At 30.0% G+C, this 132,805-nt stretch overlaps 15 protein-coding genes and 1 long non-coding RNA gene across 47 annotated transcripts; 9 read left to right on the top strand and 7 right to left on the bottom strand.

The window, feature by feature from the left end:
- Nucleotides 1–9,444: 9,444 nt before the first annotated feature.
- Nucleotides 9,445–12,414, top strand: LOC137814406 (putative protein phosphatase 2C 38). 2 transcript variants are annotated; one of them, XM_068617123.1, is made up of 5 exons: nucleotides 9,445–10,194; nucleotides 10,279–10,666; nucleotides 10,983–11,350; nucleotides 11,676–11,912; nucleotides 12,020–12,414. In XM_068617123.1, the coding sequence occupies exons 2-5, from the start codon at nucleotides 10,378–10,380 to the stop codon at nucleotides 12,236–12,238; spliced, it is 1,113 nt and encodes a 370-aa protein (XP_068473224.1). In that variant the 5' UTR covers nucleotides 9,445–10,194; nucleotides 10,279–10,377; the 3' UTR covers nucleotides 12,239–12,414. The 2 variants fall into 2 exon arrangements, with proteins under 2 accessions (XP_068473224.1, XP_068473223.1); XM_068617122.1 differs by having other exon boundaries at nucleotides 9,810–10,194; nucleotides 10,980–11,350.
- A 2,941-nt stretch (nucleotides 12,415–15,355) lies between these two features.
- On the bottom strand, nucleotides 15,356–18,407 carry MOS11 (Protein MODIFIER OF SNC1 11). Its single transcript, XM_068617141.1, has 6 exons — nucleotides 17,923–18,407; nucleotides 17,688–17,765; nucleotides 17,463–17,591; nucleotides 17,305–17,365; nucleotides 16,827–16,902; nucleotides 15,356–16,693 (listed from the first exon to the last, which is right to left on the bottom strand). The coding sequence occupies exons 1-5, from the start codon at nucleotides 18,195–18,197 to the stop codon at nucleotides 16,864–16,866; spliced, it is 582 nt and encodes a 193-aa protein (XP_068473242.1). The 5' UTR covers nucleotides 18,198–18,407; the 3' UTR covers nucleotides 15,356–16,693; nucleotides 16,827–16,863.
- A 1,627-nt stretch (nucleotides 18,408–20,034) lies between these two features.
- On the top strand, nucleotides 20,035–22,183 carry LOC137814409 (glutathione S-transferase L3). Of its 2 annotated transcripts, none has more exons than XM_068617140.2 (10): nucleotides 20,035–20,111; nucleotides 20,223–20,294; nucleotides 20,420–20,480; nucleotides 20,633–20,719; nucleotides 20,797–20,895; nucleotides 20,996–21,098; nucleotides 21,186–21,262; nucleotides 21,493–21,600; nucleotides 21,775–21,855; nucleotides 21,980–22,183. In XM_068617140.2, exons 1-10 carry the CDS (start codon nucleotides 20,101–20,103, stop codon nucleotides 21,983–21,985), a joined length of 705 nt encoding a protein of 234 aa, XP_068473241.1. In that variant the 5' UTR covers nucleotides 20,035–20,100; the 3' UTR covers nucleotides 21,986–22,183. The 2 variants fall into 2 exon arrangements, with proteins under 2 accessions (XP_068473241.1, XP_068473240.1); XM_068617139.2 differs by having other exon boundaries at nucleotides 20,045–20,111; nucleotides 20,220–20,294.
- Nucleotides 22,184–23,287: 1,104 nt separating this feature from the next.
- Nucleotides 23,288–27,626, bottom strand: LOC137814411 (Tetratricopeptide repeat (TPR)-like superfamily protein). 5 transcript variants are annotated; one of them, XR_016522049.1, is made up of 6 exons: nucleotides 27,408–27,626; nucleotides 25,795–26,792; nucleotides 24,094–25,660; nucleotides 23,849–23,931; nucleotides 23,613–23,763; nucleotides 23,288–23,523 (listed from the first exon to the last, which is right to left on the bottom strand). XR_016522049.1 is itself a non-coding variant. In XM_090304180.1 (3 exons), exons 2-3 carry the CDS (start codon nucleotides 25,814–25,816, stop codon nucleotides 24,090–24,092), a joined length of 1,593 nt encoding a protein of 530 aa, XP_090160306.1. In that variant the 5' UTR covers nucleotides 25,817–26,792; nucleotides 27,408–27,626; the 3' UTR covers nucleotides 23,951–24,089. The 5 variants fall into 5 exon arrangements, 2 of the variants coding, with proteins under 2 accessions (XP_090160306.1, XP_090160305.1); XR_016522033.1 differs by having other exon boundaries at nucleotides 24,112–26,792; XR_016522027.1 differs by having other exon boundaries at nucleotides 24,094–26,792.
- A 1,841-nt stretch (nucleotides 27,627–29,467) lies between these two features.
- Nucleotides 29,468–32,101, top strand: GSTL3 (Glutathione S-transferase family protein). Of its 3 annotated transcripts, none has more exons than XM_068617145.2 (10): nucleotides 29,468–29,699; nucleotides 29,797–29,871; nucleotides 29,947–30,007; nucleotides 30,414–30,500; nucleotides 30,587–30,685; nucleotides 30,767–30,869; nucleotides 30,954–31,030; nucleotides 31,258–31,365; nucleotides 31,630–31,710; nucleotides 31,829–32,101. In XM_068617145.2, the coding sequence occupies exons 1-10, from the start codon at nucleotides 29,689–29,691 to the stop codon at nucleotides 31,838–31,840; spliced, it is 714 nt and encodes a 237-aa protein (XP_068473246.1). In that variant the 5' UTR covers nucleotides 29,468–29,688; the 3' UTR covers nucleotides 31,841–32,101. The 3 variants fall into 3 exon arrangements, with proteins under 3 accessions (XP_068473246.1, XP_090160308.1, XP_090160307.1); XM_090304181.1 differs by having other exon boundaries at nucleotides 29,588–29,699; nucleotides 29,779–29,871; XM_090304182.1 differs by lacking the exon at nucleotides 31,829–32,101 and having other exon boundaries at nucleotides 29,587–29,699; nucleotides 29,779–29,871; nucleotides 31,630–31,719.
- Nucleotides 32,102–33,277: 1,176 nt separating this feature from the next.
- Nucleotides 33,278–37,414, bottom strand: LOC137814413 (putative serine/threonine-protein kinase PBL7). 2 transcript variants are annotated; one of them, XM_068617146.1, is made up of 5 exons: nucleotides 36,143–37,414; nucleotides 35,157–35,275; nucleotides 34,751–34,940; nucleotides 34,264–34,655; nucleotides 33,278–33,842 (listed from the first exon to the last, which is right to left on the bottom strand). In XM_068617146.1, the coding sequence occupies exons 1-5, from the start codon at nucleotides 36,240–36,242 to the stop codon at nucleotides 33,576–33,578; spliced, it is 1,068 nt and encodes a 355-aa protein (XP_068473247.1). In that variant the 5' UTR covers nucleotides 36,243–37,414; the 3' UTR covers nucleotides 33,278–33,575. The 2 variants fall into 2 exon arrangements, with proteins under 2 accessions (XP_068473247.1, XP_068473248.1); XM_068617147.2 differs by lacking the exon at nucleotides 35,157–35,275 and having other exon boundaries at nucleotides 36,143–36,781.
- A 2,204-nt stretch (nucleotides 37,415–39,618) lies between these two features.
- TTG2 (WRKY family transcription factor family protein) lies at nucleotides 39,619–44,775 on the bottom strand. 4 transcript variants are annotated; one of them, XM_068617148.1, is made up of 7 exons: nucleotides 44,129–44,775; nucleotides 43,917–44,001; nucleotides 41,975–42,243; nucleotides 41,762–41,893; nucleotides 40,903–41,624; nucleotides 40,317–40,475; nucleotides 39,619–40,185 (listed from the first exon to the last, which is right to left on the bottom strand). In XM_068617148.1, the coding sequence occupies exons 3-7, from the start codon at nucleotides 42,194–42,196 to the stop codon at nucleotides 40,008–40,010; spliced, it is 1,413 nt and encodes a 470-aa protein (XP_068473249.1). In that variant the 5' UTR covers nucleotides 42,197–42,243; nucleotides 43,917–44,001; nucleotides 44,129–44,775; the 3' UTR covers nucleotides 39,619–40,007. The 4 variants fall into 4 exon arrangements, with proteins under 4 accessions (XP_068473249.1, XP_068473251.1, XP_068473250.1 ...); XM_068617150.1 differs by having other exon boundaries at nucleotides 40,903–41,621; nucleotides 44,129–44,684; XM_068617149.1 differs by having other exon boundaries at nucleotides 41,975–42,229; nucleotides 44,129–44,584.
- A 4,803-nt stretch (nucleotides 44,776–49,578) lies between these two features.
- Nucleotides 49,579–51,921, bottom strand: ADK (adenosine kinase). The gene is made up of 4 exons (XM_068617152.2): nucleotides 51,566–51,921; nucleotides 50,553–50,693; nucleotides 50,093–50,365; nucleotides 49,579–50,014 (listed from the first exon to the last, which is right to left on the bottom strand). The coding sequence occupies exons 1-4, from the start codon at nucleotides 51,803–51,805 to the stop codon at nucleotides 49,871–49,873; spliced, it is 798 nt and encodes a 265-aa protein (XP_068473253.1). The 5' UTR covers nucleotides 51,806–51,921; the 3' UTR covers nucleotides 49,579–49,870.
- A 1,838-nt stretch (nucleotides 51,922–53,759) lies between these two features.
- LOC137814419 (Thioredoxin superfamily protein) lies at nucleotides 53,760–56,770 on the top strand. The gene is made up of 9 exons (XM_068617156.2): nucleotides 53,760–54,122; nucleotides 54,336–54,477; nucleotides 54,585–54,630; nucleotides 55,110–55,169; nucleotides 55,529–55,565; nucleotides 55,657–55,736; nucleotides 55,877–55,968; nucleotides 56,293–56,353; nucleotides 56,452–56,770. The coding sequence occupies exons 1-9, from the start codon at nucleotides 53,930–53,932 to the stop codon at nucleotides 56,509–56,511; spliced, it is 771 nt and encodes a 256-aa protein (XP_068473257.1). The 5' UTR covers nucleotides 53,760–53,929; the 3' UTR covers nucleotides 56,512–56,770.
- A 230-nt stretch (nucleotides 56,771–57,000) lies between these two features.
- LOC137814420 (uncharacterized) lies at nucleotides 57,001–57,838 on the top strand. The gene is made up of 2 exons (XR_011081645.2): nucleotides 57,001–57,131; nucleotides 57,229–57,838. It is a non-coding gene; the product is annotated as an uncharacterized LOC137814420 (long non-coding RNA).
- Nucleotides 57,151–65,904, bottom strand: LOC137814417 (Tetratricopeptide repeat (TPR)-like superfamily protein). 11 transcript variants are annotated; one of them, XM_068617154.1, is made up of 12 exons: nucleotides 65,228–65,904; nucleotides 64,298–64,385; nucleotides 63,874–64,078; nucleotides 62,489–62,596; nucleotides 61,931–62,095; nucleotides 61,213–61,788; nucleotides 60,456–60,521; nucleotides 60,244–60,324; nucleotides 59,851–59,948; nucleotides 58,550–58,760; nucleotides 57,834–57,894; nucleotides 57,151–57,674 (listed from the first exon to the last, which is right to left on the bottom strand). In XM_068617154.1, exons 1-12 carry the CDS (start codon nucleotides 65,667–65,669, stop codon nucleotides 57,346–57,348), a joined length of 2,430 nt encoding a protein of 809 aa, XP_068473255.1. In that variant the 5' UTR covers nucleotides 65,670–65,904; the 3' UTR covers nucleotides 57,151–57,345. The 11 variants fall into 11 exon arrangements, with proteins under 11 accessions (XP_068473255.1, XP_090160314.1, XP_090160309.1 ...); XM_090304188.1 differs by having other exon boundaries at nucleotides 63,887–64,078; nucleotides 65,238–65,888; XM_090304183.1 differs by having other exon boundaries at nucleotides 65,238–65,888.
- A 3,313-nt stretch (nucleotides 65,905–69,217) lies between these two features.
- On the bottom strand, nucleotides 69,218–70,153 carry LOC137814416 (2,3-bisphosphoglycerate-independent phosphoglycerate mutase). Its single transcript, XM_068617153.2, has 2 exons — nucleotides 69,834–70,153; nucleotides 69,218–69,583 (listed from the first exon to the last, which is right to left on the bottom strand). The coding sequence occupies exons 1-2, from the start codon at nucleotides 69,994–69,996 to the stop codon at nucleotides 69,318–69,320; spliced, it is 429 nt and encodes a 142-aa protein (XP_068473254.1). The 5' UTR covers nucleotides 69,997–70,153; the 3' UTR covers nucleotides 69,218–69,317.
- Nucleotides 70,154–73,642: 3,489 nt separating this feature from the next.
- Nucleotides 73,643–76,567, top strand: LOC137814418 (protein REVEILLE 8). 2 transcript variants are annotated; one of them, XM_068617155.2, is made up of 9 exons: nucleotides 73,643–74,266; nucleotides 74,495–74,552; nucleotides 74,647–74,770; nucleotides 74,860–75,018; nucleotides 75,149–75,274; nucleotides 75,357–75,466; nucleotides 75,783–75,842; nucleotides 75,976–76,091; nucleotides 76,164–76,567. In XM_068617155.2, the coding sequence occupies exons 1-8, from the start codon at nucleotides 74,139–74,141 to the stop codon at nucleotides 76,081–76,083; spliced, it is 873 nt and encodes a 290-aa protein (XP_068473256.1). In that variant the 5' UTR covers nucleotides 73,643–74,138; the 3' UTR covers nucleotides 76,084–76,091; nucleotides 76,164–76,567. The 2 variants fall into 2 exon arrangements, 1 of the variants encoding a protein (XP_068473256.1); XR_016522260.1 differs by having other exon boundaries at nucleotides 73,769–74,266; nucleotides 75,149–75,264.
- A 1,238-nt stretch (nucleotides 76,568–77,805) lies between these two features.
- On the top strand, nucleotides 77,806–79,511 carry LOC137814421 (large ribosomal subunit protein uL4). Its single transcript, XM_068617157.1, has 2 exons — nucleotides 77,806–78,966; nucleotides 79,230–79,511. Exons 1-2 carry the CDS (start codon nucleotides 77,872–77,874, stop codon nucleotides 79,341–79,343), a joined length of 1,209 nt encoding a protein of 402 aa, XP_068473258.1. The 5' UTR covers nucleotides 77,806–77,871; the 3' UTR covers nucleotides 79,344–79,511.
- A 12,726-nt stretch (nucleotides 79,512–92,237) lies between these two features.
- LOC137814422 (APETALA2-like protein 3) lies at nucleotides 92,238–95,151 on the top strand. Of its 7 annotated transcripts, none has more exons than XM_068617158.1 (10): nucleotides 92,238–92,969; nucleotides 93,054–93,079; nucleotides 93,155–93,185; nucleotides 93,285–93,372; nucleotides 93,473–93,618; nucleotides 93,784–93,843; nucleotides 93,988–94,091; nucleotides 94,195–94,337; nucleotides 94,479–94,592; nucleotides 94,687–95,151. In XM_068617158.1, exons 1-10 carry the CDS (start codon nucleotides 92,539–92,541, stop codon nucleotides 94,936–94,938), a joined length of 1,395 nt encoding a protein of 464 aa, XP_068473259.1. In that variant the 5' UTR covers nucleotides 92,238–92,538; the 3' UTR covers nucleotides 94,939–95,151. The 7 variants fall into 7 exon arrangements, with proteins under 7 accessions (XP_068473259.1, XP_068473260.1, XP_090160300.1 ...); XM_068617159.1 differs by having other exon boundaries at nucleotides 93,799–93,843; XM_090304174.1 differs by having other exon boundaries at nucleotides 92,249–92,969; nucleotides 93,285–93,375; nucleotides 93,784–93,855.
- A 26,976-nt stretch (nucleotides 95,152–122,127) lies between these two features.
- LOC137814424 (Leucine-rich repeat protein kinase family protein) lies at nucleotides 122,128–129,570 on the top strand. 3 transcript variants are annotated; one of them, XM_068617161.2, is made up of 16 exons: nucleotides 122,181–122,389; nucleotides 123,118–123,322; nucleotides 123,443–123,649; nucleotides 124,003–124,508; nucleotides 124,687–124,819; nucleotides 125,004–125,075; nucleotides 125,185–125,253; nucleotides 125,328–125,399; nucleotides 125,607–125,675; nucleotides 126,376–126,530; nucleotides 126,615–126,853; nucleotides 127,900–128,026; nucleotides 128,097–128,165; nucleotides 128,301–128,487; nucleotides 128,590–128,725; nucleotides 128,937–129,570. In XM_068617161.2, the coding sequence occupies exons 1-16, from the start codon at nucleotides 122,299–122,301 to the stop codon at nucleotides 129,270–129,272; spliced, it is 2,673 nt and encodes an 890-aa protein (XP_068473262.1). In that variant the 5' UTR covers nucleotides 122,181–122,298; the 3' UTR covers nucleotides 129,273–129,570. The 3 variants fall into 3 exon arrangements, with proteins under 3 accessions (XP_068473261.1, XP_068473262.1, XP_090160304.1); XM_068617160.2 differs by having other exon boundaries at nucleotides 122,128–122,389; nucleotides 123,118–123,649; XM_090304178.1 differs by lacking the exons at nucleotides 122,181–122,389; nucleotides 123,118–123,322 and having other exon boundaries at nucleotides 123,482–123,649; nucleotides 124,687–124,825.
- Nucleotides 129,571–132,805: the final 3,235 nt, after the last annotated feature.

The following is a 132,805-nucleotide window of genomic DNA, read 5'->3' on the forward strand; positions in this document are numbered from 1 at the left end:
GCATATTAGAAGGGAGTAAAAGTGGGATTTATATTTCTTATCCAATTCTCAAATTGCTCTACAGAGAAAACAGAGTAAACCTTATCCTTGTCGAATACCGTTTTAATTGGCATAAGTTAAATAAGTTTGTGTGAAATGAGTTTATAAAGGGGAAAAGAACATAATCATCGTACCGTATCGCAAGACAATCCTGATTGGGTTTGATTGAGTCAATAGTGGAGACGAACCTTCAACTCTCTTCAGTGTCTTTGCTCAACCAAATGGGATTTGCAAAACACAACATCTCTTGATTCTCACACGCACTGTAAATCAAGAGTCTAAAGACATGGCTGCAACTCTGAAAACCCTAACAAAGAAGTTTGTGGTGAGAGACAGGGGAACCAAACTCTTCTCTTGTATTTTTCAATATCCTAAAATACGAATTCATAATTTTTAATTACAAAATATTAAAATATCCAACAAGAAGACACTACCAACGAAAATAAAATTATTAGTATTAAAACATGTTTGTTTTAATGAGTTGTTTATTTTAATTTTCTGAACATTATAATATCACACTGATATAAATATCTAACAAAAAATATACTTCAACACTTAATAATGTGAGAATTTAATTTAATTTTATAATCTATAACTATCCTAAGTATTAATATTTGGAATAGTTTCTTCCTAAAAGATGTTTTTCTCTTGCAACATAAACAAATTTGAACATGATAAACGTTTTTTGTTGCAGAGACAGTGAGTTGTGAGGTACTATTCATAATTCTCAGTTTTTGGTGTTGTAGGCACAAGTGGTGTTTAATAATTGAATTGAATTGAATTTTCCATGTGAAGCAAACCACAGGGGAGTGAGAAGACCAAGAGGTGTCAATAGAAACTGTATGGGACCTCTACCTTACGCCAGAAAGATGAAGAAACAGTGTGTGCACAAGGTGTTTGATAATATTCCTTAGATAAACCTAAGTGCTTCAAACAATGGTCCACAGTAAACCACTCTCAGAAAAGCGTGCACTCTAGTGGAGCATTCACTCACATGTTTAAGGGTCAAAACTTGCTAAAATGAGATTTAGTTTAATCTCTGCACTCCTTTATTTACTGCCTTGAATTTTAACAAAATCCATAAAAATGCATAAAAAAATCGCTATAAGAGCTTGTGTGATAGTATGATATGATGGTCTGATATAGGATAAAAGACAAAATTAGGAAAAAGAGCAAGAAAAATATTAATGTTTTCTCATATTTTTTGGGTTTCATAATAAGAAATAAATATTGATAGATTATTGTAGTAGTGGTTAATGATGGTAGTGTGTGTATATATATATATATATATAAAAGAATAATAACTTAAAAATGATGATGATAATAAAGCTAAGATGGTGATATATTCACATCATACATATAGAAATAAACATGCACTTAACAATAAATTAATATTTTAATTACATTTAATTTATTTTTTAATTAAAAATATTATTGTATTATTACAATGGTTTGTCAAATATATGTATTTTACTTATGGGTGCCAACAAAATCTTTTCCTAAAACTAATAATAATTGTAATAAAGTTGGGCTGTGAAAGAGTAGAAAATAAAATTACTATCTTAATTTATTCTCTTCTAATGAGCTTTTCTTTAAAATAAAAATATAAATATGCTGCATTGACAAGATAAAGTATGCAATAGGATAAAAAAAGTATAAATCAACATCCTAGTTTTATCAACAGTGAATAATGAGCAAAATTCTTGGACTTATTATAGATGCATCCTAGTTTTAACCTACATGTTCTTTGAAGCTACAACCAAACATAGTAAGAGAAAAATCAGTGCTCAAAGCGATTCTGGATAGGGTTAGAATTTAATGAGTTTTGAATGTGATTAACTTGTTAGCAGCAACAATGTACATGCAAAGGTTGTAGTTTGGATGTGCACTTTTAGTTGTTGTTTAGTTGCTGTATCATAAGCTTTGAGAGGTTTTGAGGTATGAACTAGGTACATAGCTGTTGGGATCTATAGATCTATTAGGATTCATGGTTCTATCTAGTGAGTGGTATTTTTGTTTCTCTGATATAATGGTTTAGTTGTTGAAGGTATGTGGCGAGGCACAAGGAGTCGTTGGTGAGCATTCTTATCCAGCATCTAGCTTAGGTGACATGGTGAAGTGAGGGACATGAAGGCAATACTAAGATTAAGCAACAAGGCTAGGTTTAGTGTTTTGTTTGGTTGTTGTATTGTTAAGTGACATGTTGATCCAATGGTTGATGTCATGGTTTGTTGTTGTTTCACTATAGTTCGAGGAAGGCATTAACTAATTAGTCCAATCTGGTATAGTTTTTCGTTTCTTTGTATATTATGGTCTTGTTCATTGTCTTATTGTTAACATGGTTTGAGTTGTTCTGTGGTTACATTTTGTCATGATTATGAGTTGATTTCAACAGTACATGTTGCTTGTCGTAGGTCAACTGTTGGTATTCCTTTGTTAAGCAACTCATCGTGCTTACTTTATTTCCAAGGTAGTGAGACTATAATGCCCAATAATTCTGTAACTATATAAGAGAATTGTTGTTGTTGCAGAGGAATAGTTTGTAAGGATACATTTGTTTCAATTCCAAACATAAAAACTTACTTTATTCAATACTTGTGGTAATTATAAGAAGTTCTTTATGGGATTAGTGGAAGAGATGATAGTGTCCAACAGATATCTGATCCTTGAATAGTGAAAGAAAGCCTAGGAAGATTGTTTTTCAAGAAAGAAGGACATGGAGGTAACTATATGTAGGACCCAATGTAGACAAAAGATTCGCATTGCATGTGTTTTAGGAGGAAAATTGGTAACATGAAGTGAGAAAGAAAATGTAGTGCCAAGGCAAAGCTTTAAGATATGGTTGATGAAGTTTGAGATATCATGGATGAAGATGGTAGGCACTCACCCTAAAATAAAGCACAAAGATTTTCAATTTTCCTTTTTTTTATCTGCAAAAATAATAATGAATAAATATGAAATATTTTAGAGATATTTTAATCCTATATAAAAATAATCATGTCAGCATAACATTCTAAAAAGATTGCAAAGCGTTACAAAGAACCCAAACATAAACATTCAGGCTCTTACAAACTTGCCTTTACTTCTCGACATAAAGATTACATATCATCAGTATTTCTAACTCAGTCCAAACCCAAATCCAAACTAACAATGTATTTAAATAGCATCAAAAAGTTGTTCCGGAAACATAACTCAAAAATTCCAATATTGGATCTAACCAACAACAAATTTGTGAAAGTACATAAAAAGTTCAGCATGACAAAGACATACTCCAAATAACAATAACATCTTTTCTGTTTTACTGGATTCCTGAAGCTGAACATAACACTTGCAACTCAAAGTAATCAAAAAACAATATGCACAAAACTATAAATCTAGGTTTGATAACCTGATGCAATTATAACAATTTGATGCATATGATAGGATTTAAGCACCCGTCCGAATAAGAGAATAAAGCCTTTGGAAATTTTGTGGTTATCCATGACCAAGTTTTTATTTGTACCATCATGAAAATTTGTTTGTCGTCTGGTATATTATTGTTGAAGATTATGTTATTTCCCATGGTCCAAATATTCCACACCGTGACTACCCATATACTCTTTAAAATACCATTTCTGATTTTATTAAACCCCATAAAATCAAACCTCCAAGAATGTAGCTTAGTTGTACCATGATGTACTGTTATAACACTTAACAAACTTGTAATCACATTCCAAATCTTCACAACTTCATTACAATTAAAAAACAAATGATTTGTATATTCCAACCCCCTAATACACAATACACACGATGCAATTAGTGAATTAAGTTCTGCGTTGTAATATTATCATGAAACACCCTCCAGCAAAAAAACAATGACTAATGGGAAGGCTTTAGAATCTCATAACTTGGAGAATGCTTCTATTTCCTAATGTGTTTGGTTATGTGCAATTATCATGTATGCAAATTTAACTTGAATATTGAACTAAGTCTTCCCCTTTCCCAGACCACTCATCATATCTATCCCAATTGAAATTAATACCCTTTAATTGGTTTAACATATCTTCAAATATACTAGTTTTCCATTCAAACCAGGGTCTCCTCCAAAGAAGTTTCCACTATCAAAGACCTTCAATCCATTATCCTAAATGTTTGATGAAGAAACCTTTTTGGTTTGAACTGACATACAATTTGGGGTAGCTATCCTTCAAGGCTACCTGTCTAACCCAAATGTCTTCCCCAAATGTATCTTATTTCCCTTTCCTATTTTTCAGAAAATATTGTCCTTAAATCAAGATCTCTCATTTTGGGGATTAGATATTTTTTTAATGTCTTGCCACCATAAGGATTCATGTTTGCTTCTTTTACTTTCAAACAACTCTCTCTGAGACCATATTTAAATTGTATTATGTCGATCCATAATCCCTTAACCTCCTTATCCACTCTCCAAGACCACTTTTCTAATTGGTTTAGGTTGAACATTCTAAGACATTAAATATTTTTACTTTTTCATACTGTTTCTCACTGCAATTCTTTTGTGATAATAACAACATAATTAGCATCGCCTACAATTTAATAACAAAACAATTCAAATAAATAAATTAACATTTCATAAAGAAAAATTAGATAATTGGCTAGTAACTTTTGCATACATTTCCTAAAGACTTTGCTAGATAAATTCATTAAAAGAATTTCCATAAAATGGTTACTTTCATTCATGAACTTGAGAATGGTTACTTTCATTCATGAACTTGAGAGGAATTATTAACGAAAATAATAAGCTTTTGGATTTGTCTCTTACCATAATTAAGGGTTAATTAATTACACCTTTATATATGATTTGATTTCCTTGTTTGCGTAATTACTCCCTTATTCAATTTCTATATTGTTAGTATCATTCCTTAATTTAGTTTTCTTATTAATGTAATGATCCCTTGGTTTATTTTACCTAATACGGTAAAAACTCTCTAATTGAGATTATCTTAGCCATATTTATGAATGATATTTTTGTAATAATTAGAAACAAATAATGGAATACAAGATTTAACATTAGTGAGGTAAATAACAAATGTGGTAACATGCATGGTGTCATTAGCTATGCCTCTCCTTTCTTACTACAAATAGGACCACACACATAATTATTAACATGTTATATGATGCACAAAAAACACTAATTTGACACTTATAGGATTTCACTTTCCACCTTTCACTTCACACTTCCCTCTATGGCCTATTTCTTTATATTCCTACAAACATCACAAAAATCATTACATACGTAAACATGTTATGTTTACTCATATTTGGTAAGCTAGCACTTGCACTACTTAATATTAGGAGTTGTAGCAACTATTATAGCACTATCATGTGAAATAAGTTCAAAAGATAAATATAACCCTTCTTAACTTATATCCCTTTTATATGTCTTCGGTCCCTCATGCAAATTTCTTGTCTCTTTTTTTTTTCATCAATCCCTTTCTTAATTATTAACAATTTTATCATTCTATAATATATATATTTGTAAAGTCCTTGATGAAGTAAATATTGGCTTTGTTATGAATTTGAAAATGAATTATCAAGAATTAGAGTCAAGGTTTCTAAAATTAAGATTTAGAGATATGAAAGCAACACGAAGATATAGGTGTCACATAATGATTCACATCAACTCTATATCATATAATATGAGGCTAGTTGAATGTCACTTTCACAAATAATAGAAACTATGGAAGGATTATAGGGAAATGAAAAAGGGATTTTGAGAAATTGGTTTGAAAAAATAAAAAATAAAAAAGTGATGAACTTTTGAAGAATAAAAAATTTATTGAGCTAGTTAAAGAGTTGTTGGGCATTCTAGTCTTACTACCTTAGAAATAAAGAGAGCATGATGAGTTGCTTCACAAAGAAAGACCAAAAATTGACCCATACAAGTAACATGCATTCTAATAATCGAGCATCCCATGTACTAGTGTTATTGTATTATTAAAATTTCCGTTGCATAGTTTTTCCTACCAATTTCAGATCTCCAAACTCTTAAATATGAAATTGACCTCTCACACATTCAAATCTAAGAATAGATTGCCAATTATTTAAATTTAGTTTTAACATTCTATCATTAAATAAAATATTTCAAGAATTAATTGAGATCTTCTACGTTTTAGAAAATTAAACAACATATTAAACATACATGCAAATCTCAACAATTTTTTTTAAAAAATCAAACATCTCAAATTCTTCACAAATTTTTAAATTGACTAAATGGATCATTATAAAAATTTATGATGAGCTTTAAAATATTGTACTGATCGATACCGAGTGATCCAGTAGTACACAATATCAAATATCGTTTAACCGGTTAATATAAATGTATAAAGATAAAAAAAAAGCGTAATAATTTCACTTTTACGATTATACACATTAAATATTTAATATAATTCATTATAATCTATTAAAAAATGTATAAATAAACACATTATGTATAAATAAACACATTATATAAAGCAAATATAGGTGTTTGTTATGAGATTAACATCATCTAATTACTAAATACTCATTTTAACATCGAAATTTTTTTTTACGTTCGGACTAAAAACCAAAACCTGAATAAAAAAAAAAGAAAAAAACAGAAAACACAATAAAAAAAATCAATTGTCCAACAAAACACATGTAATGTCTTAATCTTTTACAATTAATCTTTTACGACTACAAATATTATCTATTAACTTGTTCATAGCAACAAAAAATTATACGTTTCATTTTTAAAAAGTCTTAATGCAAAATTATTTATATTTATTTTTATGGAAAGTTAAAATAGAAATAGGAAAAGTTTTGAAAGTATACCCACATAAAATAATATGAACCCTTTTTGACAGAATAAAATAGTATGAATTATTATTACAATAAGTTATGGTTTTCAAGTCATACGTACGATTTCATTTATGAAATCCATTATTGAAAAAGAAAACACTATTTGTTCTCATCGTACATACAGAGATTTTAAAAATCAAGAACCATGTGTTTGTCTATCATAATCTTAATGAGTTCCGTTATGCTCTGTTTCATCTTTTAATCTATTAATAAATGGCTTAAATAAATTTCATTTCTATGACATTTTTGTTTTCAGAATTTAATATATAATTTTACATAGCAACATATAATAATTTATTATGATAAAAATACATTGAAGGAGAAAAAGATCAATTTAAAAGTATTATAAACACTAGTTCAAAAACACAAATGTTAATTAAAGTCAATATTCTTAACATACAAACTCTTTTTTTACTAATGAATCAATTCCAAAATACAGTTACCTGTCAATATCTTAAGACTAACTAATATGTTTATGAGAGGTCCTGAATTTCTTTATTTGGAAATTTAGTTCACCTTAAATTTACATAATATGCACTCCCCATAAAAAATTATTGATGATATGTTACTGAATATAGTGTTACTTATAATATTTTCTAAGTTTAATTAAGTTATAAGAATTTCTATACTTTTAATGGAGTTTATTCAAAATTTAAATTTTGTTGTTTGATGAAGTGTTTTAAAAATTTTATATTTTTATTTCAGTATTTATCATCAACTGATGTGAATATCAACAGATGTGAATATTATTATGAATCATTATACTTATGTGTTTTCACATAAAAAATAAGAAATAACATAATTAAATTTTATGTTTCTTATAAATTCGAGTATTTTAATTAAGTTTTTATTAAAAAAATCATTATATCACTGTTCACAAATTATATGTTTTTTAATTAGATTTTTCCTCTCATCTCAAATGAAATTGAAATTTGGCAACATTCATTATCTTTGTCAACAACATAAAAACATTGTTTTATGTTTTTATATAATTTATTTAATTTTTATTCAATATTTTAAAAATAAAATTTGCATTCACTTATATTATATTATTTGACTTCACTAATTTATGTTAACTTTCAAAAGAATTATTATAAAATCAATTGAAAATATTTAAGTACACGAGATACTTAAAATTTAATTATATCATTTTTTAAACCACGTAAACAATGAGTCGGCAACAAAATCAAAAATAAAGAAACTCAATTAAAAACTATAAAAAATATAAACACTTAATAAAATATTTGTAATATAAAATTAATTAAAAATACTTAAAATTTATAAGGAAGTTTGTTTGTCTCAAATTCATTGAAAAACAAAACAGATTAAAAATAGCTAAACCCTTAACTCAAATAGAGAACTTTATGAAATACAGACTTAAAAAAATCAGTCTGAATGAGTGGTTCACTTCAAAGATGTGAACTTGGTCTATCTTGCATATATAAAATTTGATGAAGAGGCTTTAAAAATAATGAAAAAATCAACATCAGAAGGAAGGTGTGGTAGAAAACTGAAGATATGAGTAGATGTTAATGAAATGATGAATAATTAAATTTGGATGTATGTTTTAGATGTTTCCATATTGAGTGAGGTTGAGTTGACAAGGCCACCTGCTAGCCTGACTATTCATTGAAAATCTGCTAATACTATATATATATGTTCTATCATGCGTCCTCTTCTCTAACTATTCTCTGAAGAGCACGCATCCAAATTTATTATAGGTGGAACCCATGCAAAACCATCATTCACTTTGCTACTATCCATAACCACAATATATAATGGACAAATCTCTCTGTAACCACTTTTGTTTCCATAAACTATTGCTGGCTAACTAATACACCTTCACCAAATAATCAGATGACCACTAGTATTTTGAAGCTGATGGAATTTGAAAACCAGTCTATTGTTGTATACAGTGAATGCATGCATGATTTCAAGTTCCAAGGTGTCTTCATCCGCGTAGAAACTTTTGTGATGGCTACAGCTCAAGTCTCTCATGACCCTTCTCTGTCATAACTTTCAAAGCTTATACCAAAATGGTTGTGTTTAGGAAAAGGATTAATCTAGGCCAGTTAGGATTTAACTATCTGTTAAGAGAAGTGTTTATGTTTGGTATTTGATTTTGCCTAACAAAATTGTATCCAAACAATAGTATGCATGAAATGCAAATGTTAATGAAAATGTTGCAAAGTTTATTAGACCATGATGTGTGCTGGAGGGGTGAGGTTTTTTACTACAAAAGAAAAAGCAAAAGAAGAAGAAAGTATAAGAATAGAGAATCATTATTATGCAGTGAGTCGGTGACAGAAATTCCAGGCTGATCCGTATCGAAATGAAATGACCATACAGGAGAAATTGGGTGAATGAATTTGGTACTGTAGTGGCAGATATACTAGATATGATATGGCTTTTAATACGGTCCATTTTCTTTTCCTGGTAAAATTTGTTAGGTTAAAGCCAACTTGAACTTTGCCCTTTTACTTATTTGAACACCCTGGAACATGTTTGTGGAAAAAAAAAATAATTAGGTAAGTTGTGATAAAGGACCACTTTTAGACATATTTTACTCCTGATATTGTGTAGTTCACTTTTCAATTTTTGTTTATCACATATTTACACTTACCTAGATTTTTATGTTTTGTTACAATTCAGACGTATAGGAAAGTTTTGCTAAGTTAAACAAAGTGATATCTAACAGAAATGTGGAGATAAGTATTGCAGTGGAAAGATGAAGTGCATGAACCCATGATGGTAAGAGGGTCACAAAACCCGTGGGTCCTAGATTCCAGATCTAGTAAAGTCATGAATTATCACGAAAGTTAAAGCAGGGAAAAGTCTTACCCAGAAAAATGGAAAGTGGAAGAGGTAGACAAGCAAAGTTACCTAACACTTAGGATTATACCTTTTTAATGTGACGGAACTGAAATCCTAGCCATGAAAGGCTTTTGGAAACCCACATGGCCACAAAACATTAAAATCATGTGGGACAAATGAAAGGACATGAGTTACAATGTCAGAGTTTGTAGTTTAAATCTCTTTTCATTTTCTGATCTTAGATCTAGCCTCAGTGCTCTGAAGATCCTCTGTCAAAAACATCCAAAACCCTTTCTTATCCATTGCTCCCTTTTATCACTCAAATCTTAGACCAACTCTGCCATATCGAAACCTTATGTGCTTTTACAGCTAAGTCTGCTGCTGAAAATTGGCACACCGCGAAGTTCTAAATGCATGCTGCTCAGGTTCAAGGTACATACAACCAAAAGGCCTCAGTATTCTCTGAACTTGCATGAAAGTTACTTGGCTTGTCATCACAAGGTATACTTCTCAGTTAGTTTGCCCCATACCAATTTGGCTTTTAGCTAAAATTTGTTCTTATCCTATGATGTCTGCTTTTCCTAGGTATATAATATAACTTCAGGATACGAGACCGTGTGAAGCATAAGCAGGTGAAGAAAACTTCATCTTATTTTATTACTTTAAGGGACTGCCAAAAAAAGTATGGTTAGATTCTGCTGGAAGCCAGCTTCTGTGGGTGATGATGGAGATGTAAATGGGAGAGTTGAGGGGCTGCTATGGTACAAGGATTTGGGGAACCATCTTTATGGGGAATTCTCAATGGCTGTGATTCAAGCTAATAGTTCATTGGAGGATCGTAGCCAACTTGAATCTGGACCCTTGACTTCTGACTATTTGGGTCCTCAAGGAACCTTTATTGGTGTATATGATGGCCATGGTGGTACCGCAGCCTCACAGTTTGTCAGTGACAATCTCTTCGCCAATGTCAAGAGTATGATATGCCCTCATCTTTATTATAAGCATGTGTGTGTTTATTGGAAGTACAGTTTTTCTGTCTGATGCTTTTCGAATGAATTGAAGACTGTGAAAATCAATTAGTGTGTTCTTGCTTCACCCAAGTATTCTAAACTAAATCCATTACTGGGACCACAATTGCAAAGTAGCATAATTTGGACCATACTTTTGACAGTAAAAACTGAAACTGTTAATGATTTTAAACATAAAGACAAGTTAATTGAATAAATACAAGTTTAAGAAACTTACTGAAAAACAATAATGATTTTTTTACATTTTTCTGTGTAAAGCAGGTTTCGCAGCAGAGCATCAAGGCATATCAGAGAATGTTATACGAAGGGCCTTTTGTGAAACAGAAGAGGGTTTTCTGTCTGTTGTGAAGAAACAGTGGCTAAGCAAGCCACAGATTGCATCTACGGGTACATGTTGTTTGGCGGGGATAATTTGCAATGGCATGCTATATGTTGCAAATGCAGGAGATTCAAGGGTGGTGCTGGGGAGAGTAGAGAGAGCAACAAGGGAAACAACAGCTATCCAATTGTCTGCAGAGCACAACGTTAACTTCCAAATGGAGAGAGATGAAGTTCGGACAAAGCACCCCTATGATCCACAAATCGTGGTTAAGAAACACAACGTCTGGCGTGTGAAAGGCCTCATACAGGTAAAAATTCCAGAGATTCATAGCACTAGTTGTCAACGAGTAAGATTTTAGCAATTGTTTATTTTTTTCAAACTTCAATTTTGAAAAGTTAAAAAACATGATATTTTCTCTGAAGATAACTGTTACCTAACGTTAGATTCAAGAACCAAACCCTTAGGCAGAAAGCCTTAAAAATCTAAAGTAAAAGTAATTTGTTTATCTACTTACAGGGAGAATGATAATGAGTGACAGTGCATGATTAATTATGATTGTTGAGAAGGTTATAAGCTACAACAACAACAAAAAAAGCATGAGAATTCCAAGTTAACAGATTTGGCCTTTGCAGGTATCAAGATCCATAGGTGATGCATATCTGAAGAAACAAGAATTTAACAGGGAGCCTCTACCGTATAAGTTTAGACTAACCGAACCCTTCTTTAAGCCAATTCTAAGTTATGAACCAGCAATATCAGTGCATAAACTTGGTCCTGAAGATCAATTTCTCATCTTTGCTTCTGATGGTTTGTGGGAGCAACTTAGCAACCAAGAAGCTGTGAATATAGTCAGCAATAGTCCACGCAATGTAAGGCTCCTTTTGGTCCATTAAAGAATGTGTGTGTGAGTGTGTGTTCTCTTATCATGCAAAAGTCCTTTCTGAATATTAATGGGTGGTGGTAATTGATGTATCAGGGTATTGGTAGGCGACTTGTGAAAGCTGCACTTCGGGAAGCAGCAAGGAAGAGAGAAATGAGAGTGTCAGATCTGCAAAAGATTGAACAAGGAGTAAGGAGACACTTCCACGATGATATTACAGTTATTGTTGTATATCTAAATCCCAAACTCATAGATAATAGCTCTCTATTGGCTTCTCCTCTTTCAATGAGAGGAGGTGGATCGGCCAATTTTTAGTTCAATCAAACAATTACTGTCTTCCTGTTTACACAATTGTTACCAAAACAAGATAGGCAAATAACATAACATCACACTTCCACAACCGCAGCATGCTTTTTAAGTCCTTCATGTAAAGCTGTTTGTGGTTGATTATTGTTGAAGCTTGAAATATCATGGAATAAATTTCTCAAAAACCTCTTCTCAAAGGATGCTAAAGAAAAAGCTTGTTAGTATGATATTTTGCTCAAACAGGAATTTTCGGAAACAGTCAAATTTTACATTTGTGGAGACTAAAATAAAACAGTTATTCAGCAATTGGAGTAAATTCTCCTCGTACACTCCAATCTCAGAAAGGCATAATGCGTTTCAAGACATTCCCAATTCCTATATGTAACAGAATTCACTTTAACCAATTATAGAATCCAAATTACTCATACCTAGCTATAACTATGTCATTGAAATCTTTCCTTTCATAGCTGTTTCTGATTGTGAAATTTAAGAAAAAATAAACAGCATACATGTATATTGATCTCCTTCATCCATTGCAACTATATATGAAAAAAGAGAGTGTTAAATACCATGTTACTGTTACATTTAATATTGTTGGCATATGTATTATACAATACAACTTACTTTTAGTTTACGAAAGACGGTTAAAAACCAAACCTGCGTAAATGTGAATAAAGATTAGTGCCCAACACACTAAAAACACAAAAAATATGCACATAAAGTTTTAGATAGTTGCGCAGTTCCCAAACCCACCATCGCACATTCTAACATAAATTCCTATACCCACCAAACTCATCACCAAATTGTGACTTTAACGCATGAACCGTAGCTAGGAATTAAAGCTGAATATTTCACTGTAGAAAAGAGTGTTTAAGAATTTTTCATACCTTTGTTACAAGTATGAAGTGAATTATGGGAGCATCAACTAGAGCTTTGAATAATAAGGTGAAAATTACAAAATAAATCTCAAAATAATCAAAATGAAGGAAAATAGAAGTAAGAATAAAAATGAAAAAGAAAATAGAAGGGACAAATATTATTGTGTTGTCTATTCCTTTAAAATCTCACCAAATTTGTTTTGCGGCAATGAAGTTTTAATTTCCATACAAAATTAGTTTGCACCGTCAGGACTCCAACCTCACACGTATCGGTTAGCTAATGTACCCACCAAATTGGTTTGCCACCAAATTTTCAATTTAATTAATTGCGGTGATTGAAATTTTGACAAATAAACCAAATTGGTTTGCCACAAAAAAAACAACCAGTTTTAGTAACGATAATGAACGAAAAATTGACACGTTTACCCTAAAAATCATTAGACTAATGTAATTTATCTAGAAAAAAAATAGAAAATTTTATAAAAAAAAAACGAAACATTATCCTATTTTTTTTTAGAGGAGGACCTAAATTAAAAGTTAAATTTAATTTTTTTTCGTAAGATTCCATCTAAAATGTCTCCTGCATTAATTTTTTTTTCACAAAGATTCTCTTAATTATATGTATTTTTTTCTGAATTCATTAAATAATAATGAAAAGAATTAATGTTTAAGTTTTGCATAGTCTAAATTTGTTTTATATAAATAACATGTGAAAAACCTACTTTAACTATTCACATGTACAGCTAACAAAAATTGAAATAATGAATATATAAGTGATCAAAGAGATTAAAAAATTAAAACTAAAATAAGATTTAAGAAAAGAATAAAAGTGTGTTATTATTGTAAGGATGATTTTGGAAAATATATAAAACTAAAATAAATTTAATACTACTAATTACCTGGACTGATTTTTAAAATGATTGGAATTAGTTAATGCAATTGGTGTTTTAGTTAGTTTAATTAGGTGGTATTAAAAAAGAAAAGAGAGTATTGACTTTTTCTGACGCCAGTAGCCAGCATTGAAGACAATGGACTACAAAAAAATATTTTATGGAAAATGTTGTTGCTTTACTAATGTGTGTTTTAAAAGTAAGTGGGGTTAGTGTCCCGTAACCCACACGGTTATAGGTAAGAGGATAGTTGTTTCGACACTCATGTTCTATTTCTTGGATTGAGGATGGGTGGAAGGCTGTGTTTCAGGATTTAAGAATAAAATGTAAAGAAAATTTATTAAATTTGTAAGATTGTGAAAGTATTTTTGAATTTTTTTAATAGTATAAAATATAAGATTATAAATTTATCCTTATATTTAAAAAAGTTAAAAAATAAAATAAATTATTTTTATGTAAATTTTGATTTAGTAAAATAATGTAAAATTAAAATTATAAATAAATAAATTAAATATTTATAAAATTTAAAAAGTATTATTAATTTACTAATTCTAAATAAGTAGATATTTTTGCGTTATATTAAAAAATTTGTGTTAACATATACCAAATAATATTTTTGTTAATATTAGTATCAAATATTTTTATAACATAAATTTATTTAGTATTTATATAATTAATTATATATAAATATAACTGATTATGTTAATTTATTTATATTTAGATTATAATTTGATAAATTTTATTATAATTTGATAAATTTTATTAAAATTTATTGTCATGTATACAGATAAAAGAGGGCATAATTATATTTTGTTAGATGCTAACCTGGCTTTCCAGCTTTTTTTTTTGCAATTCAGTGAAGATGTGAAAAATACTAATCCATACACCCACTTGTCAAATTAATAGATCTATTGAACCAAAGACACTGTAAACCTTAATTTCTTTAACTGTTCATGTTGACACGGTTATAAAAACATATATTTCACCAAAATTTTAGAACATTTAAAAAATATTTTTCATGTAATATTAGTTATGAAATATTATTATAATCACATTATATATATAATAGAAGAAAATAAAATTAATGATAAAACTCCGGATACGAGGGTTAAACCTCAACATGCTATTATTAAATGAAACTTGCAAGTCACAATAGAAATATGCATAGATGGATAATTGGGATATTAAGAAATTAGCTTTAATTAAAACCCGCTCTGATAAGTTTGGCAGGGCTTGGACTGGGAATTGGAAGGAAATTCCTAGATTGGCAATGCAACATAAAAATTAAATGCACACATGTTTACTGCATTTGAAAAATGCTTGGCATAATCTATCTAGGAAGGTCGTCTTGTAACATGTATCGCACTAAGTAATGGTCGTTGAATTCATTTATACTAGCTACCATAATATTTTATCCTCCAAAACATAAAGCTCAAATATAAAATTACAAGGGAGTCATATTAAAACAAAAACTAAAGAGTTCCCTCCACATCCAGCCCTACAAATCTGCAACTCTAAATCATGGCAATCAAGTAAATAAATAAACATCTTCAAGGGGTTGACTTATCTTAACGCGACAACGAAGATGATAAAAGTTGGAAGCCACAGCTTTGAAAAAAACCCAGTTTTAAAACGTCCTTCAAAAACATAATCCAGCCTCTCCTTGAGGATTTCACTTTGAATGTTCAGCTTACCATTATTCACCCTCATTTTTTTCTTGAATGCCAGAAGATAATACCAGGAAATTGAGCTTCAACATTCTGCTGATCCAGTCAAGTTGTGCACTAGCTCTAGACTAAACAAATTAACATATCTACACGCACCAAAACATAATCTATTGACCCCTTCTCGAGAAACATGCTTCTAATCCTTGTGATGTGCATTAATAGCTACTCTCATAAGATCTAATCACGATGAAAATCTAAAAATGGCTAATGACGCATAAACCCACAATAACGAAAATGTTAAAAGACACTTGGATCCAAGAAAAGCAATTTCACACATCAGCAATAGTATCATTCCCCTGATTCCCCCTCTCTGGATTGAAAAGCAATTACCCCTATAGCAATTGGAAAATCATAGAAGAGAAGTGAATAAAACAAGTTCACCAAAATATTAACTCCTAACTCTAGCCCCTGCTTCCCCAACAATGCCCAAAAATGTAAAGAGCATAAAACAAGTTCATCCTGCGGACATGATTTCTATCTGAGGGCTCATTTTCTTATTCAATCATCATTACTCAAGGACATATTAAGCAACATAACTTTCCTAAATAGCAGACTGGATCAGCATGACGTTGGATTTAAAAACCCACCTGGTACTACCTTCTAACACAATGACAAAGGCACATTTCAAAAGCAATGCATTAGAAACAGAGGGTGGATGACACTTCAAAAGCTTTGTTACTGCATACCTTCGTTCTTTAAAATTTTAAGCTGTAGATTCCAAAATTCAGAATTTCGCAAATTTTAAGATAAGTAACCCAATGAAGATGGCCAAAATTACCCCAAAGCTGTCACCTACGAAGCCAAAACTACAACAAATAGAAAACAAGCTTCTTCAGATCACTTGAATCTCTTTTATCTCAGAGGGAGGCTTCAGCTAACAAATTAAAGACGTGTCCATGACTAATATGCTGAAAAAGAGAAACGATATGGAGGTTGCTCCGCAAATCTTGAACTGCTAAAATCTTAAAACTGCAGAAAAAGGTAAGGGAAAAAAGTCTCATGAATAAAAGTTGAAATTAACATCACAAACCAGGCTATAATTGAACACACGCAATATACCAAACAAATGATAGCATATAGGAGCAGAAGACCATTGACTTACAAGAAAATTTCCTAAAATTAACTACGCAACCAGTCATTCAGGTACCTCCTCCGGCTTTGCCTGCAATAGCAGCCTCCTAGTTTGAAACACAACAAACACAGCAGTCAACATACAATATAGGACTTGTTTGAGTCCCTTTTCACTGCTAAGTAGTAGAAACAGTTTTCAAAGTAATTTTACACTACTTGGCCTTCATCCAAAATCTACCGAGTTTTGAAAATTGTTTCCATAATAAATGCTAAAAAGAGAATCAGTTAGGGGGACGTTTTCTAATGTTGTTTTGTTTTTCATTCTTTTCAACATTTTCCTCAATTACACCATATATTGTGTCCTGCACCACCCTTCACCAGCTGTCTGAACCACTTTTTTTAGTTGCGTTTTGAAAACTAAAAATCAGTTTTCGAAAATAGAAATCAAATAAATACACCCATAAATTTGTCTCCATATCAAAGCATTGGAAGTGAACAAAAGTTCTTACCGGCTCAATGTTTCCTTCGCCATTAACATTAGCTATAGAAGTTGATGATGGATTCGCAAACCTGGGAAGAGAAAACAGAAAGACCTAATAACACATCATGCATGGTCGATCCTATAAGCAACATGAAATGGGAGAACCAAATAATGACAAGCACCCACCTAAGTGCTCTAGCTTTCCTTTTATCTTCTTCTAGAGGATCAACTTTGGAAGCAGGTGCAAACCTAGCAAGTCGAGCTTTCTTCTTTGCCTCTTCATCTGCAGCGGTAGTAGGACTAGGCATTCCAAATCTGTTAAGCAGGATAAGTAACAGTGTTCATTTTCATTCACAGTGAAAAATAAAAGACAATGTCAGAAACAAAAAAGGGGAAACTGAAAAGTGGAACCTCTCTGCCCTGGCCTTCCTCTTCAACTCCTCAGATTTTGACGGCTCTGATCCCTGAGAAGCGGACACAGTGCCAAACCTGCACGTTAAGAAAATGCTCAATTGAGATAAACCTAAAATTTGATACACAAAATAGGGTATCTAAATCAATAGTTGAACACAGAGACAAAAGCGGATAATAACACGGACGATTGAATGTATATTTGAAAAACCGAGGAGTGAAATTGGAAACTGACCTTTCGGCTCGGGAATTGCGCTTCTCTTTCTCGGACATCTGGACGGAAATGCCGAATCGCTCGGCGCGGCGAATCTTCTTCTGAATATCGGAAAGCGGAGCGTCGTTTCCGGATTCGGGCGGCGGAGAAGTCTTGGCGTCGGCAGCCTCCGTGGTGTCGGTATCGTCAGCTGCCTCAGTGGCGACAAGGACGGGATCTGGTAAGGTGGGGTCTAGGGTTTTGTTAGGGTTTTCCGGTGCAGGGTTGTTGCTGTTGCTGTCGGTAACTGTTGCCATTGGAGGGGAAAGATGGATCGAATAATCAAGGGAACGAACGACGAAGCAGAGAACAAACGAGGAAGCTGAGAATGAGCAGCGACACCGAAACGGAGTTACAGCTGGCAAGGGATTCCTTTCTCTTCCGAAGACAAAGGGAGGTTGTTGTGTTGTTCCTTTTCTAAGTTGCAAAAAGATTTTCTATTTATTATTACAGATCAGGACCATGGTATATATTCATACTCGTACGCTTCCATTTTCATTTGTGTGGGCTACTGGGCCTGGGCTGGAGTAATGAAGGGCCTTGTATTATGCACCTCATATATTGATATACATCTAAATAAAAATTGAATTTCTAATTTTACTCTTCTTAAATGTATATTCTGAATTTTGAAATCTATTTTTTGGATTTGAAAATATATTTTAAAATATGTAATTTGTAATATGTTTTCAAACGGAATTGAGACTAAGAGATTGTCTTCCTCCTTTGTCGGTCAGTCTTTCTCTACCTCTTTTCTTCTCTTAAGAACCTCAACTCTCCTTTCACTCTCCTCCAACTCCTTGCAATCTCGAAGTTCGGACATTGAGATCTGCGTTAGTCATTCGAACTTGATCGATACATAATATATTAATATATTATAGAATGTACATTTTGAAATACTTTCTCAAATATAATACATTATTAATTGTACATTTAATACATTTAGATTGCATATTCTAAATTAATGCATTTTGGAATGCATTACCGGAATGTATATTCTAAAAAGTATATTCCAAATCCAAAATATTTTAAATGTATTTCTGGATTCACAAATATAATTTGAAATGTGTTATTTATAATGTATTAATATATTTCATAATACACAATTCAAAATACATTTTATAATGTGAATTTTGAATTGTAATATATTTTAAATTAGATATTCTATAATATGTTTTTAGAATAAATTTTTATCTAGAAATACATTTAGAATATGCATTCTTGAAATGTATTGATATATTATGGATTGTAAATTCTGAAATAAATCTTTAAAATACATAAAAATATATATATATTTTAGATTCATAAATACATTGTAGAATATTCAATCTTAAATGTATTTTTTTAATGATAGATTCGTTATATATGTCACTCTTCATGATAATGTAGGTTTAAAAATATGGGATGTAGAATGCAATACACTCAACTGAGAACAAAATTTCATTTATCTTGTTTGTTAAATTTGGTTACTTTTTCAATTTTTATTCTCAAATTATATATACACATTATTATATCTTCTTTCAAGTAATCACACGAACCGTATATTCAACTATTACAAACAAATTAAATAAGTTTGTAGTCACTCCAAAAATGAGTTAACATATATAAATTTTAAAGTAATTTTTATATCTAACATTTAAAGAATATTACATTAAGTTTACTAGTTTTAAATTAATGATATTATCATCTAATTATCGTAGTAAGGCATTTGTAGAATATTTATTAAATATTAAGTATGAAAAATGTTAAAAATAACGTATATAATATTAAAAAAATAAATTTAAAATTTAATTCAATCTTCTAAATCAACTTACACCTATCTTATGAGATACATTTATATATTATTTATTTATATAGTATGAGATATATTTATTTATAATAGATGTGCATCTAACAATTAAATTTGATCTCATCAAATCAAACATGTAAAAAGAGGAATTCTACTTTGCGTAGCCATTAGCCGCCGGATTCTCAAATCTCAAGGTACCTAATGAGTGCCGCCACCCACTCTAATGGAAAACCATAATTTCGTCACTGCTTACGACTTCAAACTTCACAGTACAAATTATGTCCTATAAATGCAAAACATTCTCTTCTAAGTCAGTACATTCCTCTATTACTTCATCACTTTTTTGAAAAGAGAAAGATATATCATATATATCAATGGCAACTTCGTAAGATATATCATATGTTTCTTTACATTAATTCAAATCAACTTTCATGCACAGTGTTCTATTATTTCTACCACTTCATCTTTTCTAAGCTTGTTTCCCTTTGTTAAGAAGTTTGTCAGATGTTCGGCCTCCTGCATTAACTTCCATCTCTGAACCACTCCCATTTTTTGATGGAACCACAAGGTGCCACTTATCAGTTAACTTTATTTTATTCAATTAATCTACTTCATCCTATTCTCCATTATTTTTCTTCTTAATATACATATAATAATTTAATTATGACTGTGTAATTTGGATTGCATTTGTAGGTTGTACATTTGCTATCTGTGCCCATATGCACAACGTGCATGGATAACTAGGAATTGCAAGGTTGTTTTCTCACTTGTACCCTTTTTTCAGCTTTCAAGTTCTGCTATGTCTGATTCTTCTGATATATATATACAAACTCTCCGGTTCTTCTAAGAAATATAATGAAGCCTTGTCCCTTTTTTTATTGACTATTGATGATTTGTTAACTTCAGGGACTGCAAGACAAGATCGAATTGGTTCCTATTGACCTTAGAAATAGGCCTTCTTGGTATAAGGAGAAAGTGTACCCTCTTAATAAGGTACATATCAGTATTTTAACATCAGAAAGCTATTTGATTTGGTTGATGGATCATAACACGTTCTTCTTATGTTATAGGTGCCCTCGTTGGAGCACAATGGCAAGGTTTTAGGAGAAAGTCTTGATTTGATCAGATATATAGATGCCAACTTTGAGGGGGCATCTCTATTTCCAAGTGTAAGAACTATGCATCAATTTTATACATTTATTGGCACCTATTCCTCTAGAGTATCTGTGTAATTTGAAAGGGAAGTCATGATGAGTGGGAATTTTTCAGGATCCTGCCAAGAGAGAATTTGGTGAGCAAATGATATCCCATGTTGACACGTTCACCAGTGGCATATACTCTTCATATAAAGGAGATCCTGTAGAACAAACCAGTAAGAGATCTTAAAGTTTCTGAATTTAAGTAAAGATAATGAGAATATAGAATTGTTGAATGGTTTAAAACTGATAATTTGCATCAGGTGCTGCTTTTGATTACTTGGAGAATGCTTTGGGTAAATTTGATGATGGACCATTCTTCCTTGGCCAATTTAGTTTGGTAAGTTGAAATTCTCATCAATCTTGAAATTTTGTTAACTAGGCCATTATGACCAGTTGTGTTGCTTTCACCATAACGTTGTATGAAAGTTAGATCCTTCTGTGATCTAGTTAGTCATAGAAGGAAAGAGATGTAGCCATATCATGATGTAGTGAAAAACTTTGTTATATCATAGTATAATATTTTCCCCCTAACACTCTGATGATTTTAAAAACTGTGGTTATCATCAGGTGGATATTGCCTATGTTTCATTTCTTGAAAGGATCCAATTGGTGTTCTCTGAAATTTTTAAGCACGACATCACAGCAGGAAGGCCCAAACTAGCCACATGGATTCAGGTCCCTATTTCTCTGCAATCCAAAAGTCTTAAGTTTGAATGATTTGATAATAATTTTCAATCTACTTTACATCTGGGAATGGAATGATCTATTTAAATAAGGCCTAAATATCTCTGTAATTCTGATTTCTTCACATTTACTGATTCTAAATATGTACATTAATTGTCATTGCAGGAGGCTAATAAGATTGATGGCTACAAGCAGACAAAAGTTGACAAGGAGGAGTATTTAGAAGTTTTCAAGATAAAGTTTTTGGTATTATGAACTTCAACTAGTAAAAAAAATCTTAGATAATTTTGTTTGAAAATTTGTGTTGATGTCTTGCTATGTTTTTTTCCCTACTCTTCTAACTGTTTATGTTTATACTTGTGTTGTGTAGGCTTAAAAGTGAGCTTCAGTTGCTGTTGCAGTGGCGTTTAAGATATATGATAGTCAAACCAATAAAGATTTGTTACAATATGTGGAATGCTTTTTCAATTTAAAAGATATATGATAGTTACTACTTTACAGTGATTTCATTTTCATGCTTAATTCACAATGTATTCGTATTATGAGTATGATCTTATACTTTTATCTTTTAAAATTGTTTTATTTAAAATTCTGATTTTACGCTATGTTTGGATAGAGAAATGGAGGAAGAAGAACTAAGTAAATGAAAAAGAAAAAAGAAAAGATAGAAAATAGAGTGAAAATAAAGATTATTTGATAAAAAATAGAGTGAAAATAAAGATTATTTGATAAAAAAATAGAATAAAATACGTTGTTTGGATTAGAAAAATAATAAAAACATAACTTTTTATTTAAAATTATCATATTATCCTTACATATACCCATCATGTAATTTTTTAAATAACATATTTATTACTTTTTATAAAAAAATAAACTTATTATAATATTTTTTTCAATATCAATTTATACTATTTAACCGATATAATCATAATTGATTATAGATTAACATAACTAATTATGCTTTATATATGCATATATCAATATCAATTATGTATATAAGTATAATTATTAAACGTAACATCTGAATAAAAAAGGAAAAAAAAGACATTATTTAGTGTAACTCTTGAGTTAGCTTAGGGATTAATCCGTGAGGACTAAAATCTGAAATTTTCTTCCCCCAATAAGGTCAACGGTTGACTCAGTTCCTTCTGGATCTTACTAATTGATGATCAATATGTAATTATATATGAATTAAAAAGACATTGATCTATGTCAGCAATGACGATTTTTTTACTTTTAGTTTGAACTATCACACTTAATGTTATATGAAGCAACTTAAGTCTTTAGTATATATACACATATACACACACACACACATATATATATATATATATATATATATATTAATATTTGAGTGTGTATGTTTCTTTCAAAACAATGACGAAGAAAACCAACATTTAATGAAAATATTTTTTATTATATTAATATATAAATTACTTCATATTGATTTTATGGAAGGAAAAGTTTAATTGGTGCTTTAAAAACATAGAATAAAAAATAGAAGTAAAGTTCTGAAATAAAAATTATTTTATTAAAATCATAAAATGATTTTATTTTCTTATATAATTTAAATTATTTGTAAGATATATATTAAGTATTTTTTTCATAATTAATACACTAAAACATTGATTAATATATTTCTTTTAAACCTCTGTTTTTTTTAAGTGAAACTGTTATATTCGAGTTAAGAACATTTATATACAACAATATTGAAAACAAATCAGAAATTTTTTTACATGGTGGAAAAACAAATCCTCATTAAAATTTTCTACGACTTAGGAGGATGCATAAAAAAATGTCATGGGTTTTTGTTGAGATTGAATCTCTTTTGGGCCGGTGTTTCTTCCACTTCTTTTTCTGCAACTCCATGAGCCAGGATTGAATCTCTTTTCCGCAGGAATGGAATATCTTCCTCTGTAAAAATTAATCGCTATAAATACAAACTATAATCCCTATAAATATATTTCTCAAATCCAAAGCAACATTAATATAGCTGCACATACCAATTCTGTGCACAAATGCGGAGGCAGAATCAGGGAAATCATAATCGAACACACTGTTCACACCTTTGAAATCCATGCCCCGGGCAACCACATCAGTAGCAATCAAAACCCATGTTTTTCAAACTCTGAAGTTATCAACGGCATTTTCTCGCTACATAAAAATGTATGAGATCAGAACTCATAACTCAAAAACAAAAAACTGCTAAATGAAAAAGTATGCTTTAGAATTGGAGTACCTATGTTAAAACGAATGCCCGAAAACAAAAACGAAGAATCGTTGGCCATTGACGATTGGAAGAAACAAATGATTTAGGGGTTTCTGTAATGAATCACGGCTTTGCAGTTACCCTTTATTACTATAATATAAAATGGGAATAATGACAAGATTTCACTCTTAAAATTTTAAGTGTCATTGATTCATTGGATCAGTAAAAAGTTATCATAGATTTTGGAAGGATTATAACCATTGGTAAGTGCCTACCAAATGCTAACGTCTAACCTCTGACAAGGGTCATAACCTTGATCCAGCATCTGCAACCATAAATCTTCCAGCATAGTGTAGATTTTGGCGCTCTGTGGATGAGAACTGTCTTCTGAGAAGAACACGTGGATCTGATCCTTAAATTCTATCCAACTTTGACCAGGAACCTTCTGTACACCCATTTCTTTCATCAAATGCCGTAGTCTCGCAACTTCTTTCCAGTTGCCGGCAGAAGCATGTATATTAGAAAGTAGCACTAGAGCAGCTGAATTGCAAGGATCAAGTTTTAGTATATTTTCTGCAGCTCGTTCTGCAATGTCAACATTACCACGAGTTTTACAGGAAGCAAGTAGAGTTTTCCATGTAGTAATGTCAGGCTCAAATCCCGTTTCCTTAATAAATTTTTCTGCTTCATACAAGCATCCAGCACGAGCAAGCAAATCAACCATGCAAGAAACATGCTCTCTTGTTGGTGCAATACCTAGTTCCACTTCCATGGTTTTATACAAGTGCCAACCTTCCTCCACCAATCCAATGTGACTGCATGCACTGAGAACCCCCAGATATGTGACCTCATTAGGCTGGACACCAAGATTCTTCATCATTCTAAAGAGATCAAGAGCTTCATGTCCAAGTCCAAACTGAGCATAGCCAACAATTAAACTACTCCACGAGACAATATCCGGGTTCTGGGTTGAATCAAAAACATCACGAGCATGTTTAAGTGATCCACACTTTGCATACATGTCAATCAATCTATTGCTGACGGAAACATCAACCACTAGCCCACTTTTGACAGTAAAGCAATGGACTTGATTCCCAACTACTAGAGATGCCAATTCTGCACAAGTTCCTAATATGGTAGTTATGGTGATATTGTCAGGCTTATTTTCAGAAAAGAGCATTAGCTTAAATAATCTAAAAGCCTCTCCTGCATGTTTGTGCTGTAAGCATGCTGATAGAATTGCATTCCAAGAAACTAAATTGGCTCTTCTACCCAAATATGTGAAAACATTGAATGCATCATGTAGATTTGAACACTTTGTGTACATTGTCAGTAAAGAGTTGCATACAGCTGCTTCATTGTCTAAACCTATTTTAATAATGTAAGAATGTATTTGCATGCCTTGGTTACGTGTCACAAAGCTCCCACAAGGACAGAGTAAGGAGAGAAAAGTAATGTTATCTGGCATCAGTCCCGTATGCATCATCTGGCAGAAAAATGATACGGCTTCATTAACATGACCACTATCAGAAAATGCTGCAATAATTGCATTCCATGACACTAAATCCGGGCTTTCAATTTGATAAAATACCCTTTCTGCCGAAGGTAAGAATCCAAATTTTGCATACATGTCACAGAGGGAGCACCCAGCAAAAATGTTCCTCCCTAAACCAAATTTGGCGCACACTCCATGAATTTGCCTTCCAAATTCTGGTTCTAGAAGGCTTCCACAAGCACTGAATACACTGCCAAATATAAACTCATTTGGTTGATAAACAGATTGCCTGAGCATATCTCTGAAAAGATATAAAGCTTCTATGTCATTACCAAGTTGTGTAAACCCTGTAATCATAGAAGCATACGAAATTAAATCCTTTGTGGAAATCATCGCAAACACACCTGAGGCATGTGCAATTTGTCCAAACTTTGTATACATGGAGATAAGAGCGTTTTGTGCAATTAAGTGATGATCATACCCTGATTTAATGACATGAGCATGAAGTTGTCTGCCAAAGTCTATATCTCCCACAATGCAGCAAACCTTAATAATGCTTCCAAATGTAAACTGGTCAGGGAGATAACCTGATCGCAGCATTTGAATATACATTGTGATGGCATCATTCTCTTGATCATTCTGCATGTATCCGGAGATCATTATAGTCCAGGAGACCACATTACGCAGCTGCATTGCATCAAAAAGTTTTCTAGCATCTTTCGAAGAACCACATTTTCCATACATATTAAGAATATGATTTTGGAGAACAAGGTCTGGCTGACAGTTGGATTTTGAAATGTGTTCATGGATTTTCTTGCCGTAATTTAGAGATCTAACGTTGGTACAGGCCAATATTAGATTCGCATAGGTGCTTGGTTCTAGCTGGATACCTGATTTCTTTAGATTGAAATTAAATGCATCAAGTGCTTCTTTGTAGTGCTGTTGCTTGCACATCAAGTTGATGTAACTGTTGGTTGATAACTCTGTACTGAGACTGGAGACTACTCTTGTTGACACAATAGGTCTTGCACAATTATATAGACATCGAATTTGGTTTTGAATGATCATGGACAAAGGATATTTAAAAAGCAAGTGAAGTTCTTATTGTGGAGAATCTTACTGGGTGATATGGTATCAGGATAGTGAAGTAGTCACAACTGAGTGTTTCTGATTAATGAAATAAAAAATCCATTACTATGAAGTAGTACCTGGGCTAAAGCCTCCATCTTGATTTACCCAACCCTATCTACGTGAGTTAAGGAGTCAAAAGCCATCAACCACAAGAGTTTGATGTTCTCTTGCCAGAAACTTCATTGCTGACAACAATGATATAAAAATAGACACCAAAGGGAATCCACAATCCATGAACACGAGAGCCACGAGAGTAGTAAAAAATGTTACCTACGTTGTTTGATCAGACAGACAAACAGACAAGGAATTTCAGCCAATTCATCACCAAACCATGCGAATAGATTCTCTCTGCAGGAACCAAACACAAGCATAAGATTTTTTCCACAAGACATTGTTACATAAAAATCATACCCCGTCATCTAAAATGGCCAATTGGAAACCCGTTAAATCTGTGAAACTAACAAAACTAACTAATTTACTCATTAAATGTTAATGCTTAAAAAATGAAAATGAGCCATTGCCAAAATATCTTTCTAGCAGGTCTTTGAGGCCATTTTTCGAACAGTTGGTATTCAAAAGAACTGCATTCTAAAATTCGAAATGAAGTAGTGTGGAAAATAATGTCTGTTTGTCTGTCTGAACCAATGAAAGCCAAACACGTTACGTAAAAGCAATGCATAGGTTTCTAAACCTGGTTCACCAAATGATATAGTAAAAAAAAAAGAGAGAAGAACTGAATTAATCTCCCCTTTTGCATTTCCCAGGAAAATGAGGAGTGAATTGAGATAGAAGCGGTTTAATTAGGTGGAAGATGGTTGTGGTGAAAGTTGAAGTTAAGAGTTTTGAGAAAAGGAAAAGAAATTGCAGGAAGATAAGAGAAGATGGAAAAGTGGGAGATGGGATAAGAAAAGAGAGATGAAGTTGAAATTTGGAGGGTGGAATGAAGATGTAAAACGGCAGTACCTGAAGTGAAACAGAGTGACAGATCTAAAAAATGTTGTTTCTTCTGAGCCTGTCTCTCTGAGAAGAAAAAGATTACAAGTTGAAGATCAGAGTTGATTGCACTTTCTCTTTCTCTTATTCTCTTATTGTCAAGAGGGAAATCAGATTTTGCCAAATGCTATGAGAGGATAGTTTGAATTCCAGGAGTACCTCCTCGTGCTAATAATATTGAGACGTCCTAATATTAATTAAGATATTAGAATATTTGATACAAATAAAACAAATACAGGACTAATAATAAAAAACGTTTTCTGTGTTATAATAAATATAAAAATAATATATTTGATCTTAATAAAATTAATGGGATAATGCTTGACTAAATATTAGACAATAAATATCCCCTTTGAATTTGAATTTTGGAGTTTCATTGTGTCTTTTAAGACACTTTTGGATTAAAGAAAAAATAAATATATAAATTATTTTTTATCTTGAGTGATGTTAGATTATTGGATATATTAGGATATGTCTATAATCAAGGTCTAAGCCCTAGGTGAGCGTAAGAAAAGGATGTTCTGATTTAGAACTTCATTTCGTTTTCACAGAGAATTTTAATGTTTCGACTTTAAATCGATCAAAATAATATTACAAAAATTAATCATCACATTCAAAATATTATCTATTTTAATAGTATATTTGTATTTAGATATGGATTGACTAGAAAAAACACATAACAATGAAAGTTAAAAAAAGAAAAAAATAAATAAAATAAAAAATAATGTAATTTTTTTGGTTAAAACTTTCTTTTTCTTCATAAAGAGATTGACAAAAAAAATTAACTATACATTATTTTTTTATAAAAATGAATAAATTATATATTGATTATATATACAAATTATATTTTCATATATATATATAACATTTATAATTTTTTTATTAATTATTAATATTAATTTTTAATATTATAATAGGTATAAGTATAATGTTTAATATATATTTTTATATTATAATAAAATAAATAATTAAAATAATAAAAGAAAAGTAATTTAAAATTTAATTAATAACATGTATTTTTATTATTATAATTTATTATTTTTATATTTTAAATTTTAAAGTTTAAAGTTTTTTATATTAAATTATTTATAATTATTATTTTAAATTTATTATATCTACCAAATCTGTCACCAACTTTTACACAATCATAAAATCAATCACAAATTTTAATAATTTTTTTTACATATCTATTCTAACATATCTAAACACATATCATCTTACTTTTCTATCAAATTACTCCAAATACTTTTTCTCGAATTTTCCTCCCCATCCAAACACGACATATAACTTATAAAATTGAGATATAATGTCGAGATTTACTAGTACATAATTATTAAAAATTGTCAAATATCTTAAGTAGTGATGAGTTTTGCATATATTTAACTTTGACTGAATACAGACTAGGCATGTGCCCATACGAAAGAGTAGGAAGAAAACAGATCCCAAAGAGTAAGAAGAAGTGGAGTACATCCGAGGCATTCAAAAACAGAATAAAATAAGGGATGATACTATGAGGTTCGGACACTTATCTTAAATGGGCATATTTATGTCGAACACACGTATCGGTGTCGATACTCATAGGACGGTGAAGTGTTCAATTCAAAAAATATTTGTTGGATTTTTGAAAATTCTAACACGATTCTAACACAATTTTAAAAGATATAAATACAATAATTTTCTAAAAACTTAAATTTATTATATAAATATTTATTATGATTATAAAAATAAGAAACAAATTCTTTTGAATCAGTCCTAAAAAATATCTTCCTATTCTCAAAAAAATCTAAAATATACTTTTACACATAAATATTTATTTTCAATTTATATAATTTAAAATTATAATATATATATATATATACTCGTCCTATATTTTAAAAATTATATATATTTTCGTGCCTATATCAGTCATATAAGTTTCCTTTATCTATGTAGATAGTGTATAGTAGAAAGTGGATCCTTATTTATTTAGTGTATTTAGAAATTGAAAAGAAAATTAAATAATAAGGATGTGGTAAGAGAATTTATAATTTTACTTATGTTTATTCACGATATTCATAGAATAGTGTTAGCGGTTTCTGGATGGTGGGAGTGACAGTTGACAGTGGGAAAGCAAAATATTGATCACTGCTACCGATTCCTTTACGTCAGGGGGTCCTATAAAAAGCAACCCCACTCCAACTGAATCTGGACGCCATTCTGTACACATTTTCTTTCTTCGTCCAAACTTCCCAACAAACAACACAACACATCCATGGCAACCGCGTAAGTCACTTCTTCATTCTCCACCGTAACAGATTTATTCATGAATTATCATCTGCATTTACTTTTCATTTGAGACCGGTTCCTCTTCGTCTTTCAGCGGCGTGCAAGAAGCTCGTATTCCCCCACTAACTTCCACCTCCGAGATACCTCCTCTTTTCGACGGAACCACCAGGTTCTTCTTCTTCTTCTTCTTCCTGATTTTTGTGCCGATTACTATCTTTCATAATTGTTTTCTATTTTGTTCTAGGTTGTACATCAGTTATCTTTGTCCCTATGCGCAGCGTGTTTGGATCACTCGGAACTACAAGGTCGCTCTCCTTTTCCTCTTTTTGAAATGACCTATTCAGTATTCACCTTCATTTTTATTAATCTACTACTACTATTATCTTTCACATTTAATTTACCAGTGAATACTTCATTTGTCCTTTCTCTAAAATGTCATACATAATAAAAAAATGTTGTCAAAATAAAAAATAAGAAATACCACCTCATTCATCTTGCCTAAATGATTAAACATCAGAATCTCTCAAGAGGACACATTTTATGCAGTACTAATATTCTGATGTTGAGATATTAATTTGGCCGCTGAGATTGTCGTCTGCGATTGTTGGTGGAGGGTGGATTTTTGAATTTGTTCTTTAATTCATGGTATTCTGTGAGCCATAGGTCGTTCTCTTTCATGGTTGATGATTGATCTGGGTATACTGCATGCAGGGACTACAAGACAAGATCGAACTGGTTCCTATTGATCTTCAAAACAGGCCTGCCTGGTATAAGGAGAAAGTCTACCCAGAAAACAAGGTGTTTGTTTAACTTGCTTATTGAATGAGGAAAAAATATTAGTCTATGATTGGGTATTCGATTGATATTTTCTTCTCATGTTATAGGTGCCATCATTGGAGCACAATGGGAAGGTCTTGGGAGAAAGTCTCGATTTGGTCAAATACATAGATGACAACTTTGAAGGTCAATCTCTGGTTCCCAGTGTAAGAACTGAATATTCTTTCTCACTTCACATTTCTATCTATTGTTAAGGGAGGAGTTGTTTTGAGAAGATTTTTTTTCAGGATCCTGCCAAGAAAGAATTTGGTGAGCAGTTGATTTCTTATGTTGATACTTTCACCAAAGAGCTGTATTCTGCACTGAAAGGAGATCCAATACAACAAGCCAGTAAGTACGGTTTTGGGTTTATAATAGAGGAAAGTGTTGTTTGAGTCCGGATGAAATTAATCTTCAGAATTGGGATTTTAATAGGTCCTGCTTTTGATTACTTGGAGAATTCTCTTGGTAAATTTGATGATGGGCCATTCTTTCTTGGTCAATTTAGCTGGGTAAGTTGAAATCAACAGTCTTGAGAATGTTCCTCTTCTATTGACTGACCTATTCACTTGCAAGAAACTCTAGAAAAAAAAGGAACATGGGCCTATGACTATATTCTCTATGTGACGGAACAAAGTATTAAAGTAGTCATGGCTCAAGCGTAAATAAAGCATAAAATAAATGGTAGGGCCTATGACTATATTCTCCCATATGACTTGTAAATGCTTGTGATGATCAGGTGGATATTGCCTATGTTCCATTTGTTGAAAGATTCCAGCTCGTATTTTTTGAGGTGTTCAAACATGATATAACTGAAGGAAGACCTAAACTTGCAGCATGGATTGAGGTATACTAGAAGCAGTTCTATGGAAACTATTTTCCAGTTCCAAAATAATTTGTGCCGCTTTATATTCTTATATGTTATTGGATTGTTTCCTGTCATAATCATCAATCTTGAGCAAGAAGAGAACTTCATATGCTTTGTAACAAGTGGAAACAGAATGGTCCTGATCTTTTTCATGGTTTTGACAAGGGAGCCTCAAGAGCAACTGCTTCGAACTTACTGGTTACAGAAGATATATTCATTTATGAAAATATGTTTCTTTTGCAGGAAGTGAACAAGATTAATGCGTATACACAAACAAGAGGTGATCCGAAGGATATTGTTGATCTTTTCAAGAAACGTTTTTTGGTACGGTAAACAATTCACACTCCTCAAGATTGAGTTTTTGGCATAATTGTTGTTGATTTCCGCCATTCCTTCTATTTTATTTGCTACTGTGTTGAACTTCTACTTTTGTGCCCTGCAGGCTCAACAGTAAAATCCGGGGCTTCCTCTAAGATGTAGATTATTGGCAAGAAAGTGATGTGTTTATGGGACGCTTCTTTTGTCTGCTAGAGTCGATAATAAAGCGTTGGTTTGGTTTGGCTTCTAGAGTTGCTGCAAATAATTTGATTTCAAGGTCGGTGATGTGTATGTGTACCAGCTTGGCTTGTGTTTGCGTGGTCGCTTTTAATACTGAGTTATGGTTATTATGTTTGGATATGTAAATCGTAATAAATTAATGGTCTTTTTATACTCTACCGACCATGGTATTGAATTGTGAATTCTATCATTATGCAGATTTAATTAAGTAATATACAAATTTTCAATAAAAAATATAAGTAATAAAAAATATACAAAAAGAACAGTGTGAACTTGTGGGGATTAGAACGGAAATAATAATAATGATAATATAATTTCGGGATAAATTATGTTAATTAATGTAAAAGAATGAAAATATTTTAAGATCATAGTATGGTGGTATAGTTTGAAAATTACAATACGCCATTTATGCTTAAATAAAAATGAAGTTTAATTTCTATCATTTGTTACTATTATTTAACTAGAAGTTATCGTTAGCATGATTTAGTGCAAACATTTATGAATACGGTACATAAATAACTTTCTCATGCTTTTATGTAAATGTTGTTGACAAATTTGCATTTTTATTTACACATACTCTAAATATTCCCGGGAATCGATGGCGGGGAGGGGTTCTAAAGTAGATTGGTTCTTTACTTTTTTTAATGTGCTATATATTTGTTTGGCTGTTTATAATTTCTTAATTTATGTAGTAAGCTTAAATCTTCATTTGATGATATAGTTTCATCTATTTGTTTATATATTTTACTATGAATATAGGCAATATTTTAAAGTGTGTTTGAGAAGTAAATTTTAGGAAATAAAGATAAACAATGTGTATTTCTTTATTTAAATATAAAATACATATCCTCTCTTCCCTTTCCAAACTTGTAATCATTTGCAGCATCATTTTAAAAGAAAATTGATCTCAATAGTTCACAGAATATTTAGATTAATATTTGACCAGAAAGAAACAAAATCAAAAGCACTAAAATAACCACATCTAAAAATGAAAAACTATTGACATACCCTTATTTTCTTTTTCATCACAAATTCTTACATTTTTCTTTACTCGTCATCATCTCACTTATCACATTTGTTCTTTTCTCCTTTTTTTTTTTTATTCTCTTTTGCTTCTCCCTACTCCCTTAAAGTTTTATCCTTGTGGTAATTAAAAAATGATTATATGCAAGGATTCAGCTCAGGTTCAAATTGGGCTACGAAAAAGATACTTAATGCTCAATTACGCAACTGAAAAATGCAATATATATAATACCACAGAGCTCTATAAACTGTAGAAGACCACCATAAAGAAGTAAAGGCAGGAACGTTGTCAAGATAGAAGGCACATGAATTATGAATCCAGCAATTTGCTCTTAAATAAAATTTTGGATAAAAAGGAAAAAAGTGGAGCAACTATCTTAGCTCCAGACATAAATGGAAGCGGTTTTGAGTACATTTTTAGGAACTAGACCAGAATTACAGAATTTTGTTCTTTTTTTAGAACTGTACTATGAACTGAATGAACACCACCAAAGGACAACTGATATTAACATCTATAAACCTATATCTTAGAGTTGAGAAGCTCATTAAATAATATATTTGATTTTTTCTCCAAATTTTGTTGTATCCACCAAGTATTGAGCTGCATATCATAGCCCCCTCCTGGTTCTAGGAGGAGTACCCGGAGCAAGGCGAGAGTTTTGAACTGTGTGTGTATTGGGATCATATTTTTGTTTAGCAAGGTAAGACAAAGCTGTGACAACATCAGCTATAACTGGACGCATGTTAGCCTGCTCCTGAACACACATTGCTGCAACAGCAAGAGCCTGGTATAGTCCTCTTGGAGGATATTGACCTTGGAGTGTTGGATCAGCCATTTGTGAAAACTTTCTTCGATCCCTAAACAAGGGTCTAGCCTGCAGTTAAATCAGAAAAGTCCATCGAAGGTTACGACTCATAATTAAGGAGCAAGGGCCAACCCATGTTATGAAATATTCTAATTTCACAACGAAATTTTCTCTCAAAACATTCTTCCTTAATCATACACTATGTTAGTTGCTTTTATTAAGAGGTAACTGTAAACTAAAGGAGTGTGAAGGATTTCTACCCTCAAATCCTCAAGCTTAAGTACAATTATGCAAGATGACTGGTCCATACCCCTTCATTTATCTTGCAAATGAAAATATACTTAAAGATGTTTAATTCATTCAACCAAAAGCATTTTCACTGAGATTGGTCAAAGGCTTGGTGTAAGTGACAATTCATATTTTGTTGTGCTGCTTAAAATGATTACCCAACACTAGGAGATGAGATAAGATAACTGTAGGAGTGTCTTACCCATGCAACAAGATTCTGCTCTCCTGCAGATTTTGAATTGTCAATTGCTTTCCTTCCGGTAATTATTTCCAGAAGAACTACACCAAAGCTATAAACATCTGATTTCAGAGTCAGTTGACCAGTCATGGCATACTCTGGAGCACAATATCCATAGGTGCCCATAACTCTAGTTGATACATGTGTGTTTTCCCCAACTGGGCCAAGCTTAGCCAAACCAAAATCAGATAACTTTGGGTGATACCCTTCACCAAGCAATATGTTAGAGCACTTTAAATCACGGTAGATGACAGGAGGATTAGCTTTGTCGTGTAGATATTCCAATCCCTTTGCTGCACCAGCAGCTATTCTCATTCGCGTGTTCCACTCTAGTTGTTTCTTGCCAAGAGGAATGTCTGCAAATCAAACATATATAATCAATAAGAACAAGAAGATAATATTAAATTTAACGAAACGGGGAAACAACTTGCATAGTTGGAATACAAAATACCATGCAAGTGGTCTTCCAAGGATCCTAATGGCATATATTCATAAACCAGAAGCCTTTGATCTCCATCAGCACAATAACCAATAAGGTTGACAAGGTTAGGATGATGAAGTAGACTTAACATCAACACTTCAACAAGGAATTCCCTATTTCCTTGGAGTCCATTTCGGTCAAGTTGCTTAATGGCGACAACCTATATTCAACAGAAGAAAGGATGAAGCTTGTCAAAAACTCCTACACAAAATTTATGTAAAGTTTCGTGTCAGCAAAACTTAATCTATTGTTCTGGCTGTTAGAAGACATCAATGTGGAGAAGGGGGACGATGAAGAACAATGAAAACAGGAAGAACCACTCCAATTCTCAGCACCTCTCTCTTATTTTTCATAAACAAACAGAAAACAGATTCACCTGATTAATACTTTCCAGACGCCCTTTGTACACTCTACCAAAGCCTCCCTCTCCCAAAAGACATTCAGTTCTAAAATTTCTAGTTGCAGTTGCCAATTCACGGAATGGGAATGTCTGTGCTGCAATGTGATCAGGGTTCCATTTTTAGATGTATCTTTTGAATTTGTGGATGTATTCCTCTTCAACTTTCATGTACTCAAGTGACACGAAAAATATTTTAAGGAAAGAAGCACAAGCTACAGCAGGGTTATATTTGACTTCAATAAACCATCACATGTTAATGCAATCTCATGGTATCACAAACTGATTCTGCATGCATTATGCATCATTTCAAATTTATGATCAATACTACAAATTCAAGCTAGGTGTATACTTTGTAACCGACGAAATCACCAGACTGAAAGGAAACAAGTCTAGTATTGGTCAGAAAATTAACAAGATAATTTCAGGTACATGAAACATTATAGACTGAAACTTAGAGCATCACCTGAATGCTAGTAGCAGACCATCAATAAAATGTATCCAAGATAGTGAGAAAAGACATTCTTAAACGACGCAACACAGAGATCAAAATGTTACTCATTCTACACATCCAACACCAAATCATACTAGCATTAAAGATTTTGCTTAACTGAAAATAACATTATTAGATCATACGTATGCAGCTTCCACCCATCCCACTCCCAAAATAATTTGTTTTACAATGAATAAAAAAGATTGCAATCATTGACCACATGAAATCCCAGCTACCTGTATTCATAAACTCTACACATCCAGAACACCAATCGGGTGTACCAAATACATGAAACGCGCTTAAATTTTATTTTTGATAACCCCAAGTAAAACAAGAGATAAATTTGTGCAAGAAACAAGTTTCTAACCCAGAAAAACTACCTTAATTAAGTGAAAGAACAATTGTCCTCAACAGGGTTTCACTATCATACTTCAATTGTTCTCCCCTTTTCCCAATATAGAAAAAAAAGTACCTGGGGTGGCTTTGATCTGACCAACGAGACTGTCCTGAACTTCCATCTTCTCAATCTTGTTCTTAGTTCCTGAATATCCAGAACACGGAATCCAACCCATGTTTGTTTCCTCTTCAATGGACGCAGCACAATGATCAGATAGAAAGGAAACTGCAAATCACTCTCTCAGGACCCGACCCGACCACAGTGTCTCGGGCAGCCAACCGCAACAAAAACAACTTAGAAAAAAGCCTTTGTTCTTTCTCTCTCTCTATGTCTACTTTTATCATGTGTCTGTGTCTTCTGTTCTATATTTTCTGTTTTTATAATTCCCTAGTGTTTTAGTTTGAGTTGATTAATTTATTCATTGCCTTCTCTTTTGGTCGGAAAAACACCATGATTGGTTCAAATTCTCCTCACTGGATCACCTCCAAAACTAACTCCAAACTAATCTCATAAAACAAATTTATATATATTTCCCTTTTTTGTCCAAACATAAAATAATTGCTTTGATATTAAGTAAATTTCTGTCACAGCATGTCATGCTTGCCACTCCTATTTGCCCTCCACACACGGCTTAAGATCTACAACAAGAATCTATAAAATTAGATGCTTTGTGCTTTTGTTGGAACAATTCCCACTTACCATTTTAATGAAAAAGCAATAATGTCCATTCAATTTGTACATGTGAAGCAGTTTAAGTCTAACTCAATTATCATAATTTTGGCCGCCCTCACAGTTCAACTTTTGCCACACAACTGAACAAGAGCTAACAGCTGTAGACCTTAATTAAAGACATTCCTATAATTATTACAAAATGGGGTTCATGCCACCACCTAAATTTACCTCTCTTTCCTTTCTTTCACTTTATCCCTTTTTGTCAATAATCAAAGTGGCTCATTGGAGGGAAAGAAGATTTTGTTTTATCAAATTGCCTTTTTTTTCCCTTGTGAAAAAATTATTCAAAAGGACAATTAAGAGACTAGGCTAAGCCTGGATTCTTGTTTTTTTTTTGTCATCTCACATTACTTTGGTTCATAATTCTCATTATTTTGAATGAAATATGTTTGTTTTCTCTAAACTATAACATAAAATTGGTTTTTTTTTTCTTATTCAAATTTTAGATCATTTAAGTGTTTATAGAATGAAAATAATTAAAATAATTGTAATAGACATTAACTTACAATTAAAACAACAACAACTTAAAAAAATTAATAATTAAAAAAAATAACAAATACATATAAAATGAAAAACAAATTCTTACCTTATTTCTCTTCTTTCACATTAGTGGGATAGGTATTGGCACATTTAATTCCTTTTAGAAAATAATGAAAATATGGATAGAGACTTTGTGCTTAAAAGATCTATTACAAGGAGACAGCTGGTAGCAAACCCTCTCTATGAAAGTGCCATCTGTTTTCGTACTGCAATCATATGTTTCCTTCTTTCTCTCCCTCTAATAAAAATTGAATTAATAACAGAGAATTTTATAGACCTGATATTGAGTGAGACTAAAGGCCAATGCCCTGACAAAAGGGGATAACAGTTCATCCTTATAACTCAACACTCTTATTATCATATCATAATATGAATACTCAATTAACAACACATAGTACTCAAACCATAATTGTATTCCCCGAAAGGTTCGACAAAGCCGATTAAACGATAAGATGCAAATCTAAACACGTAATTAGGTATAAACAAGCCAACTTAGATGATAGCACAGTTAAAACACAATTGTGCTTTCGTTTGGACCCTAAAGCAAGTCCATAGCAGTCATAACCCATCTAGAGCAGTATAAATAGCAGAAGAGGCACAACACCCAAGGTAACTATTCACTCCCTACTCCTCTGGTACTTAGCTCTCGGACTGACTTAATCGTCGGAGTGTCTTCGCAGGTATCCCTCGTGTCCAGATCAGAGATTCAGCCGAAAGAAGCCTAATCGTAAGACCGGGAAGACGAGAAGATTGCAACAAGAGAAGTGTTTCGTAGAGTTCTAATCTTGCAGGAACAATAATTATTATTATGTAATTTTTAGTTATGTAATCACACACATTCTTCTTAAAACACAAATCATTCTTGCAATCACACATTTTTCTGCAAAGATGTAAATAGAAATAAGAGTTGTTTATAATGAACTAAAACTGTAATGAATGTTATTCTTTCTCACAATCATAACAATTTTTTATTTGATCATTTCAAAGTGTTTTTACTTGTGTGGTCTAACATCATGCATTTTCTTTTCCTTTATAATTAATTGTATGTCTTGAAAAAAATGCTTGTAGAAAAATTATATTGTAGAAAAGTTTAATATTATGTGTAAACGCCAAAACTGAAAACATTAAAATTTTGTTTAGCATTAGTTACCAATTAAGCGAGAGTTATAGTCATTAGAAAAATTATCAATACAAAACCTTACATCCAATTTTAACACATTAAAATTAATTATAAATATGGAGTCCAATCAATTTTATTAATCAACCACTAACAATTTATTCATGCACTCTATATTATTATTATGTCCTATACTTTCAAAAATTTCAATTGTGGAATCTAAAATATAAAATTTAGATTGTACAGTATAAATTAAAAATTTGAAATTTGAATTGATTCAGAATATAATTCTAAAATATAAAATTTGTATTTTAGATATTAGAATAAATTGTATTAGGTTTGTACAATCTGAAATTTAGAATATAAAATTTATATTTTAGAATGTAAAAAACTTACAAATTTTAATTTTAAATTCTATAATATGAGAAGTTTTCGAATTTCATATTCTGAAATTAAGAAAAAGGTGAAAAATTAACAAAAAAATATGAAGGTATAGAAAAATACAAAGTTGCGGGAAGGAAGGAGTTGCATCAACTATGTAATACACAAGCTAGAAGTTTATATTGTTTTAACTCTCAATTTGTGTAATGTTTTAGTGTAATTGTTGAGATAATAACTATAGCTTTTTTAATGTTTATAATTGTTTTAGTCATATAGTTATAATTAACTTGCCTTATAATTGAGATCCATATATGTGATTTCTAAGGATTTTTTTATATCTCAAAGCATATTGGTATTTTTTTTCTCGGCTTTTGTCACAAATTTTGATGGTTATGTTATCTTTTTTATTTTGGTGATCCCTCTAACCACTTTTTCTCACCAAATTAATGACTTAATGAAAATAATTTATTTGCTGTGAGGACAACAAATTAAACTTGTTATTGGTTTTCATGAATTTATTGTTTCTCTTCTATTTTCATGTGTCTTCTTTTTTTTCAAGTAATCGTAATCAAAATTGCATCCGTTATAAATCCTAAATTCTAAACCAATTGATTGAAGCATAACTTCAATTGTCTTTATTGAGTTCTATGCTTGCTAGTGTTCTTGGATTAACTCATTCTTACTAAGCATGGATTGTGAAGTGGATGTTTTTCTTTTGGAAAAATGTGAAACTATCATTTTAGTTCTTTTCATATATAGATGATGACAATTAACAATAAACTACTGCTAACTCTTAATTTATTGAATAAGAAAGTATTACCTAAACTATTACATAAGAAACAACATTTGTCTCCATAGCTATAAAAGAAGTAAAAAAAGTATACAGCATATGATATACACTCCAGATTAAAAGACTGAGTGAAGATTTATGTATATATGATGCTGATTAGGTAGAGAGATGGAAAGGTAATTACCAGCACCAATAAGGTTATACAAACATCTTAGTCTCATTAGCTTTTGCATTTAAAGTTGTCAATATCTTGGTCTTTCTCATCAACTTCAATTATTCTGATCATACTTTAGGATATAGAAGTAATGAATTTTCTCAATTATTTCTGATGCCTATGGCAGTGCCATTGAGTCATACTTGTTAACTAAATGAAGTGTCTATTAATTATGTGGTTTATCTTTACTAAGAGAAGCCTGTGAATCTCTTTCAGTGTTCTTCAGAGGCATTTCATGATTGTGTTTTCCCTCATATGTCGTCACAAATGATCTCGGGTCATCTAATGCTCTCTCCACGTGTTTGCGAACGTTGCACTTAATATTAGTACACCTATAGTAACTTCTGCAAAACAAAATTATTTCATGTTCTAAGAAAACATTACCAAATAGGAGAATCAAAACAGATAATAATCAGTATAGTGATCTTAGAATACAGAAGAATAAGAAGAAGAAGAAGAGGAAACAAGTATAAACCTGGGATATGGATTACCCTTCACCACCTTCTGCCCATATTTCCTCCAGCGAAATCCATCTCCAAGTATTTCAGAATCTGTGAAACTTTGCATCACAATCCGCGGCTCTACTAAACCTTCCTCTGATAATGCTACTTCATTACAGTGATTCTCATTTTTCCTGAACCATGAGAATCATTCAATATAAATTATCTTCTAACTAAAAATGGTAAATGACCAGATAAAAACTTAAAATTCTACTAACGTGTTACTAGATGAACAGTTAGTTACTGTTTTCGGACAGGATGCACCAGAAGGATGGCATGAATCATGCAACCCAAAATCTTATGAACTTTTAGAAGCCAAGTAAAGGCATTTCATAGGATCAGATATGTTTTTTGAATTTATAGAACAAAATAAGGACATTAGGAAGACTAAAACTTTAGTCAAATATGCTTTCATGCATTGATTCATTGCACACACTCACCTATTATGTGGTGGAATTCTCATATAACTGCTTAACCTACCATTTATCTGAGATGCAGGTGACATGAAATTAGAATTATTGCAGGCTATGGATGAATTACAAATTTAGGAAAAGAATTAACCTTCTTTTACTTCTGGGTTCTTCTTCATGTGCCTCAAAACCCTTGCTTGCTTCCTCACATTCCCCACTTAGACCACAGGAGTTTTCCGTGCTTCCTCCACCAGCATTAGTTGCACCAATATTTAGAACATAATCATTGGGCAGTGGAACTTTGACATAATAATCTGAAAGCGCAGAGAGTCCTCCAGTGTTATCAACTCTACTATCATTGCCTTCATTCCTCTCACTGTGACTATTACTCCACATATCTTGAACCATTCCATCAGACACTACCCCCGAACCTTGTGTCCCTGATGCTGTGTTTCGTTTAGGAAGCTGTGGCTTCGAATGGTTGTGCTCACCTTTATAAACAATTTCTGCAATCTGCCCATCAAATGATCTTTCAACCTTCTTTTTCACTGGACAATTAGGATGTGTGCACTTGTAGTAACTTCGGGGGTACTCACTCCCTTTTACTTGCTTCTGACCATATTTCCTCCAATTGTACCCATCATAAGAAGGTCGATCACAATTCGCTGAGGATGTTAAAGTCTTTTGGTCTTCCTCTGTGTTCTGCTGCACCATCTTACTAGGTTCACTGATCTGATTTATTTCTGAATGCAGGGCAATACTCTGATCAAGATGTGAACTCATGCTGGTTCTACATTTTTCATTGATGGAATGTTGAAAATTGGCCTCCATTAATTGCCGTGTTTGCTGCTGACCAGTGCTGCAATTTCCCTTCTTCAAAATAAGCGAAAAGAGACAATTGTATACAAATATTAATCATCTGAATTAACTGTTAAAATTAAAATACACAGGTCAGGTAACTCTTTTAAGAGAAGTTACTATAAAACTTCAGATCAATGTTCACCACTAACCATATTTGCCAAAAGAGACACAGTTGTCTTTGACACGAGTTTTGCCGTTGGCTTGTATATGAGGGACTGATTGGTGTCAAGTTTTAGACTCTTTTCTGAAGGGTTACTAAGTGCAGCTCCAAAAGTATCTGCCTGAAATTGTAAAACACCACTTATGTTGGAAATGAAGCAACTGGGAAGAAGAGTGTTTGAACAAGTAAAACAAAAGTTCACCTGAGAAGAATCAAACCCAGCAGGGGGGTGGTTCAATGCTGTAGGCTTGAACCTCACAGTCTTGGGTCTAATGGCAGAAACTGTTGCTTGAGAAGACACAATATCAGGAGAAACATTGATTGCACCAGCTAGGAGCTCTGAGAAAGATTTGAAAGTAGAACAAGTAGGCCTTGAAGCAACAGGTTTGGCAATCACCACCCTTTCTGCTTCCTTAATATCCATCTTCAAATATGTCTCTCTTTTGCAAAGTGTGTTCTGGAAAAAATCACCTGGCAGATATGATCAATCAACATTGTTACATATTACAAACTCAAAGGCTTAATCACGATTCCTAGTCCAAAACAAATTTTGTTTGAAAATGATTAGCCTCACGTAAACAAAGTTGTGATAATAATAGAATATTTGTATATATGTATATATATTACTTATAAGTATTTTTTATAAATTTTAAATAAAATTATTTACAAGTTATTCTTTAAAAATAAATTTAAATAAAAATTGATCTTAAATGTAAACAGAATTGAATCATAAGTTCAAATAAAATTAATCTTTTGTTAAAAAAACTCAATAAATTACATCATAATATATAAATTTAACCAAAATTAATTTTTCTAAATAACTTTAACTTCATAAGTCTAAATAAAAAAAGGAATCTATAAAATTAAATTTTAAACATTGTTAATATTTTTCTTTAACAATATACCATGATAGTCATATTCATTCATTAACAAATGGGAAGAGAATTAATTAACTTAATATCTTCCTCAAATTCATAATGATATAATTAAAAAATACTATTAAAACTACAAGTATATATAAAAAAAATACTCTTTCTATTAATTTTTGAAAGGTTTATAAAGTGTTACAAGTCTTATTTATTTTTTAACGTGGCCATTTCTTTTATAAATCTTTGGTTTTTTGTGTCATCAATCTCCATTTTTGAAACAAATTCACAAAAACTCTAATCTTCATAGCTTTATCTCTATGAGATAGCCATGTGCTAATCCAAGAAAATTTTACCAGGATTACACCTTTCCAAAAATGTTAAAAGGTTCCCTCTATTTTTAGTGTGAATACAATACATGTGGCAAAAGAATGATATGATAAATGAGAGAAAGAGACTGAGAGATTTATATCTCACAACATTAAAAAAATCCCTAATATTATTTGTAATTTATTGTAAAAAACTAATAGTTTAAAATTTGATTTAAAACACCTAATTCCATTATCTTTGATTTAGTTAAAGAAAAATTAAAGCCACTTTCCAAAATATAATTTTATTTATTTATTTTCTTTCCCCTTGAGCAAACAAAAAGCTTGAAAATGTATCTTTTTTGTGTGTTTAAAGTGGGAATTATTCTGAACAGGTTTTCAACTTTTCCAGACTCCATTTTGAGTTTTAAATTCACATTAAAAGCTCCAGGCCTACCTGTACAGAAGGAGCATACAGTATTAAGTGGCTCTGGAACACCATCTATTCACAATTTCAATCAATTTTATGAATTCAAATTTTTTAATTTTAAAAAGTTGACGACAATTAACAGTAATAGTAAAAAAGTATGTAATTTTGTACTGTCTAATGAAATAAAAAAATAAGAGTGGTGATTGAATATGTGTAAAACATATGTAGTAAGAAGAGTCTGTGTAAAACAGTCTTGTAATCTTGATCTATGAAATCCAGAAAAATCTGAGAAAACCAGATCTTACAGAAACACTCTGAGTTGTTAATGTTAGGAATGACTTTTGAAAAGTCCCGAATCATGGTTAATTTGTACCAAGTTTTTCCAAAACCATAGTTTGAATATTTCAAAGGAAAAGAAAAAAGAAGCTGATTTGTATCTTCCTTGTTTGTATCTTTTCTTCTCATCCTTTGTGTTTGTGTTAAGGGGTGCAGTGCTACCAATAATTCAGAAAACAAAGAAGAAAAAAGTAGAGAACTAACCAGCAATCTGGGACAAAAGGATGAGGATTATTCTGGGTGTATTTTCATTTCCAGCTTTATGTATAAAACCTGAGTTTAACCTCTCCTGCATAAGCCTCATAATATTACAACAAAATATGAGTGTGTGTGTGTGTGGCCATAAAAAATGAAAATATGAGTTCTTAATGAAGTTAACAAGGTAGTGTGTGCACATAAAAACAAAAATACGAAACCTGGGTTTCACAGGCAAGATTTTCTTCTCCAGATCCCAGCAATAAACCAACAAAAGTAAAGGTCCTTGAAGCAGCTTCTTCTGGGGATCTTATTCTCAAATCTTAACAGTCCACATTGACCTTACTCTAGTACATGAATATTTATATTGTAATGTACACAGAAACCAGCAGCAGATACAGATACAGAGTGAGAGAGAGAGAGATGAGGAAGTGGTTTTGATTTGAAAGTAAAACTGTGAATCTAATGTATGTAATGCAATGCACCCTTTTCAAAAATGAAGCACACATGCTCTGGGGTTCTTAGCAGTGAATGATTAAAAGTATACTTTTTTTTGGTGCAAAGAAAATAAAGGTGAGTGTAGTTGCATGCCATGGTGTGTGTTATGTTTATTGGGAAATATGAATCTTGGGATTGGTGGTTGGCAGTGGAAGCCAACCTCCAATGTTGTATTGTACGGACAACTAACTGTCTCAGTGTCCCTCTTTGACCATTCGCTAAGAGAGAGAGAGAGAAAGAAGAAGATGTCATGTCACATGAACAGTGTTCTTCACGCATGAGATTAGATCCCACACCGACTACTTCAACTCTTCACCTCATACTACTGTTACTCTTACTGTCATTGTTACAAACACTTTGCAGACACTTTGCGCAAAAGCATAGAACATATAAGTTAATAAATGCATCAATCCCTATGTCTTTTTTTTCCTATTTCTGCATTCTTTATTTACTCAATGATATCATCGTATATTATTTACTTAATCCTTCTTTCCACTGTTTTAAAGTTTTCATTAGATTCTATTTTTATTATTCTTCATACCTTCAAATCATAAACATCTTCGTTTATAAAGCAAAATAACTTTCATCACCATAAAAAATTATTTATGTTGGAAGCAAATAACAAAAGAGAGTTTAGAAAATCATCAAAACAACCATGATGCAGATCAAAGGCTAATCGGATGGAGAAAATATTACTTTCCAACAGGATTACTCACAAAACTAAAAACACTTACAATCAAACTAAAGATGATAGAAAAATATATATTTATTTTAAATTCAATGATCGAAAGCAATTATTTTATATCATATATTTTTTTATTTAGTAGAGTCAATTAAAAAATATTTTAAAATAACTTTTATATCAAATTACTCTAAATTTAACTTAATCTTATAAAATAACATTAGCATCCATTTATATATATATATATATATATATATATATCAAATATATAAATTTTTCAACATATAATAAATTTAATATATTATAAAAACTACATACTTTTTTCAAATATATACTTTTTTTTGTTTTATTTTTACAACAATGAAAATAATTTAAACTTTTATGCAAATTCCTCAAATTCTTATGTCCACACCAGAAAATGTTTGAACATGGGGTTCATTCTATTAAATTATTTTCATTAAATGATAAAATATAACTTTTTTTAGCTAAAATATATATTTCACTGTGATAAAAATATTATTTTACTCTCATTGGATCCTTTAATCTGTCAAAGAACTAAAGATTCTAATATAAAAATATCATCATGTTACTCTTTATAAATATTTTTAAAAATATCTTTATCAACCAAAAAATGTTAATAATTTGCAGACCTCGTGATTCCACGATTCATTAGGAATGAGGATTTTCATATATGATGTAGATACCAAAAAAAGTTTAGACCAAAAAAGCTATTATTTTTACCTTATCTTCATTAGAAAAAGTTGAATAATTTATCCATTTTCCATTGAGAACTATATGTCGAAAACAGTAACTTTCATGTTATCATTGATGATGGATTGATTGATGATTGTGCATCTCAAAGTACTATAGGTTTTTTATAAGCATTGTGTATTTTTATTTTGTATAATAATTTGAAGAGTAGAAAATAAGTTATTGTCAATGATAAGCAACACATATGAATAAATCAAATTAAAATATAATATATTTTTAATTTTATTATATATGTGTGTTTAATGATAAAGGTGGTTAAGACAGAGATAATAATCATATAATAATATTAATTAGATTAGAAAATAGCGATGAAGGAATTGTTTGGAATCAAAATTAGGGTTTACACATAACATTGGGTTTGAGAGTTAGTTGAGGCATTGGAACGTTAGATGGGACGGCAAGTGCATGTGCACGCGTCGGAATGTTAGTTGTGTATGCCCCACAAAAATTACATTTTTTCACTACTGTTTTTCAAATTTTTATTTTCATTTTTTAAAACATAATATATTTTATCCACTAGTTTAAATAATGTTTTATAAACGTTAGTAAATAGCATTTTTTATATGAAATATATTTTTTAAACATTTTTTTATCAATAATTGTATGCGTCATTTGTATGAAAAATGAGATTTTGATATCGTACTTATACTTTGTTGATCCAATTGCATAGAAAATTGAATGAAAAAGCAAGGTGCCTGACAGAATTACTTAACGTAGTCTCTTTACTTAATCACATCAATTAAGGTTAATTAGTCTTGTTAATTACAAAATTAGCACTACTCCGAGACCTTTGTTTTAGGTTAATCACAATACCTGATCATGATTAGTGATCTCAATACTCAATATAGCCCTATAAATAAGTTGATTTATAGTAAAATAAGATATACATTTATGATAATATTTATTATTTCTAACAGTTGAATATTAATTTGAGTATTGAAGAACCTTTTAAACATATTATATTCTTCAAAATTAAGAGTCAAACACCGAAAACAATAGAAGAGTTACTTGGTTAAGAATATGGTCATCTCAACCCTTCTTAAACAATTATAATACATTATTGTTTAAAATTTCATGAAAACAATTTTTTTTGCGAGTTTGAAAATGTTATGAGAGGACGTATACATTGAAGCTAATTGATTGGCAATGTGAACCCAAAAGTTTTGTTTTGTCATATTGAACTTGACTCATGTTTAAATCTCATGAAGAATTGAAGAAAAGCATGATTTGAGAAAACTAGTTTATTAGTGTTTGTTTTTTCCTAATTATGTTGAGAAATTAATGCTCGACATGGTAGCATTGCATGTGACTGCACCAGTTGAAGAGGACCCCAATTCCCCTTTTTCTGCCTCCAATTTCACAACACAACCCATATTTTATTCACTTCAAGTTACTATGAAACATGCAAATATCAAATTTTCCTTCCATTTTCTGACATACCACTAATTTCTCTCTTTTCTAATGGCATACACTAAGCATGCCCAACTTTTGGTCTAAGATTCTCTGTCGGCTAAATATCACCCAAGAATGAATTCCTAAATGTTCCATATTAATTTATTAAAAAGGTTTAAACTCAAAATATTTTCTAGCACACAAGAACATAACAGCATATAGTTCCAAATTTTCAAATGTGAAATTCAATTCCTAACACAAATAATGCAACAACCACCACCACCACAACACCACCATCAACCACCAACCGCTAGTCACCACACATATTACAAATGCTCTAAAGCTTCAAACGCTCTAAAGAAACACACTGTTACTCACATTTCACCATTTATTTCCAAAAAAGGCAAAGTTAAAATTGGAAGTGCAGCTTTAAAATATGAGGGGTGCACAATGCAACCCTCAAGTGGAAAACTTCAGTAACATCAAGCCCATTGTTCCGAGACCATTTACAACACAAGAAACTCGAGCCTAGTAAGGATGCTTCTTCCTGCACCTCCTTAGGTTCTTGAAGCACCCTCATAAATTTTATAATTTCAAAAGTATTATTTTGTAAAAAAAATTAAATGTTTAAAAGTTTGGTTACAGAGATGTGTTTTTGTATATTTTGGATTGTGTACTTCTATATTACACAATCCACAACTTCTTCCCAAATTTAGTAAAAAATTTATATTATCCGATCCATAATACAAATTCGAATTATGTAATTCATGTTTTTTAAAAAAAAACATATTTTCAATCACTAATTCGAAAGCTAATTTATGATAAAAAAATTTAAAATTAGTAGAATTTAAAATATACTTCTAGATTACATAATCCATTAATTTTTCATGAATTTTGAAAAATATATATTTCATATCACAATCTAAAAACATTTTCTGAATCTAAAAATAACTTTAAAATTGAGACATTTTCTGAATAAAAAGACATAACTTGAACACAAATGTTTATCCTAGTATTCACAAACATTGTAATCAAAAGTTCACTTAAATTATGTTTGGATTGAAATTTTATAATTTTATTAGAATAATTAAATTGTTCAAAACTAAAAAGAAATTAAATTCTATCTAGAAAGTAAAAGTTCGTAATTTTTTCTATTCTCAAATTCATGTTGTAGTTATCCTTAACTTGATTTAGATTAAGATGTGATAGAGTTGAATAAGGCCTAAACATTGTTAACAAAAAGTACTTTTCAATTAATAGACTAGTTTTTTCTTATTTTATGATTTAATTTATTTTTTTTTATTGTAAATCACTATTATTTCTCATATCGATTAAAAAAATTTCAACTAATGTTGAATACAATTTTTCCTTTTGCCGTGAATTAAATTGTTTTAGTAAATGTGTATAATTTGTGTGGATTATGATTTTTTTTTATCAAAAGAGATGTAATTATTATCAATAGTTTATTAAGATTTCTTTTCTTATCAATAGTTTGTTCAAGTTTTATTTTTCTATTAACATAAGTGAGAAAAAATTGTGCAAATATATCTTAAGATATCATAACAAACTTCAACAAAAAAATAACACCAATCAATATCAATTGCAAAATTTTAACAATTATTTAATATTTAAATAATTTAATTCAAATACTTTATCTAAATAAGAAAATTAAAACTCACTAAAATTTAATTGTCTTATCCAAATAAAATATTTAAAAAGAAACAAGATAAAAATGAAATATATTTAAATGTCTTAGAAATTGTAAAATTCCTTGTCCAAACATAAGGTTAGATAGCTCATTCAGACCCTATAGATGAAAACTAAAATTCAAATTTCCAACACAATAATTTTGTTTTAAAAACAACACTAAAAGCACATGAGAAAATGCAATTATGTTTTGTCCAAAATTAAAAGGTGGAAGAAAAAGGAAGTGGTGAATTCTGAGATAAAATGTAGGGCACGATCTATCTTGCACCACAAAAACTTGAGCAGTCAAGAGCTGGTACCGTGCCCTCACTTAATTAATTTAGCAGCTGATTAAACTTACTGGCTCGCTAACACTATGACGACCAGCTCGGCCAGCTGCGATGTGTACCAAAAACTACAATGACAGGATCATTGAATATTTCTGCAAACCGAAGTACCAATTAAATAATATTGATGAAAAACAAAGCTTTCATCCAAACACATATCAGATATTCCAGTTAACAATAAAAAGAAAACTCTTATGATTTGAACCACCATAATATCCATCCAAAACAGAGTCAACCAAGAGGAGTCATGTGTGGGGATTGTGAAATCGGCAAAGAAGAAATTAGTACACAATAATTATGTGCCAAACTTACTCAAGCTTATTTGCTCATCAGCAATTCTCTATGACATTAACTGCTGCTGACACCATTAAAAAGCAGCAAAACCATTGTCATAATTAACAGAATTAGAATAGTGAAATCCCTTCCGGGAAGGTTATATCAGATTCGAACATGTTATCATTATTTATCCAAATAATACCAATAGAGAAACCCTCTTTGGTTCTATATCCTGCAAAAAATTTGAGGCATGCAATACATACATGCATGCAAAGAATGAAATACTCATTTGTATGGTATGATTTTATATCTTATGCAGCAACGGATTGCTTCTCCTCATAATCATAAAGATCAAGAGCTTGTAGCAACTTAGGCCAAGATTCCGGGATCCCTCCTGGCAAATCAAACTCCAACAGTTTTCCTCTACTACGGTAAAATTCCTCCACAGGCTGACTCTGTAAGCATGATAGAAAACCAATTATAAAATTAATACAAATGAATGGGGAAAATTAACGAAATAATAACACAAATACCTTTTCACTGTATATTCGAAGCCTTTCTTGGACTACTGCTTCAGTATCATCTGAACGTGTAATGAGCTTTGACATACAATGTGCAGGAGGAAGAAGTGGATCCATGACCATTGATGGGCGCCCATTCTCACCCTTGATGCTGATGGAAGCAACATTAAAATTTCCTCCACATTCATTGCAAATTCTTCTACCAAGGCATTTTGCAAGCAGTGCTTCTTCTTGGATCTTCAGATTGACTACCAAGTCAATGTCAGTTACCCCTTCCAATATTTCCTGATATCACAGATGTTAAGCACATTTTTATTGCATTGCTGTTATGAAATGAGGCGGGATTAACAAAGTCAGGGGAGGCCAGAAAATATAGCCATTGTTTGGCTTGTTAGTCTCTAGAAACATCAAAGCAAACTACAAGCACATATGGTAATCAATATAAGGATGTTAGGAAAGTATCAATACTCACTGCTTGCTTCATCGTTCGTGGAAACCCATCAAGAATAAATCCCGATTCACCTTTTGCTTCCCCATCAGCCAGCCTCTTCGACAATAAATTCATGATGATTTCATCGGACACCAATTTACCTTGATTAACAATTTCTGATAGCTGTAAAAGACCAAAAATTGAAAATCAGAAAGTAAAAAATAGATGGCTTGGTAGATAAAAAAATAAATATACCATCCTATTACAATTTATTAGGTAAACAACTATGCTAATTAGAAGTTAAAACCATGTTATCTTCAATCCATACTCAACAGCTTGCAATAAACAGATAAAAAATAGGGTACTCCAAAAACGAGAAGAAATCAAGATTCAAAATTTCACTGATTATGAAGACAAGCAGGCAGTTTCGCTTATAACATAGTAAATAAATAGCATATATGCAGCCCCAACAACAGAACAATCCTTCACTACTGTCAAAGAGGCGAATGCAAGAAACTAACAAAATATACTATTTAAGGAACTGAAAATAAAAAAAATTCATAGATCGCGGCGCAGATTGTCAAAATAAAGTTAACCAACAACAAAAATATGCCACAAGTATTCAGTTGCTAGTCTTGTAGGCTGTATCAATTAGAACCCAAAAAAAAATCTCAGATCCACACAAAGCATGACATTCAAATCAGAGATTGAAATCACTTTAATATCCCGGAGTTTTCACTCTGATAGCCGTATGTTTGTCAAAACAACATCACTGAAAGGGGACAAGCGACAACATTAGGATCTCCAATTCAGCCTATTAACTGCATCGAATTCCAAAGTTCGTTTTTACCAGAATGAACAACCTAGTACCACAGGGTCACATAATGACATCACTACTGGGATTGTAACCAACAAAAGCATAAACTCTTAAGATCAGTTCACAGGAAAGCATTAGATTTACGTTTCACAACGCGTGGGCATAACACATCAACCTCAGAAATTCAAAGTCAACGAAATCGATTAAAGGGTTTTGAAATCCCTAGAGAGGGTGAGACCTGGGAAGAAAGCGGGCCGTTGGAGGCGAGCTCGCTACGAACGAGATCGCCGGTAGCGATATGAGGGACGCCGAGGAGGTTGCAGAGGCGGCTGGCGTAGGTGCCTTTTCCCACGCCGGGACACCCCAGGAACACCCACTGCACATTCCTCTCCTTGTGAAGCGGCGCGTGAGACAGAAATCTACGCGCCGCGCAAGGGAGGTAGGGGGTGCGCTTTACGAGGCGGGTTATGGCCGCCATTGGAAACGCAGCTAGTGGCACGAGAACGCGGCGGCAAAGGTATTCTTGCAACGCTGAGTGCGTGGTAAGCACAAGCACTGCATCCTTCTTAAATAAATCACTTTTTTTTTAGATTTAGGGTAGGGTGCTTTAGGTTTCTTTTCTTAAATAATTCTTATTTTCATTTTAAATTTTAGGTAAACGTGTTTTCTCGGATAAAGGCTGAATTTTAGTTCCTCAAAGTGCGTTACATTATCAAGTTTTTGAAACAAAAAATAAAACTATCTAGCCTTTAATTTAAGTTTTATTTTATTTTAAGTAGACTTAATTCATAACAACAACAATAATATATTTAAAAATTAAAATTAAAATAGTTATTTTTAAGGATAATAGAATTCTAAATTTCTCTGACAATTTCTATAAAAAAAATAATTTAGAAAATAATATGCTAGAATATAAATTTAGGATTAAATTGACTATTTTTTTATTTTTTTGAAAAGGATTAGTAATTTTCTTTAATACCATATTTTCTTTATTTTTTAATATATAAAAATAATTACTTATTTATTTTTAAAAAATAAATAATTAAATAAATTTTTATTTCAAAATATTATATAACTCATTCTTTTAAAAATAACAGCTAGATATGTATTTTCGTTAGTTACACTAATCATTGTTTTTAAATGTTGGCGGGTGAATGTTTTGTTTCTAATTTAAGCAGTGTTCTTATTCATCATTTATTTACCGTTAATCATTTTTATTACATCACAACGTCATTTTGCTTTCTCTTTGTGTTCGGAGAAAGTATTAGAAGTTTTTTTTTAATTAATATTGATTGAATTAATTAATTCTTATATGATATACTATTAATTGTTGATGATTTTTTATAATAACAAAAGGTCGAATACATAATAATTTCTCCTTAAAAATAAAGAAAAAAAAATCCTACATATGCGGTTACTGTAAAAATTGTATTATTGATTAATTAAAATACTTATATGATTTTTAAGATAGTTATCAAAAAAATAATATGTTTATATATATCAAATTGGCACATGATATTTTCTCATGTGATACATTAAGAAATAAATTTTGGGAGGAATATTTAGAAGATAGGAGCATATTCTACTGAATCTAAATTATTTATGCTATTTTATTTATCTTGCATAAAATGGACACGTTCGTTAAAACTAATTATTCTTTTATCTTTTAATCTTTTTAAAAATATTTTTTTTCACACAATTAATCATTATAATCTATATATTTTTCTTATAAAAGTAACTAATTGGATAACGTCTTAAGAAAAGTACGATTTTTTTTTATGAATTTCTTATTAGACATAGTGAAAGTGTTTATTTTTGTGTCCAATATACAGGTAATTAGTGCACAACTAATTGATTTTAATAAGAGAGACCTTAACCATATACCAATAATCATATTCTACAAGTAGTTATGCTTTATAATATGTAAATTCAAATATAAATTGTTCTTGTATAGTTTTTAATCTTAAATTCTAAAACCCTAAATTCTAAATTTATTCCATTTTTAGATGTTAGTTTCTGATAATATTCGGTTGTCCATTTTTTTTTAGAGTGAAATAACTATAAAAAGTGTCTTTCAACATTCAAATTAATCTTACAGTTGTTGAAAGTAACAACAGATATTTGATATTAAATACGTACATTGTGTTGTATTGAAATGTATATTAAGTCTCATTTAACGAATTACCGAATTAATCTTGATATTAGATATATATTATCTATAATTACGTTAGCGATGTTATTTGAGAGGGTATTTGAGTTTCTTGAATTGTATTCGGTTGAGTCCGTAGAAGATCTCGGTTATACCATACGTGGGGTATTTGGCCATGTATACCAATAGTACATAAAAAAATTATTAATAGTATTAATTTTGCGTTTTAGCTGCAACTCCATGCATCTCTGACATTATTAGACGTAACTTCAGTGTAAAAATTATTTGTGTCCATATGTTTCATGAGAAAATCTGAGCCACAGAATCTGCTACATCAGTTGTTTCTCTCACTTGAACGAACTAGTACTTTTCAGATTGCTATGCAACAACGAGAGACAAACAGAAAGAAGGAAAAGTTTTCAATTGTAGTTCTGCTTCCTGAGACCGTGTTCCATGGCATGCTCTCTTTCAACAACTGTTGTGTCAAATTCTCTTCACCTTAACAGAACCACAACTCACTGTTGCTTGCATCTACATCCCACCCTTTCACAACATCAAAACCTTCCAATATATTGCAAGAATCTTCCTAAACTCTTGACAACTCAAAACCATGCAACAATCACACCCTTTGCTTCTGGCTCTGCAGGCAAGTTTTGTCCCAATCTTTACTCTTCTCTCTTTGTGAAGTAAAGAAAAAGATAATTTTCTGCAATAGAATCTAAAAAAATTCAATACATTTTCCCGTTCTGAAGTAGCCACTTGTCAATTTTGATTGCACTAAAACTGTTGAAGATATCATCGACCAATATGTATCTCACTCAAACTCTTTAAGGTTAACTGTTTGGGTGTATGAGAACAGGAGTAGAGTCTCCCGTGTTCAGTGAGGATACCACAAGTTCTCTGGATTCGGTGAAAGTGTTTGATTTGAAAGGAAACGGAATTCCAATTTCTGACTTGTGGAAAGATAGGAAAGCCGTTGTGGCATTTGCACGCCACTTTGGGTGATTTTATCATATTTACTACACAAATTAAGTTATTATGTGTGGTAACTCGTGTTTATCAGATGCTTAACAGTAACTTGAGCTCCTTTTTATCTGTAAATTTACAGGTGCGTGTTGTGCCGCAAAAGAGCTGATTATCTTGCATCCAAGAAGGTAAAGTTTTCTGTTGTTGTTATTTCTCTTTTCTCCTGTTGTTCTTTTGTCAGTTGTTTTATGTTCTAATAAGCTTCCACCTTAAGTGAAGACTCGTCTGACTGACTACTGTCAGAAGTTTGGACGTTGCTTTTAACACCCAGTCTTAGAAGTTTATTTTGGTTCTTGGTCTTTGAGTTTATAGTATCCACTAAATATGCTTCTTTATTCAAAATGCTGGTCCAAACATGATTCATGGTTTTTGTCCCCTTTAATGAGACGAATGTTTGGACTTTGGATTGTTCTGACTGAAGATATCCTCCCCAATCCTTACCAAGAGGTGGAAAGCCAAAACATGAGTCATTTTTTTAAAAGATAGTTTGCAACGAAAAGTTTTAGCTGGAGGAATCACATTTCATGATAAATGTTTAGTGGTAACAGAAATATTTCTATTTCGCCAAGATTTGCATGTCTACTAACATGGTATGTTCTGCCAACAGGATATAATGGATGCATCTGGTGTGGCGCTTGTATTGATTGGACCTGGGAGCATTGATCAGGTATATCAGAAGAAATTATGGTGAATGTCTATAGTTTTTTATCAGGTCTGTTGTTGGGTTAGATTTTGTTTTCTTCTTTGGATGCTGTATTTTCTTGTACTGCATCCATCATTTTATTGGCAAGGTTCATTAAAAGTCCTCTCAGAACATTTTTTCACAAGCTTCAATTTATAGTCATAAAGATTGTAAGTGATTGCTTGGTTATCTTCTTCAATTGGAGTCTGGTTTTGTATTTTAAGTGGAACCGCTGATGTTCACTAGATATAATTCTCGGTCCAATGCTCCCAAGTATTGATTTCTTCTTTCTCTTATCATCTGAATGTGCTGGAATGTGTTGCTAATACCATATCTTGGGACAGGCCAAATCCTTTGCTGAGCAATCAAAATTTCAAGGAGGTGCTTTGCAGATAACCTTATGCTTGTTCTAATTTTCGTAATTTATCCATCTTATATCAGCACCTTGACATGACTCTGTTACCTCTTCTAGAAATATATGCAGACCCCACTCACTCGTCATATGAGGCCTTGCAATTTGTTTCTGGAGTTTTAACCACATTTACCCCCAATGTAAGTCACACACGCCTCCAGATATTTTATTAAAAAGAATGCAAAAAACACCAGTGACTGAATGGTATATGTTTATCTATTGCGACTTTTGTTAATTGTACAAAGAATATTCCATGTCAATTTCAGCTGTTACACTGCAGGCAGGTCTTAAGATAATACAGCTATATATGGAAGGTTATCGACAAGATTGGAAGCTTTCATTTGAAAAGGATACTGTTAGCAGAGGAGGCTGGTATGCAAATTATTTTATCTGACTTTCCCAGATTTTACTAGTCTATTTCGCTCATATGGCGAAATACTGAATAACCATTATTATAATGATACTAGACTCTCCATCGTTAAATTAGCCAACAAATTATAAAATGAAAACCAATCTTACTATATATCTTCAAGACATTCTAAAATACAATATATATATTATGAGATACATTTTCTACTTTTCCTAACAGATTTTAAATCATTTCTTCAACCCATTAAGGCTTGGCAGGATCATGTTTTCTCTTTTGTGCATAGCTGAATTCTCTTGGCATTTCTTCTATATTTGACATTGTGGCAGGAAACAAGGAGGAATTATAGTGGCAGGTCCGGGTAAAAATAACATCTCATACCTTCACAAGGTATGATATTTGACAGCAATTAGCGTCAATGAACATAATATTTATGGCATATATACATTTTTCTTATATCATTATGTGGAATATGTTCATGTGAGCAGGACAAAGAAGCAGGAGATGACCCAGAAATTGAAGATATCTTAAAAGCATGTTGCTCGTGAAGAAAGAAAAAGAGGGAGCCCCTCTTTCTCTGCTTTATGTATCCTGCTTCCTGAAGTGGTAGCCTCATCATACATCATATGTAAGCTGCTGCTTATGCCGAGTGGCTTTTCTTGAGTTTCTGTTAAAAAATAACGTTATTACCTGCCAATTATCCAAAGAAAACTCACATTTTGGAACCTATTACTATGGGCTGTTAACTTAAGATTCTATCGATTATTTCAAAATCTTGTATATAATAATTCTCCTTCCATTTCACAAGAAGGTGGATCCTTCTATTCCGTTTTTCTACTGATGGAATGGAGGAATAGGTTCATTGAGCACTTTATTTCATTTTCCAGTTTGCGATGGAATGAATGTGCTGGACTTCTGAAACAGACTTTCTTAATCACTTTCATATTAAAAAAAAAAAAGCTATGTTTAGCATCCAAACCTTTTCAGTTCCGCTTTTCAAATTAGTTTTGTTTGTTTAGGTCTTTATTCATAATTGTGTTCAAAGAAAGGGGGAGCCGGTGCTAATCTTAACACTTTCTAGAACAATATTTTTTAACTCCTTCAGATTCTCTTAATCTTGCTTGGGATCCTGAATTGAAAATCCAAAATGGCAACTTTATGATGACAGGTACAACTGAACAGAAACATTGAAAATAGCTAATTACACGATTTGATTCCACGGCACTAGGTATCATTCATTATTTACAGAGTTATTTTGATTACAGATACATGGGAAGCAACAACCAGATACAATATATACAGAGTTGGGAGGGGGGGAAATGGCATATCTTACCTAATATTTGTACAAAATTCCTATAACTTGTTAGGGAACTATTCAACGCTTACTTCCTGTGCAACCAACTGTATAATGATTTTCTGGTGATCTTCAACCTCACTAGAATTCCAGGTCTCCTGGTCTGAAACCCCATTGATGTGGGTAATGCATCCTCTGCTGGTACTGCTTCTATTTTGAGATTTGCAAGGGTGGGGTTCTTTAACTTTGGTGTGTCACTTAGTGCTAATCTGGTTCTGGCAGGAAAAGCTTCCAGCCCCAACTCATTTCTAAGAAGTTTTAGTATTGCTTCTTGCACTTCTAATATGCGTTTAGCCGGATTTTCGTCTACTTTAGTAGCTCCTATGACGATCAGGATATCATCATTTATTGAATGTCCTGCGTCCACAAATGGCAACTATGAGTTATATTTAGTTACATGTTTTTTTTTGGTGTTTCCACACTTTCTAAGTTCATATGAAGATGAATACTTAAGTGGACAAAAAGATCTGTAACATGGCATTGTAGCATTATACGGTTATAATTTCCCATTCATACCTAAACTGTAATTCTCTTTGATCATCCGAAGAACTGCAAGAACAACCAAACGAGCTTCAACCTGTTGACAACGTTGGTTTGATAACAAAAAGAATTTTAAGAATTTTCCAAATCAAATGTAACTAACAAAATATTGCTTATTTTATAAATGTAAATAAGGAAACTGTAAGGAAATGAATTAATTGCTGCAATTTGGATTTAACAAAAAAAGAAACGCTAGCAATACATTCTAGGTAAAATTATTTATTTGGTCCTTATAGTTGAACAAACTTTACCTCTTAGTCCCTACACATAAAAATCATTCATTTAGTCTGCTGCATACATACTTTTTTTAATCTCTTTTAGTCCCTATGACTTTAAACAGTGGAAACTAAAAGAGATTAAAAAGTATACGTATAACAATTAAAATAGTATTTGTTGGGATTAAAATAGATAATTTTTAAGCATAAAGATCAAAAAGTAAAACTTTGTAACAATAAGGATTAAATGAGTAATTAAACCTACATTGTATTATTGACTGAAATTCAGACTCACTAAATCATGATTAATGAGTTCCAGTCCAAATTTAGTGGGACTAACATGAAATTCACACAATACTTAAGAGCATGTTGAAAAGATAGGATTGCTGGAATTTCTACAAACAAAAATGTAGCTATAAACTGTGCTAAAGTTGAGACAGGTTTATGACAAATACTAACTGAGGAATTTATAGGTACCTTTGTTAGACCTTGAACATCAATTGCTAGGATGTCAGCTACCCTCTTTAGCAGGTGAGCTGCAATTTTTTCAAGAAGTAGACTTTGGGATTTCTCTAATTCAGATTTATTGCTGGAAGAAAATTCTCCTTGAATCTCTCTGTTATCTTGTATTACTCCTTCACACCATTCCTCAATCAATTCTTCCAGATAGCAGTCATTGGGTTTATACCTGCCATATATAAGTTATTTAATTCGACACTGAAGAGATGTTGGTATCAAAGGATATTGTGGTCATTCCCTTAAACATACAAGATAGTCCTGGATCACATCTTTCTGTTCAATCCTTTGTATGCTAAAATGTTTTGGAACTCGTTATATTGTGTACCATGAGAACAATGGAAGTAAAGAAATAGAATCAGAATCCCCTCTTCTTCCTTGGACAATGAGGGATTCCTGTTCCTTTTAAATTCAAGGAGACCTAAGAGGATCATGGTATAGGTATCACTTCAGTAAAGCATATCATCTCAACTTGAATTTGGGTTGTGCGAAACTCAATACCAAAAACTAGTTATGAGATGAAGATTGTCCAGGTTTTTATAAGGCTCTACTTTGATAATATTTTTAGTTGGTGTGGGATCTAAACATTTCTTATGCACAATATTGGACATCTGAAGCATGAAGCTTGTAGGACCATTTTTTATATTGAATTGGGAAAGCTGTGAGGCCAGGCAGACCTTTTGACAGGTGAAGATGGCCCAGTATCGTATCTATGATAGGGGCTCTGATTCCATTTTGAATTTGAATTGAACCTAATGCAACCCCAAAAGCTAGCTCATGAGGCGGGGTTTCCCGAGCCTTTATAAGCTCTAATTTGCCTATACACACATATATAATTGATTTGGGATCTCAACTTCTCAGAAACAAACTTTTACCACCAATTCACTATGGGAGAAATTATAACCAGAGAAGCAACAACTGATAAAATCGTATAGGGGCCTAATAGAAAAGAAACAATATTGAATAGGATCAGCCATACCAAAGTTAACATCATGAATGTAGCATCCGCCGTAGACTACTTTATGTATGCAGTTAAGTGCATATAGAGCTTGAATAACATATAAACCTTGCTGGGCATAGGTAATTCAGAATTATACTTGAAATTTGAAACCATTGAGTAGTGATCTCACAAACATCCAAATGTGTTAAAAAAGTTGTGAACATATGATTTAAAATGAAACAAACAAGGTGTACATGGATACACATAACTTGGAAAAGATAAATTGTCCAAGTTATCCGTGATGCAAGTAAAGCTAACATACCCTGCCTTTCGCATATCCTGGTATATAGCCAGGCATTGTTGCACCTCATGTAGGGAGCCATATTTACTGCGTGCCTTCAGAAGTGTGTTGTATGTTATCTGAGGTAATTAACAAAATTAGTATAGATAAGACAATAAAGATGAAGCATATATGTTAATTTTTCCCTAGATCACAAAAACGTTTCCATTTCCATTATTTTCAGAAATTTACTGTATTAAGCATTGTCTGTCATTTCTTTTCTTTATGATTAGATATTTCAACCATTCTACTTATATTTTAGTTGGCTTTTATGGATGTAGAATAGCCACCTTATCCAAGTTGCATTGAGTTTATGCATAGGGCTATCTAAATTTACCATTTTGTGCATATAACAACTAGTCTCTGGGCACTCACCAAATTTGGACGTATATGGTAGCTTTTCATTTCTTTATATAATGCTAACGCTTGCATAAAATTCTTACTTTCAACACAAACCTGTCAACCAGAAGGCAAAATTCCCTTGTGTCAAAGACCATATAATTTTAAGATAGTGAAAAACGTCCCTTGAAGTGTGCAGGTAATTTCATAAAATAAAATGTGCTCATTTTTACAGAATAACTTTGGACCTTAATGGCTGTTGTATATGCAATGACATCAGGTTTAATTCCAGCATCACCCATGTTTTTCAAAATCTGCATGGGAAACATGTTCATCTCATCAGAGAACTAAATGCATGATCATGGTATGAATAAGCTAAGAACAATAATATGTACTCTTTGCACATCAATATTCAGGCAGATTATTTTCGCAGTGATTATTTTGAAGTATGGTATTTTATGGAATATGACATTATGACTTCATGGCAATAACAACAAAGCTTTATCCCACTAGGGGAGGTCAGCTGGAATATGATTTCATGGTAAGTGTGCAAGAATGGTCCCATAATCACTTTCCAAGGCTACAATTTAAACATGACAACTTTGAGGTTCCACTATCATTTATCTTGCAGCTATAATTTTGCCTTGTAAATATTTTGCTTTTTAACATTTTGGAGAAGAATTTTCCTACTGCCTGCTCTATTATATGCCTCAATAGTTTTAACTACATAATCTCTTAGCTAATTATCAAGCTTGCACGTCCATTCATACCCAACCAAAAAATTTAACTAATCGATCATATTAAGTTTAACAAATACTTTGTAGCTGTTCTTTTAGCGCAAGTGATCCATAAAAGATTACAAATATGATAAGAAACAGATGGTATTCCCTGTGGCAGTGTCACCAAAACATCAATCCTGATACAATTTGACTAAAAAGATTTCCAGAAAAAATTTATGCAAAATAGAAGCAAATATATAATATTTTAGATTAATTATAGTTTTACCTCAATGGCACCCTCCACGTTTGCTGATGCTCCACATATATCTATCAAAGTCGACCAGCTAATTTGATTAGGGGAAAGGCCTACTGTTTCCATCTCTTTGATTAATGCTTTTGCATGGTAATAATCAGTACCACAGGCCTTGAGTAAAATATTGTATGTTGTGGTAGTTGGTGTGAAAGGGAACCTCTCAGCAAAACTCAAGATGTGTGAATTAGAAATGCCATTTGGTACAGTAGTAACATTATGCACAAGTTCCTGCCGTGTATTGTTGTTGCAGCCTTCACCAAATGACCCTAACATCTTTTTTCCCTTCCAAGAATGGAAAAAGCGAAAAGCCCTGTCATATTGGCAAGCTTCAACACACGCATTTAAAATGATGTTGAAACACTGAGTATTAGGCTCACGGCCAGCCAAAAGCATTTCTTCAAATAACTGAATTGCCTGCTCTACAAGCCCTGCATGTGCACAGGCGTTGATTAATGATGACCATGCAACAATATTGAGAGAAACACCAGCAGAAAGCATGTCTTGCTTGATTGTTAGAGCCATCTGCCACAACCTCGCATCTGCAAAGACCTGAAATTGGTGTCAGGAAATGTCAAATGTATATAATATGAATTTTTTACATAGTACTTCACTGAAGAGAGGTGAAGGAGAAGATTGTAGATTCCATGCAATATCAATGAAATTATGGTGATTTTGAGTCTACAATAAATACCTTTATAATTGTGCTGTAGGTAAAGACATCTAATTTTAGCTGTCCCACTGATTCCAAATGCTTAAGTTCCCTATAAATGTCTTGAGCCAGATCAACTCTTCCAGCAACACAGCATCCTTTCAGTAGGATGTTATAAGATGTCATATCTGGTTTTAAACCAAGATTCTGGATTTGTAGAAGGAATTTAGCCAATATGCAGTATTTGCTCAGATGAAGAAAAACTTTAATGCTCCTGCCAACTCTTGGCATGAAAATGAAAGCATATGCTGTCAATTAAGATGTCAAGTTATGCAGAAGAAAATCTAATTAGTCTTTTTTTTTCTCATTTTTAAGGGATGTCAAATGAAAATAATAGACATAACTCACTCAATGTGTTTTATCCAACACATTAAAAATTGTGAGAAAACAAGAATTGTAAAGACAAGTGAAGTTTTCATCAAAAATAGTATATGCATGAATGCGTATCTCTGTTCTGGAATTCTGCCTTTTTCTTCTTTGTGTGTTCACATGAGTGTAAATGTGCACAAGACAACAATATTTGAGGGGAGCAAGGGTTACCTGCATATTTTGATATAGATTTAATGTGTAGCTAAGATCATGGGCATTCACATTCATGAGGCTGTTGAAAACGTATATATTTGGAGTAATCTTCTGATTAAGCAAATCCTGCACCATAAATTGAATATGTGAATGCTATAATACACATCGGAGAAGTTAATAAATATTACAAAAACTTGTATTGAGCTTGCCAGCCAACATTATAACCACTAGCTCAGTATTTATATATCAGAACAGAACAGTCATATTTCATATTTTGAAACTCTAGGAGAGTACCATTTTAGGAAACATTTGAAGCCAAAATTACTGAGTATGCGAAAACATAATTAAAAATTAATTGAAGTTCTGTATCCCTAGCCTGAGGAGAACATCTCTCTCCCATTGTCATTGCATATCTCTTTTTGACAAATTTAAGGGCAGTGAAGAGAAATACAAAATTTGAAACTAGATAGACTATCCCCATATCACCAAGAGCACAGCATAAGAATACACGGTTCATGTAGGCATGCAGTTCATCATTTTTTTTTAGATTACTAGCCTTTTAACTAGGTACTTATTTGTTGTGCAGTGAATTCAGTTATTATGGACTATCCTATAAAACTCATGATGCTATCGTAAACAATAGTGTGTCAAAATCGCTTCGCTTTAATGCTAAAGGCTTAGTCAGTGAATCCAAATTAAATTCACATAAAAATATAATATGATTTTCTCTCTATATGCTGACTTGAGAAAATATAAGCTTTATTATTTTTTCCAGTAGTTACAACTGTATGATTGGAACTTGGGTATTATGGGGTGCCTAAGTTTGTCATTGAGTAGTATATAGAATGCTTGGTGGAGTATTTAATGTTTGCTTCCCCCTCTTAATAGTTAGTTTTTGAGGGTCGGATCCCCCATAATACTTATCACGGTAGTACTAGTTTTTTAATCAATAATGCCAACCCTCAAGTCGTCTCTTCTCATTTCCCGTGCAACAGGATTCTCGTGCTGAATCCTGTCCTTTACTGCTTCATATTCGACTAAACCATGGTGATTGAAAGGTTAACAATTAGGAGTAGGAATCGATAAAATAATCCTTATTGTGGAACACATTTGTGCTGAAAGATTTACAATTTATCTGTGATATAATATCACAACCAATTAACTGCATTCTTCTAAATCCTTTTAATTTAAAATGTCAATTAATCCAATGCAGTGTTTAGCTGAACATTTAACAGGAGCAAGAGCAAAAGAGCACATAAACATGGGGGTTGTAACTTGTAAGTAATTGGCATTGTAGCATAAGAGCTACACCTAGGAGAATAAAACTACTGCAGAACTCGTAAATCTTTGAATTGCTTTAAGACAAGTTAAAGTGAGTCAATATAAACTTCCATAGAAAATACCTCATATATGTACCTAGATTTCATGTAATCACGACATAGACCACAAGCATCAATTATTGCCCGGTACATGTACATATTGGGAATATTCATGTGTTTCTTCGACAGCTCATATGCTTTAAAAGCAGAAATCAAATCCCTCCTTTTGCCAAATTCTGATATTATACTGCAGAACAATATCTGTGCATGGGGAAGAAGACATGCATACCTGAAAGAAGTGATAATATCATTCTTATCATAGAGAAAATCGACATATATCATCACATATTGAATTCACTGGTTTAGAAGATATAAATTAAAAATTAACTTCAGAAAAGAAGGTATAAAATAAACTATATATTAAAAAACAAATGCAACACATTCAAATGGAATCAATATGCTTTAGAAATTGAAACAATGTATCTTTTAAAACAATATAAAATCATACCTAACAGCTAAAATTGGATTCCGACTAAGAACACAGCGTTTAATTACGTCAGATGGCTGAACAAATCCCCTGATTGATATCTTGAAACCTGAAAGAAGAAATTAATGAATTTTATTTATGACAAGTCACAACAATGTCAATCATTAGGAAGCTGCTCTAATATTTTCTCTCCCCTGAAAAAAGAGTTCACTCAATTGATAATGATATATTGCCACCAGTAGTAGTATTGCTAATAGTGGTGATGACAGTTGTGGTATTACTACTAGTGGTGGCAGTACGACATATGCTCGGAATATACACTTAATTGATACTATTTTTCTGTATCTCTTTTAGACATCATATCACATATCGTATCTACATTTCTCTCCCTTCTATTTCTATCTCTCTATGTGTCTAATACCGTTCATACATCATTTTTCATCACTCAATGAATGCACAGTATAAATGCTAGATTTGTTTCCTATTAAGAATATAATAATATTTATTTAGAACTGTTAAACAAAAAATGTTTGTTGATCTTTAATTCACATGAAATTAATTTTTTAAAAAAAGTATACCACATTTCTTATAAAGAGAGAGAGTTTTATTTTCGTCCAATGTAAGAATTCAGAAATAAATTACACAACTAATAAAAAATTATGCTAATTATGACTTTAGGACAGTTATTATTTTTTATATATAATCAAAAGCAATCCTTGTATTCAAAAGCCAATGATCAAACTTCAATCCTTATTAAAAACACACAAGTGTCAAATAACTTATGTCAACTACATTAGGGTGATTATCATAAAAGTGAGCAAATTTATCATGAACGAAATTTTCTAATGTGTATATAAAAGGATAGATTATAGAAGATAAGACTATGAGGTGGATCTATACTACTCACAAAAAGAAGCAAAAGAAAAAGAAGATGGAGCCAAAATTAATTACGTGTGAGAACCTCCATGAGTTCGACAGCCTCCTCAATGTGGCCGCACATGACCAATCGGCAACACTCCTTCGCAATGGCATCGATGGAAGAGCCATTAAGATGAGAAGCTAGAGAAACTGAGTGATCCTGCACTCTGTTGAGAGTGTGAACAACACTCCTAACACTATTCCCTTGGATTCCCAACAGAACCATCTTGGCCAGAACCTCAGCATCGACCCCAGAATCAATGGCATCTCCATCAACCACTTCGAATTCCTCAACAAGCTTGGAATCTGCGCTGAGAGAGAGGGGGGCTTGGAGGGCGCATGAAATGTTCCAAGAAGAAGAGAAAGGAGCGAGCTTTGGAAGAGAGGGTTTGATGGGGTAGCGATGAGGCGCTGCAGAAGAAGAAGAAGGAAAAGGGGTTGCGACAGAGGAGCCAAGGATCACGAAATCTCTCATTATTGGTGATGAAGTTGTTATTCTTGGCCAACCGTTTGGTTTGTTGAGGGAACTGTGATGAAAGGGTTTATATGGGTTTTGGAATTTGGATTTGGATTGAATTTCAAAGGAGCATGTTTTTTCAACATTATCGTACCCAGATTCCTTTTACCTTCACTCACCCCATATTTGCCTTTCTCTCCACTTTTCTGTAGAAAATATCTAGCAAGCATCCTACCTAAACGACATTAATCACACATACCTTTTAAATGCAGATTTTTTTATTTGGTTTTTTTTGGACAGACAGATTTTTTTATTTGTTGGAATTTATTTAAAATGATAAAATTAAGTGAGACTGGTAGAATAACAATTTTATTATTTTTCATAAATTTTAATTAATAATAAATAATGTATATGGTATTCAACATTTAGGTTAAAAAAGTAGTGTGTGCTCCAATTTCAGCTAGACAATTAAATTAACTGAAATTTAACTGAAATTGAAAAAAAAAAGAGTCTCAGTATCTTTTTAGTAAGTAAAATTTGAGGTGAATTTTTTATTTATAATTAGATCTAAATAGTTATAATTATTATAAATTTTTAACTTCTTGGTTAAGTTTAATATATTAAATAAATAATTATAATTTAATTTAACTTTGATATTTACACCCAAAAAATGCTTTCATGTGTTGTTTATCATTTACAAAATATATTTCATATTAAAACTTACGTGTATTATTATTTTATTAATATATTAACTTACTGGTTTGGTTTTTTTGTAATTTGAATTGTGTTGTGATATCTTTTCTTGTTAGAAAAACACTTTGAATCTATTACTATATTTCTGTTACATATTGATATGAACTAGAATTTTGTTTTAATGTATACTAATCAAAAGAGTATTACATTATAATTACACATTGCATTTTAATTTGATATAGAAAAAAAACAAATGAAATGAGACAATAAATTTAGTTCGTTTATAAATAAACAAAAATACTACACACCTATATTTTTTAATCTTTAAACTAGATTCGGACTTAATTCGAAGAAAACAATTTTTCTACTATATTTATACAGTTTTTATTTAAATTTATTAAAATGAGTAAATTTTAAAAGATTTATAAATAGTTAAATCGTGTTTCTATTGTAGAAATATAAAAATAATATGAATTTTTTTACGAAAGTGATGTTTCGAATTTATGACCTCAATTTTTAATTTTTTTTAATCTTTTAAATTTTCATGTTTATTTCTTGTTTTTGTTATTGAAGATAACTTTTCTTTTGGTTTTAAACAAGTAAGATTTCTCTCTTTTTAGTTTTTTTTTATATTTTTTAAAATTTTAAATAAATATAATTTTTGTTTTGAAATGTTTTTTCATAATTTAATTAATAATTTTTTAAATAAACATATTTTTATTAATTTAATTAATAACATAAAATTAATAAGTTTTAAATTTTTAATGCTTAAAGTTTATTATTATTTTTATTCTTCTTCATATAGATCACACTTGAGCTCAACGTTCTCTTTTAGTTTTTTAATTTTTATTTTCGTTTAAATTTCTAAATATATATATATATATATATAATTTTTGAAATGGTTTTCTAAATAATTTGATTAATGAATTTTTCAGTTTTTTATGAATATTTTTTAGATATATTATAATAATATGATTAATGAATTAAAATTAAATAATATTTTTAAAGTTTAATAGGTTTTTTAATATTTACGTAAACATATTTTTTTATTTTGAGAATTTTTTTATAATTTGATTGTTAGAATTACACACATATATATATATATATATATTTAATTTCATTTATTATTAAATTATACAAATAATTTGAAAATAAAAAAAATAGTTATCTAAATTTAAGAAAACAAATTTAAAAAGTAAAAAAAATTAAAGTAGTGTTAAATAAAAGAAAAAAAATCAAATATTCAAAGCGTGACTTCTTTAAAATTATTAATTTATATAAATTTTTTAAAAATTATATATTTTCTTTGATGGCACAAAAAGTTTACCCATATTGCTAGTGTTTTAATTATAAAATCAAATATATACATTAATATAAAAGTAGTGGACTTTTATTTTAAGATTTTTCATGAATCTAATTCGTGTATAGGAGTTATTTTACTATTATAATTAAGATTCTATTGGAAAATAAAAATACTTTAACATCGATATTTCATATAAGAAGGTTTTAAACATTTTAGGGCACCGAGATACTTTTAGTCACGTTGAAACATGTTCATCAAGCTTCCATAATACAAAATATATTATCTCACAATGATTAACCGAAACATAATTAGCAAAGTATTACACCCAAATCAATGCCAAAAAACATGATTAGAAGATATTTGGGTTTGTCTTGATCATCAGTATAGGTAAAGTCCATCTAGAGTAGTATAAATAGGGTTGCCCCAACGTAAGAGGGTAGATTTTATGCAATTATTAGCGTGTTGTTGAATTTCTCTATGAGTTCCTACTTAAACAAGAGTTAACTGGAGTGTCGATGTATCTTTGCAGGCACCCTGACCCCAACGTTTGAAAACCGAGAAAAGACCAAGATAGAGTTGAAGGAGACTTCCCAGATTTGCATAGACCAAGGTAATGGTAATAGGGATGCGACAATTGGCAAGAGAACGCAGTCTTACGAAGGTAGCCTCAGCCTATTAAGAATATTTTTTGCACTCACCATGGGACTGAGCAGAAACCTTAATCAAAGATCACATGGTTACCACATGGCACATGACGAACACTGAGAATCACATGGATTAAACAATATTATTGGAAGAGTTTCGTTGAGAGATAGAGACGTTAAAAGGAAAAATAATCGAGGAGGTAGGCACCTTAAGGACAAAGAGTGAACAGATAAAATGGAAGTTGAAAAGTGGCAATACCATGTTGTTGTCATTAGGACACGACAATGAAGAATCAACCGAAGTATACATGTCATCAACCAAGGCGAACGAGACATAGAGTAATAAAGTTGAACAATCTTACACATATGTTTTTGTCAACACATACAATATCACCACATCATAAAAACACTCTTTTACGGATGAAATCATGAATGTATCCCTTCCCGCTAGCTAGTGAAATTCCACGTTAAATCGATATAATTAGACAATCGATCGAGAGGAACATGTTGATTTATAAGTCACCTTATAGAATGAAATTAGGTATGCAAAATAATTTGAAAATTTTGTAAATACAACCGGTTTACACCATAGGTTATTAATGGATTTTGATTAAATATCCAAGAAGGGAAGTTGTCAGATTGATTGAGTATAAACAAGAGGTTATCAAGTTCATGATTGATTACCCTATAACCTAAACCCAATTCACTAATTGTCATTTACTAGTCCAGCATTTATCTTGTCTTCACTTTTCAAGAACTTTCCCTAGCCAAAAAAGGGTTCAAACAAGCACACAATGTGATCATTTTGTTCCATATTCATACCTCACTTCAGCATGCAGGAAAGCCATCTGAAAATAGATTGGGCATGAAAAGCCAACGACAAATCGGAGGAAGAAAATTGTTTCAAGTGGGTGAAGCAACAAAACTAGAGAAGAAAAGGGAGAAGCCATCAACTTCATTCGAAAAGGATTTACATTTTCTGAGAAATAAAACTTCATTTCTACAGTTACATTGCTTTGAAAGAGATCACTTGATTGGTGCAAGAATGGTGTACAACAAAAGAAATGTGACAATAATAATTGCACCCCCAAGAGTGAAAGTGGGACTATTCCAGAACTCGAGGTTTGATCTCTCTGTTCTCTTAATAGGATCAACCTCCTCAGAAAGAGGGAATTCTGAACGCCTAGGATTCCAACTCACATACTTATCTGAAAATTTTGAGAAGGCTTTCTTGCCCCCTTGATTCTTGAATTTTGACCATGCCTTGTCCCAGTCTCTTGAAGATTTATCACCTGACACATTTAATCAACACTTAAAATAAGTTGCAGCAGTGAGTTCTACACTGATGGATTGAATGCTTTTGGAAGCAATGAAGTTCAACAGTCAGAGTTTGATTACTGTGTCTGGGAAAATCATATTTTAGCTTCAGATTAATAAAAATCATACATTCAACTTCTACAAAAAAAAAATGCTCTCATACATATGTTGATCATCACTGTAATAGAAAGGAAAAATGGTGATTGTAGAACAGTAAGTGCATACCCTTATTGTTGTTATCGTCTTTTGGTTGAGATTCCTTGGAACAGAGAAGCTTGAAAGGTGGATGAGAGGAGGAGGAGGAAGAGGAGTGGTGGTAACGTGAAGAACAGAAACGATGCGATATGAAAGGTGGTGATGAAAGATGTGTATAAACATCCATTTGCATGCAATTGAATTTGAATTTGAATTCAAAAATTGTTTAGGTGGAAACCAGAAGAAAGGATCATCACCTGTTCCTTATCCTTTCATTTGGATCTCCAAATTCACCACCTCCTCACACTTGTCCTTCCTCTTTTGCCCCTCAACCTCCACCTTACAATCAAACCACCTTACTTCATCTTTATATTTCATTTTCTTCTCATCTCAATTTCTAATTTTTCCCTTCCCAACCCATGATGCATGTCCCTACAAATTACACTTACCCTTTTAAAGTGATAGTAAATAACATATAATTTTTTTTATTTTTTATGAAAATTTATAATTTAGTTGCAATATTTTTTTAGAATATTATTAACATATAATAATTAGAATGATTTATTTTATAATAAAATTATTTTATTTTATATATTATAAAAGTTTTGGTTTTCATATTTTTTATTTAAATTTTAGTTCATATATTACTTTTAAATAAAATAAAAGAAGTAGTTGGGAGGTGAGTTTATTTCAAAATCTATAACAATATGATTTTATTTAGCATTTAACGAATGTGAGTAATTATTTTAAAATTAGAGGGATGTAAGTGTTATTTACTATCACTTTAAAAGGGTAAGTGTAATTTGTAGGGACATGTTTGTATGAGTCTTCGGTAAAAATATTTAAAGGTTGAAAAATAATGTAGAAAAAGCTAAGACAGAGACTAGAAGGTGATAAGGAGGTGGTGATGGATTCTTTAAAAAGGAAAAGTTTGATCATAATAAACCATATATCAAATCCCAATCTTAAAAGGATATTGTACCTTCACAAGAGCATCAACAACAATCATATAATCGTTAGGGATTACATGTTTTAAATGTGGTGTATCACATAATGTTAATTAGTGTTCGTGTTCACCTTATCATATTAATTGTGACTGTTTTCTATAACTAAAGATTTCTTAAGATGGTCAATGAAAGATAATTGGTATATCATAGTCTAAAACACATATAAGTTTAAATATTAAAGTAGATAAAGTGTTGAGATTTAAGGATAAAGTTTGTGTTCCAAAAAATGTGAAGAAGATAATCTTCTAGGAATGAAAAAAAAAATAGTAAGTTTAGTTTGCACCTTGACATGACTAAAATATATTAGGGTTTGAAAGGTTTTTTTTATTAACTTTATATGAATGATGTGAATTAGTTTATAGTAACTTGTTTGGCCTTTTAGAAAATTAAGTTGACCATTAAAGATCAAGTGATATGTTACAACAATTGAAAGTGTTAGAGTGAAAATAATGAGATAATATTGTTTTGAATTTTGTTACCCATTTGACATATGTTGTGAGAGGGCATGATTTATTTTTAGATTATAGTATATCAATTGATAAAGAGTGATATTTTTTGCTAGTTAGTTTGATAACTATAGAAAAATTGACTTACTTGTACATTAAAGAGGTAGTTAGATTGTTGTACCTTCCAACATTATATCAAACAAAGATCCAAGATTCCTTTCTAGGTTTTAGTAGACTTGGCATGAAGCCTCATAACCAAGTTAAACTCAATTCAATTTATCATCCCTAAACAAATGGACACTTTGAGAGAACAATCAAATAATTATATATATGTTGAACATGTGTATGTTGAATTATCTACAAATTTGGAATAAGATATTTTCTATGGTGGAATTTACCTAAAATCAAAATTATTATGCCAACATCCACATGACTCCTTAATAGACTTTGTATGATAGAAGTAAATAACTCCACTATATTAGTAGCAAGATTGAAAGAGTTTGTTAGTGGGGTTTCAGTTATTACAACATACAACAAAGAATGTTAAATAATTAAATAATAGGATGAAGGCATCCATGAGCAAACCAAAGTCCTATTCAAATTATAGGAGATGATAACTAGAGTTTGAAGCTTAAGATCATGCTTTTTAGTTACACCAACCACATGTGTTATTATACCATTTTAGATTTTCAAATGTATTAGTCTAGTAGTTTATGAGATAGTTTTATCACCACCTTTAATTATCCTAGATAACATAGTTAATATATCTTAGTCGAAAAGAATATATGAGATTCTAGTCACATCATTTAACTTTATGTGATCATTTAACTTTATGTGATTCAAGTTAAAAATGACTTGTCTTTTGACATCAAATATATAAGAATTGAATATTAATATATTAGATATTTGAAAAGAAAAGACAACAATTTAGTTAAAATGGTTGAAATGTCTAAAAATACTATATGAAAATTTTAGGAGAAGATGAAAGAAGATTTTTTTTTTTTTTGGTAAAGTAAATTATAGACAATTTCATTGGAGAAAAATTAAGGACTTGTTTTTATGATTGTAAGGTAAGAAGAATTAAAGGTTAGATATCAATTTAAATTCTAAGTTTAGTTTTAAAGTTTTAAATAGAAAAATAAATTATTTCATTTATTATTTTGATTCACCATCTCTTCATAACTCTTTTACTCTCTTTTTTTTTATAGAAGTTTAAAGAGTTTTTATTCGTATCTTTGTTTGTGCTTTCAAGATAGTTTGAACAAATTTAAGTCATTTAATAAGAACTTACTTTAAGGTGAGTTTTTTTTATCCACCATAAAATCATTAACATAAACACAATCTTGTAATATAAAAGGTAAGAAATTAAATGATTGATTTTTTTACATCTATACATTTTAGGACTACAAGTCGATGGGAAAATAGAAAAAAATTATACCTCATATTAAATTACCATGCTGTATTTCTTGAAAGTAAATAACAAATCATTTGATAAATTTGAAGTTGTAGCTTCTCATTTGAGAGATTCATGAGCAATACTATTTATCTAATTTATATATGTTTTTTATCATGAGAGAAGGATTTCTACATAAATATATTTTATTTAAATATTTGGTTTTTCATATTTAATTTTTGGGATATTATTTTGTTACCATTATACCCTTTATCTCTTGTATTACTTCACTCTATCTTCATTCATTGAATCCTAATGACCCTTTCTCGTAAATGTGGATATTTCTCTTATACATAAATTCCAGCATTAACAAAGTTACCAATCAAATCCTCCCAATTATCAAGAACATGTGTTTATACAAAGACCAATCTTGCAGTTTCTCTTGGTGTAGAAAATGAATAGGTATTCTTTTGAATGAAATGAGTTTTAAAAATTATCAAAATAAATATAAAATTTTAGTTAAAGTTTAAATATATTGAAGTTGTTTCAACTCATACAATTTTAGTGAAATCGTATCATATTTACATAGATTTACTCATTTTAGTAATTTTTAAAAAATTTAAAATAATTAAGAGATAAAATGGTAAAACATTAGTAAAAATCACAGGTTTTGGGGAAACTAGAAAGAGAAGCAGCAGTGAGCACATGATTTGTATGATGTCCTGTGGTCAATGGTGACGGTGTGACCCACTGCTCCTTTTCTTTCACTATCATTTCCTTATGTTCACAAAAACATTGCCCCCTCTCATGTCCCTTCAACTTCTTTCTCTATACCACTCTTCTCTTCGATCTTCATTCTCTATTCACAATCTATTTACGCCGCCAAACTATTCGACACCATAACCCTGTTGTCATACCGTCATTTTTGGCTTTCACACTACGGAAAATGTGTTATCAGACATTTTAACTTACATCAGAAAGGTGTTTCTGTTCTTGTTTCATGATCACCTCTTAAAATGTAATCCAATTTGTTAATTCCATTTAGACAAGTGGAACAATTAAAGTGGCAATAGTGATTTTCGGGTATGTATGCCAGTGACATGAGAGGATGAAATGGACGTGAAGGAAGTTTGGTTTGGTGGTACTCACCTAACATTTACAACTATGCACCTCACGTAACCACACAATCCAACTCGCAGTCCCCTTGTTTTTCTCTCTTTCTCTGCTTAGAAAACTCACCATTCAATATTAGTTCATAAAGTTGGATACTTTTATACACTATTTAGTCATATACCACATGATCTCATATCGAAAAGGATTGAATATTTCAAACATAAAGTTTACTAGAATATGCATTTATCAGTGGTCTGGTAGCAATGGCGAGATAGGCCGAACAACAATTAGTGAAATGGAGTATGATGGTATCTCTCTTTTATTATATTTAATTTGTCACACTAAATAACATAGTAACACCTGAAGTTGTCAACCAATGGCAATGGCGCCCTCAACTCCCTCTAGTGGCTCTGGCAAGAAGGTTAGAAAGCCTTATACTATCACCAAGTCTAGGGAGAGCTGGTCTGAGGAGGAGCATGACAAGTTTCTCGAAGCTCTTCAACTGTGAGCTCCTATTCTTAACCATAATGCTGCTTCACTGCACAAATTATTTACTTATCTGTATTCTAGATTCAGTTATTTTGATTATTTTAATCAACTTTTGGATAGAAAAGGCACATAACAAAATCTTTGGTCGTTTTGCTGTTCTTTTTTGGTCTTTGAGGGATGTATCAAACACAATCTGCTATTGAATTGCTGACTTCTTTTTTTTATATATTTTTCGATGTTCAGATTTGACAGAGATTGGAAGAAAATTGAGGATTTTGTTGGTTCAAAAACAGTTATTCAGGTTAGGAAGCAGTTCTTCAGCTATGTTTTCATGATTTGTATCTTCTGTTATGCTATTATACGTATCTCTCAGTTTCACACTGAATTTTCTTCAGATTAGAAGTCATGCCCAGAAGTACTTTCTGAAAGTTCAGAAGAACGGGACAGTAGCACATGTGCCTCCTCCTCGTCCTAAGCGTAAAGCTGCTCATCCTTACCCCCAAAAGGCATTCAAAAATGGTTTGCTTCTATTTCATTCACACTATGATGTTCTGTTCCTTAAAATCATAACATGCACATTCCTGACATGCTGTTGTCTGGTCTGGCAGTTTTGGTGCCATTGCCAGCTTCCCTGGCATATGTTTCTTCCACTAGTACCCCTCCACCCGGGTATGCCACATGGGATGAAAAATTCTTGCTTATGAATTCTGGATCCAACAAATCACTGCCCTATCAGGATGAACTCACCAATCTTCATGGAGATGAAGGCATGCATGCTTCTTTTATTCTTTCATATTTTTGGTTCAATAGTTTGTTTGAGATGAAGAGTATCTGCAATGGATGTACTAAATGGAAGTTTTGACCACTTATTCATGTTTTATGACGTCACTGATTCAGCTGATATTGGATCAAAGGGGGTGACAATAATTGGCAGGAGCTGTCTTAGTGGTGTTGGGAACTCTACTAGAAAGTTGTCTGCTACGGAGATGCCAAAACAAGGGAAACAGACTCAGGTGCTTCATGGTATTGATCTTACATCCTTTCATATTTTTTCATCATATGGTTTCATAGTGAAATTAATAGGTGGTGGTGATTGTCTTCTCAGGTTTACCAGATTTTGCTGAAGTTTATAGTTTCATTGGAAGTATTTTTGATCCAGACACAAAAGGCCATGTCCAGAAGCTGAAGGAGATGGATCCTATAAATTTTGAAACTGTGAGTAGAATAAAACTTCTCAACATCATCATTCAATTACGTGACATGCAGCGAAAGTGGAGAGAATTAAAATCATTTTGAGTGCTATAACATATATGCATTTCCTAGTTTATCAGGTTTAGATTTCTGACTAAGAACCTTGTTTCCTGCATGTCAATCTGTAATCTTCGTTAGCATTATAAGGCATATGTTAAAAGTTTTGTTAAAATTGAGAGTTACCTGTCCTTGAGATTTGCCAGGTTAATTGTGACAAGGTAAGAACTTATTTTTATTATCTGTTGACTGAGAATTTGCTTACATATTTGGTGTTCTGCAGGTTTTGTTGCTAATGAAAAACCTCACTCTCAACTTGTCTAGTCCTGACTTTGTGCCCGTTGTAAGTTATTTTGCAGAATTAAAAGTAATACAACGAGATAAAATTTCTTGATATATAATTGTGACGATTATTGAACTCTAACTTTATATTTGAAGGCTAGATTATATAAGTTAATTTTTATGGTTTTGTACAGAGGAATGCCATCTCATCATACGATGCCAACGCGGAATTTCGGCGGCAGAAATTGATGTCAAGAAATAGACAAACGACCAATCATGTCAAACAGCTCAACAAACATTAATTGAACAAGTACGTGTGTGTTATCCTCTCATGTTTTGTAGCTTTCCTTTTGTGTTTGGATGGTAACATCTCCTATTACAGTGGTCAAATTTGGATGGAAGACTGAAGTTTTGCTGAAGCAGCAGCAATGCATTCACTCGTTGGGAAGCTTGTAAATGGAACAAAAGCATCATCATCAGCCTTTGTAAGAGCCAAGAAGATATGAAGAAGTGTGCACAGTGATTATAGTACTTATTTATAGGATGTGGTATTCGTGGAGACACATGGCTCTAATAATAAGATATGTTAGTGGGTGGTGGTGGTGGTGGTCGAGAGTTGGGGGCTGGTGATGGTAGCTTTCATGTGTTGCTGGATTCACGTTTTAGGGGCTTCAAATGGCAGCAAATTTATCATTTTACGTTTTGTGCCTCCATACAATTTACCCCAACTTTGAATGTAAATGATAAAGAGCATCAAAACAGAAAATGGTTTAGAGATTTTTAGCATTTTTGTGCAATATCATTATTAAAACGGTAAAATTTTTAAAAAACTTCAAGTTAGTATGAATTCAGTTCAGTTAAAATAAATTAATTCGTGATAAGTTTACACGACTTCTTTGTAATAAAATCTAATCAAGTACGCATAATTTAATTATTTTAATACTTTTTTAAAATTTTCCTTATTTCAATAATTAATAATTCACCATAATAGTGAAAAAACTCAAATTATAATTCAATTAACCTTTTTGGCGTCAATAATTGGAATGCAAATGTAAACTTAGGAGAAGGAGATGAAAGGAGAAGGAGATGAAAGTTGGCGTAGAAAAAAAAACTTTTCGCACAGTATATGGGTTGAAGTGAGAATATACATTATCATATTTATTATTCCACTAGTAAATAACCTCATAGTCAATTATTGTGTGCACCTTTTATTTTTTTATTTTCAATTTTTTTAAATATAATAAATAAAATAATAATAATATATAAATAATTCAAAAGTTCGGACATCATCTTAGACAATATCAGCTCGGCTTTGGTAAGAAAAAAATCAAATAATATTATGATAAAAGTAAGGCTTCCTACACCCAATATTTTTTACATATACCCAACATATTTTTTTAGTTTCCAAAAATGTCCTTAATTTCGAAAATAAAAGTTCAGAATTGAAAATAATATATTCTGGAAAAATAAATCCAGAAGTGATTATTGAGTTTTGGAAATAAAAATCTTAAAAAAAATTAAAATTCTATTTCAGACAAAAAAATCTGGAATTGAAAAATAATACATTTTGAAAAAAAAATTTGGAAAAGAAATTATTGTGTTTCGGAAATAAAAATCTGGAAAAAAAATGAAAAACCCATTCCAGATAAAAAATCTGTAATATAAAATTTCGTTCTGGAAAAAAAAAATCCAGAATACATATTTCGGAAATTTTTTTTAAGGACAGTTTCGTCTTTTCCGCTGGAATCGGGTGCAGTGATATGGTGCAGGAAGCAATTGCCTAAAAGTAATTTTTCATTTATCTTTATTTATTCTAATTTAAATAAATATTGTTTCACTCATTTTTTTGTTCTTTTCAGTTTTCATCACCCTATTCAAACACATTGTTAGAAGGATATGTAGAGAGTAATAAATATTTGATGGGGGTAGTAAGAATAAGCCCAATAAGCACAAACATATTCCCAAGTGATGGGCCTGAGATGGGCCAAGCAAAAAGAGGGCCTTTCTAGATATATAATCACCGCTTCATTTTCCGCCCTTTCTTCTACCGGTACCCTAAACCCTAGTTTTGTGAGTACCAACCTTCTCCAATGGCAGCAGCAGCAGCAAGGCCTCTCGTATCCGTTCAAACCCTAGAGGGCGATGCAGCCCCCACCGTCCCTCTTCCTGATGTCATGAAGGCTCCCATTCGCCCTGACATTGTCAATTTCGTCCACTCCAACATTTCGCGCAACAGCCGCCAGCCTTACGCTGTCAGCAAGCGCGCCGGCCACCAGACATCCGCTGAGTCATGGGGTACCGGCCGCGCCGTATCGCGTATCCCTCGTGTGCCCGGCGGCGGCACGCACCGCGCTGGTCAGGCTGCCTTCGGCAACATGTGCCGCGGCGGGCGTATGTTCGCTCCCACCAAGATCTGGCGCCGCTGGCACCGCAAGATCAACGTTCAGCAGAAACGCCACGCCGTGGTCTCCGCCATCGCCGCCTCCGCGATACCCTCCTTGGTCCAGGCCCGCGGCCACCGCATCGAGTCTGTCCCTGAGCTCCCACTCGTTGTCAGCGACAGCATCGAGAGTGTGGAGAAGTCCAAAGAAGCGGTGAAAATTCTTCAGAAGATCGGCGCGTTCCCCGACGCGGAGAAAGCGAAACTGAGCCGCGGAATTCGTCCCGGCAAGGGGAAAATGAGGAACCGTAGGTACATTTCTCGCAGGGGTCCTCTTATCGTGTACGGATCTGAAGGGGCTAAAGCGGTTAAAGCGTTCAGGAACATTCCTGGTGTTGAGGTGGCAAATGTTGACAGGCTTAACCTTCTGAAGCTTGCACCCGGTGGCCACCTTGGGAGGTTTATTATCTGGACCAAGTCCGCGTTTGAGAAACTGGACTCCATTTATGGGTCTTTCGACAAGGTCTCCGAGAAAAAAAAGGGCTACCTTCTTCCCCGGGCCAAGATGGTTAACTCGGACTTGTCCCGTATCATTAATTCCGATGAGGTTCAGTCCGTGGTGAGGCCCGTTAATAAGGAGGTTAAGCGCGCTACTCTGAAGAAGAACCCTCTCAAGAACCTCAATGTCATGTTGAAGCTGAATCCCTATGCTAAGACCGCTAAAAGGATGGCTCTTCTCGCTGAGAAGCAGCGCCTTGTGGCCAAGAAGGAAAAGCTTGATCAGAAGCGCAACAATGTTTCAAAGGTTAGTGAATTTTTCAGTTCCCAAATGATTTTGATTCTGCGGAATGTTATTTTTTATTAAATTAATGTGCATTGTGGTGATTGTTATTACGGTATGCGTTTAAATGTTAATAGAAGCATAGTCTTGGTTTATTTTGGAAACAGAATTCGCATGTTGTGGTTGTGAGTTATCAATGTTTTTTGTGTTTTTTTAGGTTTATCATTTTAACATTTAGTAATTGTTGTTGTTTTGAAATGACATATTGGTTTCATAATTCTTCTTAGGAGGAGGCTTCTGCTATCAGAGCTGCTGGAAAAGCGTGGTATCAAACTATGGTGTCAGACTCTGATTATACAGAGTTTGATAACTTCTCTAAGTGGCTGGGTGTTTCCCAGTGAACTTTTCTGAATTTTGATTAGTTTTTTGTTTTGTTACTTTCTTTAGATTACATTTACACTTTTGATACAGTAATTATATCGTTCGAGTAAACATTGTCACTTTGATGTTGTTTAAGGCAAGTATGGTTTGCATATTTTTAGAATTTGATTATTAAAGTTGTTTGCTCATCTTCCATGTGCTTTGCTGCAATGAAATTGATATGTAATATCTGGATTGAGGCCTTTATTCTTTTCAAATGAAATTTTAAACCCCATTTTCTACTAGTTGACTATTTTGGGGAAAAATCAATTTAAAGATTTTATCCAGCCGAAGACATCTCAATCGACTGAGATTCTCCAAGTTTTTGCTAGCCATTGCAATCTGTGTAAGATGGCATTGAACTATTTTCTCATATAGAGATTACATATACCACGATCAGAGATGACCGGGATTCTTCAAATTTTTGCTTGCCATGGTAATCTGTGTAGATGTATTTGAACTAACTATTTTCTCATCTAGAGTACATATTTATACCACGAACAGAGATGACCGAATGCTTTGAACTATTTTCACATGTAGAGATTACATGTGACCGAATAGAGTATAGAGATTGCGACAGTTTTGAATAGCAAATGAAAGCAAAAATTATCTTGTAAGATAAATGGATTTAGATACAAATAATTGATAAATCCTAAATACTAAATCTTAAACTCCTTATAACTCTTTATAGTCAGATATAAAATGATGCTGTTCAAGTTTAACAATAGCTACCAAATGGTCTTATCAACATTAAAATAAAAAATGGTAAAATATATTTTCTTTATTCAAAATTTCTAATATTTATTTTTTATCTTGTAGTTTCTTTTTGTATATTGTAAGTCCACAAATACTGAAATTGTGTTAATGTTAACTATCGTTATGAGTATATACTTTATTTCTTATCTTCAAAAAAATTGTGCTTAAGTCTAAGAATTTTGGTTTGGTAGGGACATTTGATGGTTTTCCTTTTTGCAAATTTAGGGTCACATTTTTTATTATTCTCTTTTTTGTATATTATATGGAAAGGGGATTAGTAAAAATATATACATGTTAGAATAATAGTTTTTGGCAAAATTTGAAATTCCCTTTCCTTTTAACGGCTGAACACCTTCTCCAACATCTTAATAACCCTTCAACTTAACAATGTTCATTCTTACTGTGTTACAATAAGCCAATAAAAAATTACAAGCATCTATGCATTCTAGACTGCATGGATGCATCGTGTGGCACTTGAAAGGAGTATGCATTTTTTTGAGGGATTGCATTCTGCATTCTCATTGCATCCTCCTATAAAACTTTTATTTTCAATTTTGTTTTTCAGTTCTGTACTTTGAAATATGTTTTTCGATTCATAAACGGGCAATCTATAATGGATTTTTAGATAAAAATATATTGGAGAATTTACATTTCGAAATATATTAATACATTATGTATTTTTGGAATTTAAAATGTATTTTTGATTTTGGAATATGCACCCGAGGATTGAGGATGAGGATTGAAGTTTATATAATTGAGAATGTATTGATAGATTTTGAATTATATATTTCAGATGTTATATTTCAAATCTCAAACATGCATATTCAGAATTTTTGAATGATGTTATTTTCAAATCTCAAACATACATATCGAAATGTATCTTTTTAATAATAGGTTTGTGATGTAAGATTATGTAATTCAGAATGTATATGTAATTTAGTTAATATATTTCAGAAGTTATTTTCAGATCTCAAAATACATAGGAATATACCATCTTAATGTATCTTTTTAATGATAGGTTTGTCATTTCAGTTCATATCTTATCAGTCCTTCTGTAAGAGCATATGCATATCAAATGTCTATGTATTTTAAAAATTAAAGTATATATTGTGCAATACCCAGAGTGAAACCATTTTTCATGCCATGGGATGCTATATATTTTGTTTTTGTCAATCAATTGTATTAGTACTGCACTTTACCAATTTTGATGAGTGACACCCATAGACATTTGATATGCATATGCTTAGTTTAAACCTTAATTCTTTAGAGGCAATTACTTCCTACACCCAATCAATTGCTTCCTGCACCCTACAAAGATTTTAAAATTCAACTATGTCCTTGTCTTCGGTGTCTATGGATAGATTTATCCGGAACCTAATATTGGTGTCTATGGATAAAAAAATCAGGAAGTCATAGAGCTGCTTATGGATTGAAAAATCCTGAAGTCATACACGTGTTTATGGATGAAAAAATCCAGAAGTCAAACAGGTGTCTATGGATGACAATATCCAGAACATATAATTGTTGGGTGCACATATCTCACTTAACCTAATGTCAAATTCATTAAGACCAGTTTAGTATTTTCCTATCTACAATCGGGTGTCAGTTTGAAATGATCAGGTGCAGGGAGAATTAGCCTTCTTTAGACCCCTTTCTGCCTACTGTCTTAGATCCAAAAGTGAATGCTACTAGGAGTTTGCTTTTTAATGCACTAAATTACATGTTACACTTCCTTCTTTCTTTAAAGCCAAATCTATCTTTTTCGTTGTCAAAGCTATCTTTCACATTCACTAAACATGACTTTTGAATATTGTTACATCTCAAAATTACTATTAAGAAAATTAACTTCACACGTATTTACAATAATAAACTAAAACATGTATTTTTCAAAAATAAATTGATTTGAAAATTAAAATATTTTTTAATATATAAAAATAAATGTGTAATATACTATTTGGGGCTATTACATGTATTCACAATATCTTATATGTTCTCATAGTTCATCAATAACTACAATATTATATCAACTAAAATAAATCATAATATATATATATATATAAATTAATCCCACCAAGAACTAATTTATATAATTGTTAATAATGGTCTATTTTTCCAATTACATAATATATTTATTTTATCAATATAATCAAATTGCATCTTATTTTTATCATAGTCTAAACAAAGGTTACCAAAAAATATTTTTCATAATCTAAACATCAAATAAAATGGGCAAAATCTCAATATCTTTAAAATAAATTAATGATAAATATTCAAACAATTTATGTTTTCAAACATTAATATAACTAAATTATTAGAGTTTTTTTTTCTTTACGTATTCCACATACATATACATTATATGTATAATTATTATTTTAATTTTATAAACTATAAGTTGGATCAATATTTTATTGTGTCTTAGTTAATCTGACCTTGTTATAAGATAGATTGTTGGATTAAACATCTATCGATTAGAGAAAAAAAATATAACTAATAGTTAGAGTTTAACGTTTAAGTATATGATTAGATTATAACTTGATTCATTTGACCTTTAAAATTATTGATATAATATACTATAATATATAATTTAATCATTTATATTAATTTATAATTTTTATGTCATATTTCATATTTCATAAATTTATATAATATCATAATATTAAAAATGTAAATTTAGTTACAATTAATTCAACTATAATATAGTTATGGTGATATAACCAAATCTAATTTTGATTAGGGATTCTACATAAAGCGTGCACTACATTCTTTGCGTCCATTTAATGAGAAATTTACATATTTTACTGAAAAGTATTTTCATCTTTAAGATAAAATTAACTCTTAGTTTTGTATTATATTAAGTTCCCTCATGAACTATTTACTATTCTAAAATTTCATGACAAAAAGAAGGTTAGATAACTCTAACTACAACGTGCAAGAATACATTCTAAAATATCTGATTAATTTTTCTTCAATTCTTCTTCAAAATAACATCTGTTTTTTTGTTAACTATATTTTTCTTACTTTTCTATTATTCATTTTTCTTTTGCAGTTGACCAAAAAGTAATTATCTAATATTTGGATTCTTAGCTCAAATGCAATATAATAGTTTTGGATCTGCACTTCTATATTGAATCACACCCCTTATTTCTTTTTGTATATTACTTCCATTGCTAAAAAAACTTAAATGAGGATTTGTGTTTAATAATATTCATTTCCCACATCCAAAATATGAATTTGAAATGTTTAAAGGTCAAATCAAACATGAAAGCAAAACATACATTTTCCTATTTGGTGCCAACATTAGAAAAAAGAGACAAAGTTTATGTTTCATCATGAATGCAAAAGTTGTTTTATGTCACAGCCTTATTATAAGTTAAAGCACTGATAACATGGACTTCTTTTCAAGTTATATACTATTTTATTAGAATAAATAGTAGATATGTCACCAGTTAAAGTTAAAGTTTTTACACTTTTATATAATTAACAATTTTCACCCAATTAAATATACTCAGCTGATTCATAAACCTTAAAAAAATCAATTTTATTTTATTTTATTTTCTAGTTTACTAAAAAAACTTATTAAATAAAAAATAATTTTAAATACAGAAAATAATTAGAAAATTAAAAGGTGATTTTATTATTAATAAAATTTATAAATAGGTTTCTAAATTAGCATCTAATTAGCTATTAAGTATTTAATATTCTAAAATTGATAGTTTAAATCTTGATGGTTAATTAAATATTAATTAATTAATTAAATATTATTTTATATATTAATAATTTGTTAAATTTAATAAGATAGTATTTAGTTTAGTTTTTTTATTAATTATTTTTTTAAAATTGAATTTTATTTAATGATAGTATAGTAGTAGGATATTATTGATGGTTTTATAATTGTGGTTATTTCATAAATATTTGTGAGTTAAAAAACATTAAGATATGGGATTGTTGAAGACATTTAATAGTGAGAGTCCTATTAGTTTGAACCTATGTAGGAGTAGGTGAATATAGGTATAGAGACAAATTGAAAGAAAAGATGATAGAGGAAGATATGTTGTGTTTGAATACAAAGGTGATAGTGCAAGTAATAAGTACGATTTGTCACAAAACCACTAACCTAAAATTAGTTCCTCATTCATCCAACTTGCTTTTGGCATCACAAATTGCAAAGTGAGGTTCCTTTTCTATGTTGGCCTATCTGTTTCCATTAAGTGGAATGCAAATTAGGCTTTCTAACAACTTGGTTTTCGTTCATAAAGAGAAACCTCGTGCCAACCTATGAATTCTCGAAACAAAACTTCAAATTGGACCACTTCATCAAATACCATCTTCCACTAACCAACCATTAATCCCCAAACAAACTTCACTAACATCCAATAATGCCACACAAATTATACTTCTAATTGCGTCACCCAATTAATTTCAAAACAAGATTAGGAGCATTCATATTCTGTTATTAAAACTTGAAATTTAACTCAATCTAACTTTGTATAAAACGGATTTGTTTACACGTACTTATATATTTTATATTTTGAAATATTCATATCATTAGTTGATTTGAAATCTACAATACATCTTTTTTATGTTAAAACTGTCAACTTATACGTGAGACTATATATTTATAGGTGATCCGATAGTGATCTACTAGCAGGTGACTTCATAAGTCTAACAAATTCTCACTACGATAAACTCTAAATGACTATCACTACAAGAAAATCATGACATAGAAACTAATTTTAGAGATAAAAAATAATTAGTTGCTATAGTGACTAAATTAGAGACCATTTTAGGAACTAAATAAATTTTTGGTTTCTAAATTAGTTTCTATTATTGTTAAATGGTTTCTAAAAGTTTTTGCTACCAAATTTAGAATCTAAATAATTGGTAGTTAAAACATTGGTAGCTAATTAGATACCAATTTAGAAACTATTTAACAATAATATAAATTAATTTAGAAACCAATTTTTTTGTTTAGTTTCTAAAATTATCTCTAATTTAGTTACTATTACAACTAATTATTTTGGTCTCTAAAAATTGATTTTTATTTCATGATTTTCTTGTAATGTATAATACGATAATAAGAATTAATTTTTTTAAATGTAACTCAACTTTACAAAATTGACTTATGAAATAAAATTTACACTCACTTATACATTATAAAATATCTTGTTTTTACTTTTTTTTTATACATTATAAAATATCTTGTTTTTGCTTTTTTAATTTTTTTTTTATCGATGTGAGATTTTCAAAGTTAATAACGTTTTGTAGGCGTGGTAATGGATTCTTTGTTGCCATTATTTTATAAAGATATGTTTTGTGTTGGGTCTTAATCTCATCCCAATTCTGCACTACCTTTGACTTTATGCATTAAAATATCACTACAAAACCAAACATGAGTGGGATTTAACATGTGAACAACATCCAATAATGTTTGAAGCATAGCATTTGCCAACTTTATCATAATCTTATTTTTTTAAAATAAATAGCATTCTAAAAAAACTCATATGATATATATGTTCAAGGCTTATATATTCACATATACATCTTACTGTACCAAAACTCAGTCCTCATATTACAAAAATGTGGAAGATAACAATGTATATATGTGTTTTTTCTCTCATTTTCAATATAATATTTTTATTATTCGTTATGAAAAAAATTATACTGAAACATTAAAAAAATCTCAATATTTTTATAAATTTTGAAATAAAATAAAATTCTAATAAAACATACTTGAATTTATTTATTTGACATTTTCTAACAGGAATCTAAAGGGACAAAATGATAAATTGAAAGAGTAAGCATTAAGAAAAACAGCTAGTACGGTCAAATGTGATTCCTTCCGTACATGAAAATTCAATGGTTTTGTGAGATATTCCATTCGTTTGCAATTATTATTGTTATTCAACAAATTGAATTAAACTTCAATATTACCTCTAGGTGCTATTCCTATTATTACCACTTTGTAGAGTTGAAGTTTAGTATATTCTAAAGGATTGCAAAGTAAAGGTAATAGCATCATTTATTAACTTTACATAGTTTGTTTATGTGAAATTAATGATTTGTTTGTATTAGGGGTGTCGAATAGAAGATGAGAGAATGTAAAAAGCAAAGACATCACATATTTTAGAATAACAAAATACTTAAGTCAAGCTTTAGTAGTAACTTGCAAAAGACTTTCTGATATTTAAGTCAGTAAAAATACAAGGAAATACAAGTGAATTATAAAGGAAGTAGTAACTGAAATGAGAATACTTATTGAGATTGTATTTATAGGTTTACATTTTAGGATAAGTAACCATAAGATCGATCTTTCCGGATACATGGAACTGGTTATTGGTGCGTGGAGGCGATTACTTTTCTATTACAAAGCGATATTCACGGGTAACTGCATGTGGTCAATATCCATATTGTTAATAGATAATAACTTCTTTGTATTTATAAGACTGGATAGTACAAGTGGTATTGAACTATGTCAGTGAATTTCGAGCATGAGTAATATGAAACATGAGATGTTTACAATTTATTGTTTAATATATTTGGAATGAATAAAATGTGATGATTCATATGATTGTAATTGAATAATTTAAATCTAAAGTTTATCTTAAATTTGTTATGAGCAAGAAAAATTCCACTACAAAGTTATTATAACATGTAATAATTATCTTTTACAAGGATAATATATTACTAACTAATATACATTAACAATCGTCCACAAACACACACAACAACAAAATTGTAAAAGAGGCATAGTTTTGGAGTTTTGTAAAATATAATAAAGAAGGGTATGGAGTAAGGTGGACCAGAAGATGACTGGCATTTTATTAAGAAGATAAACAATAATGTAAAAACCATGGTCCCAAAAGATATTAATGAAGAGGTGGGGGAAGAAGAGTAAGACCAATTTTCAAAATATGATGATGTTTATTAATAAGATGAACCTTATAAAAAACATGGTCCCAGAAAGATATCACTAAAGAGGTGTTTATACTCAATGAAGTAAAATATTGAATGAAAGGTCTAAATTCACCCCTAATTTACATATACAAAAAATTAGTACTAATAGAAGATTGTGAAGGTAATTTATGACAGGTTCAAATTAACTATCAAAAATTCAATCCATTGATATTTTATTCAAATACTAATTATTAATATCTTTACACTTATCCCTTTTAGAAAAATTCATGTCAATGACATAAATAACCATACTAAGTACAACTGATTAAGATCCTATGCAATAGCTGAATATGGTTTTCAGGTTTTAAATGGTTCATATCTCATTCCTTTTGCCACCTTTCTTTACTCTTGACAACCCTATGAGTTATTATGTTTATAAGTTGAATAAAAGTAATGATTGTAGATATCAATGGACACAAAAAAATTAGAACAAACAAATTACTAATAAATAATCCAACACACAAATGAACATGTTTACCATTCAAGTTGTTTTTTTATATATATAAAATTCATGTTAGTAATGTAATATCACATTTTAGTTAGACTGATATTTTAAAATTAATATTTTAATTAAGCTGGCATCTTAAAATTTAACGTTTTAATTAGGTTGATATCTCAAAATTCAACAATCATATATAATTATTAAATGATTATTTCTAAAAATTTAATTACATTTTTTAAAACTAGACCTCTAATATTTTTTTCTTTAAATTTATAAAAATTTATACAAAGTTTAACTACAAAAAAAAAACTAAATTCAGTGTTTTTTAAAATTAATTTCATTAATTAAAATGTAGATATTAAAATTTATTTTTTTTTTAAATGTTAATCTTTCATAAAAAAAATTAATAAAAAAAATTATGACAAAATAAATAGCTGTAAACAGTAACAAAGAAAGTTTAGAGGCATAGATACTTGCAGTTTTGACCCACCGAAACCTTTGTCTCATATCTGAAGTCTCTCCGTAACCATTTTCAAGACCATGTTTTTGTTGTTATGCTAATTACGGTTGTACCCCCACCCTACAATCTAAGGTTGTACAACCTATATCAATCTAAACATTTCAACCTTAACCACAATAAATGAATAGTTATGATGTTTGAATTAAAAGAGAGGTAAAAAAAGAGAAGAGAATGATACTGTTTATATTAAGAGAAAAATAGTGAATGAATTAATTAGATTAATATGATAAAATTAATTCCCAAGTTAATTGATTGAATTTAAAACTTTTTATAAAATCAGTTACTAAATATTAACACAATTTACTTCACAAAATATACAAATTTAAATTATTTATTTTATTTCTTACTATAATATTTTAATTTAATTATTTATTATAATATGATAAAAAAAGTGTAAGTATTTAACTATTTTCGCCAACATAATAAAAAATATATAATTAAAGCGGTGGAAGCTGTTATTTCAATATGTAATTATTTTTTTGTTCTTTATATATTTTAATATTATATTTTGTGAAGCGTGCTTCAAGTAACGTATTCACGTGGTTAGTCACTCTAATACGTACATGATGAATTAATGAATTATATACATTTGAATATCAGTTTTTTCTCGTATAATTGGTTAAAATGTAAGTATTAAATTTTTCAAAATCCAATTTGAAATTAGACATATTCACTTTCCCTTTGTAGAATGGTTAGATAAATGCTAGATTGAGATAGTTTTATGTAATTAATGTTAAAAATTGTAACATTAATTGATTAAATTAAATATTTCTTTAATTTGTAGGCAGTAAGGTAGAGAAGGAACAGTTATTTTGCCAACTGTCTTTGTCTTTTGTTTCATTCCGTGATGGGAGGACCCGTCATTGTAACATCTTTCCTTTCCTTCCTTTCTTTCTTGTTTTGTATTTTTGCGTAAATCAGTACAAACACTCAAATTCTGGGTTTTTTTTCTTCCTTTATAAAGACTAAATAAGTATAAGCAAAGAGAGGGTTAAAGACTGAACCAAAACCATGCTCAAACTTTTGGGCACAATTTTTGCTCTTCCAATATTAGTTAGGAAGATATTTGGAAAATTAACTTTAAATTTAACTTAATTTATAAAATTATATATTATAAAATATTTTTATTTTTTGTTGATGTGAAATTTTTAATACACTTATGTTCGAGACTTGTCAATTTGTACATGTTGATGAAAAAAACGTACGCGAAAACAATACACAATCACGAATCAACTGTAGAAAAATAAACGATACAAGATTTAACGTGGTTCGGTCGCCAATTACAACTAACATCCACACGGGTAACTATTAGGTTTTCATTGCACACTAATTACAAGTACAATGATCTCTTTAAATAGAAATTATAAAGGGGACACAATGATTAAACACATTCACTAAACATGATATCTAGTCAGTCTAACCCAACCAATTGGTCATACCTTCATATCCAATAAATGTGACTATATATTTATAACTCATGTTTAATATACGTGACTTGATAAATCAAATCAAATCTCATTAGAATAAATTTTTAATAATTCTGATATTATATTAAGAAGTAAATTTTAAGATTAATTTAAATTTTATAAACTAAAATTTGCATCTATTTATATATTATAAATATGAAATAGTTTTATCTTTATTGGATGTTCTTCAACTGTTTTTCTATACTATGTGAACCAAAATGGTTGGCATTTGTGTAGGGAAGTTAAGGGTGTTTAACTATGTGTGATCAAATCCTAGCTAGGGAATTGTTGATTGGTTGGAGACATGGCATGAAACCATGGGACATGACAATTTGGGTCCAAGAGTGTAGTCTTATACCTATTATCAATGGAACTTACTTGTTACTTATGTGCACACCAAATATCTGATAGAATGATAATTTATGGATTTCTTTAAACTAGATGTGCAGTGCACCTATAAATAGTCTATCAAACTCACCCATTACAATATTGTGTCATTCCTACTTTCTTCTTCTGGTGCCATTTTAATAAATTTTATCTCTGTATTTCTAAACATAAATATGCATTATCCAGGGAAAAAACATAATTATAATGAATGTATTTTGGTAAACAACTTTATTGCATTAGGTATTGGGTTCTACCAGTAATAACTAAAGACTGTGCTACAGACATATTAACTCAATCTAGCACAATAAATTTTAATTTACTCACTTTCGATTTTTGTATACTTTAATATTATTTATTTTTACATTCCATGCAATTGTAAACTTTTAACAGTTTATAAGCTTTAGTAAAATATATTTTTATTTTGTTACATGATTTTCCTGTCACATTGTCATTTAGTTTTTAAATAAATACTTATAATTGTTTTTTATCATTATCTTCCCATGTATATATTAATAGACACACACAATGCCATCAAATTCTAATAGTCTAATAAAATATAAATACATATTATTTTCTCTCTATTTTCTTACAAGTTTATTTAACAGTGCTAGGAAAAAGCAGTTTATTGAGAATTTAAATTTTGTTTAATTTATTTTTAAAATATAATATTTTAAAAAATAATGTTTGCAAAAATTTGATTGCTATATTCTTGCAAAGTTTCTGTTTTAAAAAAATAAGAATATAAAATTTTAGCTAAAAAATTAGTGTAATAAAAATGACATTATTTTTATTAAATAATGCATACCATCAAGTTACTTTTTAAAACTAAAAATAAATTATGAATAAAAGTATTTACCACCAATAATTTCACTATTTATGATTTTTTTACGTGATTTTTTTCCTGCTTAATTTAAATTAAATGTAAATAGATATAATTGAGAATATTTTTAAATATTTTTTTGGCACAAAATAATTATTTTTAATAAAATTAGCTCTTCTATCTGTAATCTAAATCTATCTATCTATAGGTACTAAAAGGAAGAATAGCTATAAGACAAAATTTTACTGTTTATAGGACAATGCACTTCTAATGTTACCCTCAATTAGAAAATTTCTTTTGTATTCTTTTCAAGTGCTTTGTTTTATCTTTTCTTTGGTAAATATTCTGTTTAAGCTCTTATACTTGGACTACTGATACTATATCTCTGAAGGTTTCATATATTTAACGATAACTACACAATATTTTTAAAGACATTTTATTTTTGGTCAACATTTAAAAAAAACATTTAATTGTTAGAAAAATAAACTAATTATAGTTTCTATAGCATTTTATTGCCATTTTATTTTCTCGGTAATTTTTCTGGATAAACTTGGTAAATACTCTTCCATTGCAATATAGTTACTTTTTCAATAAAAAAGTTAAAATTATAAAATTTTATTAGTAGCTGATGCATACGTGCTAATTATTTCCAAGCATCAATAAGAATGTTAAATGTAAATTTACATGCAAGAAAACAACTCAGAAATAATTAGAGGATTTTTCATTTGACAATAAGTATATCATCCACCAAAAAATCAACGACAATTAGGAAGGATTTATTTATCAAAATTGTATAGCAATATTTTTTTGTTCAAAAATATATAAATTTATTTATAATATGTATATACATTTATATTAAATACTACTAAACTATTTTCACATAAATGAGTGTACATAAAAATTTATTTTGATCAAAATTTAACTTTTTAACTAGTTAAAAGATCCCCGTGCCATGCAATGTTAGAAAACTAGTGTCTTTTTAAGAAGCACGAAATGAAATACTTTCTTCATTTTTTATTTGTTTTTGTTTTAATATTTTTACGTAAACAGTAATCAATTTTGCAATTACAATATAACTGTTGACAATTTTTTATTTTTACATCATAATAAATAGATATATAAAAATTAACTTTAAGAATATGAAAATTAAAAAATGTTTAATTATATTTGAATACAAATTATTACTGTAAAAAAAACAGAGGACAAAACTGAAAAAGAGGCCAGTTGACTGAGTAAATGACATTGTCAGCCCTTAGCAGAGTGTGGAAATATCCCAAATATGAATTACTATAACAATAATAAATGGAGGTTAATTAAAAAGAATTATTTATTAATTAGATGCAGGCGTCACTCTCATGCAAATATTTATGGTTCTACTCCTAATTTTATTACTACAAGTAACTTCTATAAATAAGCAAAAAATAATGGAAAGAGAAATTAGGAGAAGCTGATGAAGAAATAGAAGATGAAAAGGGTGGGGGAAAAAAAGGAAAAGAAAAACTAGAAATAATAAATGTGGGGTAAGTGTTTAAGAAGAGAATGAAAGAAAAGATAAAGAAAAGAAAAGAAAAGGAAAGAGTAGAAGGAAGCATTGAGCAAAAGACACTCTGTTTTCTGTTTTTTTAACCTCCTAATGGCTCATCACTCATCACTCTTCACTCTTCTCCCTGCATGAAACTCCTTCCTATTGTTGTACGGTTGGATCAGTCTCCTATTTCACAGTGATGTAAAGGCGTTACCGTAGGAGATTCATCCCTCTACCTCCGCTTCTAACTAACTTTACTTTCCCTCTAAACGCTTCTTTAACAGATTCTAACAAACTCTCACCGCGATGCTGGATCTTAACCTCAACGCCGATTCCCCCTCCGACAACAACCACACGCCCCCGCTCTCCGTCGCTCAAATGGAGAGCTCCGGAAGCTTCAGTTCCTCCGTCGTCAATGCTGCCGACACCGATGACTCCTGCTCCTACGGCGACACCGTCGCCTACAACTTCGCCATCCTCAACAACAGCGCCTCCTTCTCCGCTGGAGAATCCTCCGTCCGCACCATCCAGCTCTTTCCGGCGACCGACTCCGGTGTCTCGCCGGCTTGGCTGGATGTCTCGTCGAAGGTGGATCAGCACGGTGTCGCGGCGGAGCAGATGATCACTCCGCGGCAGCCGCAGGTGAAGAAGAGCCGCCGAGGACCGAGGTCACGAAGCTCGCAGTATCGCGGCGTCACTTTCTATCGCAGAACAGGAAGATGGGAATCGCACATTTGGTTAGTGGATTGTGGTAGTTTTGCTTTGTGATAACACGCTACTGTGTCTGAACACGCTGTGCTGTGTGGTTTTGGTTTGTGCAGGGATTGTGGCAAACAAGTGTACTTAGGTGAGGTCCCCATTAGAGAATTCGTTTTACATTATGCGCTTCACTTTCTTCAATATCGCTTTCTTTCTTTTGTAGGTGGATTTGACACGGCGCATGCTGCGGCAAGGTAATTTCATTTATATCGTTCTGTGCTTAGGTGTTTCTGGTTTTGATTAAGCGTGTGGAAATGTTTCGTGCAGTTTTTTTATTATTATTTTTGTTTCAGGGCTTATGATCGAGCTGCGATCAAGTTCCGTGGGGTTGATGCGGATATCAATTTCAACGTTAGCGATTACGATGAGGATATAAAGCAGGTTGTGAGTACTGAACAGTGAAGTTGTTGTGTTGATTGTTTAAGAAACTTGAATGAAATTTGTAATTGCGGATTTGATTTTCTATTACTGTGTTGTGCAGATGAGTAATTTCACGAAGGAGGAGTTTGTGCATATTCTGCGTCGACAGAGCACTGGTTTTTCAAGGGGAAGCTCCAAATACAGGGGAGTTACTCTGCATAAGTGCGGGCGATGGGAAGCTCGTATGGGGCAGTTTCTGGGTAAAAAGTGAGAAAACAAATCGATTTTGGTTAAATTATGTGATGGTTTACATACTTAACCAATTTTGTTTTTTTTTTTTTTATCAATTTTCGATTTTAGTATACTTTAAGTGAGGTTGTGTTGGTTGGTTCAGTTGGTGATAGATCATAATTCAATTTTAAAGTTGGCCAGGGTTTATTGCTGCAGGTATATATATCTTGGGCTATTCGACAGCGAATTAGAGGCTGCAAGGTTTTACCAATCGTATTATCAGAATATCTCTCAGACTAAATTCCTAAAACATTTTGGACTAAATTCCTAAAACATTTTGGATTCCATATATGTACAGACACACGCGTAGTGTGTTATTATTGACTTGCTGTGTGATAATTCCAGAGCGTATGATAGGGCTGCTATAAAATGCAATGGAAGGGAAGCAGTTACAAATTTCGAGCCCAGCATATACGAAGGGGAGGTGATTTCCCAATCTGATAATGAAGGTGACACTTGTTTATCCTCTAGGCTTTTTTTTTAGGTTTTTTTTTTTTTTTTCTTCAGTCGCTTCATAACATTTGACAATGGGTTTATTCGAACATTATTCAGATGGCAAGCAAAATCTTGATCTTAACCTGGGCATAGCTCCCCCTTCTTACTCTGACAGTCAAATCAAGAACACACCCAGCAACGGGAGTGGTTTGAAAACTCCACCCTGCTGGGATGATAGCCCTGTCGAAAAGAGATTTATGGTAAGGTGGATGAGTGTTGTATAGCCATATGGTTGGATTCAATTTGAGTCTGCAATTCCTTAGACTCCTGTTTTTTCGAATGTTTCTGAATTGGCAGTTTGCATTCTTAGCTTTGATGGTATATTTTCACTCACTTGATAGTTTGAGCACTCTGGATCGAGATCACTGAATGTCCAGCCATCTCATGGCATCTCCAGAGTATCTGGACATCATCCTTCCACCTGGAATGGTAGCAATTTCTTTCCCATCTACGAGGTGATTCTCATACATCTTTATGACCGGAATAAATTGTTTTTTCTGAGTATATATTACTTTTGAGTGATGAGTCATTTGGGTTTATATTTTACAGGAAACAGCAATAGAGAAGAAGTTGGAAGCTGGTCCCATGCCTAGTTGGGCATGGCAAGTCCAAGGTCCTTATGGCGGGGCAAGTCTTACTCCACCATTCTCTACTGCAGCATCATCAGGATTCCCTTCAACAATAATACCATCAGCTGCGGATACTCAAATTCATTTTCCAAACATGACATTCCTCCACTCACATTTTCCACCATCAATCACTAACTCGAGCACTATATCCCCTTTCTTCATCGGTAGCTGAATGTATTGCTAGGTTCTAGAGCGTATGGTTGACAACAAAGTAGTAGGACTAGCTACAAGTAGTAATTGAATTGTTTGGTTCTGGAGCTATTACTATTTGTCCTTTAATATACACATTTTCTTCAATGTAAAGAAATGCCATGCTAAGCCGTGAAGGCATGATGAACTCTGCTTTTACTGATTTGAGACTATTACTATTATGAGTTAGCATTTACTTTGGTATCCAACATTTAACCTAGGTGCTTTCTATCTTGAAAATACTTGAAAAGATGATGGTGATCTTTGAAGAGACCGAAATCGTACAAAATTGAGAGCATACTAGGTTCAATCCGTATTTGTGGGCATGATTTTTGAATTTTTCTTGCTTCCGTTAGTTATTCGCTACTGTGCAGTGTTTATTATTGCCGACATAACACTATTCACAATTTTTGGCTTGAATCCTATCTCATGGTTATTCTTTATATTTAAGGAAGAACAAAGCTGTCTTATGGTCTTTGCTAATGATTCCTCCCCTATCCTAGGTCGAAGTTTATACAATGGTTTTGTGCGCACGGTACAACGTCCAAATCACTTTCTGACCCATTTCATTTCATTCCCATGTGCTTTATTATTTTTATTATGATATGAATTCATGCTTCTTTAACATTTTTCTTTATTTTTACCCTTCAAACAAAAATCTATAGTATTGCGTAATAAGCATCATTGTCAGAGAGTACGGAAACACTGTCCAAGAAGATAATGAAACATGTTATAACAGCTAACCAAACTGCCTATGCATCATTGCCGACGCTTACAATATTTTATAATAATGTTAACGTAAACCAGACAAACACGCTTTCCAATATTTCACTATTTTTTTTAACAGTTGATGCATCTTTATGTTGCGACTCTTTTATGTAAAAAAGTCAAAATGTCATTAATATCCATAATTTATAAAAAAAATTCACTTTGATTCAAGGGAGAAGAAAAGCAGATATAAGCTTGAATTCCATAATTAAATTGGTCATTGACATTAGGAAGGAAGGAAGGAGAGAATGCTATTTACCGTGGGAAAGATTTTGAATGGCAAAAATATTGTGTAAGATTTGAAGTGACGAATACTAATTTAATACTTTTTATAAAAATAAAAAATAAAAAAATAAAAATTATTTTAAAGATGATTCGACTAAGATATAAAATTGTACATAAATGAACAACTCTTCGTTTTAGCAGTTAGCAGTTTGACACCAACTTCGTATTAAAACAAATACAATATAATCAACTTAAATAAATTACTTATATTTTAATCGAATACATGCAAATCATGGAATCCAAATACCAATTAGAAGAGAAAAAGTAAATATAAAAGATTTTAGAGATTATTTGTAGGAAGCGTGAGTTTCATTGTGTTTCAAATCATGGAGAAAAATTCAGAATAATTTATAGGAAGCGTGAGTTTCATTGTGTTTCAAATGTGATACCTATAAATTAAGATAAATTTAGAAGGAGATAATTTGTAGGAAGCGTGAGTTTCATTGTGTTTCAAATGTGATACCTATAAATTAAGATAAATTTAGAAGCAGATAATTTGTAGGAAGCGTGAGTTTCATAATTAATGCTAATATGATGATAAAAATTTTAATACTAATAAATTATAAGAATATCTTTGTTAATATTGTTAGAATAGTTCAAACAAATTTACTCTTTCCTCTATCAACACAAACAAATTAAACAATAACAAAATAGTCTATAAGATGGTTGATAAAGAGTGAAACAAAAAACACACATAAAATTAGCGTGGTTCAATTAAAATACTAATAAACTTTAATTTATATTTTCGATTAAAAAATTATTATAAAATAAATATTACAACTCATCAATTTTTCTTTCAACTCTCGCTTATAATTGTTAATATAATAAATAACTATTATAACTAACTCCTAAATCACATTTAAACAAGTGAAGAAGTCATGATGTTCTAATAAGTAAGTTGAAGATATCAAGCAGACAAACTCTCTAATAACACACACAGACTCTCTAATAACACACAGAAAAAGTTACAATCTGATGTAGAGGAAATAATTTGATACCATCATATACTCTGAAGAAAAACACACTTACACTTACAAAAACAACAACGCACTGCGTCTTGTGCCACCAAACGTTCTTGAATTATTAAACGATTTAGTAACCTTAACAAAAAAATTTACAAAGTCAATTTTCACAAATAGTATGCATAAAAATAATTTATTTTTTTCTGAATTCAAAGAAAATAAGATGTTAATTACATGCGCATTAGATTTACTAATTTTGTTTATTATATCTAGCTTTTATAGCAATTGTACTAATTAATAAAAAATACTAGCTTTTATTACATGATTCTATTTATGTGTTAACCAAGAGAGATTTAGGACGGATTATCACAATAAGTTGGTTAACCTCTTTCTACATAAAATATATATATTTTTTACTTATTACACCCTAAATAATCTTATGTGATAAGTAAAACTTATTTACTATTAAATGTTAATTAAAAATGAAATTAAAATTATAAATAAAACCTTATAATAGTTAATTACAAAATAAATTTGAATCATTAATAAAACCCATGTGCCAGTAGTTTGAATAACCAAATAAATGAATTGCTTAGAAGAAGAGTGTATATGGACTTCAATTCAGATGCAGTAAGTAATCACAAATAAGAAATTTAAATTGAGATAAAGATGTGAATTCCCCTGTTAAGGGTTTCTTTGAGTGTAGAACAAAAAAAAAATAAAAAATTAGAATAGATAGAAAGAAAAGAAAAAAAAAAGGAAGGGAGATGCCAAAAGGACAAGAGGTACTATATTGAAAATGATTTGTATTGAGAGGGTGTGATAAAATTGCGGCCACGTGTTGAAATAGGGGCTGGCCGTGTCCCGTCCCTTTCCTTTAGATTAGAGTAATTCCGCATTCGCCGGCTTTTGGCAGGGCCTTACTTCCGATTACGACACACTCCCACATCTTCAATTCATCTTCAATACATTATGAACAACACACCATGAAAAAAGCTTCTCTCCCTCTGTACTTTCTATATGGTTTGTTTCTAAATGTGAATAGTAAAAAGTTGATTATTCTGCCAGCCCCACACAGTAGCTCACCTATCAATTCCGTACCTTCTCTCTCTCTCTTTCTGTCACTCACTCTCTCTCTCTGTCCTTTCTCTCCAAACTCCAACCTTCACAATGAATAGGCTAATCCCACACTGTAAGTAACTTTCTTCTTCACCTCTCTCCTATTCCTATTCCTATTCCTATTCCTGTTCCTATGTTTCAACTTGTTCATTCACATCCATCTCTCACATCATTATCCCTCTCCATAATTACAAATCTCCTTTTTTACCTAAACATCCTCCACAACCCAACAACAATCAATCACTGCTTCACTTTCATTTTACACCACACTCCATAATTACACCATTACATTCATTCCATTCCATGCTTTTTCATATCTATTTATTCATACTACAATGTCTTTTATTAAACTAAAATACTACAGTTAGAATACTTGCAGAATACAATCTTACATGAATCAATCTAGGTTATTAGATGATCATTTTTTTACCATTCATAAACCCTAAATTCTAACAGTAAACCCTAAAATTTTATAAAAGACAACACTTTTTTACCATCTTGAATGTTTCCTATTCTAAGTCGAGTGGCGTAGTCAAAGGTTTTCTTTTCTAGACAACCATCCCAGTGCACGGCTTCTTTTGACAAAATGCTGGAGAGGGACAGAATTTCCCTTGGAATAACATAAAGCAATTTACTAGAAAAATAAATCTCTGGTTAAATAAATTAAACTGATATGGTGTAAAATATTGATTCACATTTGTGAAAAATGTTTATTAGTGTCTTCTGGAAGCAGTAATAAGAAATTTAAAATTTAAAAGGTCAACCTTTTAATCATAGTTGGTAATCAACATTGAAACAAGTGATAATTGTTTGTAAATTTTAACCCATTGATCTAAATTTGTGATTTTGTATGCATTTCAATATTAGAGATTGAAGACACCCATTACAAAAGTAAGTAACACTTTCTTGGTGTTTTGTTTTAAAAAAAATAAATGAGTGGAAAAAACAATAAAAATGGAAACTATTTTTTAAATGAAAGGATTCAAATAACAGTACAAAAATTAATTATACCTTGACATAATAATTATTATATATATCTATATAATTTTTTGTGTGAAAATTTTCTTGTTTATACCGAATGTTAAATGTAAAGTATAATCTCAGCTTTCTGTATTAATTAGTTTTCTTTTCCATATACGTACTTTTTTTTTTATTGTCATTTGCACATTTTTTGACCTAGGAAACAGGCAAACCTAAGAGTTGTACAAAACAATAATAATAAATTGGGAAGTGAAACTGTTTACATTAAATAGAAAATAATAAAAATGAGTGAGAAGTGATATGATTTTATTAAAATTAACAATTCTATTTATTATTAATATTAGATTTTAATTATTTTTTATATTATTATTATTATACTAATAAAAACATTGAAAAACATCCTAGTTTGAAACAAATAGTCGATCTTGAAATAAAGAAATAAAAAAAAAAGCAAACATGGTAAGAAAAGTCAATTCCAAAATTTGTTATGATTGTGTTTAGTTTATTCAGTAAAACAGAAGAAATGTGAGATTTTAATATATTCCACAGTAAGGTTAGGTCATTATACCTTCTGTTGGCCTCCTCCTAGGTCATCATCATCATCATTTTTATTCTAGTGTTGTTAATGTGCAATTCAAAATAAACAAACAAAAGAAAGAGAAAAATCCTGATACACATTAATGAAATAATCTTTCATCTCTTACATTGACAAGACTTCTCATCCCATTTAAATTGGAAACCCTTCTGCTTTCTCCCCAACTGTTTTTTTAAATAATTTTGTTAAAAGTATTATTATTATTATATATTCTGTTTAATATTTTTTTATTCATGGATCTTACTATAGAAACTATATTTGAAAGACAAAATATTTTACACACCTAAAACTGCAAATATTTGTTTACACTGGCATCTAATAATAAATTATCATCTTTTCCAAATATTAACTGAAATTTACTATGTAAGTTTATGCTTTCTTTCACACGAATAAATATACACAGATATAATATAATTTGATATTTTAATATTAGGAATGATTTTGACAAGTAGATTTGTATTTGCAAACACGGTTTAGAATTCTATCCCATTCTAATTGATTTTTTTAAAATTAAGCAAATGTAGATACGAGAATGGTTAGTACATGAATTTAGATTCTAAATTAAAAACTTGTTAATTAGATATTAATTTAAAAATTATTTAATAATAATAAAAATTAATTTAAAAATTAAAAATTTATATAGTCTCTAAAATATTTTTAATTTAGTCATCATAGTAATTTATTATTTTTTGTCTTTAAAATTGATTTTCGATAATTTTTACTTTTTTCATATATATATATATATATATTTATTTATATTTATTTGTGGTCATTCATTATTTTTTGTCTTTAAAATTGATTTTCGATAATTTTTACTTTTTTCATATATATATATATATTTATATTTATTTGTGGTCATGATTTTCTATTAATTTACGTGTTTATTATTATTATTATTTACTATTCTATTTTAATATTCATGTGATTATGATTTATTTCATGAAATTTAATACTAAAAGTAATGTATTTTTTTTCATTAAATTTTTAATAATTTTTTTTTTTTATCTAAACTAAATTATCTTTATTTAAATAGTGTGAAATTGTATACTAGATGTCTGTAAGATTGAAAGGAAGAGATTCTTTTATTTAAAGGAAAAAAATAAATAATAATTATGAAAAAAATCAAATGTAAAGATGATAAAGTTTTATGAAATATTTAAGAAATTGTAATCATAACTAAATCTATATTTAATTTATTTTAATTTTTTGACATAATTTTTTTACTATTTTTTAAACAAAAATAGGTAGTTACACTAAACCATCTCAAAAAACTATTTTTGTTCTTTTTAACACACAAGAATAAATAAATTGTTCCTTTCTTTACGAATGAACCACATACATATCACAACTACAAAATACCATCAGATTTTATAAACACTTGTGTATATGTATGTTTATAAATATTTACATCTTTTTATTAAACCTTACTTATTTAATATCTATAGATAAGTCCAATTTTAGAATGATATAACTATGCAAAATTTTAGTTTGGATAAACCAAATTTGAACAAGACTTCGTCTCGTCTTTATAAATTGTCTTAATTTAAAATTTGTATTCTGCATTAAAATTTATTATTTTTTAATTCAAATATAAGTTTTAATAATCTAAAAATACTACCAAAATATAATGTATAAATAAAAAATAACTCTTTGCAGATCAATTGTATAGAATTGAACAATTTTAAGAAACTATCAGATTTATTTCAGTTACTTACATTAGACTCAGATTACCTATTATTGAATCTTATAAAATCACCTGCATATTTCAAGTTAGACTCAAAATAAAGTTCTATTTATAAAGAATATCACTCCCTATAGTGGTTTATCACTGCATGAATATTTGTAATGAATTTACACAGTAAAAGAACAACATTTTCTGGTATTAATCACAATCAGACAAACCTTCAGTTTTTTCTGCATGTCTAGTTACAACTTTTTTCGTATAAAAATTAAAACTTAGATGAGAGTAATTGCATATCTTAGTTAATAATAGTTTAACCTAAAGTTGATGAATCAAATATATATATATAGTCTATTCTTCACTCAGACAAATCTTATATTTCAAGTATCTGGAACATGAAAAAGAAGCAAAATCTAAAACAGGTTTATGATCAGTACGGCACCTTGCGGCTCAAGAGGTGTTGAGCATTGATGAAAGAATCATGCAAGTTACGAACTAAGAACTATCTCAAAACATATCGAGCAAAGCATATATGCATGCAGATTCCATGAACAAACAAATGTCCAACAAACCAAAAACCACCGTATCATAGGTGAACGAAAGCTTCAAAATTGAATTGAATGAAGAAAGTGGTCCTTTCCTTTTCTCAAAAACCCTAGCTGGTAGCCCTGATCTTTTTCTGCAGCCCTTTTTTGGCACATTACTTTTACACACAGGAAGGAAACAGATTGAAGGGGTTAAGGTTGGGGTGGAAGAGGGGTTCTCTGTCCTGTCCAATGCGTTGTCGTTGGATATGTAGGACACACCCTACACCATATGTGTGTCGTGTCATGTGGAAACAAACATAACCCATTTTTCCTTCTAATGAGTTTACTATATCCCTATCTCTTCTATTCTCTCTCCCTTTCAACACAAACATGACCCTTGAACTGTCAAAATTGTATATATATCACCAATGTTGGTGCTACCACCATGCATGCATGCCTACTGCATCCTTCGACTTATCTTCCACGTTTCAACTTCTGCATGTAATGTTTTTCTGCAGTCACTGACTTGTTACATATGTGTTTTGCCTTTATTCAAGCTGTAAAGTGATTCCTACTTTTAACCATTGGGTTTTACCATTGGTACTGTGTGAGTTTCAGATATTTATCGGTGATAATAGCTCTAACATTAAATTTAAACAGTCAAACACTTCTTTTCGATACTTGATAAACACAGCATAAATTTATAGAAGAAACCTATAAAGATGACAGATTCAGAAAATTTTGAAATCCTACAAATTTTAGCTAATATTGATATAGTTTTTAGCTCATCCATAAAAACATTAAAAGATTCATATTATTTTTATTGGAACCACTCTCTTCTCCACGTCATGTGTTATAACCATTGATTCTCATTCCATAAATCATATTGTTCAGTTATATCCTCTTTGTTTCATTATACCAAAAAATAAAATTAGATGAAAAAGAAAGTAAAGATGATGCTAAGAATCCTAAATAGTGTTTACTAAGCCTAAATAGTGTTTACTTCAGGGGTGTCGAGTTAGGAGTTAAATTGTATGTGTGTTTGTAAAAGGGTTGGACCACCCCTGAAGTGGTTCTCATTTATTGATTTTTTATTGCTGATAAAAAAAAACTAAGCCTTTATTATTAAAAATTAAAAAATAAAACGTGGGTAAGCGTGAGTTATATGGACATAAACTAAAAAAAATAAAATAATTTGTGTAGGTCAAATAGTCACAATTGAAATTATAAATAATAAATAATAATAATAATTTAAAATTTTGTAGGTTAAGTCCCCGCAAACATAATATATATATATATATATATATATAAATATGTAATAAAATTATGAAGGTTAAGCTCACGTTTGTTTCAAAATTGTGTGATCAATCCGTTGACTAAGTCCATGCTTATTTGAATAAACAATATAAAATATAATTTTGTATGAGTAACATGTAGGCTAAGTTCACACTTGTTTAAAAATTATATGGCCAACATGTAGGTTAAGTCCACACTTATTTAAATAAACAATATAAAATAAAATTTTGTGTGAAGAGCATGTAGGATAGACCTACGCAAAAAAACACATCACTTGTGTCTCACAGACTCGCCACTATTTTTATATCGAACATATTAACTTTCAAAATTTAATGATAACTATATCTTTACGTCCTTTTATTATAGCTAGTCTCTTTTTTTGACTCATGCTAATAAATATATTTTTTTTTTTTTAGTGTTTACAATAATCTAGAGTAAAAAATCATTCTCTATCCATCTATCAATCCCGAACATAATTTTGTTTCCTACCCTCCAATCTCTATTTATATTAAACCACTTATTTAAATTTCTCCCGCATATCTGGCTGATATCTCTCCACCACCAAGAATCTAGATTTGATTCATTTATAACATTCTGCCCTCTCCGATAACCATATTTAGATTCCTGTAACCATTTCTATTATCCTGAATCCTCACCAAAGAGTTTGAATATAACAACGTTTTTAGATATTTCAAATTTTCATTTTCCTTGAATGATGCATCATAATTATTTATCATATTTATAATCCTCTATTCTCTGTCTATTTCTCTCTCTAAATATCCGCTAACTTGGTCCATATCTATCGTTTTCGAAAGACTTTCGGAGAAAATTAGAATCCAGTACTGTGATAATGTTGAAGTAAACTCGCACAATTCCCTTTTGGAAGTTGTATTTATTTATTTTTTTGGGGCACAAGGAGAGAAGAAAAAGATAGATGGGAGTAGTACTCAAGTGGTATGAGGAAGCAGGTTTTGTCTGCTGCCATATTGCACAGCAACAGCATCAGTAACAGCATCATCATCAGCATGCACCCAGAAGCGTACGAAAGGACGTTGGCTTCGCACCACACAAATTCATTATACATTATTGTTTTACTTCCATTATTACAGTTATATATTGCATGGTTTAGGTTTACCTAATTTTCATATATAATTTATTAACTGTCTTTTCCATTATAATATCTCAATCAATTAATAATATTTTAACAAGTAATTAAATAAGTAATTACTAACAAACTATATAATTAATATTGATTTTTAATAAATCATTCTTTTTTTTATTTAGCAACTTTTTATAAACTACCCATAACATTACAAGAAAATCATTAAATATAAATAAACTAATTTTAAAAATTAAAATAATTAATTACTATTTGATTAAATTAGATATAATTTTATAAACTAAAAAGACTATTAATATTTAAAGTAATTTCTATTATTAATAAAAATTTATAAAAAAAATTTAAATTAAACTATTTATCAAGGTTTTAACTATTTACTACTTTATATTCTAAATTTATCTCTATTAGTTTTTTAAAAAATTAATTTAGAATCTAAAATATTAGTCGTTAAAACTTATATAGTTAACTTAGATACATAGAAATTATTTTATAAATTTTTATTAATAATAAAAACTATTTTATAACTTTTTATTAATAATATAAATTATTTATTAATAAAAAAATCACTTTAGATATAAATAATTTTTAAATTAATATTTAATTTAATTAATATAGTAATTATTTATTTTTATCTTTAAATTTAATTACTATGATTTTCGTAAAATAAGTTATAAACCTTTAACATCTGCTCTTAAAAGTTTATAAACTTAAATTTGGGATAAAATTGAGTTTAGAAAGAGAGTTTATGAAAACAACTCAAATCTTTACTTCTACGGAATTTGCAAAATGTCAGCATAATAAACTCAGGTGAAGTGTGTTTGACAGAATTTGTCTAATTCAGGAGAGAAATATGTTTCGATGAGAAAACTATTTGGTCAACATTCATAAGCCCATAAACTTAAATTAAATTATTCTCAACTGATAATTGTTAAGCAGTTTTGTTGTTGCGTTTAATGCTTCGTGTGACACGTTTGATGTTTCATCTGATGCTATTTTTTTTCTCTGTTTGTTTTTATGTTCTTTCTGTTTTGCATATAAGTCAAAGCTTATTATGTTTTGTAACATAAGATATAATTTAATCAAATCATTTTCTTAGTTTTTCTCTGTCCACGGTCACTTGTTATTCTCTTTTCTTCTTTGACATTCTTCCTTTCACCATGAATGCTAAGTGCTGTAGAAGTAAATATAAGTTGGTATCATAATTATTCTTTGAGGTGTACCTCTTATTTGTTCTTTTAGTGTTTCTTTTCCGTTTCATAGCACTTCTTGTTCTTTTCTTTTTTTACATAGTTTCTTGAATTTTTACCCACGTGAAATTTTTGTCACATATTTAATTTGTCCTGTTATTGATTTGAATAATTATCACTCGTGTATCAGGTCTATATTTACTACTATGAGTGTCAAGAACAATGTCGAATTTGTTGATGGAATTATGAAAGAAGATATCTCTTATGAAGCCTTAAAACGCTACAACAATATAGTAGTATCTTGGCTTGTTTATTCTTTTTCTCCCTCCATAAGACAAAACATTTTATGGTGGATACAATGGAGTAAATATGAAATTATTTGAAATTAAGAGTTTTTTTCCAAGGATATCTCTTAATAATTTCATATTTGCAAATGAAAGTGTCATCTAAAATAGGGAGATCTCACTATTATATAATTCTTTACAAAATTGATAGTCGTATAACTTGAGCTTGAGAATTTTAAATCAAACCCTACTTGGTCTTGTGAAATCGAATGCGCGTAGGAAAAAAGGAAGATCATGTTATGTAGTTTTTACAAAGATTAAATGATAAGTTTTTTTTATCAACGATTAAATTAAATGATCACTATAGAAATGTTAGATCACATATTGTTGCAATGGAACCTATTTATTGCTAAAAATTTCTCTTATGTAGAATAAGAACATGAAATACTTGGCAACAATTTCATTATAGGATTAGAGAGAGATTAAGATTGGTAAACTAGAGAGGTTTGTGTTCTTGGAATAACATTGAGAAGTTTGTGTACTTGTTGTAATCATTCATTTGATTAGTCAAACTTATTTGCTTGAGATAGAATTAGACTTAATCCAAGAATTAGAGCGAACCAGTATATAAATATGTTGTGTTATGATCTTCTCTTTTGTGTTAGATGTTTTGCTTGACTGTCTTTATCTAGTGAGAATTAAGTATTGACTTCATTCAACTCATCTCTTTTCTGAAACAAACTATTTCTACTCTTGGTATAAGAGCTCATATGTGGGGTAAGTTCTCTCCAAAACAAGCATGATGTTCAATGAATGGTGAAAAATATTTAAATGTTCTAAGCGATGTATCATCAAACGGTCTACCAATAGACACTTTGTAAAAAAAAACTATTTAATATCATCTAACAAATCTATATATATAGTATATATGATTACTTTTTTTCTAAAGAATATAAATCACATTGATGTGCTCTAGTTATATATTCCATGTACACGTTGATGCATATAAACAAATTATTACACGGTATTAATTAAAAACTCAAACAAATGTAAAAGAAATATATATATATATATATATATATATAATAGAAGAGAAAATTTTCTAAATTTTGCATAGAAAATTGCTAAATTATCAATACAAGAAAATTCTGAAATAGAAACCAATTTTAGCGACAAAAAATAATTAGTTGCTATAGTGATTAAATTAGAGACCATTTTAGAAATAAAAAAAAATGGTTTCTAAATTAGTTTATATTATTGGTAAATGATTTTTAAATTGATATCTAATTAGTAACCAATATTTTTGCTACCAAATTTATAATTTAAATAATTGATAGTTAAAACCTTGGTGGCTAATTAGATACCAATTTAGAAACTAATCTAAAATTTTTTTTTTTTTAAGTTTCTAAAATAATCTCTAATTTAGTCATTATCGTAACTAATTTTTTCTTAAGTATTTATTGAAAAATCAACTATTGAGGCATGCTTTACCCGTCACTACGCAAAGATACAATTGAAGGAATCATCAAAAGAGTCATTCATTAAGTAGACGAACACAGATAACATGTATATATCTTCAAGTCCAGCCATTAGATAACAACATTACAGAAACATAGAAGCAAAGTATATAAAAGAGAACAGAAGTAAAAATATAACCAGAATGCCATAGAACACCAAACAAAATATAGTAGTAAGACTTATGCAAATAATTTCAATCAAATTAACAACAAACAGGAAAACAGAACCTCCCTCGACCAACAAGCACACAGAGAAATCATTACTTAATATGTTATTAATCAGTACTCGGGAGAAAAATTTGATTACAAAAAAGATTCATTGGAAATTTCTCAGTGTTCATAAGAGTGTCTTTGTTTCCCGTTAAACCATTTGATACAAAGTTCCCATTCAAAACAAGCAGTTTCTCCATATCAGATGCCTCATTGCTGAAATTTCCTCAAAATTGATGTTTTTATAAAGGGTGGCTCGGTTTTTCACTTTCAGCCAACAACTTAAGTACTTAAATAATGAAACTTTTCCGTCATCCAATTATAAAGATAAAATAACAGATGTATGCTAATGTCTTTCATGTGTGAAGCAACCTCATTAATACCATTTCCTTTACTTTTCTCCTGCTCCAGAATCTTGTCTTGTCACCAGGTTTCATTTGTATTAACAAGTATGTAAAAATGTTATTGTTTGCAAAATTGATCTTGGTAGCAAAAATGGCTTGATTGTCAATACCCTGGCTGTGGTTGAATGCCCTTTAGAAGATCCATTATCTTGCTGCAAATTCTACCTTATAGAAGAATTTACTGAGTTAAGATTAACTGGTAATACCTCAATCGGGAACAAATAAGAAACTCAAGGTCACAGCTTCCAATAGTCAATAAATATGAAGATTAGTCCTCTAACATCCCATTTTGAATTAGGACCAACTGTTTAGTCCATATTGAAATCACTGGCGGGGAGAGTTTTGGTTAGATAGTGCTTTTCACATGATTCATCTTCTTAAACTCTTCATTTCGTATGTTAAAATGATTAGATAATAAACTTATTACACTTGCAAATTGTGATAGTGTACGGTGTGAGAATACAACTTTAGACTCATTATTACACTTGCAAATGTTTTATATCTATCATAATTTATCAATAGACTACTAAAAAACTATTCTAAGAGAAATAAAATTTAAACACAACAAATAATTACTCACAGTATTGACTAAATTATATATTATTTTATATACTAAAAAATATTATTGGTATCTAAAATAATTTATATTATTAATAAATTTTATAAACTAATTATTAAATTGGTATCTAATTAGTTATTAATTAATTAGTTAAAATCTAGGTAGCTAATTAGATATCAATATAAGAACTAGTTGATAAATTTTATTAATAATAGAAACTACTTTAGATACCAATAAATTTTTGTAGTCTCTAAAATAATATGTAATTTAGTAAATATAGTGATTAATTATTTTTTATCTCTAAAATTTATTTTTAATGATTTTCTTGTAATGATAGTTTTATCTCTATAGAATAAACTTACAAAAAATTAAAACTTATTGTTGAGTAACTTTTTTTTTATCAACAATGAATTAATAGAATAAAATGAAACACTTTAGGGGTGTTCCAACCCTTATACATAAGATACTCCTAGTTTAAGCAATCAACAAAGCAAGATTAAGTGATACACCACTTAACTCAAGAATCTTAAACTATTTAAACAGTCCCTTCCCAAACAGAATTAGTTTTACAAAAATCAACAAACCAAAAACTTGATGGCTATCTAGCCAGTGAAATTTTAACAATCTAAAAACTTGAAGTCTAGCTAGCTCCCTAGTGTGAACACCCCTAAACTATTTGTTTCTTTTCTTAGTGTGGACATTCTTACAAGGAAGATAATTTTAATTGCTAAAGAAGAGAGTGAGTTCAATCTATTAGAATCAAAGGTAGGGATGATAATGTGGGACGGATCATGCGGGCTGACCTGTGGCCTGCTAAAAAAAAAGTGGGTCAGACTGCCTATTTCAACCTGTCAGTCCGCTTAGGCTCGTCTCGCATAACCCATAGTCCTGCGTGGGCCAAGTGCGGGATAGGGTAGACTAGCCCGTATAACTCGCATATCTTAAAACTCTAATTTCTTTTTGCAACCCCATAATTTCTTCCCACAGTTTCATAGTTTCAAAAATTCTAAAATTATCCTTTCCTAATTAAACAATCCGGAATAAAATTTTGTATTCTAAATTATGTAATATGGAATATTGTACAATCCAAAACATAAATTTTAACTTCCGAATTCTATAACCTGGGAACTCTCTTAATTCCACATTTTTTAATTAAAAAAAAAGGTTCATTGAAAAATGTGAAAGGGTGATTTTAGTATTTTTTGAAGTATGGGGTGCAAGAAGAAAGTCATGAAGGTGCAGGAAGAAACTCCTCTCAATCCCTAATTTATAACATTTCATGAAATTCGATAATGGTTTTTTAATATTTAATACTATTTTTTTTGTCTATCTAAAAGACATATACTATTTAGGTTTTAATGGTAGTCAGACCTTAGTCTTTTTTATAATAAAATTTAAATATAGTATTATATTATATATATATATATATATTATTTTATTCTATTTTTAAATTATAATAATAATCATGTGTCTATATGTATTACCTTAAAAAATGTATATATTTAATAAAATATTTTATTAGTCAATTTATTATTACGATTAAATTTAAATGTCATTGAAAATCAAACATCATAATAATAGTTTACCCCTATCTTATTATGCATGTAACTTGAGAATAATAATGTGAAATCATTTACCTAATTCATCTAAATAAGAAAAAGAATTAATTTAATAAACAAAAAATTATTCAAAATTTATATTTGAAAATTTATTTTTATTAATTTAAAAAAAATATTTTTTATACAGGTCAGTTCTTATACGAGACAGGTCAATAAAATAAACTCATATTTCTAACGCGGGTCAAACCAACCTAACTCACATTTTACCGACCAAATACATAGCGAGTCTACCCACATTCCATTCCAAATCCAAGGGTAAAAAAAAAACAAAGATCATAAGCCAACAAACAATATCATAAACATAAACATCATCACATCATGTGCGCGCGCGCGCACACACACACATATATATATATATATATATATATTTATTTATTTAAAATTTAAGAATAAAGTTTTAAAATTCTTTATACTCATTTATCTTTTTCCTCAAACCAAATATCTACCTCAAGAAAATCACTAAGTAGAAACTAATTTTAGAGACAAAAAATCATTAGTTGTTATAGTAACTAAATTAGAAACAATTTCGGATACTAAAAAATTATTGATTTCTAAATTATTTTCTATTATTGATAAATAATTTCTAAATTGGTATCTAATTAGTTACCAAAGTTTTAACTACCAATTATTTAGATTCTAAATTTGGTAGCAAAAATCTTGGTAGTTAATTAAATATCAATTTAGAAACTATTTATCAATAATGAAAACTAATTTAGAAACAATAGTTTTTGTAGTTACTTTTGATTTCTAAAATTGGTTTATATTTATTGATTTTGTTGTAGTGATCTAAAATTAACTTATATTTGAAATTAAAATCAATATATATATATATATAATACAAATTAAATTATCGTATCTAAGCTGAAGATTTAAAATTTTAAAAATTAAATTAATTTATCTAAACAAAAAATTAAAAATATAAAAAATAAATAATATTTTTTCAAACATTTCAAATTCTTTTCAATTTTGAAACTGGAAACATTATAAACCGGAAACATTTGAAATTTAATCACCACAAACAAGGTAATGCTCCAGACCATGTTAGAGTGTCAATTGTCAATATAATATCATAAATAAATTTACACTTCCAACAATAAAAATGTCCAATTAAAAAAATCACCTCAAACATGTTTTTCAAAATAAGGAGATAAGTATTTTATAAATTTTAAAAGGGAAACAAATTTGTTTGACCAAAAAATTGGTTAAAGGGCATGAGTTTTTTATGATACGAATCCAATGACAGCTAGAAAATTGACTAATGGAGGACCTTTTGAAATGATTGCTTTAAGCTCTTACTTTGTGTAACTGAAAGGTAACGTAGGAGTAAACTGGTAAAATACATAAACAAGTTTTTTTTATAAATGATAGTTTGACCATCTTTTGAGTTATATACAATTTATTATGTGATGATTTTTTTAAAATATATATAATAAAAAATAAATATGTAATTAAATAATAAAAAATATTAAAATAATAGTATTAAAATTGTTATATGATTATATAAAGAATATAGGTTATCAATATATCATAATTTTTTTTATAAATATAAAAAAGTACCAAATTTTTTTAACCAAAATAAAATTGGTTAAATTTTATCATAAAAATCCAATGACAGCAAGTACCACCTGAAATGCTTTAACTTTTTACTTTTTGTGTGGGTTAGATCTTAGGTGGAACTAAACTGTTATAATTTGATGGTTGGTACAGAATTACTAGTAATATATTGTTCTTAATATGCATTTTTACTATTGATTAAATCAATTTTAATAATTATTATTACCTTATAAACAAGAGAAAATAAATAAAGATGTGAGGATAAAAGTTTTTCTACTGAAATATAAGATATTTTTCATTAATGTTTTAGTCTCAATTATTGTTATGTATTTTTAGAAAAATTGTATTTGTATATGTTCTTCCACTGGCTTGACTCTCCACATGTTTTTCTTTGAAATGGTTTGATTAATTATTAATGAAAAATGAAAATCACTATAAAGTACATATTTAATAAGTTATTAATATTAATACGTTACGCATCTCTATCTAACTTTCTATCAATTCCTTGAACATTTAAAAGGAAGAAAATAATAAAAGTTTGTCTGTGTTAACTTTAAGGAAATTCAACTATTATTAATAGGTATAATAAATATATTCACAATTTTTAGCCTTTTAGTTTTTAATTATTTTGTTTTTGTAAATTTTAAGAGTCATTGGCTCCACATAATAATAATGATACAATATCAATAGTAAGTAATTGTAAAATTTATTTATTAAACATAAAAAACGAATAAAAAAAGTTAAGTAATAGTAAAAGCAAAGTTTAATCGCATTTATCAAGATTAAAAAGAATATTTTACCAAATTAATATATATAATAATTTCCTTGGAACTTGTAACTACCATCTTGAAAACCTAAGCCAAAAGGCAAAGGTAAAAGGTAGGTAGTATTTTAGAAATAAAAATACATCCCTCAAATGTTTTTTATTCCATGTAAAGTCCAAAAGCAAAAGTGGAAAAGGAGAAGGCAACAAAAATCCATTATAATTCTTCATCTTTTTGAAAGTTAAAGGCAATGCTTATATCAAATTGCTCTTAATTTTGTGAACAAAAGAAGAGAATGGATCCATAGCTCTTTTCAGAAAGTGACCAAACACGATAGAAAGGTCACCACTTTCTTTCTTCCTTCCCATCTTCTCATCCTCACCTAAACTTCCCATTTCTCATCGTTCTTTCTTTGTTATTATCATTTTAAACATGTAAACTAAGACACACAATATTAGGTATGCATTTTATTTATAAAATTGTAAATATTTCAATTTCATTCATACTTGATTAATCTTACAAAGTTAAATTGTAAGGTAGAAATGAAAATCTTATAATAAATATTTAAATGTAACAATAAATCATTAAATAACAATCAAATTTAGAGATAAAAAATAATTAGTCATTATATAAACTAAATTAGATATTATTTTAGAGACTAAAAAACTATTAGCATCTAAAGTTATTTCTATTATTAATAAAAAATTATAAAATGGTTTATAAATTGGTATCTAAATTAGTTACCAAAATTTTAACTACTAATATTTTAGATTATAAATTAGTCTTTAAAAGACTAATAGAGACTAATTTAGAATATAAAATAGTTAGTTGCTAAAAAGTTGGTAGTTAATGATTATATACAATTTAGAAACTACTTTATAATTTTTTATTAATAATAAAAATTACTTTAGATACTAATAATTTTTTTAATTTATAAATTAGTCTCTAATTTAATGAATATAGCAACTAATTATTTTAGTCTCTAAAATTAATTTTTATTTAATTATTTTCTTAATAGAAAATGAGAGTAGGTAGTTCTCTAACAATAGACTATATGAGCAGAAGATGACAAGATGATCCACTATTGAAAAATCTGGTAGAATAAGTACTTAGTTATGTACCTTGTTTTTTTCCTGTAAAATATTGTTGTATAGCTTTTCAAAGCTCTCTTACACATAGTGTGATCTTGGTTTCTTTTCAGATCAATTTTTTATCTTTTTATCTTTTATCATCATAAATGAAAATTAAGATTATTCAAAATATTCATAGTTCATACTATCTAGTGAAAATCTTATTATACCGTTGATTTCTTTCATTCTTGATCCCATAAATTACAATTCATGAAGTAGAACAACACTCATTGAGTTTAGTGCAAAGAATAATATAAGGTAGAGTGTTTTTTTTATGAAAATACCTGTAAGTTTGCATTGAATCACGTCTTTTTAGCTTGAAAGAGGTAGTTTCATGGTTAGTTCATTTTGTTCATTTTGTGTCAACCTCCCTCTAGACAAAACATCACTTAATACAATATACATTTGAAACAATTTCAGCTCACAATACTTACAAAAAATTTACTAAGAATTTATAATTTACAATAGTTATATCAAGCAAGGTGATTCTACAATTACATAACACTTTAAAGAGTTATAAATCACACATTCTATGTACTTGTCTAACTAAGTATACTTATAATGCAGTTAGTGATGTTATGCAAAGAAAAATTCAAGATTGAGTTGTGCAATTTACAAGAGAAATAAATGAACAATATATTTCAATGTTAGATTTAGAATCTCTTGATGGTTCCCTTACCTTACTATAAGGTGTTTTTTTCTACGTTTGAAAGACAAATTCTAAACTCATATATGCTTAGTAATGTGATTAATGCAACTAGTACATTGCCTCATTTGAGTTCTTATAGCTATTGTGGAAAGGAAAATCACATAGGTAGAAGTTATTGGGAAAAAATAGTTTTCAATGTAGCATTATAGATCACATAGTGGAAGAAGGCTAAAAAAAACAGATAAATATTTTCCATGAAATCAATTGGAAAAATCTATTCAAAGTGCAAACATCAATAATATATAGTAATAGAAAATGAAGGGAGTAACAATAATAAAAAAAATTGATAACCAACCAAGTGGTTTTAGAATGATGCTTACAACTTAATAATATCAAAATTTGATGAGTTTGCTTTAGCAACAATCTCTTCACGGAGGAATGAACCGAACAATCCCATAAATGTATAACAACACTATAATTAATGAAAAGATGTTGAACAATTTCTTGATGTTAAGAAGATAAGGAACAAATACAAGACAATTAAGATCTTGATTTTTTTTTTGTATATTAACATCCAAAGAAGATGATTCTAAATAAGTTTCCGTAAGGAGTAAATGAATTCCAAACTTTAGAGAACCAAGGACTAAAATTTTAATGTGTGTATAAAACATTTTGCAAGAGAACATCATCAGACATAAGTTCAATCCAAAACATCATTGAGAGCTTAATCATCCAAAACATTTTGAGGTCAAAGTAACCTTAAAAGAACCTCGTCCGAGATTCTTCATCCAGGAACATATAATTTGACTGTGACATTGTGCACAAAATATTGCTTTCAAACTTGATTAAATTTTTCCTTATTTATGTAGTCAATCAACTTGTAGATCTATTCATGAAAAAATTATCTCCTTTCTCATTTCATAATTTACAATTAAAGTTAAAAATGTCCAATATACATTCCTTAACTTAAGGAAAACTCTTAGTATATAAGATTGTATTTGTAGTTGTACTATAGTAAAATATAGAATATAAGAATAGACGGTCTAATAACAATAAATTATCTTAATATAAGATGAAATTAGACTATCTAGTAGTAGAAGCACACCTTATATAATAGTTATAGAAGATAAAAATAGAGAATTAAGTATTTAAGTATATTATAAGATAAGGGTAGATAATTTAGTAAGAGAAGAAATAGTTAATTATATATAAGTAATTATGTTATGTTAAAAGATAGCTATGTAGTTGTATAGAAACCAATTACTTTTATATTCGTGTAATGAGTTCTAAGAGAATAAATAATTCTTCCTTTCTTTTCCGTAGCTTTGTATTAGTCTTTCAACTTCCACACAATCACCATGAATTTTGTTAAAAAATAAATTTAAGTTTGAGTACATTTTAATCTCATAAATTGGAAAATTGCTCATAAACTCACAATTATTATTCCTTATTTATATATTTTAATTCTATCTTATTTTTATAGTAACTAAATATTGTACCACTATAACCAGAATTATTTTTTGAAATCATAGAGATTGGGAAATATATAAAGATACAAATCTACAGAATAATAATTATGAAAGTATTTTGTTGAAAAATAATTATATAATCTTAGTTTGTCCTTTGTTTTAATTTTAATGCAAGAATCGTGTTCATTGACTCAATCTAACAATGAAAAGTACAATAGTGCAATGAAAAAGTCACATACTTTTAGTTACGTCTTAAATTAATCGTCATTACTTAAGAGTTAAGTTTATAAGCATGTTTGACGCAGTGATGTTGACCTCTATGGAAATAGTTGTATTTTCTTTTTACTGAATGTAACGATTTTTGTTATACATTATTACTCTAAGGTGCTATATAAATAATATATTCACTTTTTCATGCATAATAGAGGAAAGTAAAAATATTGTTTACATATATATATAAAATATTCCTAAAATAATTAATTTGCTTATAAATAGAAATAAAAATCTCTCACATGCATATATATATATAACATTTTATGAGGACAATTTGAGTAGAAATTGACTAATAAAAGCATATTAGGTTTAGTGTTGACAGCATGGGATGTTTTGTTGCTGTTCTTCCATCCTCTCATTATGACATTGACATAACAGTGAGTGATATTCATCGCTGGATGTTTCATAAGTCAACCTTCACACTCACACTTTCTCCTTCATCTTAGTGCTTTTCTTTTTCACTTCTATGAGTTTGTTTGGGAGCAGAGTTTGTGAGAAAAACTCTTTCATTTATAAACTCTACATTAATGTTTATATTATTATATTATATATAAAAAGACTATAGTTGAAACATGTTGAGGTAATAATTGATTATTTAATAGTTGTTTTCAGATTTTGAAAGCCTATAGTGTGTGAAGCAAAAAATAACTAATCAATAATAATATAAAACACGTTTTTATAAATTATAAGTTCTTGGGTTTAGTTTTATATTTTTCTTTAATGAGCAAAATTGTATATTGTATTTATATGTTGTGTTAGTTGTGTATGATGTTTATTCTTAAAATAATTCCTAACAGATTTTTAAATCAACATAAATTAGTATCAAATAAATTTTGGCTAAATCTAATTTCAAAAAGGTAGTTACTATTACAATCATATATTTTTCGATATGTTCAACAATTTTTTAGATAAAAATCTAAATCGGTTAAATATATATGAAACTGAGTGGAGGGTTGCTTTGCTCCGTGTCCCTCTGTCATAACTACATCAGTCTCATTACATATAAAAGTCTATTTTATTCCTAAAAATATATTAAATAAAAATAAATTTTAAAAATAAAATATAATAATTACTATATTAACTAAATTATATACTATTTTAAAAATTAAAAGAGCCACATCGACTAAAAATTAGAGCCTTTCATTGTGTATAAGTGGGTGCAAACCTCAACCTGTGAGCCGGTTTTATGGGGTTGAGTTAGATTTAAAGTCCACTTGACTTAGACTTAAAGTCCACTCTTTCATAATATTAATATTTAAAAAGTATTTATTAATAATAAAAAATAGTTTAGATATCATTTTTTAAGTTTTTTTAATTTAGTTAATATAATAATTAATTATTTTTTAATTTAAAATTATTTTACTTTAGTATTTTTTTCATGTGCAAGTCTGCATATATAATACATTAGAACTAAGTGCATATATAATTGTGTCTTCATCTATCTTAGACAATGACTCCTATTTTTTATTCAAGATTGTTTTTAAACATGTTTATTGGTTCATCATCTTAGACATTGTTCAATAATTCAATATTTTATATTTTTGTTAAAAGAGTTAACAATTACTTCATTGTACAAGAATTTCTTGTGTGAGACCATCACCATTAAAAAGAATGTTATGATAGTTTCCTATCATATGGTTACCCAACAAAAACACATTTTCTACTTCTATTAGAAACTTATTTTTTTTCCTTGGTTATTTAGCATAAAAAAATATTCAAACACTCTTAAGTGTTCAATTGGGATAGTGTCTATAAGGATTAAAAAATAACCTTAGATTAGAAGTGGTATATTTTAAATGACACCTGAATATTTCATTATTAAAATGAAAATAATATATAAATAGATTATTTAGTTATTCAGGTTTATTTTAAGAGAACAACCATTTCTCTATAAGTTTTTTTTTTCCTTTCCTCTCACTTCTCTCTAAGATTCTGATATCTTCGCTCATCATTTTGACGATCGAAGTACGCCATTAGACTTCTGGCTGCAAAGAGTAAAAGACTACCCCATCAAAATCTCTCATAGAGTAAGTTCATTTTTGCTTTTCTCTTTGAGTCAAATTTTGAACTTGTAGGTTTGTTGCAATCTAGTTTTTTTGCATGTGACTCTTTTAGCTTCAGGACTAATCTCTGCTAGCTCAGAGTCTTGGTAATATAGTTAGATTGTTGATTAGAACTCTACGGTGCAGGTTAAACTACTCTCAAGCTTTTGGTAGAATTTGAGCTTTAAGTGAGCATTTGCTCAAGTAAAGGGAAGGGAAGCTAGTCTTATTTTTTTCAATTGAATCCTAGGTTAGAAGATTTGGATGTGGAGGTGACATGGTCACCAGTCTCAAATTTTACTTGCAAGATTGTCTTTTTGAGAACTGGAAGTGTTTTTGATTGAGAATGGAAATGAAATTTGTTTGAGATTGAAATGTGAAATTGTAGATATAATAGATGTTGTAGAATGTATGAGTTTGGAATTGAACGAGTTAATGGATATATTTGAATAGTTTGTTGAATTAATTAAAATGAAATGTTTGATGATAATTGATTGTTTGATTTTAAATGATTTTGGTTTAGAAATCATATATATGTATAGATTGACATAATAACTAAGTGACTCAATGAAAGTGTTTGTATGATGATGAGCTGGAACTGCCAATGTAATGTGTAGTTTTATAAAATTATGAGTTAAATGAAATTCTAAGTTTTGGTATGATTTAATTGTGTGATTTTGGATATTGTGAGATGTGGAATATGATTTTAATCAAGACATAATATTTTCTGGAAAGAAAATACTGTGTTAAGATTGTTTAGGATGTGCGTTGATTAGGGATTTGTCTAGAAGGAGATATCCTGACACTCCTAAGATAATGGAATCATATAGATAAAGTTATTCAAGTGGTGAGAGTCGAAGAAGGTTCATATGAATGAGTAAGTTGTTTGAAAGATAACTAACTTGACCTATTATGAGTTAACATTGTCATACTAAGAGAGATGATATTGATATTATTTATGCGCATAATTGTGTGGATTTCACAATGAGATAATATGACAGATGCAAATATCTGAGTCTAAATCAACGCACGAGTCTTCCGAAAGTAGAGTCAAGTGTGTAAGTATGTTGGTTAGTAGAATTTTGACAAGATAAATGTGAATGATGATTAATGATAAACACTTGATGGTTTGAGAAATTTTATGAGACTTGATGAATTATGTTTGATAAATTGAAATTGAAACTTTATAGAATTATTTTATAGCTAACTTACCCTATTGTTTGTTGTGTTTTGTTTTCTTTATCTATGATGATTGTGTTTTTTCATAGGAGCAGATGAAGTTGTAGGTAATACAACTTCTCAGTGAGCAGCTGAAACATGAGATGACTTTATTTTGAATGCTTTGTTTTATTTATTTTTTAAACTGTTATGTATTTATTAAAATCCTTATGAAGAGGATATCTTGTTGAGATACACTTCTTAATATAGTTATATATATTCATATGTTAATTAGTTACTGATTGTTTTGTATTTTATTAAGTATGGATAAAATTAAAAATGTTACTATATTAATATCATGCAACTAGAATATACTCTTCAAATTTTCTTTCACAAGATTAGGTGCTCCAATGTCAATTATCCATGGAATAGTACTACACTTACTCGTCATATTCTCATTCGAGTTTATCTTATGAGTATTCATTATTTTCATCAATGTTTTCCAACATTTCATGGTCAATCTAGCAAGACCACTATTATCTACAGCGGAGAAGGGTGTGCTTATGCTATGTCAGTTTGTGCATAGTTGATGAAAAAATTCTTTTCATTTAGTTAAGAAGATCTTTGTATTTCACTTTAATTAATGATACAATACAATCATATATTCCTTAATATGTCCAACAAATTTAACTAAAATTTAAGTTAAAAATCTGAACATCTATAGGAAAAACTAAAAGCATTCAAAATAATACTTTTTAAAATAAATATTTTGAATTAAAAAAAACTCATTAAGTTTTTTCAGTTTGGAATTTGATTTTTATATTTAAATTCTAGAATTTTGTTTATATATATATATATATCACTAGAAAACTATGAAACCCAACTCCTTTTGAATACAAAATTATAATCTAATTTTCCTTTTAAAAAGGTATTTTAATTAAAATATATGAATATAATTTAATAAATTAAAATATTAATTTAATAATTTCAATTGATAATAATATTTTTAATATTATATATACAAACTAATGATTTAATAAATTTATTATTATTATTATTATTAATTTTAAATATATTTTGAATTTATTATTAATTTAAGTTTATTATTGTTAAAATATATCACTTTGTTAACTTAATTGTATTTTTTTATAGTATTTATGTCACCGAATCAAATGATATAATATATAAGTATATAATGAATTTTGTAAACAGAGCATAAAAAAAAAGATTTCATTCATTAAATAATAGTTAATAATAATGGGAAAACATAATATTTGTTAATAATGACAACTTTATAAATGGAATAAAAAATAATAATGTTTTAGGTTATTTTTCATTTTTTAAGAAAAGAAATTCTAATTTATTATCATCTTTTTGTTGAACTAATTTAACTAGTTTTTGAACTAATTTTACATCGGTCTCATTGGTTGAATATCAGTTTTGTACATAATTTGACTTTTTATTACAACCAAATTAAATAGGGAATTAGTTATCGATTCAATTCTAAGAATAATGATTTACAAGTCTTTATTTTTTGTCATGAGATGAGTTTGTAATATGTTTGGTGACCAAGATATAATATCATGAGTATGAGATACATGTCTTATATTTTTGTAATTAACTGTTTTGGGGTTAGAAAATATTAGGATAAGATAATTAATAGGTATTCTTTATAATCTCATATCACTAAAAATCATTATAATATAATAATTTATTATTATTATTATTATTATTATTATCTTTATGCTATTTATCGTTTCACAATTGTTTTCGTAACTACCAGTGTACATAGTGTATGTTACAACAATCATCACATTAACACTATTACTCATTATTATTATTCCTATTATCATCAACATTAATATCACCCTTATTATTATCATTATTTTATTATTATATTTACATTAATATCATCCTTATTATTATTATTATTTTAATATTGTTATTTTTACATTAATGTCACCCTTATTATTATCATTATTTTATTATTATTTTTATTTTCATATGTCTCTATTACCACCATTATACCACTATAATAATAAAAGTAATGAATATTATTATTATTTTTATGTTATTTATCGTTTTATAATTGTTGTCATGACTACCATTCTATATTTTACAATAACCATCACCTTAACACTCATACTCATTATCATTATTATCACCAACACTAATGTTATTGTTACTATTATCATCATTTTATTATTATTATTATTTTCACTTTCATATATTTCTCATAATACAAATTAAATATTATATATAATTAATGTTTTATATATTCTTATTTAGTTGTAATTTTATCTTATTCTTTAACATATCGTATCATATTATATCTTAAACTATTCTTAACTAATAGAATCAACAAGTTGTTTCATCTTTCGTTTAATTTGTGGTTCTTATACTATTGTATCATTACTAAGAAATTTACCCTTAATTTTTTTTAAAAATTAATTCCAATAAACTCTATTTTACTCACAATATATATATATATATATTAATTTAGATTTAGTTATGTTACATAATATTTTTTTTTAATGAAGAAAATATATTTTTTATTTCTAAGGTTGAGTTGCTTGGAGAAACAACTTATATATTCTTAGGAGAGGCAATGAAAAATTAATATATATTTTAAAGAGTGTTCTATGATACCTCTCTTATGAAAAATTGCTTGAACGAATCTAAAACAACTTCTAAGCATCTCTTAATGAATGTATTCTTTGTTTCCAAATATGTAGGAGGAATATGCTTTGATATGAATAATATGATTAAGAGATATGGCATATTCAAGATGCATTAAGTAATTAAATTCTAATAAATAAAAACATTTTTTACCACATCAAAAGAATTTCGGCGTTTTAAAAATTCAATTTTGACACTTATTTTATTTATAGTTTTTTTTTCTTAAAATTTCATTAAAATATGGGGATAGTATAATCACTCAATCAGTTATGTATTATGGCATAAATTTATAATAGCTACCCTAAAAATTATATAATGGAAAATAAATGATTTTTTAAATATCACGCAGGTCTTTTTGGTACAGTATTTAGTGTAGAAGAGTGCGAGCAACAGGAAAAAGATACCAACTTCTATCATGATTCTGAGTAGAGTCGAAACTTTGAGACTCTCACTTTCTTCAGTTCAGCCATTTTTCATGGTTTCATCTCAGCAAAGCCTCACATCGTAGAAAATGGAGAGTACTTTACCCTTTCTCTCCTTTCTCACTTTTCTACTCTCATTCCTACACCTCTCACCTTCTTCTTCTGCTCAGATTATGCAAGGTATATTTCTTTCTTCATTTTACTCTCTGGTTTTCTTTACTCAACCCCAAGCCTTTTCTACTCCACTACCTTTATATACGATGCAAATCATGTTTTGTTTTACTAGTTCTCTTAGTTTTGTGTTACCTGCCACCACTATTCCTTTTGTTAATATTTCTGCCTTTTGTTTTAGTCTCTGTGCTGTGCCCTATGCTTTTTTTTTTTTATCAGAATGTCAGGTCTAAGAACTCCTTAGCGGTTTCTCTTATCATTATTTTTCTGAAATAAATAATGTATTTTCGGTTTATTCTCCAAATCCTGCGGAGCAAAATACCTTTTTACCTCTTGTTTTAGAGAGATAATTGTGATTATTGAAGCTTTTGTGAAGCATGCGTAAACAATAAACTGGATTGCATACAAAGACTAAGATCTAAGTATAAGTGATGTTGATTCATACTGGTTCAGTTGGATATGAGATCGGTTCAGACTAAGTTTCATGATAGTTTAATGAATGTTTATATCCTGTTGTTTTTTTTAAGCTTCTTCTAATGTTTTGTTGTTCAGAAATTTTTTATGTTTGAACTTTTAATTGCTCTGATTTTTATTTTTACTGGCAATTAATGTCTTGGATTTTCAGTGAAGTGTATTTTATCTGTTTTGTTTTGTTATTCAATTAGTGTGCTGAGAGTTTGGAATTAATCTGAATCATCTAGGTTGTAATGAATAACAAAAATTGTCATCTTAAGCAGGTTTTGTAAGTTTGGACTGTGGAGGTACAACAAAATTCACCGATGATATTGGTCTTCAGTGGACTCCTGATGATAAGCTTACTTATGGACAAACAAGTACTATATCGGTTGCAAATGAGACACGGAAGCAATACACGACACTTCGACACTTTCCTGCTGATTCGAGGAAATACTGTTACACACTTGATGTTGTGAGTAGGACGAGGTATCTACTCAGGGCCTCTTTCTTGTATGGGAACTTTGACAATAACAATGTGTATCCAAAATTTGACATTTCTGTTGGGGCTACTGACTGGTCTACCATTGTTATATCGGATGCCAACAGTATAGAAACGAGAGAGCTTATATTTTTGGCTTCAAGTCCTACAGTGAGTGTTTGCTTATCAAATGCAACAACCGGACAACCATTCATCTCTACGCTTGAACTTCGCCAATTCAATGGTTCAGTTTATTATACAGAATTTGAGGAACACTTTTACCTCAGTGTCTCTGCAAGGATAAATTTTGGTGCAGAAAGTGATGCTCCAATTAGGTACCTTAAGTCATTCTACATGCTACTTCATAATATGTTATGGTACAAGTTAATATTTCTAATGATTTTTTTGTTAAGTGTGTGTCGATTTGGATTAATTTTGATGGACTCAGTGTGTATTAGATGATCAATTAATGAACCATGTTATTCCAAGTACTTGAAAAAAATTTAAACCCACGGATTTAAATCTTAGATATGAATTGACTGTAATTGCCTTCAACTCTTCATGACAAAGAACTTTTTTATAAATTCTTTCTCCAACTATGTACTTGATTAGATGTGCAGTGACTATCTTATTTTGCGTTTTTTAGAACAGTTTCCTGTGGTTTATTAAGTTTATAATGCCATTTCAGGTATCCTGATGACCCTTTTGATAGAATTTGGGAGTCGGATTCAGTGAAGAAAGCTAATTATCTTGTTGATGTTGCTGCCGGAACCGAAAAAATTTCTACAGAAGCACCAATTGATGTTAACAGAGATGAAATGCCACCAGTGAAAGTGATGCAGACAGCTGTAGTGGGTACTAATGGATCTCTAACTTACCGATTAAACTTGGATGGTTTTCCTGGTACTGGTTGGGCATTCACCTATTTTGCAGAGATCGAAGATCTGGGTCCCAATGAGTCCAGAAAATTCAGGCTAGTACTTCCAGGCCAGCCTGATCTTAGCAAGGCAGTTGTGAATATTGAAGAAAACGCTCAAGGGAAATATCGTCTTTATGAACCAGGATTTACCAATATATCCCTACCTTTTGTGCTCTCTTTTAGATTTGGCAAGACATACGATTCCTCTAGGGGACCTCTCCTAAACGCCATGGAGATAAACATGTATTTGGAGAAAAATGATGGTTCTCTAGATGGTGAGTCCCTTAATAAGAGGCTACGTTACTGGATGATGTGTTTTTTTACTAACTTACAACTGTCTTAAGGGATTCTTTAATAAGCATGTCTGTTGTAATGCAAGTGCTATTGGTTAGGTCTTGTTTAGAGCATAAGAAAATTGTAATATATGTACTGTGTGGATTGAATGATTTGCAGGTGCAACTATTTCCAGTGTACTTTCGCACTACTCTGCAGCAGACTGGGCCAAAGAAGGTGGTGATCCATGTCTACCTGTTCCGTGGTCATGGGTTCGATGTAACTCTGATCCACAACCAAGAATAGTCTCAATGTAAAGGTTAATCTTTTTTATGGTTTTAATTTGGCCTGTGGATTATCTCTATTGCAAAAAAATAAAAGGGAAAGGAAAAATGCAGTTTGCTTCACATAAAGAATTCCACTATATATCTTTTAACACTTAAAAGAGAAGTATAATTGATCTTGTAATAGTAACTTTTTTATCGTGATGGTGACAGCCTGTTATCCAATAGAAACTTGACTGGGAATATTCCTTTGGATATCACCAAATTGGTTGGTTTGATTGAACTGTAAGTTTCATCTTAATTTCTAATATTTCTGGACTGGGTTGTCAATGTCTCATGTTTGGTCCTTTAAACTTGTATCGTGGTATTGATATGATTTAATTCTCGGATGCAGATGGCTTGATGGAAATATGTTGACTGGTCCATTACCTGATTTTACTGGGTGCATGGACTTAAAGATCATGTAATAATTGCTATCTTCCTTCCTTTTGTCATGTTATGTAGTAGTTAGTTAACTGTAGCCTTTTTCTTTTGCAGTCATCTAGAAAACAATCAATTGACAGGTGTGCTCCCAACATCTTTAGTGAATCTTCCAAGCCTGAAGGAACTGTAAGCTATCTGGACTTAAGATATTCTGATAGATCTAATTATGGTCTTAAATGAAATATATATCTCCAATAAAAATGAGTATCATTTTGTTGATGACCCTAGAGACTAAGTCACGTTTAAAAATAATACTTAAGTTATGATGCTTTGTTTTTATGTTTCATTTTTTAATTTTTGATGAAATTCAGGTAATGCTTATGACATTTGCAGGTTTGTGCAAAATAACATGTTATCTGGAACGATACCATCAGATCTTCTTAGTAAGGATTTGGTTTTGAAGTGAGTTCAATTTTAACTTTCTAACTTTAGATAAGACCGTTCAGCATTACCATATAAGAAAATGGAGGGAAATAATGGCAGTTTTCATCTTATTGGATAATTGATGAATTTTCCTACCTGTTAACTATTTTCTTTTATATGTTCACCTGTATCCGGTTTATGGAATGTGTTAATATCTGTTATAATATGAAATGAACTTGGCTGCTTTATAACTAGAAAAAAGTAACAATCTAGGTTTGATCAATTATGAGACTATTCAGGAGAAAGATTTGATTTTAGTGCCTTTTATTTTTATTAATATATTGCTTTATACCAATGATTACTTCTGATATGTAAATGTACTAATACTCAAATACACTTTCTTCACCAACTTGTTTTCTCTTTCATATTTACATTGGTCCTTTTTCTTTAGATATTTTTCATTTAATCTGTTGGTTTCTGACTTTCAGCTGGATATCATGTTGCTTTGATTGCTTAGATAAACAGTTTAGTATCTGTCAGCTGATCTTAGTAAATGTTGAATGCTACATTCTATTTCAAGTTTAACTTGATATGCTTTGATTTTGTATCCCTTTGGAATGCATCTCTAGTTAATAATATATTTTTTATAGCGTAGCAAATCCTTTATTCTTCTATTGCAAATATTATAATTCTCTCTTTATATTTGATACCTCTACGTTTTTCCTGTCATCCTCAACAGCTACTCTGGAAACCTCAATCTTCACAGAGAAAGTAAAATAAAGGGGCACATGTACGTTATTATTGGTTCATCAGTTGGGGCTTCTGTTCTACTTTTGGCTACTGTTATATCTTGCATGTTTATGCGTAAGGGCAAGAAAAAATATTATCAGAAAGGTAGAATCTACACAAGGCCATTTATTCTGTCCGTTAGATATTTGAAATGATAGATCATGATTTATATATTTACACTCTTCATAGACCGAGTTGATTCTCTCCCTGCTCAAAGGCTGGCTTCTTGGAAGAACGATGATCCTGCAGAAGCTGCTCACTGCTTCATTTTTTCTGAAATTGAAAATGCTACAAATAACTTCGAGAAAAAAATTGGTGCTGGTGGCTTTGGAGTTGTCTACTATGGGAAGCTAAAAGATGGAAAAGAGATAGCAGTTAAAGTTTTAACCAGTAATTCCTATCAAGGCAAGCGAGAGTTCTCCAATGAGGTAACCTACTTTTAATTAACCTCTATAGGTATTCTAGCATTACTCTGCCCCTTATTGTTTTGCTTCTGTGTCATGGTATTTCATGGTATGATCTTTTGGCTTTTGCTTTGTATCATGGATGTAAAACAGATTTATCAACAATTGAAATAATGCATGGACCAACAGAAAGTTCTTGCTGCAATCCCTTGATAAGTATAAATTGGCTGCGTTCTAATTAGAGGAAAGGTTTTTTTATCTAATTTAAAAGAATTAAATTAATGGATATACTGGCTGCTTCTCATACAGTAATCTTCTTAAAACAGTTTATTTAAAAATAAATAAATGAAAAAAAAAACTTATGTAAAATTACATTGAAGAAGAAAGTTGCCCTTGCAGAAACTTGCAGCATCTCTTTGGTAGTTATCATCTGAGGCCGACTGTTGGCAGGCCAATTATTGATACAAGCTGTTGAAGAGGCATTCATTAATATTACCAAACATTTCTAAAATGCTATTCTAAACTAGATCTGCCTTACAGAGCTTTGGCTTATGGACTGGAACAAAGTAGTATCATGAATTTATTTGGTGCCCAGAATATATTCTGTTAAACTTCTAGTTTTCTGCGTAAATTCATCAATGATTTTAGAATGGTCTCTTTAAGTTTGTTGGGGTTGATGAGAGGAAAAGAATTGACAAAGGAGGAATAAAATTAAGGTTGAAAGTCTGATGACATACGATAATGGAATCAAACAAAATGGGGAGAGCACTTTACATTACTTCCATTCCATATAATCTTACCTCTCCAAAGAAAGAGTGGAGAGAAAATAAAAAAAAATGAGGTTGTGATATTTTTAAATAATTATTTAACAGGTGAATTTGTAGTCTTCAGTTTTCTCATAATTTTCTCTTGTGATTTTTTATTTGACATCTGAATAAAAGTATAGTAAATTTTCAATCTTCTTGTCAGCCTTTCTTTTTTTGTTCTAAATAAAGCATTAAATACACATATTAGTTGCAACTTTCTTACAAATTCTATTGTAATTGGTATAATGTTTTCCTTTGAACCAGGTAACTCTTCTTTCAAGAATACATCATAGAAATTTGGTACAGCTGCTTGGTTATTGTCGAGATGAAGAGAATAGTATGCTTGTCTATGAGTTCATGCATAATGGCACTCTCAAGGAACATCTTTATGGTAAGCTTGCATGACTTATATCAAGGAGCAGAAATCCATATGTTCACTTGTGTCTAATATTTTCTTGTAGGCCCATTAGCGAATGGAAGGAGTATCAATTGGATTAAGCGTCTTGAGATTGCTGAAGATGCTGCCAAAGGTTTACCCTTGTGAAATGCTAAGCTAATGCTTTTAGAATATAAAACTACTTTTCCTCTAATTTTTGTGATTGAAATGTCCCTTCTCTTATGATCAATCACATGATACTAAATGTATTATTCTCATGGTTGTTAAGGGATTGAATATCTTCATACGGGTTGCGTTCCTGTTGTTATCCATAGAGACTTAAAAAGCAGCAATATTCTTCTCGACAAGCACATGAGAGCCAAGGTTTCTGATTTCGGTCTTTCAAAACTTGCTGTTGATGGAGTCTCCCATGTTTCAAGCATAGTTCGGGGAACAGTAGGATATCTGGATCCTGAGTAAGGCCTTTGTCTATTTTCAGTGAATTTGTGTGTTCGAGCAAACTAATTAAGTTTATTGTTTCTTGATTTTGGTTGGATGACTAACCTTTTCTTTGACAGGTACTATATTTCCCAACAGCTGACAGACAAGAGTGATGTTTATAGTTTTGGTGTAATTCTCCTTGAACTAATGTCTGGTCAAGAAGCAATATCAAATGAAAGCTTTGGTGTAAATTGCCGAAACATAGTCCAATGGGTAGGTTTTTAATTCTATGCATAAATAGAATTTTTGGAGTGTAAAATCCGATCCTTTGTATTTTATTTTTTTTCACTCAAATGATCTGTGTAGTATTTAATTTGCAACACTGAAAAAAGTAAATCATAATATTAACAAGCAAAAAATGTTTGTAAATTTATGAGGAAATGAACTATCAACTAAATTTGGTTGCCTCATCAAATTTTCACAGGCAAAATTACACATTGAGAGTGGAGATATACAAGGTATAATCGATCCGTTGTTGCACAATGAATATGACCTACAATCAATGTGGAAAATAGCAGAGAAAGCATTGATGTGTGTTCAGCCCCATGGGCATATGCGGCCATCTATTTCAGAAGTTCTAAAGGAGGTCCAAGATGCCATATCTATTGAAAGACAGGCAGAAGCATTAAGAGAAGGTAATTCAGATGATTTGTCAAAAAATTCTTTTCACTCTTCCTTGAACATGGGTTCAATTGATCTAGTTGGAACTGAGAGTTACCTGTCAATTGATGAATCAGTTGCACAGCCAACAGCAAGATAGATCTCTTTTGTAACCAAAAAGAAGTTTTCCTTTTTTTTAATTCTCTCCCCTATGATTTTTTTTCTTTCTTTCCTTCTGTGTGTGTGGAGAGGGATTGTTCAAATGTGGGTTGGTTTAATGTGGTGCACCCTACCAACCAAATGAACAATCTATGTATACTGCAGCTAATGTGTTCTACCTTTGTAAGCACCGATGGCATGTATACATTGAATTACCCTTCCCTTCTGGATTTGTCTGTTTGCATAGCACCTGGAAAAAGGATTATGGAAAATTTGCTCTATAGCAGTATTCTAACTAAGTAGTAGTGAAGATTCAGTCATGCTTAAGAGATATAACATTACTTTTTGTTACAAATTATTTTTTGGTGAGAACTTCCACCAATTATATATGTTTACTTTTTATGGCATAACCTTGTCATTATTTTTGACCTACCATGTCTAATAGGAATAGTTGGTGGATTAGGTAGATAGTTTATATGTGTGTAATTTTTAAAAACACAGTTACGTTAAAGTTATTTTATTATAATTATTAATTAATAAATGAAATTTGATTTATAAGTATGAATGATTAAACTTATAATATTATTATACTTATACTTCAAAAATAAAAATACATTTTCTTAATTAAATTTTTTTACACCTGTAAATATTTTAAAATAAAAAGCGCAGCAGCCAACTGGCCCCACTCCTTCTGGCCCAACTGACGGGGCTACGGATAGTAGAACCTACACTGCTATACATCATAATTAATAAGAGTTTTGTTTTGAGAGTAAATAATAATCATAACTATTAGAAAAAGAAGTGTATGTATATTTATATTTTTATTATATTAAAATATATATAATTTTATGAGTAACGAAATAAAAGATAAAAAAAGTTAATTTAAAATATATATACTTATAGTTTTACAAAAATAATATTAAAAAATATATAACTGTTATTTTTAAAAAAATAAGTATTTACTTATTTTAGAATAAAAATATTTTATTCTTATTTTATTTACATAAATTAATTTTTATTTATTAAACAATAAATTTATTTAATTAAAAAATAACAAAAAAATATAAGATGTTGTATTTTACTTCCAATAGCATTAAAGAAGGGTCTGCACAAGCAGGAAAAGACACAGAGGGTCTCCGAGTACACTACACAGTCTCAACACGTGTCCAATTAAGCAACTTCATCTATTTTTTAAAAGCTTATTTTTTAAAGTACACCTTTTACCATTTCTTTCTCCAATAAACCTATTTAAGAAAAACTCCCCAAATAAATTATTTGTGAATTTATTTATTTAACTATATTAGTTTCCTATTGACATTAAATAACCAGATTCAAATATGTAGTTCATATTCATTCTAAATTGTTGGAAAACTGGTCGAAACTGAGATTCTCGATACTCGAATTTTAATGTTTTATTTCCTGTTACTTAAACATTTCTAGAAAATGATCAAGTATTTTTAAAATATTTATTTGATCAAATTTATATAAATTATTAAACTGAATTAATTAATATTAATTAAATTGTGAGTAGATATTTTTATTGTTAATAAATTTATAAATTTTAGAAAAGTTAGCTATTACTAATATTTAATAATTAGTATTATTAATTCAAATTTATGAATCTAAATAATTTTAATAAATTAATATTAAAATTTGTAATAATTTAAAATAAATATCTAAATACTGGAATAAGAACTTTAACTAGTCTCCTAACTGTTCTAAATGGTTTGCAACATTATTTCCTTCAAATAATTATATAACTTTTTTGTCAAGAATAAAGGTGGATGAAAATCTTACAATAACAACAAGAACAAGTTTATGTAATCTTAAGTAATTTTTAGCATTGTATTTGTAAAAAAAGTACATTGTTGTTGTTTGAGACTAACCTAAAATAATGTTTATCATTTTGTATTGATTTTAGAATGGTATCCTACTTTGGTTAGTAACCATGCAATCTTTCTTATGATTTTCTTGATAATCTTTGTGTTTATTTATAAGTAATTGAGCTTCTATAATATTCAATGGTTTAGTCAAAAATAATTTTACTTAAAATAATACTCAATTATTTAATGTGAAGTGATTTCATTCTAAAATAATATCGAAGTAGTTGGTCATAAGTGATTACATTCTAAACCATACTCATGTGTTAGTTAAGAGTGATGTTTAAAACAATACTCAAAGTTTTAGTCAATAATTATTGCATTTCAAATAATAATTGTATTTTTAGTCAAAAATAATTATATCCAAATAATTATTGAATTATTTTAATAAGAATAACTGAAGTTTAAACCATACTAGCTTGTATCTTGACAATGATAATATGATTAATGAACCCAATCAAGTTAACTAAAAACTATACATTATTTGAAATTAATACACAAATTAATATATATAAAAATAACAAGAATAAATATATCCTCCTTTTTTTATATTACATTTTATTTAATTCTAACTAAAGCTAATATTCATAAAACTTTTTACCCAGGTTTAGATACAATTGAAGTTGAAAATTCTTATTAAATATACCTCTTAACAGCTTAAGACTTCATCTATACATATCCATTAGATTGCTCATCAATTAAAATAATATTTTTTATTTTATTTATTGTGTTACATTATTATTAACATTGTTCATAAATATTATTGTCCTTGGTAATATTTGAGTTAGTGAATAAAAGCTATACAAATCACGATGACTTTTTTAAAACTCAGGTTATTAACAAATACATCAATCAACTTCTTTTACTTCACAAAATTTCACCAAAAAATCCTTATCATTTTCCTTCTTCACCATCAATATATTTATAATACTTCTCCATTTTTATATTTTTTACAAAAACGTTATATTATTAATAAAAGAAATGACTACATTTTTACAGTAACAATTAAAATTTACCAGTTTAATAACTCACATGGACCATGAAAATATTATTAATAAATCTAATTGAGAAATTATTAATTCAATCAAATATAAATTTATATTAAGTTACATTTAAACTACTGATGTTAATTATTAATATAAAAAAAATATAAATATAATTAAACCAATAACCATTTTAAATTTCTAGTTCATTATATAATTATTTAACTCAACATTTTAAATTTCATATTTTAAAATAACTTTAACATAATTTTAAAAAAATTTTATCATCACTCATAATTAACAGTACTCATAAATTTAAATGAAATATTAATAAGCATTGATAACAACGACCTAATTTTTTTTTTAATAAATGTTAACTTTATATACAGTTTGTATAATTATATTAAGTATATTATCATTGATAAACTTATCTAATTGTTTTATAGTTTTGTTTCAAAATTATCTTCCAATTATATTTAAAAAAAAATCATAATTCGGCTCTACCAACCCAATTCCAACCATTTTTTTTCAGCTATTCGACAACATTAACCAGAAATTGAGTCCCTAAACCCGATTTTTCAAGTGAAGATGTTTAATTAGGTAAATATTCTCACAATTTATTTAGGTCATTTTTTTAATAAGTTTATTTGAAAAAAAATAGCACATTTTAC

This window comes from Phaseolus vulgaris, chromosome 1, assembly GCF_051622355.1.
Source record: "Phaseolus vulgaris cultivar YP4 chromosome 1, ASM5162235v1, whole genome shotgun sequence".
Lineage (NCBI taxonomy): Eukaryota > Viridiplantae > Streptophyta > Magnoliopsida > Fabales > Fabaceae > Phaseolus > Phaseolus vulgaris.

Excerpts from the sequence above, each read along its gene's own strand:
- LOC137814406 (XM_068617122.1), top strand. The coding sequence starts at position 10,378 with ATGGTTAGATTCTGCTGGAAGCCAGCTTCTGTGGGTGATGATGGAGAT. Across the intron at positions 11,351-11,675 it reads GTGTGAAAGGCCTCATACAG|GTATCAAGATCCATAGGTGA; the intron begins GTAAAAATTCCA and ends TGGCCTTTGCAG. Across the intron at positions 11,913-12,019 it reads TCAGCAATAGTCCACGCAAT|GGTATTGGTAGGCGACTTGT; the intron begins GTAAGGCTCCTT and ends TTGATGTATCAG.
- MOS11 (XM_068617141.1), bottom strand. The coding sequence starts at position 18,197 with ATGGCAACAGTTACCGACAGCAACAGCAACAACCCTGCACCGGAAAAC. Across the intron at positions 17,592-17,687 it reads AGGAAGGCCAGGGCAGAGAG|ATTTGGAATGCCTAGTCCTA; the intron begins GTTCCACTTTTC and ends CCTGCTTAACAG. Across the intron at positions 16,903-17,304 it reads GCGAAGGAAACATTGAGCCG|GAGGCTGCTATTGCAGGCAA; the intron begins GTAAGAACTTTT and ends GTTTCAAACTAG.
- LOC137814409 (XM_068617139.2), top strand. Across the intron at positions 20,720-20,796 it reads AAGTGTACCCTCTTAATAAG|GTGCCCTCGTTGGAGCACAA; the intron begins GTACATATCAGT and ends CTTATGTTATAG. Across the intron at positions 20,896-20,995 it reads GGGCATCTCTATTTCCAAGT|GATCCTGCCAAGAGAGAATT; the intron begins GTAAGAACTATG and ends GGAATTTTTCAG.
- LOC137814411 (XM_090304179.1), bottom strand. The coding sequence starts at position 26,381 with ATGATCATTCAAAACCAAATTCGATGTCTATATAATTGTGCAAGACCT.
- GSTL3 (XM_090304181.1), top strand. Across the intron at positions 29,872-29,946 it reads CTTTTCGACGGAACCACCAG|GTTGTACATCAGTTATCTTT; the intron begins GTTCTTCTTCTT and ends ATTTTGTTCTAG. Across the intron at positions 30,870-30,953 it reads AGATCCAATACAACAAGCCA|GTCCTGCTTTTGATTACTTG; the intron begins GTAAGTACGGTT and ends GGATTTTAATAG.
- LOC137814413 (XM_068617146.1), bottom strand. The coding sequence starts at position 36,242 with ATGGGTTGGATTCCGTGTTCTGGATATTCAGGAACTAAGAACAAGATT. Across the intron at positions 34,941-35,156 it reads GTCTGGAAAGTATTAATCAG|GTTGTCGCCATTAAGCAACT; the intron begins GTGAATCTGTTT and ends TGTTGAATATAG. Across the intron at positions 33,843-34,263 it reads AGCAGAATCTTGTTGCATGG|GCTAGACCCTTGTTTAGGGA; the intron begins GTAAGACACTCC and ends ATTTAACTGCAG.
- TTG2 (XM_068617148.1), bottom strand. The coding sequence starts at position 42,196 with ATGGATATTAAGGAAGCAGAAAGGGTGGTGATTGCCAAACCTGTTGCT. Across the intron at positions 41,894-41,974 it reads CTGGGTTTGATTCTTCTCAG|GCAGATACTTTTGGAGCTGC; the intron begins GTGAACTTTTGT and ends TTACAATTTCAG. Across the intron at positions 40,476-40,902 it reads GAACCCAGAAGTAAAAGAAG|GAAAAATGAGAATCACTGTA; the intron begins GTTAATTCTTTT and ends CTCATGGTTCAG.
- ADK (XM_068617152.2), bottom strand. The coding sequence starts at position 51,805 with ATGGCGGCCATAACCCGCCTCGTAAAGCGCACCCCCTACCTCCCTTGC. Across the intron at positions 50,694-51,565 it reads ACGGCCCGCTTTCTTCCCAG|CTATCAGAAATTGTTAATCA; the intron begins GTCTCACCCTCT and ends GGTCTTTTACAG. Across the intron at positions 50,366-50,552 it reads CACGAACGATGAAGCAAGCA|GAAATATTGGAAGGGGTAAC; the intron begins GTGAGTATTGAT and ends CTGTGATATCAG.
- LOC137814419 (XM_068617156.2), top strand. The coding sequence starts at position 53,930 with ATGGCATGCTCTCTTTCAACAACTGTTGTGTCAAATTCTCTTCACCTT. Across the intron at positions 54,631-55,109 it reads ATTATCTTGCATCCAAGAAG|GATATAATGGATGCATCTGG; the intron begins GTAAAGTTTTCT and ends TTCTGCCAACAG. Across the intron at positions 55,969-56,292 it reads ACTGTTAGCAGAGGAGGCTG|GAAACAAGGAGGAATTATAG; the intron begins GTATGCAAATTA and ends ACATTGTGGCAG.
- LOC137814417 (XM_068617154.1), bottom strand. The coding sequence starts at position 65,669 with ATGAGAGATTTCGTGATCCTTGGCTCCTCTGTCGCAACCCCTTTTCCT. Across the intron at positions 62,096-62,488 it reads ATCTATATCAAAATATGCAG|AATCTTGGTTTAAAACCAGA; the intron begins GTAACCCTTGCT and ends CTACAAATCCAG. Across the intron at positions 61,789-61,930 it reads CCTACAGCACAATTATAAAG|GTCTTTGCAGATGCGAGGTT; the intron begins GTATTTATTGTA and ends CACCAATTTCAG.
- LOC137814416 (XM_068617153.2), bottom strand. The coding sequence starts at position 69,996 with ATGCAAATGGATGTTTATACACATCTTTCATCACCACCTTTCATATCG. Across the intron at positions 69,584-69,833 it reads AGACGATAACAACAATAAGG|GTGATAAATCTTCAAGAGAC; the intron begins GTATGCACTTAC and ends TAAATGTGTCAG.
- LOC137814418 (XM_068617155.2), top strand. The coding sequence starts at position 74,139 with ATGGCAATGGCGCCCTCAACTCCCTCTAGTGGCTCTGGCAAGAAGGTT. Across the intron at positions 74,553-74,646 it reads GTTCAAAAACAGTTATTCAG|ATTAGAAGTCATGCCCAGAA; the intron begins GTTAGGAAGCAG and ends AATTTTCTTCAG. Across the intron at positions 75,467-75,782 it reads ATCCTATAAATTTTGAAACT|GTTTTGTTGCTAATGAAAAA; the intron begins GTGAGTAGAATA and ends GGTGTTCTGCAG.
- LOC137814421 (XM_068617157.1), top strand. The coding sequence starts at position 77,872 with ATGGCAGCAGCAGCAGCAAGGCCTCTCGTATCCGTTCAAACCCTAGAG. Across the intron at positions 78,967-79,229 it reads AGCGCAACAATGTTTCAAAG|GAGGAGGCTTCTGCTATCAG; the intron begins GTTAGTGAATTT and ends AATTCTTCTTAG.
- LOC137814422 (XM_090304173.1), top strand. The coding sequence starts at position 92,539 with ATGCTGGATCTTAACCTCAACGCCGATTCCCCCTCCGACAACAACCAC. Across the intron at positions 93,186-93,284 it reads ACGGCGCATGCTGCGGCAAG|GGCTTATGATCGAGCTGCGA; the intron begins GTAATTTCATTT and ends TTTTTGTTTCAG. Across the intron at positions 94,593-94,686 it reads ATTTCTTTCCCATCTACGAG|GAAACAGCAATAGAGAAGAA; the intron begins GTGATTCTCATA and ends TATATTTTACAG.
- LOC137814424 (XM_068617160.2), top strand. The coding sequence starts at position 122,299 with ATGGAGAGTACTTTACCCTTTCTCTCCTTTCTCACTTTTCTACTCTCA. Across the intron at positions 122,390-123,117 it reads TTCTGCTCAGATTATGCAAG|GTTTTGTAAGTTTGGACTGT; the intron begins GTATATTTCTTT and ends CATCTTAAGCAG. Across the intron at positions 128,166-128,300 it reads TGCTGAAGATGCTGCCAAAG|GGATTGAATATCTTCATACG; the intron begins GTTTACCCTTGT and ends ATGGTTGTTAAG.